The sequence below is a fragment of the Bos grunniens genome, chromosome 13 (genome assembly GCF_055505025.1).
Source record: "Bos grunniens cultivar Pamir isolate PY7600 chromosome 13, Bosgru_T2T1.0, whole genome shotgun sequence".
Lineage (NCBI taxonomy): Eukaryota > Metazoa > Chordata > Mammalia > Artiodactyla > Bovidae > Bos > Bos grunniens.
This window is the reverse complement of record NC_141177.1, coordinates 18,904,837-19,013,296: the sequence shown is the minus strand read 5'-3', so window position 1 is coordinate 19,013,296 and position 108,460 is coordinate 18,904,837. Positions and strand designations below refer to the sequence as shown.

Genomic DNA, 108,460 nt, shown 5'->3' with positions numbered 1-108,460 from the left:
CCGGAAAAATTCTGTTCAGATGGCTGTTTCCAACAAGCTTAACTCCGAGAAAGCTCTTGACCTGGTGGGGCCAGACCCTAACTCTAACCCTAACCCTCCTCAGGGGCTGGATATTAAATGATTATGGGCTTCTCTGGTGGCTCAGTGAATAAGAATCTGCCTGCCCATGCAGGGGACATGGGTTTGATCCCTGGTCCGGAAGATTCCACATGCCATGGAGCAACTAAGCCTGTGAGCCATTAACTACTGAGCCTGTGCTCTAGAGCCCGCAAGCAGTAACTACCGAGCCTGTGGGTTGCACCTACTGAAGCCCGTGTGCTTAGAGCCATTGCTCCACAGCAGGAGCACAATGAGAAGCTGGAGCACCGCAATTAGAGTAGCCCCTGCTCGCCGCAACTAGAGAAGGCCCATGCAAAGCAACGAAGACCCAGCACAGCCAAAACTAAATAAAATTGAAAATTTTTTAATCGTTATGAGAAAGTTGTTTGAGAGGCTCAGGGCACATGTTGCATGGTTCGGAGGCAAACAGGTCTGGAGGCAAGTTTCTGTTTTCTGCCACCATCAAGGACCGAAGTCCCAGAGCCCTCAGAGCAGGGTGAGAGGCCTTGTGCTGGAGAAAAGGAGTCAGCAGATGGCAGCTCACTGGGGAGGCAGGTCGGGCAGGAGTGGTCGCAGCAGTGCACAGTGCCAGCCCGAGGCACCACCTTTCTGTGGAGGGACAAGGTCCAGTGAGGATGGCCAGGACAGCAGGAGACTCAGGCCGTGTCTCATGACCCTGTTTAGTGCTGGCTGCACTTGCTTCAACTGGTCTGTGGTCATGCCCAGACCAGACAGAGGTTCCTCTGTGTCCATAGGACACAGGTTTGATCCTTAGTTGCAGGACTAAGATCCCGTGTGCCATGCTGTGCAGCCAAAAAAATAAAAGGAGGCCCTCCCCTGGAGGTGGGAGGCTGAGTGATGGGTGGGGGGTGAGTAAGCAGAGCCAGACCGTGGGAAGGTAATAAGCTGTAGGGGTAGCCAGGGTGGCAGGGCCTTCATTAGGGCCTTATCTCTGTTAGATCTGTTGAGGGGGGAGCAGGGGCCTTATCTGGGTCAGAGAAGCACTATTGGGAGGGGAGCAGGCATGTTTCGGTGGTGTTGAGTTTCTGTGGTTTATCCCTTGGTGGTGTACATATCGACCTGATGATACATATTTTTGGCTCTTTTTAAAAATCATTTTTAATTAATATAAAGTTTACCATCTTAAATGTTTTTTTAAATTTATTTTTAAAATTTATTTGACTGCACTGGGGTCTTAGTTGTGGCATGTGGGATCTAGTTCCCTGACCAGGGATCAAACCCAGGGCCTCTGCATTGGGAGCTGGAGTCTTAGCCACTGAACTCCCAGAGAAAGTCCCTCATCTAACTATTTTTAAGTATGTAGTTCAGTGGTTCACCCACACAGGTATGCAACTATCACCACCATCCATTGCCAGAACTTTTTCCATCTTCCACAACTGAAATTCTGTCCCTATAAAAGGCTTAGTACCTTCCTCTCTCTCTCCCAGCCCCTGATAGCCATCACTCTACTTTCTTTTTTTCTTGTTTTTAATTTTTTAGGCTGCACCAGATCTTAGTTGTGGCATGTGGGATCTAGTTCCCTGACCAGGGATCGAACCCAGGCCCCGTGTATTGGGAATACAGCATCTTAGCCACTGGACCAGCAGGGAAGTTCCCCTACCACTCTACTTTCTAACTCTATGAATTTGACTACTCTAGGTATCTCATGCGGAGAAGGCAATGGCACCCCACTCCAGTACTCTTGCCTGGAAACTCCCATGGACGGAGGAGCCTGGTGGGCTGCTGTCTATGGGGTCGCACAGAGTCGGACACGACTGAGTGATTTCACTTTCACTTTTCACTTTCATGCATTGGAGAAGGAAATGGCAACTCACTCCAGTGTTCTTGCCTGGAGAATCCCAGGGACAGGGGAGCCTTGGTGGGCTGCCTTCTATGGGGTCACACAGAGTCGGACACGACTGAAGTGACTTAGCAGCAGCAGCAGGTATCTCATGTAAGTGGAATCATACAGTCTTCGTCTTTTTATGACTGGCATATTTCACCTAGCATGATATCCTCAAAGTTCACTAATGTTCGACCATGTGTGACAGAACTTCCTTCTTTTTAAAGGCCGAATAATATTCCACTGCGTATACATACCATATTGTTTATCCACTTACCCACTGATAGACACTTGAATTGTTTCTGCCTTTTGGCTACTGTGAATAATGCTGCTTGAACATGGGTGTAAAAATTTGGCTCTATATTTTTATATATATATTTCCCTCCATGCCCACATTTGTATTAGATTCCACTTCTGTAAGTAAAAAAACCACCGAATATTGGCAATTTCACATTTCATATGGCTCAACATATACAAACATGCCTCAGAGATATTATGAGTTCGGACCATTTATTACAGACCACTGTAATACAGGAAATATCTCAATAAAGTGAATCACACAAATTTTTTGGCTTCCCAGTTCATACAGAAGTTATGTTCATACTACATTGTAGTCTATTGTGTGCAATAGCAGTATGTCTAAAAAAATACATATCTTAATTTTAAAATACTTTATTGCTGGGACTTCCCTGGGGGCCCAGTGGTTAAGACTCAGGGATCCCACTGCAGGGGGTGAAGTTTCCATCCCTGGGTGGGGAACTAAGGTCCCACTTGCTGCATGACAGGGACAAAAAAAAAAGTTTTAAAATATACTTTATTGCCAAAAAATGCTAACCATCATCTGAGAACTCAGGGTTGCCACAAAGATTCAGTTGGTAAAAAATGCAATATCTGCAAAGCACAATACAGCGAAGTGCAATAAAGTGAGGTGTGCCTGTACACTGTACCTACACACAGCTGTACCTGTGCATGCCATCTATCTGTGATGCTTGTGCATCTGCTTGGCTGCCTTAGCTGCACATCAGTGTGTTTACCTACATGCACATCTGTGTGTGCTCTCGTGTGTGTGTGTGTGGGTGCACATCTGCGTGTATGAGCATCTGGCAGTGGGGGTGCTCTTTGACCCTAACATTAGACCATGGGCCTAAGTGTCTGCAAAGGGAACTCAGCTGAGAAGGGCCAGGATAGGAAGACTGAGCTGAAAAGGGCTCCAAGGGATCCCTGATACTCTGATAATATTGGATTGGCCAAAATGTTCATTTGGATTTTTCCATTACATCTTATGGAAAACCCCTAATGAACTTATTGGCCAAGCCATAAAAGCATGTAAATCAAACCAGATTCCCCAGGGCTGCAGAACCACTCACCCTCTCGAGTGGGTAAAGGGCAGTGGGAGGGTAGACAGGTAGATCCTAGCCTTGGGGCTGAGCCTGGGGTGGGGACCCAGGGTGATGAGAGCCATGTGGATAGCTAAGCCCAGACCTGGCCACAGTGTGTCGGGAACAGGCTCCTTAATAACTATTATTAAGAGGAAGAAGAAGATCTTCCTGTCCAGGAGGTGTGTCAGGCGTCTGCCTGGCATCATTCTACCATCCTGGGGGCTATTTAGCCTTGTCTGTTCTCTCTTACAAGCTGAGTGGTGCCTGGGCAGGTGAATGTCCTGTTTGGGTGGTGGGAGCAGAGGCTGGGCTGCAGCCCTCCAGTTGCAAACAGCTCTGATGCCAACATGGCCACACACCTTTACTGGGGCACCTCTGGGTCAGAGAGGACAAGATTCCTGGAAGGAGCAGCCAGGGCTGGGAGGGGAGCCAGAGTATGCCCAAATCTCTCTTTTTTAAAAAAAATAATTAATTAGGCTGTGTTGGGTCTTAGTTGTATCATGTGGACTCTGTTGCAGCACAGAGGCTTCTCTAGTCGCAGCACGCGGAGTCTCTAGTTGAGGTGCGTGGACTCAGTAGTTGCAGGGCGAGGCCTTAGTTGCTCTATGGCATTTGGGATCTTAGTTTCCCCACCAGGGATCAAACCCATGTTCCCTGTATTGGAAGGCAGATTCTTTACTACTGGACCACCAGGTAAGTCCCCCAAATCTCTTGAATCAAGGCAAAGCTAAGAGCTAGACACAGGGACGAGTTGTGAAGATTCCCAGACTGGCTTGTGCTGGGAATTAGATGGGAAAGATTTCAAGATGTGTGGAGTGGTGGGCTGAGCATGCCAGGCTGGAGGACTAGAGGGGCAGGGACAGGCTTGTTGAAGGAACTGGGTGCAGTGGTGGGGGGATGGGGGGAAGAGTGGCCCAAAGCACCAGAGTCCCAGCAACAAGCCAGATGCTGTGGTTTAGCTGCTCTGGGGCACCACGAAGGTCTCCGGAGGCCACACTGGCTCTGGCACTTAATGGGTGAGATGAGCACTGAGTCACGGAGGCTTGATCTGTAGGATGGGGCCAACACCGTCTCCTTCACCAGGTTGTCGAGAGGAATAAGTGGACTCCCTGTGTCAGGGGCCTGACTGGGAGGAGGATGAGGAGCTCGGGACATGCTGGTTTAGAGTCTTTGCAGCCATGAAGGGACAGAGGCTCTGGGAAGGCCTGACAACAAACAAATCAACATCAGAGGAGCTCCTCCTGGTGAGCCTCTCCAGACCAAAGGCCAGTCCTGATGGTGAATGTGACCCTGGGCCGTGTCAGTGGAGTGTGGTTCTGAGATTTGGCCTGATCCCAGCTCACAGGAGGCAAGGTCCTCTCTCCACTCTGCATACGCACATGCATGCCAGGCAAGCGCCATCACAAGGAATAAGGATTCTGGTATTCTGTTTTGGAAAGGTGGTTGTGTCTGGGTCTAGACTGTGGATGCTGTGATGATGGGGTCTCAGCCTTTCCCCCACATCTTTCCCTCCACCCCCTCTACCCATCCATCCACGTATTCCATCCCAGTCCCCATTCATGTTTCCTTCAGGAAATGTTTCCCACTGCCCTCTCCTGGAGGCGAAGTGTGAGAGGACCACTCCTGAATCCTCGCCGGCTCCACCCTCCACAGAGAAGGGGAATGATTTGTCCACGTGGTGGCTGAGGGACGGAGCTGGGCTCAGATATTTCTGGGTTTCTCTGTCTCTCTCTCTCGGTTCCACAAAAGTAGCATATTCTCTACTGATCTACATGGTAAAATTCCAGAGGAGGTTCTGTCCCCACAAGGGAGAGAGGTCTACTCTCTTTGGGGGGCGTGGGCAGGGGTGTGCATGTTTAAGTTTGGGGAAGATATTAGAAAGTTCATTTGGCCAGAGAGCAAAAGCTATGTTCTCCAATCAGCTTTATCAGAAGTACCGGTAGGGGTCTCCCTGGCGGCTCAGTGGTAAAGAATACACCTGCCAATGCAGGAGACACAGATTCGATCCCTGATGGAGGAAGATCCCACATGTCACAGAGGAACTAAGCCCATGCGCCACAACTATTGAGCCTGTGCTCTGTAGCCCGTGCTCTGCAACGAGAAGCCACCGCAAGGAGAAGCCCACACACCTCAACGAAGAGTAGCCCCCACTCGCCGCAACTAGAGAAAAGCCTGTGTAGCAACGAAGACCCAGCACAGCCAAAAATAAATAAATATAAAAAAGGAACTGGTAAAGACACCATTTTGTCTTTGAATGAAAGACAAATCATTCTCCTTCTCTGCGGAGGGTGGAGCCGGGGAGGATTCCGCAGTGGTTCTCTCACACTTCGCCTCCAGGAGAGGGGAGTTGGGAATTCTCTCCCTTGAAGGAAACATGAATGAGGACAGGTGGGATGGGGTATGTGGACAGATAGGTAGAGGGGGTGGAGGAAAGGATGGGGGGAAAGGCTGAGACCCCATCATCACAGCATCCACAGTCTAGACCCAGACACAACCACCTTTCCAAAACAGAATGCCTCCAAATAAGAGACACCTCCACCTCTTATTTCTCAAAAAAGAAATATTATCTATTGATCTCTTAAGTCTTCAACTGTTTTTTTTTTTTTTGCCAAACCCCACATCTTGTGGGATCTTAGTTCTTAGATCAGAGATTGAAAGCAGAGAGTCCTAACCACTGGACGGCCAGGGGTTCCCTGCCACCTTGCCCCAACATCATTGGCCCAGCCACCCCTTCCTCCCCAGCCCAGCCCATCCCCTCACCCTCTGCCCATCCAGTCTACCCAACATGTATTTAATGCCTACTTTAGGCCAGCACTGTGGTCCCAAAGATGAGTAAGGCATGGTCTGTGCCCTGAAGGAACTCAGTTTGGCAAGGAAGGCAGACTCATAGGTAATTATAAGCCACAGAGTAAGCCGAGGTATGAACCCATTGCTTGGGGTTTATAGCTCATGAGCCACTCTGGAAACTGAGACAAACCACGTCCTATCCTCCATCCCCAATTAGAGTACAGCCCTGTGGCTGGTTCTTTCTCAGATGGTGACTGGGAAGTGGAGGAGCTGTTTCTGGCTGCAGGATGAGAGAAAAAGAGGGAGGAAGCAAGCCCACACAGGTTGGGGTTCTGGTTCTTGACTGTGAAACCCTGAGTGAGCCTCTCCAGGCCCCAGCCTCCCATCTATAGAGCAAGAGGAGGCTGGGCTGGAGGTCTCCAAATCCCTTCTAGTGCTCACATTGTGTTCTATCACTTTTTGACATTACAGGTCAGCGCTAGAAGATTCTCTTCCTGGAAATTCCCCAGCCAGGATCTCTTTTCTCCCCTCAATAGAGGTACAGAGGCCCTTGACCTGGGCAGGCTCTGAGCTTGGGCTTAGCAGCATGGCTCAAGGGAAGTCCCTTGGAAGCCACAGAAAACCTGTGAGGGGTGGTTAACACCCAGGTGGGGTGAGGGAGTAGACTAGGGCTCATTTCACACACTAGCAAGGTAATGCTCAAAAATCCTTCAAACTAGGCTTCAATAGTACATGAACCGAGAACTTCCAGATGTACAAGCTGGATTTAGAAGAGGCAGAGGAATCAAATTGTCGACCTCCATTTGATCACAGAAAAAGCCAGGGGGTTAAAAAAGTATCTACATCTACTTCTGCTTCATTGACTACTCTAAAGCCTTTGACTGTGTGGATCACAACTGTGGAAAATTCTTAAAGAGATGGGAATACCAGACCACCTTACCTGCCTCCTGAGAAACCTGTATTCAGGAGAAGAAGCAACAGTTAGAACCAGACATGGAACCACTGACTGGTTCAAAATTGGGAAAGGAGTTATGTCCAGGCTGTACATTGTCACCCTGCTTATGTAACTTCTATGCAGAGTACATCATGCGAAATGCCAGGCTGGATGTCTCACAAGCGGGAAACAAGACTGCCTGAAGAAGCATCAACAGCCTCAGATATGTAGATGATACCACTCAAATGGCAGAAAGTAAAGAGGAACTAAAGAGCCTCTTGGTGAAGGTAAAAGAGAACAGTGAAAAAGCTAGCTTAAAACTCAACATTCAAAAAACGAAGATCATGGCATCCAGATCATGGCAAAGAGATGGGGGAAAGTGGAATCAGTGACAGATTTTATTTCCTTGGGCTCCAAAATCACCGTGGATGGTGACTGCAGCCATGAAATTACAAGTGGGCAAGGCACGGTGGGATGCAGTGGGAGAAGGCTGAAGCAGGCGGAACCAGAGCAGCGAGCAGAGGGCTGCTCCCAAGGGAAGAGCTCAAACACTTTGGGACTGTCCACAGACCTGCCTGCTCCCCTCCCTTCCCCACCCCAGCCCCAAGGGCTGATCAACTCTAAGTTCCCTGGGCATCAGGAGCTCCTTTCCCTCTTGGCCCTCAACACAGACATCACTTGCCCCCCATGCATCTTCCAATCTCTGGTCTCAGGAAAGGGCTCCCTCCTCCTCTCCAAAGCCAGGCCCTTATTCTCAAGATCAGGCTTCCACTTTCAGGGGGATCTAACAATAATTCCTCACACTTGTGAGAAGTTTCCTACCCTACTCATTGCTTCACACTTAATAGGGCTCCTCCCCAGCCCCACGCACATCTTCAGTCCTTTCTTGTCCTGAAAACACCTGCTCTCCTAACTCCTACCCGATTTCCCTCCATTTCTTCTCATCAAGAGCACCACCCAAGATTTCACAACTGTTGCCATAACCTGCTCCCAGAAGTCTTGACCCTGAAACAGTATAAAGCACTTAAGCTTCACCCACTTACTCCCAGCCCCTAGGCTCTGCAACCTGCTGCATTAAGAGGCTCCTCCTTAGGGAAGCTGCCCGCTCCCAATCCCCCCAACTCCCCCCCACCAGCCCCACTTCAGGCTTCACCTGCCACGCTGATTCCTGCTCTTCTTACCACAGCCCCCACCCCACCCGCATCACTGTGAATGCTTTCTCCCCCACCCACCCCAGGCCCTGGTCTACCTTCATCTCATTCCTGGGAACACATCCAATTTCATAATTTCAAGTGTCCCAAAGTCCTTGGCCCTGAGGCCTTAACCACCCCCACCCTGAGATCCAAGCCTGCCCTATGCCCTCGCCCTCCTGTGGCATCTTCCACAGCCCAACTCCCCTGCTAACATTCGCACCAAAGCAGCGGGGTGGGGCTCGGAAGACACAGAGGCTGTGAGCTTCACTCTGTGATTTCTCCTCAGTAGACCTCCCTGGCCTGTCTCATAGGATAATGTAATTAGCACTTGAAAAAAACAAACCCACGACAAAGAGGATTCTTCAAGTTCCCCTCTTCTGCCAGACATCTCCCCGCTCCCAGGAAAGCTCTGGACGGCTCCTCTTCAGGCTCCAGTTCAGTCAGGCATGAAGTCCTGACGATTTTATTCTGTGCACCTTTGGAGTTTGAACTCCTTTAAATTTCTACCATTCCCCCAGGCCCTCAAGCCAAGATGGCCGGAATCCTTGCTGACTATGTCCATGCACCCTGCACACGGCTGTGCATCCTCACTCCCACCAGGTCACAGTCCAGACGCAGTTACCAGGCTTTGATTCGTGGACTCACCTGGATCTCTGCAACCTTTTCTTCCCTTAACCACCAACTCAGTTGGCCCACTCAGTCTGAAAGTTTCCAGCCCTATGCCACAGATGCTCGCTTCCTGTTTTCCTTTCCACCTACCTAAACCTTGCCCATCCTTTACATCCCAACTCCCTTCAAGGCTTTTCTGACTCTGGAGCCTGAACCCTGTACTGACTTTCCCCGTTAATACGCCCACAGTAACCCAAGAAGCTGGAATACCACTCTAGGTTTCCTTTCGCTTTTCAGCGGAGCACAACTGGCCTTCCCCATGCCATGTTCCTTTTCTAGAACTCAAAGCATTGCACTTGAGCGTCAGACCGCCTGAGTCCACATGCAGGATGAATTCGGACCTCTCCAAGCTGCAGTCCTCCTCAGCAGTTCAGACGAGCTTATAGGTAATACTTACCTCACAGAATTGTCAGAGGATCAAATGAGATACTAAGTGAAAATACCAAGCAGCGTCTGGCACAGAACAGAAACACGAAAAATACTGGCTGAAGGGTGGGCTGGGCTTTAATCATAGTTTGATGTAAGAAAGCAATACTTGCAATGTTTAAATTTTTAGGCAATACTGAAAGCTTAGGGGAACTATTTGCTACACTGTTCAGGGTTTCTCATTTAAAAACCCTACACTGTTCTCTGAGATTAAGGAAAACATTTGTTTTTTCTGATTAATAAGCGTAATTCCTTTTATGTGACAGTGGGAACTATACAATCTTCGGCCGGCCTCACTTCTGCTGTTGGCTTCTAGGGAGCCCAGAGCAAGGTTTGTTTCTTTTTAAATTATTTTTGGTTGTGCTTGGTCTTCACTGCTGCACGCAGACTTCCCCTGGTTGCATGACTTGGGTTGCTCATTGTTGGCGGTACCCAGACTTCTCACTGAGGTGGCTCCTCTTATCGCAGAACACGGACTCTAGAACACAGGCTCAGTAGTTGTGACACACAGGCTTAAGTTGCCCACCGCATGTGGGAACTTCACAGATCAGGGATCGAACCCGTGTCTCCTGCATTGGCAGGCGGATTCTTAACCACTGGACAACCAGGAAGTTCCAGAGGAAGGTTTTATCCTCAATTGCAGGTTTCCTCACTGACCTGCGGGAGGCAGTGTTGGGTGGGAAGAGAGCGAGAGCCCCGGGGCTGAAGATGAGGGCTGGGTAGCCTTCCAGGCCTCTCTGAGCCATAGTCCCCTCTCTTGCGTAAACAGGAGAAAGACCAGGAAGAGGAGAATACCTATTTAACAGGACTGCTTGAGACAACTGATAGACTGCCCCAAAAGTCATGTGTTAACATGATTTTTTTCCCCTCCCAATACTTGTATCTTATCTTTTAAACTTTGTTTTGCAGTTTTTACACCTGTTATCTCTTAATCTGCTGTTATCTTTTCTGGAAGTATGCAAAAGTGTTAAGTCACTCAGTCGTGTCTGACTCTTTATGACCCTATAGACTGTAGTCCGCCAGGCTCTTCTGTCCATGGAATTCTCCAAGCAAGAATACTGGAATTGGTTGCCATTCCCTTCCTCAAGGAATCTTCCCAACCCAGGTCTGGAAGTATACAGAATACAAATAAAAGAAAAAATTATTCCTAGAGAGCAATATCCCTGATGGCAAGAAACCACATCTCTCACTTGTTCTGTATAACAATCTGCAATAGAAAAGCATTTAGCTATAGAAAGAATGTTTGGCTTTCATTCTTATTTGAAGGCAAAGGGAGGCACTTCATACTGAACTGTTAAAATAAGCTGAACTGTAATACAGACTGAGAACAGTCCAGAAAGGGGCTCCTGTTTGGTGATTTAGTCATTGATTCCTTCTTTCATTTATCAAATATCACCCTGATGCCTACTAAGGTCCGGGCATGCTGCTGGATGCTGGAGAAACAAAGAGGACTGATCCAAACACCAGCGCCCACTCTCAAGGGGCTCACAGTGCAGGGTGGAGGGTGGGTATGTAAAAAAATAGTTCCACTGGAGGATACTGCCTGGGGTGGACAGGAGAGGTGGCATGGGGATATGTGGATTTCTATAGACAGAAGAGGGGAGAGGATTCCAGGCAGAGAAAACATACAGGGTTGCCCCAAGTGGTTCAGTTTGCTCAGAGAAGAAATGGGCTGCTGCTGCTGCTAAGTCACTTCAGTCGTGTCCAACTCTGTGCAACCCCATAGACAGCAGCCCACCAGGCTCCCCCGTCCCTGGGATTCTCCAGGCAAGAACACTGGAGTGGGTTGCCATTTCCTTCTCCAAAGGATGAAAGTGAAAAGTGAAAGTGAAGTTGCTCAGTCGTGTCCGACTCTTAGCAACCCCATGGACTGCAGCCCACCAGGCTCTTCCATCCATGGGGTTTTCCAGGCTAGAGTACTGGAGTGGGGTGAAATGGGCTAGAGACTCACAAAAATAAGAAGAGCCTGGCAGCCTCCAAGATGCCCATGGCCAGGAAGCGAGGGCTTTGGAAACATCACAGACGTGACAGATCGACATGGCTTTTTGAAACATGGCTCTGAATTACAAGTTGCAGTGTTTAATGATTACTCATCTTGTGGATACAGGACTTGGCCCTGCAGGTGGAGACCATCTGCTGCTGGAGGCATTCACAGAGGGCCCGTATGGACACAGGCCAACAGGGATGTTGAGAAAGGGAGTCCAGTTGTGGACCAGGGCTGAACTAAATGACCACTAATGTTCCTTCCAAATCAGAGATTCCATGATTCTAAAGCAAGCCCGGTAGCTGAACCGGGGCTGTGGGCTGGGCTCTGTGGTTAGGGAGCTGCCCTGGGCAGCAAATGGGTTAAGGCTCAAATAACTTTTATATATAAATTAATGTGTAGAGTTGGGAGCCAAAATCTGTTCCATTAATTTTTCCATCCATTCCAGGAGCAGTTAGGTACACACAGTAAAGTTTATTTTGGTGCATGGTATACTTCACTCCATTAAAAATAAATTAATCAGCAAATTCCTGCCTGGCTCGGCTCTGGTTTATGTAAATAGTGCCCAGCTGTAATGAGTTACAAGGTGTTATTATCTCACACACACAGAGGAGGCTTCACTCTGGAGCTCCGTGTGCAACAAAAGCATCTTAAATAAACTCAGAGAAGGCCGTTTGATTTGTAATGTTTTCACAGAAGTGGGATATACCTCATCCATATAGAGTTTCTTTATATGACTCATTTTATAGCAAGTTAAATGAAGGAAGTTTGATGGGGGTGGGGGGAGGGAGGGACAATATGGTTCTCCACCCCCTTCTTCAATTTAAAGAAAATCCCCCCAAAGATGACCCACACTCAGGGGGAGGAGACTAGTCCTCAGGGGCTCAGACCACGAGGGCTCTGCAGCACGTGCTCCGGAAGCTAGGAAGCGGGTGGTAGGCTGAGCACGGAGCGGGGTACTGGGGTGGTGCGATGAAGCCAGGAAGCATTCTCTTCCCCCCAGTATCTCATGTAAGGGGAGCCAAGGGAGGAAAGACAGCATGACTCTACCCCAGTCCAGTGGGGGCGTTGTGTGACAAAGGGAACTGTCTTGAGGCCTCAGGATGTGACAAGCCCCCTGGCCAGACAGGCCTCCTGGGTCCCCGAGGACGGGGTCAGCAGGAAAGAACAGTGACATTTCTGTGAACTGGAGACAGAAGCAGCGGCAGAGACCCCACCCCACCCGAACTTCCCTTGCTCCTGTCTCTGAGCTGGCACTGCTTCTCAACTCATGGCCTCCGCCACCTCAGGTGTGTTTCTAAAAAACCTGGGAATAAAGAAGAACCATGGCAGAGAGACGTCTCTGGGTCTTTTAATGGCCAACTCAAGCCCACGGCTCAAAGCTGGAGGACAGCGTGTGGTTACCCAGCCTGATTCAGCAGCATTACTCACTGCTTCTAGGCCACGGTGGGTCCTTGGGGGGAGGCAGCTGTCCCCTATCGAACCTACCCCCTTTCCCTTCTGTGGTCAATTACACGGTTTCTGGAGGGCACTTGGGGAGCGTGTGCAGGGAGCTCCTGCTCAGGGCTTCTCTTGAGGGAGAGGACACCTTAGAAGGGCTAAGGGTTCTCTCAGCACTGTACCCCACCCTATCAGACTCCTGGGCGTACTAAGAGGAAAATCAACACAAATGGGGCCAGGTATTTGACAGATGCTGTTCAAAGGTCAGTTCAGGCCACTTCCTGCAGGATCCTGAGCCAAACAGGCACCTCTCTTCTGGCAGTTCCTCAAAGCTAGCTGGCCAGCTGTTCGGAGGGACCAGCCCATCAAAGACCCTCGTCGTTATAAGTTGGGGAATGAGGCTTCAGGATGCTCTGAGGATTCTTCTCCACTAGAGGGCGCCAGCTCACCTCCCCTGTCAGAAGCAGATCCTCACCATTCATGGAGTCCAGGTACTGTATCTGCAACCAGACGAGAAAGTCACAAGAGCAGGACAGACATGAGGTGGCGCGTGAGGTGGTGGAAGGAACGAGCCTCCCAAAGGAGAGGACAGGGTTGGGGCAGGAGGGGCTTCTGACTATCCCAGCTCCCGAGCCCAGGGATCGGGGGAGGTCTCTGATTGCCCAGATTATTTCATTTAAGGGGGTTTGAGGAAACAAGTCCTTAAGGAAGCTTTCTCAGGCCTTAGGGAATTCCCCGCTGTACTTCTGAATGGACACATGTCTGACACACAAGCACTGACTTTCTGAACTGCAAGGACTTTCCATGGAGTGTGTGCTGGGGGAGACATGTCCTTGGTGTGTTTGTGTATGTGTCTGTTAATTTCTCTTGTCTGAGAAAGGGGCCCATAAATAGTGATGTGTGTGTGTGTGTGTCTGTTAATTTAAGTTCCCTTGTCTGAGAAAGGGACACATAAATAGTGATGTGTACCCCACAGGTCTTAGTAAGCACACCGCTAGTTTGTTCTTTAGTTGCTAAGTTGTGTCCAACTCTTTCGTGACCCCATGGACTGCAGCCCACCAGGTTCCTCTGTCCATAGGATTTCCCAGGCAAGAATACTAGAGTGGGTTGCCATTTCTTCCTCCACAGGATCTTCTCGACCCAGGGATTGAACCCACATCTCCTGCATTGGCAGGCAGATTCTTTACCACTGAGCCACCAGGGAAGTCAGTAACTGCTAGTTACTGGAACTTAAAAGGATGCTTCTACTCTCCTCGAGTAGGCTCTCACCGCAGGGTTAGTGGGCGCCAGCTTCACCCCTCTAGGATGGCTCAGGGGGGGTTATCCCCCTGAACAATGTGGAGATGGGACACTGACAGAGAACATGTACAGCTGCAGGGAGGGGTGGTCGGGCAGTTGGCAAGAGGCAGGGGCTCTAACGAGTGGCCAGGCCTTGGGTGATAGAGGCCTCCTCTGGAAGGATTCCCAAGCTCCTCCTAGTAAGGAGAAGAGAAATGCTTTACAGGAGACAGGCAAACTCCAGGGCAAGGGCTGGATCAGGGCAGGAGTCAGCACTGGATTCAAAAGATGAGGTTCCACTGTGGAGGTGAGAAGGCAACTGGGGGGCAAGGAGAGGTGGCAGGAGTCAGGAACCTCACCTTTGCCTCAGATCCAACTCCCTATCCCAAGAGACCCTCCACTCCTGCTGCTTCGTTTTTAGCCTTCGGCCCCTCGTGCTCACCCTGTCATATATACCTCACGCCTGGATCTCCAATCTCCAGATCTGCTCTGCTGTCTTCCAGGGCAGAGATCAACCGACACTGTTATCTTCCCTAAAACCCACTCTTCTTTTCAATTACTCCATTCTGTCCTTAATGCCACCACTTTGCCCATCTCCTGGGTAGAAACTCTCAATTTAATCTCTGATTGCGTCTCGGGTGATCTACCAGACCAACTGGCATCACGGCCAGGACCAGCCTCCTGGTCTTCCCTGATTCACTCGCTCAGACTTAGTCCCTCCTTTCTTCAGCCTTTCACAGCACTCTGTTCCTGCCTGCATACATCACAGACTGACTTATTCCAGGGGAGCCTTGTGCCTGACTGGCTTGTCAAATCATGAGCTGGATCCTTGAGGGCAGGACTGGGTCTTAGTAATTTCTGCGCTCTCAACAGAGTGGCTGGCACAATAGGTGCTCAAAAGCTTTGCTGACAGAACTGGGTCCCCACCAAAGCTCACTGCTTGCCCAAGAGTTCCTTCACTGCTTTCCTACTGCCTGCCTCTCATCCGGGCACCAGGGGACTTCTTACGGGGGCACTGGTGTGGCAGTCCCTTCCTTCAGGGCCCTCAGAGAGGTCCCAGCTGTGCCCTTGCTGTGGCCCCTGGCACAAGCCCACCGCAGCCAATGGAAAAGTTGGGCTGGTCTCTCAGAAAACATAGCATTTGCTTTGCCAATTGCTGCTCCTGTCTGAGGGCGGGTCCAGTCAACAGTGTGAGCCTCAGAGTTCTCTGTGGGTGGGGTCCTCTGGCCACACTGCCTTCTTCCCGGCTCTGGCAGATCTGAAGAACGGTCAAACAGAAGTCCTGGCTTCTGGGGTTCTCTACCCTCTGGGTCTGAAGAGCCCTAGTATGTAGTTTTTCCAGTAATCACCCAGCTGACCCTGTCTTCTCCTCGGAGCCAGAGCCTGGCCTTCCCTTTCCTGGCTGTTGGAGGCTTGAAGGCCATGGACACAGGTGAATAAGGGAATGACTGTGAGGTGAGGCCCCTTCAGGTCCAGGAGCCAGGCCTACAAAGCAAAGGTGTGACTCATGGGACAGGCTGAGCTGATGAGCTGTCTGGAGCAGCTGAGCCTCTAGTGGCCGTATGAATCACTCAGCTGTGCAGCCTGACTCACTGGACGACCCTGGAAAAGCCTACATGTGCCTCTTGCCTGCCACTCAGCTCCCTCGTCCCTAACATATGGATTTCTCATCAATACAGAATTAGGGGGGCAGAGAGAACAGGAGTGAATTCTCCCTGGGCTCAAGGAAAACTGTGTAGTTAAGCAGTCCTCACTCGAGAGCTCTCTCTTAGAAGCTTTGAGAGCCCTGGGCAAGCCAGAGGAGTGAGGGATGAAGCGGGGGGACCCTGCTTGACGACAGGTAGCAGCACCCAGTGGGGAAAGGATCATGGGATGCTGCCTGGAGCCCAATCCTGCTAGAAGCCAGGGGTTCAAAGTGGGTACACAGGGGAGCTGCTCTGCACCCCGTGCTGTGGCCTTACAAGTGGACTGTGTGCGCCCAGGATCCAGCATAGCACTGGCACACGGCAGACAGCCGAGTGTGCAGTGAATCAACAACTGCAGGTTTATGAAAGCAGCAGGCCACTCTGCCCTTGTTCTTCTGTTCCTACTCCCCGCCCCCTGACCTAGCTCATGACTGGATCCAAAGAAGGGGCTCTTTTTTTTCTGGGGAGGGGGTCAGTGAAGTAGAAAAGGAGAGCTTTATTGCTTTGCCAGGCAAAGAGAGACACATCGGGCTTCTGCCTCGAAAACCTCTGTGTCTCCCAGAAGGTGCTCTTTGTCTATGCCCGCTGCTGACGTGATTTGGTTAGAACTCCCTCACACTGGAGTCTGGGAACTCAGCCTCTCATGACCCTCTGAACTCCAGCAGCCACAGACCTCAGGAAGGGCCCTGGAGGGGAGGGGAGGGGCTGCTCACCTGTTTCCTCACATACTCTACCAACAATTCAAGTTGTCGAGGGTCTTCGCATTTCTGGTTGAAGAAGGTTCTCCAGAGGGCGGCCGCCAGCCCACGGTCATCTGAAAGGATCCCCTGGAACACACAGCACAACTGGTCTTTTGGGGCGAACGGCAGAGCCAGGAGACAGAAGCTGGGGATATCGTGAAGACGCGGGCAACCCTAGGATCAGCTCAGAGGACGTGACACAGAAACAGGGCAAGTGCGTGGCAGAGCTGGGAGGGGTCTGAGAGGGCATGTGGCCTGCCCCCTTCATTCAATAGAGGAGGAAAGTGGGACCCAGAGGAGCCAAGCGGCTGGATAAAAAGGTGGAAGCAGAGATGTGGTCATGTCTGATGGGCCCTCCTGGCCACAGCTGCCTACAGCATCGCCAGGCCCAGCCAACACCCGAGAGGAGAGATGGGAGCAGCAGTAGTTCTGGTGCCGTCCACAAGGAATGGGGTCAGCATATTGTGAGTGTATACTTTCTCTTAAGAACAGAGTGTTACGTGTTTTGCTCTCCTGGTCCAAGGACACACATCTGCACAGCAACTAGGTCTTTGGGGATGGGAGCCTGGCACCTTGGCCTCACTGTCACCCAGCTCTGGGGTGGCCTGGCCTCCTCCAAAGCAGAGGAACAGGCTGTCTGGCAGGACTGCCATGGGCCACAGGGGAGTGCTCAGAACCTGTGTGTGCCTACCATCGGCTGTCCTGGCACAGCAGAAAGCACACTGTTGGGAAGCCCAAATATCACAGAGGCCTGCATCATGGACTAGGGCCATGTTCTAGCTTAGAGCTCTGAGGAAGGAGAGGGGAGGGTCCTGCTTCCTGGGCAAGGGTGACTGAGGGACAGGCCCTGAGAAGCTGTTCTGTCCAGGTGCTAAGGCAGCATGTGGAACCAGAGGAAGTGCTGACTGGGCCTTGGAAGTCAGCTAGAAGGCCAGATCATGTCCTGGCCCTGTCAGTTCCCAGCTCAGAGATGGTGGGCAATTTACTAAACCCAAGTCTCAACTTTCCCATCTGTTAAATAGAGACTAAAATTGCTGCCCTACTTATAGCATCTTTGAATTATAAGACAGAACATAAAGGCATTTTGTGAAGTGTGATATGAAGATTAGGCTTTGACATGGAGCTGTGAACAGAACTGAAACAACAGTGGGATCTGGGGACTGGACTGCCTGAATTCAAATGGCAGCTCCGTCACTCGGCAGCTGTGTGTCCTTTGGAAAGCCACTAGCCCTTCCTGAGCCCTGGTTTCTCATAACCTGAATGAGCCAAGTAACACCTGTGCCACAGAGTTGTGAGAATTAAGAGACAATGGTCATGGAAGGCTCTGTAAGCGGTAAGGACACTACACAAAGGGCCAGGATCACGTATTCGAGGTCCTGCTGTGGTCAGGCCCCCGGGGCACTGTGGTGCCTGAGGTTTGGCTTTAGGGCTGGGGCCAGGAAGGGCTGGGGCCAGTAGCGGGTACGGGCAGTTTGAAGGAAAAACTGTTCACCTGTCTCAAATGCCCCCTTGCTAAACACCCCCCACAATTCCACAGCTTAAGAGACTGTCCTGGCACAATGGCTGAGTCGGGAAAACCAGCTTCTTCCGGCATATGGGGGACAGGAGCCAAGAACAAGCTCGGGCACATCACCGTTCTCCAAGCTATTTGCTAACACAACAGCCTGCCTGTGTCTGAAGTGCCCTGGGCACATGCCGGAGTGCTGCTGGCAGCAACTCATATGTGCTACATGAGAGGGAACAGGAGTGGGAGCGAGTATTATGAGGACTTAGAAAACGAGCCCAGAGCACAGGACAGCAAAAGCCCCGGGAGCCAGGGCCTGCCACAGACAGGCAGCCTCGGCGATGGGTGAGATGGCTGGGAAGGGGCAAATCTATAATCAACTACGAGGAACAGGATGATTCAGACTCAGGTTAACAATGATAGCAATGTGACTGGTTCAGACTGTCAAGAGCTTCTTGCCACACCTGGCTCTGATGACCAGGTGGAAACTGTATGCCGGGAAGAAATTGTTACCCTGGCTGGGAAGATAAGTGCGCTCAGAGGTTCTCGAGCGAAAGTGGTTAATGTGAGGTCACGGGATGGTGCTGACCAGCTCGAGTCAGGATGTGGTGGCTGGCACAGAGCAGGAGCACAATACAAGAGGCTGAATAGATCAGTGAGCCCCACTTCAGCCCTCTTCCCACCACAATGCTAGTAAGCTGAAGACAAATGGGAGACTGGTCTGAGGGAGGAAGCAGGAAAAAAATGGGTGCCTAGAAGGCAAAAATTAGTTTGCCTAACAGTTTTTCCACAGTCTACTAGAATAGTGACTTGTTTTCCCTCACGACACAAAAAAAGCATCCTTCGAGAAACTGAGATGCCTAGGTCTAGAGGAACTGAGAGGAAGCCAACGAACTCTGGCCCTGGAGGACCCTGGAAGTAGACTGTGGCCCAGGGGAGGAGCGGAGAATAGGAGAATAGTATTTACTATTTACTGGGCACAGAGTTTCCATTTGGGAAGATAAGAGAAAATCCTGGAGATGGCTAGTGGTCATGGCTGCTCAAACGTGAATATACTCAATGCCACTAAAATGTACACTTTAAAATGGTAAATTTTATGTTATGTAAATTTTGCAATAAAAAATGAGACAGATCTAAATGTCATTAGGTAGGACATCCAAGATATACTGCTCAGTTAAAAAAAAGCAAGTTACAGAATGGTGAGCGTAGTATAACTTTCATTTGCATAAAGAAAACAAATCCATAGGTGCTTGTGTATGTACAGGTAACATCTGTAAGGACACCCAATAAACTCTTAACAAGGTTTTCCTCTGGGACAGGGAGCTGGGCAGGCGAGAAAAGGGGCCTTCTATTTTCTATTTCAACCATTTAGGCAGAGTTTCATGAATTTTTAAATGAGTGCGTACTGCTTTTATAACTGAAGCCCCCAAAAGCGTGTGACTTGTCTGGCAGACCATGCTGCTGATGTGGGCATGCCTTCCTCTCTCTGGAGCATCTGGGGCTGAGATATTGACCGACCTGCCTGTGTCCCTCCATCCAGCACCCCACAGGCACTCAATAAACGCCAGCTAGTTGAATGATCTGGCCATACTACGTAGTGCGTGCTTTCTCAAGTACCAGGCAAACTGCTGGGCGCACTCATTCTGGTTGCTGAGTCAATGAAGGTGAGGAAATAGTAAAATACTAAGTAAAACAGTAAAATAATGGCAGGCAGTGACGACGGCCCCTGAAGCTTCTTTCAGAAGTTCTCATCGACAGCCTTTGTTGGGGGAGGTCACTGTTCTGTCCAAGGCTTGGTAAACCATCTTACCTCATCATATCCTAAGATTGCGGCATAGAAGTTATTTGTCATAAGCATCATGTTCTTCTTCAGGATATAGGGATTAACCTACAGAAACAAAATGGCAAAAACAAAAGTATAAAAGAAAGGAAAAAAACCATAAAGTATGATTTTTGGCTCCTGACTGACACGGACAGCAGAACCAAGAAAGAAGGCCCTGACAGGTCAAACTCCCACCCCATCCTCCTATTTCTCTGCTCTGTCAGGATTCTCCCCAATTTGACAACTTCTTTTAGACTTTGGTCCCGAATTATACAAAGCAGTACTCAGTTTTATGAACTAAGCCCCAACTACATGTCAGGCTCTGTGCTGGATCCTATGAACACAAAGAAAAAGAAACGGCTTCTTGACTGGAGAAGCACATTGTCTAGTAAAAACAGACCTGTATTAATTTAAAAAAAAAAAAAAAAAAACCACACTGCAACATGTTACCTCCAATTCTAATCCCAAAGTGGGGAGCAATAAGTAAACTTTAGTACAAATGGTCTCTGCTTGGGGCGGGGGTGGTGGTGCTGCCGGGAAGTTCTCTAAGGAGGCGATGTTTAACTGGACCTCAGAGGAAGAGTAGTCTGACGAGAGAGCTGGGGGTAGGAAAGAGGACATTCGAGACACAGGGAATAAGCTGTACAAGGTGCAGGGGCAGGAAAGAAAATGAGGGAGGACGAAAGGGCAGGAACAGAAAGGAGTCTGATGCAGCAAAAGCACAAACAAAGTGGCCAGAGGTGGGAAGAGGAGGAAGAGAGGCCGGGCTGTGAGTGAGATGCTGAGGAGAAAGGCGAGCCCCTGAGGCTGTGAAGAGGAGGGGAGAACAGGATGGGCTGAACTAGTGAGACTGTTCATGTGAACGGACTGTTCCAGAAACGCAATGTCAGTGAGACTGTGGAGCCTCAGGTAGAACTCCTCTCAGGAACAGCCAGGTGAGCCTGAGGAACCCAGAGTGCAGTTCACGAAACCTCTTAAACAGGATAAAACTTTGACTCTGGGAATCTGACCTCCAGGAATATGCTTAGGGAAAGGGGTCCATGTTTCATTCCTCTCTGGCATCCCAGCAGAAAACTTGGTGTCAAACGTAATACATAGAAAGGGCTCGTTGACTATTTAAATGGACAAGTTTCAGAAACAACCCTGTCATGTGGAATTTTATATGGAGAATAAGGTTTGTGCTTAACAACTGTGACCGTTGCCCACCATCATCTTCTCCATTTACTGAGCACCTGTTATGGGCCATGTGCTTTACGGACACCATCTCTTCTGCCACTGGAGCTCAGAGAGGTAGATGTGCTATCATCATGCCTTTATAGACACAGAAAACTGAGACTCAGATAGGTGAGGTGACGTGCTCTAGATCCCACAGCAAAGTAGTGATGAAGTATCCAGGTCAGTCTGAATCCCAAGTCCATGTGCCTGACATTCCACCAGGTTCCTGCCTCCGGGAAGATGATTTTATTTTGGGTCATAAATCAAATACTGAATGATTTCATCCTGTGGTTTATCACTAGTCTCTGAAGAAGGGCAGAAAGGAGTACTGAAAGGATCTGGAGTTAGTCAGAAAACCTGGGTTCAAGTCATAATTCTGCTGTATACCTAGGATGCGATCTTGGGCAAGTCAAGCAACCTATCTATGTCCTTGTCTTTGAAATGCCCTACACAGAGGACTGGTTTGTAGAGCAAATGAACTAGCATGTACTTCATTCATCTGTTCACTCATTCATTTATTCCACGATGTATGCTGAAAGCCTTGGTAAGCTGCAAAGTGCTCTGCAAATGCAAGGAATTATGAGTAATTCCTTCTGGTTTGTTTATATAAAACTAAAACCAGCTCCAATACTTTATAGTCATGGACAGTTTTCAAAAAGAGAGAGAGAGAATTGTGAGACTCAAGACTGGAAAATGTGAGACTGGACGCAGCCAGTGGTGCAACCCATGACCTTTCCCACCCCACCTTCACCCAGGCCAAAACAGCCGTCCGTCTTTTGTGTTCCCAGAGCTCTCTGTCCACACTTCTCCTGGAGACACACCTGTCCCCTAGGGCACCAACCTGTCCCACTAGTTTTCGAGCAGCCCAAAGGCCATGAGGAACTCCGTCTGATGAATCTCAACACCCCCGACACCTAGGCTAGTGCCTGGCCAGAGCAGGGTTTAGGGCTGGCATGCTGAGGACTAAATCCTCACAAGGCCTGAGTGCCACACAGAGTGTGTTCTATCCAGTCACATCCTTCTGTCTGCTTCCCTTTATTGCTCCTGAGTACCTTCCGTGTTTCAGAGATTTCAGAACTGCTGAACTTCTTACTGTGCCATCTTCCACTATGGGCTAAGGTAGAATCAAGAAACAGGCCAGAGCTTGAGTTACTTCCTTCTGCAAGGAGATGGTGGGACTACAATCCATCCTCCTGCTGAGGGGCTCCTCTCCCTCCTCCCGTATGAGTCATTCTAACTGTGCAAGAACCAGAGTGGGACACCCCTGAGGGTCCAGTGGTTAAGACTTTGCCTTCCAATGCAGGGGGTGCAGGTTTGATCCCTGGTTAGGGAGCTAAGATCCCACAAGCCTCGCAGCCAGAAACCAAAACATAAAACAGAAGCCAATGTTGTAACAAAGTAAATAAAGACTTTAAAAATGGTCCACATCAAAAAAAATCTTAAAAAAAAAAAGAATCAGGGCCACAAGGGATGATGTCAGAGATGTCGAGCACAAAGGCAGCAAATGTCCGAGGTAAACATTCACTGACCTGCTCAGCAGAGCTGGCTTGTGTGCTACATCAAACCAGTCAGCTTTAGAGCTGGAAGGGCCCTCAGACGTCACCTTGCTCATCCCTTTGAGGAAATGGTGAACTGAGACCCCAAAGGGGAAGGGACGCCGCCCCCCAAGTACCACATCAACTTAGTCTCAGAGCCAAGATTAGAACTAACTTCACCATGTGCAAGGCATTTCCAGAGATCACCAACACATTAACATGCAAATTTCAATTCCTGCTTTCCAATAAGGCTCATTTACATACAGCATCCTTTCTCCTCTTGGGATGCACCTGAGTTCTGGCCCACTATTGCCCAGAAGGAATGGAGAGGAGCAGTCCAATTCCTTATAAGCAAGGATCCTCTACCTCCTGGTTCTCTAACTCTGGTGACCTATAAGCTGCCTTTCCCCTCACCTCCAGCTGAGAGGTGGCAAGCTGCCATAGCTAGGAATGGTTTTTAGATCTCATCACTGAAGCAGGATTAGATCATGAAAGGGGCCCTTCCTGGAAGAGGGTGGAAGCTCCATCAACGCAGACACATGATCTGCAGGCAACAGGTGAGGGTAAGTGACAGCAGCTTCCTGAACTACTGGACTCGCCCTTCAGGGCCCTTCTAACCAGCCTAGCAGCCCAAGGGGGCTGGGTATTCCCTCTGGTGAATCTCTGCTGAGGCTTCCCAGGTGGCTCGGCAGTGATGACTCCGCCTGCCAACGCAGATGTGGGTTCAATCCCTGGGTCGGGAAGATTCCCTGGAGAAGGCAATAGCAACCCACTCCAGTATTCTTGCCTGGAGAATTCCATGGAGAGAGGAGCCTGGCGGGCTACAGTCCATGGGGTCACAGAGAGTCAGACCTGACTGAGCAACTGAGCACAGACAACACACAGGACCTCTGCTGGGATCTTATTCCCTCACTTAAGCTTTTGTCTGCTGGTGTGCAGGTCCTCACTGCCAGATAATTCCATATGGAGCACCCTGCCCATGAATACATAGACAAATCAGATGAGAAACTCTCCCCAGCTAATGCTGGGTTGTTCTCTTATTAAACGCTTCTCCTTTCCATAATGCTTTGCTTTTTTATAAAAACCCATACATATAGCACCACCACAAGGAAAAGGTTCCTTTTATATCAGTTACTCATATTTTCCCATTTATTTAAGCTATTAAAATTCATGCAGATATTTTATAAGCCATCAGGATTTGGTGACTGCTATTACTGAATGTTTAATAATAAACGAAACAGAAGAAATCAGAGGGTTAAATGATGACTGCAATTCCTGTAATGACTTAATTAAATTTTTATTGAGTACATAAACTATGATGTCACTTCTAGCCAACCATGGGTCTGCTTTCCTAGCATGTCACAGGGTGGGAGCACTCGATAGGAGGCTAGGCTAAATGAGCAGCAAGTCTCAGCTGAAATGGGGAGGGGAGCGAGGCTCATGTAACACACTCAATAAATTATCCGTTCATTTTTAAACAAAGTCCATGAGTTATAATATATTTGCCGTGCACTTTTTATGACATAATAAAAACGTTACCTTAAGGATTACTTAACACATACTACAAATGTTACAGCAGAGGCAGGCACAAGGGGCAAAGAAAACAAACACGCGCGGGCCAGGGACGGGCTGGAGTCTGCGTCCCGGGGGGCAGCACAGTGCATTAAAAAGGCAGTGCAAAAATGGTGGGGGGCGCGGGGGACAGGAGTTCAGGGCTACTAATCAGCAGATTAATGAATGAGACAACCAACAGGGAGCACAAGTAGAGCAATAATGAATCTTGCAAGGCACATGCTTAATTAATGTAGTATTCTCAAGGAGGAATATTTGCTTTAAAGAGATGCCAGTTCGTCTGAGGCCAGTTTGCTGCCCTCTTTCCCCTTTTCCCTGTCGCTACTCTTAAAGACATTTATGTGGCTCCTTAACGGAGGAACTGATGATGGAGGGGCTGATGGAAGATCAAGCTGAAACTCTTCCGTGAGCTCTGTAAGGTTCCTAGTGTTCCTAGTTCTTGGTCGTCTTTCCTGCCTCACCTCCTCCCGTCTCCCTACTTCTATCTCACCCTCTGTCAGAGTAAACAATGTGCAATTTCCACAAACATGTCATGTTCTCTCCTGGGTCTCAAGCATACTGCTGCCAGGAATCCTCCTTTCTTTATCCACAGGGATGCTAAGTCCTTCTTATCCTCTAAGACTTAGCTTACAAATGATGTCTTCTAAAAAGCCTCCTCTCTCCCCAGTCTACAGGTGCCACAAAAGTGTCTCAGAAACAGTCCCCATAATTCACTATTTACCACGTGCCAAGAACCACGCTAAGAGCTTCATACACATAAGCTCACTAAATCTTTCCCAGTGACTGAGATAGGTGCTATTAACTATCCCCACTTTAGAGAAGAGGAAACTGTTATCTGGGAAGGTTAAGGTTATACAGCTAGGAAATAGTGGGTCAGGATTAGAATACAGGGCAGTTCGACTTCGATGCTTACCTATGCTGGAACAAACACCATAAACAATGTGGCTGCCCTTCCATGTGGCCTGCGTCTCAGGTTATCAGTGGAGGCAGGGCTAAAAGCTCCTACGTGTGGGCGTTGTGTGTGTGCTCAGTCACTTGGTTGTGTCTGACTCTGCAACCCCATGGAGTGTAGCCTGCTGGGCTCCTCTTGTCCACTGAATTTTTCAACCAAAATACTGGAGCAGGTTTGCCATTTTAAATCCTCTTCCAGAGGATCTTCTTGCCCCAGGGATAAATCCCATGTCTCGTGTCTCCTGCACTATCAAGCAAGTTCTTTACCACCAGTGCCGCTATAGTTGTGGGTAAAAACAACTCAGATATTCCCAATTACAAAGGTAGCTAGGAGTGGGCTACCAGATGGGTGATCAGTGGCCAATTACTAATATTAAAACATCAGACGTCTCCAGTAAAAGCTAAGCCCCATTCCTGGGTAAACTGGGGACAAAGGTATAATTATGGTGCAGGAGAAGAGAATGAAAGAAAGTCAGCAAGGGCAACACAAGAACTGATGAGCGTGAAGGTAATAATAAACGTTAAGGCTACTGAGGCAAAGCTGCTAACAGGAGCAGGCTAATAAGAATTTATTAGAATGAAAGAATGATAAAGGGTGCCTAGAACTGCTGACTGAAGCATAAGTATCAAATTCAATGTAAGGCTATAATGCAGCACAAAAGATAGCGAGTCAAGTCTCAGTTGTCTTTCTAGGGATTAGTAATGACAACACCAACACTGCAATGTCAACACCACAGGCTATAGTTATTTCGTGGCAACAGGCTAATGTGCACTGAACATCAGCCAGTGTAATGTTAGAAATGAGTTCACTGTGCAGTATTATGAGAAATACACAGCAACAGTGAAAACAGAAGGGCACATGGAGAGACCAAATACACGTGTGCATGTAACTCACTTGCATTATAAATGAAAGGTCTACCGAAGATCTTTTAGCAATGATCACAAAACCCAACAAATACAACTCTGTGTGTTGTGTGTGCATTCAGTAGGTCCAGGGAAAACTGTGTTAAGACCAAGAAGAAAAGGAAAAATCATAAAAGATGGACATTTTCTTTTCCTTTTTTTTAAAGAAAATGTGAACATTTGAGTATAACATGTGCCAGTTGTGATGAAAAACCAACTTAAACATGGCATGAGATAATCCTTACATCTCATCTTAATAAATAATTTCAAACGTTTAATGCACAAAGAGAAGCTTGCTACACTGAAATGCCTTTAAAAATATTTTTCCTTATTATTTATTTGTATGTTTTGAAAGTCCCAGTTTTACTGCTTGGGATCTGAATACTCAAGATCTGTATAGCTTGATAATGTTCTAAAAAACAAAGCTGTGAATTTCTCAATATGAAATTCTGAATGGTTACAAAGTACAGGAGCCTTTTCCTCAGGCTTGGAAAACAGCAAAGCAAGAGATGGCTGTCTGTGGAAGTTAGTCATTTACTCTCTTGACAAGGCATTCAAACACATCCGCAAGCCCGTAATCACCCTGAAAAGAAGCTGATGGGGTACAGTAAGGTCCTGGGAAGATCAAACTATCACGCCAAGTTAATTTTCTTCCATGTCAAGACATACAAGGTGAGAGGGAGATAGCCATAATCTCTAATTTCTGAAGTTTCTGAACACATCTCATGCATATTGATAGCGGTATCAACACCGGCTTCAAAGAGTGGCTCTTTTAACAACAGCACTGATAGCACGACATCCTAAAGGAAACAATTCGGGGGCGGGGTGGGCCCTCTCTGTACTGCTCATAATTATGATAGTGGAGGCAGCAATGATGAACATACATCACATTCGATTTGACAATGTTTCCATGTGTATGATCTTATTTGCGCCTCACAACCATAATAACCTTGCCCTCCAAGATCTCATAGACTGATTGTTATCCTGAATCTATAAACAAGGAAACAGAAGCTCAAAGATGTTAAGTAACTTGCCCCAAAGTCACACCCTGCTTTTGTGTTAGCAGTCAGGGCTGGAACTTTTATCTCAGACAGCTGGTACCTAAATCTAGCGTCTTCTCTCCAGTTATCACACCTTTCTGTATCTGATGAGTCATATCGGAAATGGAGAATCACATAAGCAAAAAGCTCCAACTGCTAATTTCAGTACTTTGGAAAACAAAAGTAAAATGGAAATGACTGAAGTGTTGAAAAATCATCTTAGAAACAAGACGAGACTCAACAAGGTCAAATGCACAGTAGCACATCTAGGACAAAATAACAGGATGAAGGAGGGTCTGACTATGGAGTCATAATTAAGACCCAGAGCAAATTCCTGATCATGAACTGAGAAGTGTGATAGGGATAATCATAACTGAATATATCAAAAGAAATGCAGTCTGCAAAGCTCCGAAAGTTTTCCTTCCTCTATTATTGTAATAGTCAAGTCTTTTGTTTTAGCTACAGTACTTAAGAATAAACATGAGGAAACCAGATAAATTTCAGTGAAGAATGTCAGATAGGAATGATCACACTGCGTTGGCACCGGTCACAAGGCAGGACAGTCGATTCTATGGCCAACAGAAATACTCAAGAGGCTATTCCGCAGGTTGGCCTCATGGCTTATATCATCAGCCTCAATGGATCAGCGGATCCTGGAAGTATCTGATACTACCTGAATGGACATCACTCATTCTTTCTGTATCCCTTCCCTGGGGCCTTCCTACTCCTCTCCCACTCCATGAGCTAGTAGGCCACTGATCCCAGAACTTTGTTTCCTCATCACAGACAGAGACGGGCCCAGAATCTAAGCTAATCTAATCAGACTGTTGTTTCTGTCTAGAAACATCCAAAGATAAAAAGACAGCTAAAGCTGGATCATCCCAAAGAGGATACTAACTCCCTATTGCTAACACTAGGATCCCTGACTCCCTTGTATCTTTCCTACCTGAGGCCGGTCCTTAAACTGTCCTTTCCATCCTATGAGCCTTAGTTAGCCCCCAGTAATCCCTTGCTTGTTTAAATTAGCTGTGGTCTCTGTTGCGTGCTCATTCATCAACTCAATGAAACCTCTCCATAATAATACCATTAGCTAACATTTGCTGAATGCTTGCCATGTGCCAGCAACTGTATTAAAAACTTTGTATGCGTTATTTCTTTAATCTTCACAATAATCCTAAAAAGGGGGTGTTACTGTCCCCACTTTATAGAAAAAAATTACTGTTTTCTGTTAATATTTTTATCAGGAAGACTTACTGTATTATTTTAATAATCTGTTTACAAGTTGTCCCCCCACCCATTCATTGCCTTAGACTGCAAACTCCCTGAGGGCAAAGATGGCCACACTGCTCAGCACATGTCTCTAAAATGAATCAGTATAGTACTTCCTGTCATGATTACCTCTTATATTATTGATGCCCAGGCACTTTACCAATCTTAAGATGATTTCCTGAGTACGAAGATTTGGGAAGGCGTTGAACAACTCTGATACATGCTGCTGCTGCTTTCGTGGTTTTCAAACACAATTCTACTCTAGCTTGAGGACGTCCAACTCCTGTTCTTTCAGTCTGTTTTCACATCACCTCTGAAACGCCATACCTCTCTCAAAGCAATCTCTTCCACTGAAACAAGTTTCAAGACCACTTTTAGTTCTATTAGTACCATCTGCTTGAATCAAAATGCATACACAAACAGTTTGAAGTAAAAAGGAGTTTGTGATTGAAATTCAGAGAAAGAATTTTGTGGTTACCAGGGTAAGAAAACATCAAGTGGGCGACTGAAGTTTTTCCTTCTCATGCTAACAAGATAATAGCTGATTAACTCTGTGATGTGAACAGATTAAACATTAACAGGCCTTTGATCCCTACCTGCTCTATCACAAGTGCTATAGAAGAGTAATTCGGAAACTTTCGAAGAAGTGCTTTTCTGCTTATATTTCCAAATTGAAGAAAGGACTTATGCTCTGCAAACAAGTGCTAACGCATTGGTTTTCTGTCATTAAATACAAGATTTGGAAAGTGAAAACTGTTTAATTTTTCAGTGGTCACTGATGGCCAATAAGCAAGTTAAAACCAGTTATCAAGACAATTATCTAAAGCATAAACAAAGGATAATTCCATTTACACCTACTAGGATGGCTATAATTTTTTAAAAAGAAAAACAACAAGCATTGATGAGGATGCAGGAAAATTTGAACTTTCATGCATTACTGGTGGGAATGTAAAATGGTACAGGTGTTATGCAAAATAGTTTGGTGATTTCTCAAAAGGTTAAACATAGAACTACCCTATGACTCAGTAATTCCACTCCTCACTATATATCCAAAAGAACTAAGACTTGAGACTGCAACAGATATTTGTATACCAATGTTCGTATCAACATTATTTACACTAGCTACACTATTTACATTATTTACAACAGATGCAAACAAAGTGTTTATCAACAGATGAATGGATAGACAAAAAGGGTATATACCTACAATGGAATATTACTCAGACATAAAAAGGAATAAAATTTTGATACACGCTATAATATGGATGAATCTTGTTTTTTTCTTTTTAATTTCTTTATTTTAGTTGGAGGCTAATTACTTTATAATTTTGTAGTGGTTTCTGCCATACAGTGATATGAATCAGCCATGGGTTTACATGTGTTCCCCATCCTGAACCCCCCTCTCACCTCCCTCCCAATCCCATCCCTCTGTGTAATCCCAGTGTACCAGCCCTGAGCACCCTGTCTCAGGCATCAAACCTGGACTGGAGATCTGTTTCATATATGATAATATACATGTTTAAATGCTTTTCTCTCAGATCATCCCACCCTCGCCTTCTCCCACAGAGTCTAAAAGACTGTTCTATACATCTGTGTCTCTTTTGCTGTCTTGCATATAGGGTTATCGTTACCATCTTTCTAAATTTCATACATATGTGTTAGTATACTGTATTGGTGTTTTTCTGTCTGGCTTACTTCACTCTATATAATAGGCTCCAGTTTCAATGGACGAACCTTGAAAACATCATGCCTAGTGAAATAAATCAGACACAGAAGGACAAATAATGTATCATTCCCCCATAGGAGGTACCCAAGACAGGGAAATTCATAGAGACAGAAAGTAGAAGAGGTTACCACAACCTGGGCAGAGTGGAAATGGGGGACTTACTTAATGGGCATGGAGTTTTTACTAGGAATGATGAAGAAATTTGGGGGCTAGATAGACAGTGGTGATGGTTACCCAACATTGTGACTGTATTTAATGCCAATAAATTGTATACCTATGAGTGGTTAAAATGACCACAATAAAAGATAACTCCAAGTGGTTCTTCCCACACAAGTATTTCAATCTGTGACTTAACCATGTATATGTATTCATTAAAACCTCTCATGGTATTTCTTGATTCTGAGCTGTAGTGTCATGAAGCAATTTATATTCCTTGCTAGACCATAAGCTGTCTGAATGCAGAATTCTTCATCACCTTCAACATGTTTGATAAGTATATACTGAGTGCCTATCATATTTTAGGCATGCTGGGTGTATAAGATGAAACCAGGTAAAACCCAGTACCTGTCCTCAAGAAATCTGTAATCTTATGTGACAACAAATGACTGGAACAGCATACCGTAGGTTAAAAATGGCAATGGTGAGTCTGGGGACTCAAAGACTTCAGAGATGAAATAATATTTATTACACTGGGTATTAAAGCATGAAGAGGGATCTGTACTTTTCAGACCAAAAGAATAGCATGTGTAAAGTCACAGAGAGCTGAACAACTACAGCATCCTCAGAGGAAAATCTATAACAAAGAGCTCATGATGGGAAGAAGAAGGCAGAGCTGGAAAGGCAGTTTATGTCTGACTGCAGATGGCCCTGAATGCCACATGAAGAAAAGACAAAGAAGAGTTCTAAGCACAGGGAAGCTGCATGGAGAGATCTGTTGTTATTGTTGTTTTATTGAAGTATAGTTGATTTACAAAGCTGTGTTAGTTTCAGGTGTACAGCAAAGTGACTCGTACATATATAAATATGGATAATTATATTTAATTCTTTTTCTGATTCTTTTTCCATTTTACGTTATTACAAGATATTGAATATAGTTCCCTGTGCTATTGGATAGATTGGGGTTTCCTTGTTCTTTTTGTGTTTTTAATTAATTTGTTTTTATTTTTGGCTGCACTTCGTCTTTGTTGTGCATGGGCTTTCTCTAGCTGCAGGGAGTGGCGGCTACTCTTCATTGCGGTGCACGGGCTTCTCCTTGCAGTTGCTTCACTTGTGGCGGAGCATGGGCTCTAGGTGGTCAGGCTTCAGTAGTTGCAGCTTGGGGGCTCAGTACTTGTGGCACACAAGGCATGTGACATCTTCCTGCACCAGGGATCGAAACAGTGTCCCCTGCGCCTGGCAGGCAGATTCTTAACCACTGGACCACCAGGGAAGCCCCTGCATAGATTTGTTTTTGAGAAGTAACCTGGCAAGTACAAACCATATACCTGGGGAAGGGTTGGAGGCAGGAATACCAGGAGGCTGCTGCACTGGCTCAGGTGAAAGTTGGTAAGAAACTGAATTAATGTAAGTGACAAAAGGAATAAAGAGGAAAAAGTCCAGCAAGATCAACAGGATTTGATTATCAAGTGAATGTGGAGCAGAAGGTGAGACTTGCACAGAATCAGACCTCACTGAGTGCCAGCTGAGAAAAAGAATGCAACTGTTACATGCAATCCTCGGCTGCTGACTTGCTGACCCTGGCGGCACTAAGCACAGACAACCAGTCTTGCAGGGTTTTAGCAGTCACGGTGCCCTCAACGTCTCTTATGTTGGGGTAATGGAAAATCTTACTTGGACAAGATGTAATACGAGCAAGATGTGTATTTAGCTTGAGCCTGCAGGCGTCTCCAACGGAGCAGCAGTATAGCACACCAGGGCCGAGGAGCCCGGGTCCCTTTCTCTCACTAATCTGTTCACTATGGGTCAGTGATTGTCATTCTTCTGGGTTCTCTGCATTCTACCTGAAACCATGAGATCTGATTTGAGTCAGCAAGAAGATATGGACACATGGGGTTTCCAGAGACACTTGCAGGCTCCCAATTGCCCCTTGGACCTCATGACTGCCATCTGTAAGTGCAGAAAAGCTGCAGGCACAACTTAGCTTTTTTAATGTTCTTCTATTAAATTTAGGCAGACTGGGGACAGTGGAAAACCAGAGGATGCTTGTTCCCCCCATCAATGCTGGCCATCTCAAGTGCATAGACATACAAGCCAAACAGCTGAAGATGGATACTTAAAAAGTTCAAGAGCTCTTTGCTAACAGAGCCTGGGCACTCTTCACTTGCCCTGGGTGCTGAGGATCTAAACAAATAGAGGACCTAAAGGCAACACTGGGCTCACAGGCCCCAGCCAGAGTCTGTTCCCACTCAGCGACTCCAAGACAGACATCATGTTACCTGGACCACAATGGTTTTTCAGAAGATCCAAAATCTAGTCCCTTCCTGATATTGAGATTCCTATCCCTTTTATCAGTCATGAATTCTCCTTCTATGCAGGAATGGGGAACGAAAGAGACAGGCAACCCTAATTAACTGAATCATACATGTTAACTGGTGACCCAAGCAGGGCAGAGGAAGTCAGACCAAAGTCCACAGTCCCAAACAGAAAAGTGGACATTTCCATTGTTCTGTTTGGATCACAGAATGCTTATCTGTCACTGTTTTTTCCTTACTGCTTACTGTTCAGCACCATACAACTTCCAAAATACTGACTCTGTGGTAATCTGAGAAAGAAGTTGTTCCCTGTTGTAGAGATGAGGAAACAAAGGCTCAGAGAGGTCAGATGACTTGCCTAATTATCGCTCAGCTCATAAACGCTCAAGATGTTCACAGAAACAAGGTGTTCTGACTCCTAGTCCAACATTTTTTTAAGGCTCAAAACAGATGTGCTGTTCAGCTGGTAGCTTATAGAACCTTGACTCCCTGGTGGCTCAGATGGTAAAGTGTCTGTCTACAATGCAGGAGACCCAGGTTCAATCCCTGGGTTGGGAAAATCCCCTGGAGAAGGAAATGGCAATCCACTCCAGGACTATCGCCTGGAAAATCCCATGGACAGAGGAGCCTGGTAGGCTACAGTCCATGGGGTCGCAAAGAGTCAGACATGACTGAGCGAATAATTTCATTAATTTCAGGAGTATCCTGGGAATGGCTGAGCCTGGATTCTGAGGAGGAGTGATATGATTAATCATGCTCAAGTAATGAGGGATCCATGGGTGAGGCAAAGAATGACGTCCAAATACCCCCTGACAATGGAAGGACACTTAGCCTTATAAGCTCTGCAACCCCATCTCTTAAGGTAATTCTTTTTCCCTTTTCCCATACAACATTCTTAAAAGGATAGGCATTTTATAAAAGAAAAACAAATGCTGGAATGCTATTATCTGTTTAAGAGATGCTCTCTCTCTAGTATTCAAGCCCCACTCAAACCTAAGAAATGCTCTGAAGTCTAAGTAAATTCTGGGCCCAAAAGCTCCATTTCCCTCCTTGTGACTCAGAAAGACAGATCTCTGAGTCTCTGTTTTTCCATTCAAACTATGCAAAATTGCCTTTTTTCTTTTTAGATTATTGCATGAGAAAAAAAAATGCTTAACAGTTAAGTAATAAAGTTTATAGCATCAAACACCTATCTCAGTCCCAGGCACTGTTCAGAAAGTCTCCTGTGTGGTGACTCGTTCACCCTCCACACTGCTGGAAGGTGAGGCAGGTAACACAGCTACTCCTATTCTACAGAGAGAAAATGGAGGCACATAGATTAAGACCGTGCCCAGGGACACATAGCAGGCAGGACCTGAGCCCAAGCGCTCTCCAAGTCTATGGCACTGCCTTGGACAGGAGGTGACAAGCCCGAACCACTCCGCCATGAGCCCAGGGCCTGACAGGCTCCGTCCTTCCCTTCGGCACTGGGGGCTGCCTAGCTTCCTGCACCATCCTGTCAGCACGCTCAACCCTGCCCTGGGCCAGCTTCTCTAGGTAAAGTCTGTGGCAAAAACAGAACATAAAGCAACAAAAACCAGGTGAACTCTATCTTACTTGTTTATCTATTGAGTTTGGGAATTAACCTATGAAAGATTCAACTTCATTTCTCTTCTTGGCAGAGACTAGATTGTAAACCCTGTAAGATCATTTCTCTATAATATACTCTCTACCAACAGCATTTAGAGATTAGCATGTGGTTAAAGACCAAATAAATGAATGAGTGGATAAATACTACGTGAAAACAATCCTTAACAGAGCCATACAAATTAATAATGTTGCTGGACCTCAAGGAAAAAAAAATTCAACAATACCTTCATCATTCAATAAATGTATATTTGTGCTAACCATGTACCCAAGCACTGTTCTAGGAGCTGAGGTGACAGCAATAAATAAGACACGATTTCTGAACTCCTGGAGCTGACATTCTAGGAAGGGAGGAGGGCTCACAATAAGCACAACAAAACACACAGGATGCTAGATAGTAATTTAGTGCTATTACTCCAATCCTGTCATTCAAGATCCCTAAGATGAGAAGTGCCTGTGTGTGGTGTACAGATATGGGGATGGGCTGGGAGCCTGCTGTTGCTAACAGCTGGCCAGCAGTGATGTGAAGAACTACTCAAGGACAGAACCAGGGATGTTTGATGGAAACTCCACTGTAAGTTCCTGGAAAATAAGGCCATGTGGTCCCAACACAGAGTAGGCACTGAGAGAACACCTGATGGTGCAGGGGATCTGGGCACTGTAGGAAGGGAGATTGGGAAGCCCCAGGCCTCCATGTGTATCACTCTGCTCTGCAACCCTGCCAGATGAGAAGGGGTCAGGGGAGTAGCTGAGGAAAATGTATCAAGAAAATGTGATTCAGAATATACTTTACCTAGCACAGATATCTCAATACACTTGTTAGTTTTTAAAAGGATTATCTTTACTTCAGTCTTTTCTTCCCCTTGAAGCCCCTTACCATGCAACAAAATTACTTGTTAAATTAAATCAAATCAAGAAGCATTTCCTGTATACTTATAATGTGCCATGCTCTGCACTGCCCACTAAGGAGGTTACTCAAGGATGCCCATGATCCTAGTACTTAAAAAATTTATAGGGCTTCCCAGGTGGTCCAGTGGTTAAGAATCCGTCTGCCAATGCAGGGGACATGTGTCTTCCCTGGTCCAGGAAGATCCCACATGCCCTGGAGCAATTAAGCCCATGGGTCACAATTACTGGAGCCCTACAAAGCCTAGAAACCATGCTCTACAATGAGAGAAGCCACAGCAATGAGAGCCCACACAACAATGAAGACCCAGTGCAGCCAAAAACAAATAAATAAGTAAACTTAAAAAAGGAAAAGGAATTTATAGTCACACTGGTAGAATAAGACACAAATGTAAATCTGGATGAATTAGGAAAGAGTCAGGCGAAGACAGGAAGAGACTGGAAGAAAAGTGGGGCAGGCAGGAAAGAGAAAAATGATGGTGAATCACAAGGGGCCTGAAGACAGGTTGAGGGGTGCAGTGCACATCTAGCAGGCCCTGCGGGGCCACTGGGTGTTGCTGTGTGATGGGTATTTGGCGTAAGTAGCGTTTAGGAAGATGAACTAGGCTGTTAATTGATTTGCAGGATGGATCTGAGGTGAAGAGAGTCGAGAGGCGGGGAACCAGTGAAGCTGCTGACAGTGAATTTAGGTGAGTGTAAGGCAACTGAAGTCTGGCTAGTGGTTGTTTTTAAGAAGCACTCCTTGTAGTTCTTCCTGCCCCTTTGAGCAGATGTCACGGTTGTAACACATATTGCGAACATTCAAAATCAGCTCAATAGATTGCAATCGACATGGAGAAAGTTATTATGGAGAAAGAAGTCCCTGAATGAGTTAGGAAGACTTGGGTAAGTTCATTCACTCATCCACTAACATCTGATAAAGGCCTATTACGTGCGAGGCACTGCCCTGCACATAGGAACACTGACCTTAAAAGAATAACCAATGAGGTCTGTAAGATAGGAAGACAAAAATGGAGGGAGTATATGGTAGTTCTAGGGATGGTAAAGGTAGCAGGATTATGGCAAAGGTGACAGGATGATGTAATGAAAAGAGCAACCGAGGGAATCAGCAGTGAGTTTTAATCTCTGCCCTGCTACTAATATGTGACACTGAACAAGCCATTTTCCTGGCCAGGACTAAGTATCCTCAATTTGAAAAGGCTGAATTGGGATTATCCCTGTGGTTGACAAGCATCTAGGAGATTGCCAGTCACTGAACCTGCACAAAATATAATCAGTGACTGCTTTGCAAATGTGATCAGCTAGCGCTAGTCCTGATTGGGGCTTCCTACCCCCAGCTAGAGCAGCCTGGACTTCCTTTACACAGTTCCTGGAGCAGGGTGGGGCGGGGGGTCATTGCCAAGTGGGATTCTTCTGACATCCACACTTACCCACTGCTTCAGACCAGACAACTCTAGCATGTCTGAAGCCCACATTTGTTCTCAAACCACTCTGGTCTCTCATGAGCCTTTGAGTTGAGGCTATTAAGAACAGGGCCAGTTCTTCCAGGGTTACAGGGCAAGAGAGGCTTAGCAAACACACAGGAGTTGTAGCAAACTACCATTCATTCTTGTAAATTCTCCCCTGGGTTGAAAAATTCTTATCTCACAGATTTTTCTTCCCCCAAGCTGGAAAGATCTTTAGAAATGAATTGGTCCAGGGACTCTTGCTGATGGTTCAGTGGCTAATAAGACTCTACACTCCCAATGCAATGGGCCCAGGTTCGATCCTTGGTTAGGGAACTAGATCCCACACACGACAACTAAGCTTTCACATGCCATAACCAATATCCTGCATGTCGCAACTAAGACCTGGTGCAGCCAAACAAGTAAATAAAATAAGTACTAAAGACAAAAGAAAAGAAATATCCTGGTCCAAGTTCTGCATCTGCTAACTAATGGTAGAACCAAGTTTAGTTCCCTGCTCTTCTAGCTCCAAGACTAGTGAATGGTTTTTCCCCTCTCCCATCCCGTTTCCTCTAGAGAGAGGATCCTCTCTGCTAGGCAACTCAGCTGGGGACCTAAAGTAGAGCAGATGATAAACATCTTCTGTCTTTGAAAGAAAAGAGGTACAGCCATAAACAAATGTGCTCACAATCCCCAAAAAAACAGAGTTCATGTGAAAACTGAAGAATTTTAGCAAAAGGGCACAGGAGGCAAAGGAATGGGAGTGGGGGAGACACTTAGAATACCACTGAGCTCTTAATGGGAATGGTCTCCTACTTGCCCTGTAACCAGGTACAAACCACAAGCCCGCTGATTCTTAACCCCAGAGGCTGAACTACCCCAGGCCCAGAAAAAGGGCAACACACACAGTTTACACCTTTTATTATTCTGATAGAAATTTCTCCCCTGGGAGCAGAAAGGGGTCAAAAGTCCAAAACCAAAATTATATATAAGTTACAGCAAAAAAGCATTACAGCAGACAGTTATTATTATTATTTTTAAAAAGCCTCAGTGAACAGAGCAGAATAGGAGGTGTTAGAAAACTCACTCCAAGTAATTTATTCGCTGGGAACCACAAAGGGCTTTCCCAAGAACAGCAAAAACACCATTAATTTCCCCACTACCTTCCTTTCAAAGGACTCCAAACACTTCACACATATCGCTTTAAATTGTCCTCAAAGGCTCCAAAATAAGGGGTTACTATTTCCCCAGGTTCAAATGGAGAAACTAAAACAATCATGCCGGCCCTGTCTGTTCAAGACATCCTAATAGATTCAGCTAGCAGTGACTGAGTGTCTGCTATGCCCGTGACCCAAGCCAGGCAAACATGTGATACAAAGACAAAAGATACGATCTCTATCCTCCAGCAATCAGAACCCAGTGGGGCGTGACAGGTATGTACACAAATCCTCATGAAATAAGGCAGCCCATGCCAGGTGCTGTAGAAAAGGTCCCAACACAGTGCCTTTATCCTATCAAGTGATTAAAATATGCCAAGTACTGTGCTAAGTCTTTACCAGATCATACTGTTTAAATCACACACTGTGTGGTGAACAGAGAAAGAAATGCAAGGTAAAGAGACTTTCTCAGGGTCTCAAGGCCACACTACGGTTGAGCAGGAATTAGCACCCAGGTCTGTCTGGCTCCAAAGCCCATGTGATGGGAGGTAACTGCTTGGGAAAATGGTTTCTGGACAGTTAAGCACAAAGTGCCCATACCTTACAGGGGGAGAGCAGGACACAGGGGCCCTCACGAGGCTGTTAGGAAAAGACCTGTTTCCTCTGCCCGAAATTGCATGTGCACGTACTCCTCTGGATTCTCCATCATAGGCACTGCTCTTGTGGGTCAAGAAGCCAAAGGCAGTGTTTTCCAAAAGGGAAAAGAGCTCACTGAACCAAGGACTGCAAGGTCCTGAGCACTTCGTCTTCTGTTGGTGGGCACTGAAAGCTGATCTGGGCTAGAGGGTGTGGGATCCCTGGCTGGCTGTGACAGAAAGTCTACAGCCTGTGGGAGCAGGGCGTGGTGGTTGTGGTACCCATGCCAGCGGAGCATCCTTTACTCGGAGCTGCAGTGGAACTCCTGGAGAAGGAGCCCCCTGCTGGAGGTCCCTGGAGAAGGGCCTGGCCTGGAGACAGCTCGGCAGAGCTCACCTGGTGGGGGTAACCTCTGCCTCTTCTGCCAAGGCTCCAATGTGGAGGCCAAGGAACAAGGTGTCAGATTTCAAGGAAGAAAAGCTTAGGGACAGCAGGCTACTGTCCCCAGCCCAGACAGGTTACAAAGAGCATCACCAGCCCTGGGGAGCCCCTGGGTCTCAGCAAGGGCCAGGCTAATATATAGCTCTATTTTAAGCCCCCGGGACACAAAGCAGATGGGGGAAGAAGAAGGTCCTCCAAACTCTGGGAGCAAAGTTGGACCTGGACCTCAGGAAGCCCAGTCACCAGCCTAGCAGTCTTCCCATCTCATGTGGGATCCTTCTGCAGTTATTTTCAAATCTTAATTTCAACCTAACAAGACAACAACAACAACAAAAATCCTTTGATCGATAACAGTAAAAGAAAAGAGTTAAGTAACAAAGTGTGTGTGAGAGAAAGGGGATAATGAACAATTATATCAAAATATCCAAATAAGGGAAGTGCTATACTTTCTGGCAGCCACGGCAACAGGAAAGCGGGATTGTTACACCCTTCTCATTGTTAAATAAAGGGAGGCACAGAAGTTCATCAGGGCAGAGAAAGTTCTTAATTGTCAATGCAGAGAGGCTCATATATACACAAGTGAATGTGTATCTGCACACACACACGTATGCAGATTACACCATTTCTCTTTCCAACAGGAACGGGGCAAACGGCTCTCCAGAGTCCAGCTGCCGCTCTGACGCCACACCACCACTGCATGCAATGAAGCACTTCAACAGTTAAAACATTTTTGTGCCAATATTTTAAGAGTGCAGAAGGTTCCAAATTACATGTAAAATAAACAATGCCAGACTGTGAAAACTCTTGGCTGCAACGTTCTCTGATGTTAACAAGAGTTTCTTTATTACTGTAACCTTTCAGAAGTGAATAAAAATTATTTCTCTGCCCTAGTTTTGCCCTCCAGTAAAAAGGAAGAGAACAGTGACCATGGAAAGAGCTGTACAATGACCTCTCCTGAAGGCTAGGAGGCTGGGAAGGGGGCAGCTTAAAACACAAAGCCTTCCATATATATGTTTCTAGTCAAAGGTGAGAAATTTAGTTTGTGCTATGCTGATCATATTGTAAAATTTTATGCTCCTAACATTTTTATGTAGCTAAAACCCTTAGGGGGATGAAAGGGCATTTTCAAGAGCAAACTAAGCTGGTATGATGGAGAAAACCCAAATCTTGATCAAAGTTCCTTACCCACTCAGTGAATCTCCTGACTCAGAAATTGAGTCTGAAGTGCTCTTAGAAAAAAGGGAAGAAGACCTATAGGTGGTCAGGACTTAGACAAAATATGTTCTTCTGCAGGCCACTGAGTTGGTGGGTCTATGGATACTGGACACACAGAAGGATCTCAAAACGGAGCTAGTCTAAACAGTCTGTTTTCACCACTTCAGGAAAAGAAGGAAAAAAGCCATCTAACAAAGGCAAACACGCTCTTGTCCTCTCACACCACTCTACCTTTACCTGTACCATTGCTCTAACCAAAATGTTCTTGTCTAGCAAACACTCATCCGAAAAAATACAATGCAAATGTCATCTACCCAGACTTTTCTACTCTGGGCAGAGCAATTTTAAAATATCATCATCTCTTAACATTGTAATCACCTGTTTATATGTTGGTCTTCTCCAACTAGACTGGGGATTCAGGGACAATATCTTTGTCATCTTTCTATCTCCAGTGCCTAGCATAGTACCTGGAAGCTAGCAGACCACAATAAAATGGATGGATGGATGGGTAAAACTTTGTTTGTGTCTGGGAACAGAAATCAGACAGAGAATGATGAACTGCTAAAAAAACAGAACATAAGCTCTGGGATTTAACACAAGGCTAGCTTTTCAGACTTTCACAGAGTTGCAAATGTTAAGTCTGGAAGAGAATTTAGAAATCATCTAGCCCTCCTCCCCAGAGAGGTGAGGTGATCTGACGTACTCAAGCTCACCCACAGAATAGCCGGGCAGGCCAGAACTCCTTCTATTATACCACACCATCCTTTCTCTTTACTGTCAAAAACTGTAGGTATAAATATTTATTTGGCAATTAGATCAGAAATATGATTAAGATTACAGGTTATGAGAATATTACTTCATTATGAACAAATGAACAATGTCACTCTAGGAACTCAAATAACTTGATATGAAATACAATACCTGAGTTGCTCAAAAAGCTAAACATAGCATACCGTATGACCCAGCAATTCCACTCTTAGGTATATACCCAAGTGAACTGAAAACATATGTTCAGTTACATGAATGTTCACAGCAGCATTATTCAAATAAGCCAAAAGTGGCAACAGCCCAAATGCCAATCCACTGATGAATGGATAATAAAATGTGGTATATCCATACAACAGATTATCCATAAAAATTAATGAACTACTGAAACATGCTGCAACATGGATGAACCATTGAAACATTATGCTAAGTAAAAGACACTAGACACAAAAGACCACATATTATATGATTCCATTTATATGGAATGCCTAGAATAGGTCAGTCCATAGAGACAGAAAGCAGTGGTTGCCAAGGGCTGAGAAAAAGGAGAGTAACTGCTAACAGGCACAGGGTTTCTTTTTGAAGTGATGAAAATATCCTGGAATTAGACACTGGTGATGGTTGCATAACATTGTGAATTTACTAAAAAACACATTCAAAATGGTGAATTTTATGATATATGAATTATTATTATATCTCCATTTTTTTAAATGTGTGTGTGGGGGGGGCGGTGGGAATACAAGCTCTGCCCTCTAGTAATTTAACTGAAGGAGTCAGGGCCAGAGCTGCTTAAGGATGCAGAGGTTCAGAGTTATGTGACAAGTAATATTACGCAAGTTTGGGGAAGAAGGAAACATTAAAAAAAATCTAAAGCTAATGCTAGAACCATAGTTTTTAGCAGTGACCTTTTCAGAAAGTACAGAGTAAAGATTAAGAGCATGGGCTCTAGAGTCTGGCAGGCTTGGGTTCCAGTCTAGGCTCTTATATTTACTGTGTAAGTCTGGTTAAGTTACCTAACCAGTAGGCTGAATACTGGTCTCCTAAAAGATAGCTACATCCTAATTCCTAGAACCTGTGAATGTTACCTTATATGGCAAAAAAGGACTTGGCAGCTGTGATTAGATTAAGGGTCTTCAGATGGGAAGATCAGTCTGGATTATCCAGGTGGGCCTAATTGCAATCACATGCATCTTTATGAGAGGAAGAGGGTAATTAAACCCAGACAGAAGAGAAGAATGCAACACGACCACAGAGGCAGAGATCAGAGTGAAGTGGCCACAAGCCAAGGAGTGCCAGCAGTTACCAAAAAGCTGAAAGGGGCAAAGAACAGATTGAGCACAGCCTACTGAATATGATTTCTAGCTTCCAGACCTATGAGAGAACAAAGCTCTACTGTTTTAAGCCACCAATCTGTGGTAAGTTCTTACAGCAGCTATAGGGAACTAATATATTAATGCTAACTTCTCTGATCCTTAGTTTCTTCATCTGTAAAATGAGGATAGGATCTCATAGCTAAGACTGTTGTAAACATAAATTGAAATGGTGCTTAAAAAATGCACAGCCAAGAGAAAGTGCTCAGTAAACATTAGCTGTTACTATTGGGGAACTCTTTCTGCATTAGCTGAAACTCTCCCCTTTCACACGTCACTAGTCCATGCCCAGATCCTGCTCTTCTTCACAGGGAGAGGAGTAAGAGCTGGCCGTCAGGAGCCCTGAGTTCTGTTCTTCAGCTGGTTTCCAACTCAAGCTTACTCAGCTCTCCTAGAGCCAGCTTCTCCACCACTTAAATGACAGGATCAGACTTGAGCAGTAGCCCTCAGACTGACGGGTATGTTAGAATATTGATTGCTTAGAGATTCACACACTTAGAGAACGAACTTATGGTTGCCTTGCGGGGGGGTGGGGTAAGGGGGAAGAAGGATGGAGGAAAGGGATTAGGGAGTTTGGGATGGACATGTACACACTGCTACATTTAAAATGGATAACCAACAAGATCCTACTGTATAGCACAGGGAACTCTGCTCAATGTTATGTGGCAGCCTGGAGGGGAGTTTAGAGGAGAACGGATACATGTATATGTATGGTCGAGTCCCTTCGCCGTTCACCCCAAACTATCACAACATTGTTATCCACTATACCCCAATATAAAATTAAAAGTTTAAAATACAGATTGCTGGGCCCTGCCTCCAGAGTATCTCGCTCAGCAGATCCAGAGTGGAGCCCTAAACATGCATTTATAACAAGTTCCTAAGTGGTGCTGAGGCTGCTGGTTTGGAGGCCACTTTGAGAATCCTGGATTAGATTACTTCAAGGTTCTTTTCCAGTTTTAACAGTCTAAGATTCCCCAGGAATGTCCCATAGATGTACTACTCCAGTAATAAACATAGCTGTATCAGGCTGAAATAGCCCTTAGACTTAAGTTCTTTTCCTAAACAGACAGTGGGGGATGGGAGAGTATGAGGTTATATGGTCAAGACTACTTTTAACTTTCAAACGAAGCAGAATGAAAAATCTTAAGCGATGGTGGGAACAGGAAGAGGCTGTCCCCTGATCCAACATGCTGGCCCCATTTTAATTTATCTTAATCCCACCTTTCTGCCTTTGCACCAGACCCCTCCCCCTCATGCCCTCCTCTAGAAACACATCTAGGTGTCTCCTGAATTCATTTATTGGCTCTGCCGTGCACAGTATAATACTGCCTTTGTTAGTCTCCCAGCCCAGCCTTTCCAAGCACGGTGTTCCTCTAGTCTTTAAAAAAAAAAGAAATAACCAAGGAGTCTCTGAAAAATAATTGTAAAATCAACTAAGGCAAATTCAGACGATGTGGAGACATTCAGGCTCTAAAGGCTGGAAAAAGAAACATTCAGAACATTGTTCGCATTCTCATCTTTTTTCCCCTCCCTTAATCTCTATCAGTCCTGTGGAGTAGGAAACCTCTGCCGTATTGGATTAGAAATTCTGAATACAGGGGCCTCAGGCGTGGGACTGCACTGGAGAAACAGAACACTTCTAGATCCAAGGAAAGCTGTCCTCTGGGTCTTTAGAAGTCTCCGGTGCAAAGACAGGGGGGAAGGACCCTCCCATGAAGTTGACTTCCCCCTCCCCCGACCCCCCAAGAGGTGTCATCGTACAGTAAGGCAGACCCTGGACGGGAATCAGCATACCCTAGTTTTGATCCTCATGTTGCTGTCGGCTAGCTGCGTCACCTTGGGCAAATCAATGAACTCTGAAACTTCATTTCCTCACCATGGAAGTGAGAGGGTGGGAACAAATCTATAGTCCTTAACCTGATATGAGCATCAGAAATCTCCTGGGGAAGTTTTCCAAAATACCCACACCTGAACACCTTCAGACCAAGAGAATCTCTGAGGCTCCAAGTCTCATGTTCTAAGGTTCATCTATCCTACAAAGTAGATTAAAAGTATAAATGATGAGAGAGCCAGAGAATCCATGAGGCTGGGCAGAGAGTTAAACATGAACCTTTTTGGTGGGGGGGGCGGGTGGAGGATGGGTCAGAGAAACCGAATCCAGGTACAATAAGCGATCTTTAAGTCAGTATTTGGGAGATAGTAGTGGCCAGGGATTAATAACAGAAGCAAGCTCATACACCCAACAAGCATCTGAAGGGTAACTACGTTAGGCACTCTGTGTTAGGCACTAGGGATCCTGGGATCCTCATTCCATATAATGGGTATGACCTACACAAACCCATAATTATAGTATAGCAATGATAAGCCCTATTTCAGAAGTTTGTGCAAAGTGCTGGAGGAATACAGACAAGGGAGTGGCAAGTATACTAGTATTACTGGGGGTTGCTGGGAAAAGCTTCTTGGAAGAGGTACTATCCAGCTGTGTCTTAGAGTGCCATGAGCAGAAGAGACAGGGTTACGACCATTTCAGATAGAGGGAAGTGTGTGAATGAAGGCATAAAAGAACACAGAACATTATAGCACCAGTTAAACTGCAGCATGAGTGGAATGTGTGTTTCAGTGTGTTTGTGCACATGCTCAATCATGACCATTTGCATGTAGGAGAAGTTTGTTGGGAATTAAACTAGAAAGGTGGGCTAGAGACAGAATGTGAAGGCCCCTCCCCCGATTTTTCACTTCAGAAAGCTTCAAACTTATTTTTTTTAAAGGTGTAGAGTAATATATGAGAGTTGGACTGTGAAGAATGCTGAGCGCTGAAGAACTGATGTTTTTGAACTGTGGTGCTGGAGAAGACTCTTGAGAGTCCCTTGGACTGCAAGGAGATCCAACCAGTCCATCCTAAAGGAGATCAGTCCTGGGTGTTCATTGGAGGGACTGATGCTGCAGCTGAAACTCCAATACTTTGGCCACCTCATGTAAAGAGTTGACTCACTGGAAAAGACCCTGATGCTGGGAGGGATTGGGGGCAGGAGGAAAAGGGGACGACAGAGGATGAGATGGCTGGATGGCATCACCGACTCGATGGATGTGAGTTTGAGTAAACTCCAGGAGGTGGTGATGGACAGGGAGGCGGGGTGTGCTGCGATTCATGGGGTCGCAAAAAGTCGGACACAACTGAGCGACTGAACTGAATACATCAAAAACTTGCATGAACTTTAGATTCACAGTTTTTAGTATTCTGTGACATTTGTTTGACCTTTATCCATACACACATACCCTTTCTTCTTTTGCTAAATCATTTGCAGATATCAAAACATTTCACCTCTAAATACTTCAGCAGGTATCTTCTAAGAACAAGAACATCCTCCAATATAACTACAAAGGGTTCTATATGTCACTGCTAAGAAGTTTGAATTTTGTCCCTCAGAGATTTCTAGACAGAGGAGGGATATGATCAGATGTGGGATTTAGAAACATCTCTGGCAGCTTAAATGACAGCAGGGTTCATGAGAGGAGGAAAGTCCAGAACTATTAATAGATAGGAGGCCATGCCCATTAAAGAAGAGATGATGAGGACTGACATGAAGCAATAGAACAGAAGAGAGGATAAAATCCAGAGGTATTTGGGGTGGAAAAGTAACAAGACAACTGAATTCAGAGGATGAGGCAGGAGTTGAGGACAACTCTAAGAATTCTAGCTTGGGGGACTGGATTGGTGGTGATGACATCAGAAGTAAGACAAACACAAGAACAGGCAGACTGCCAGGTTCCTCTCCATGGAATTCTCCAGGCCAGAATACTGGAGTGGGTAGCCATTCCCTTCTCCAGGGGATCTTCCTGACCCAGGAATCCAACCAGGGATTCCTGCATTGCAGGTGGATTCTTTACCAGCCGAGCTACCAGGGAAACCCAACTAACACACAGCATTAGCAACCCCTAAAAGAGAGGTATGGAAAATGGCTTTAGCTGTGCCTGAGAAACATGGCTCTAAGCAGTTTTAGAACTATGGTACAAAAGACACTGGAGGCAAAAAAAAAAAAAAAATGATGGGTTGGAGAGGTAAATAGTTCTGAAATGATAAGCTGAGTTGGGAGTACTTAGCATGAGGAGTACTTAAGAAGGTATTAGGGAAAGGCAGGACTCTGTCAGTGCACCGAGTTAGCCAGGGCTTTGAAAAATGGAATTTTCAAATGGAAAAATTCAAATTCAAAAAATTCAAAATTCAAATGGAATTTTCAAAAATGGTCACTTTTCTTCTACAGAAATTTCAGGAGGTAAACTGAAGATAAAAGGGTAGGTATCAAATTCACTGACTCATTTAGTCAAGAAACACTTACTGAATGCCTACTAAAGACAAAGCTCCATTGAGGCACTGTAGAAATACAAAGACAAACAAGTAGGAATTAGACCTCAGGAAACTCACCATTTATAATTTCAAATACAGAAAGGTTTATAACTTCTTTCAAGGACCCTCCCTGAAGTGGAGTGAACCCAGTATGTCACTCAGAAGGTCAGATGCCTGAGCCATTAGACAAGCATCCTGGGTGTAAACACCCAGGCATCCCATCAGTTAGAAAACTACCTAAACGGATGTCCCTGGTGGTCCAGCGGCTAAGACTCTGCACTCCCAATACAGGGGTCTCAGTTTCAACCCCTGGTCAGGGAACTAGATCCCACGTGTTGCAACCAAGACCCAGTGAGGCCAAATAAATGTTAAAAAACACACCTAGAAAGAGGAGAGTAAAAAGGTTGGCTTAAAGCTCAACATTCAGAAAACTAAGATCATGGCATCTGGTCCCATCACTTCATGGGAAATAGATGGGGAAACAGTGTCAGATTTTATTTTTGGGGGCTCCAAAATCACTGGAGATGGTGATTGCAGCCATAAAATTAAAAGACGCTTACTCCTTGGAAGGTAAGTTATGACCAACCTAGATAGCATATTGAAAAGCAGAGATATTACTTTGCCAACAAAGGTCCATCTAGTCAGGGCTATGGTTTTTCCAGTGGTCATGTATGGATGTGAGAGTTGGACTGTGAAGAAAGTTGAGCACCAAAGAATTGATGCTTCTGAACTGTGGTGTTGGAGAAGACTCTTGAGAGTCCCTTGGACTGCAAGGAGATCCAACCAGTCCATTCTAAAGGAGATCAGCCCTGGATGTTCTTTGGAAGGAATGATGCTAAAGCTGAAACTCCAGTACTTTGGCCACCTTGTGCGAAGAGTTGACTCATTGGAAAAGACTCTGATGCTGGGAGGGATTGGGGGCAGGAGGAAAAGGGGACGACAGAAGATGAGATGGCTGGCTGGCATCACCGACTTGATGGATGTGAGTTTGAGTGAACTCCAGGAGTTGGTGATGGACAGGGAGGCCCGGCGTGCTGCAATTCATGGGGTCGCAAAGAGTCGGACACGACTGAGCGACTGAACTAAACTGAACTGAACTGAAGGTACTCTATGCACTCTTGATACCTATTAAGGCCTAAGGATAAGAAACCTGTGTTGAGAAAGGAACTTATCCACTAGAGGTACATCTTCAGTTGGTCCCTGCTTAAACTCATGAGCCAATTCCAAAATAGAATTGCTCTGCCTTCTAAGAATTTAGCCTTCCCTCCCCTAATAACTAAGTATCCATTCCAACTGCTCAGGACATTTACAAAACATTCAAAAGAACGATTGATACTGGAAAACAAACATGTATTCTTATTTTAAAGGCTTTGAGCCCAGGGGACTGCTCTGTATTTACACTCAACCATTCATATTATTGGCCACAAAAAACTATATCTTTAAAGTGGTCCTTGCCTTTTAAACAATACCTTTGGCAGTGAGCTTTAACTCTGACCTAGAGATATAGCAAACTTTTTTACCTCGTGGTAAAACAGAGGAGTTTGAATGAAGATTTTTGTGGGGGGAGGGAGGACATGGCAATGGAAATATAGAAGCCTGGAAGGAAATTTCCAGAAAAACTAAAGTATAAATAATTCTACTACCTTTTATAGACTCAAAACCTTTGCTGGTTTAGAGACATAAAGTACTTTGTGTATAAATTGTTTGTTTTTTTTTTTTCCAATCAAATAATTCCACTAGAAGATTGAGAAAGCATAAACAAAGAAAAAGGAAAACTGAGAATGGAGATAATTTCTCATTTCTTTCTCTTCCCACATTTAAGACTAATGAGTAAATAAATATTCTCAGAATAAAAAGGATACTTCCCCACTCCACTTTTTCCAAAATTTATAATGGGCTTTCAGAACTGTCTTCTTTCATCAGAAGAAGGCATACATTCAGCCAAGGAGCAATGACTAGCACTTTGGAGAGTACAAAGAAGGATAAGTGTGATCCCACCCCCCAGGAATTCACCCAGAAGGTGGTCACGAATGACAGTGATGCAAAACAGAAGCAGTTAAGAGCCAGAAGAAGGGTATGTTGTTGTTCAAGGTATGTTGTTGTTCAGTCGTGTCCGACTCTTTGCAACGCCATGGGCTGCAGCACTCCAAGCTTCCCTATCCTTCACCATCTCCCGGAGTCTGCTCAAACCCATGTCCATTGAGTCGGTGATGCCATCCAACCATCTCGTCCTCAGTCGCTCCCTTCTCTTCCTGCCCTCAACCTTTCCCAGCATCAGGGTCTTTTCCAATGAAGGGTATAGGTAAATCAAAAAGGTACTTACAGCTAGGGGAAACCATGATTGGCTTCCAATTTGAAGTAAGGGGGAGGGATGTGGAGGAATTGAGGCTGGCATGTTAGGGCAATCTAGTATACTCATACGGCGTGAACAAAGACAAAACACAGGAAGGGCAAGACATTCAGCTTGGCTGCAGTGAAAAGGATGTGCGGCAACGACGGAATGCGATGTTCACTGCGTGCTTACTGTGTGCCCGGCACACGTGCTAGAGGTTTCTCATATTTAAGGCTCAAGAAGAGCTAGGGGAAATGAGTTTGGAAAGGTAGTCTGGAGTATGATCACAGAGGACCTTGCAAAGCAAAATGCTGGTTCTGAAAAGCAAAGTAGAATTTTACAAAGGAGTCCAGTTCAGCCCACAGCTCCTCTACCTCCTTCTAGGCCCTCTACACCATCCCCCATCAAGCAGCTCTGCTAGAGCGAGGAGCAGGAGAGTGTGGTCACAGGAGGTTCATCCTGATCCCAGAAGGCTGCTAGCAAGAAATCACCTGAGGCAACTGTCCTCAGCAAGTTTTCTTGTCCTCAGCAAGAAATGTTGCTGAGGCAACTGTCATGCCAGGGACCACTGATAGAGATAAATGTGCAACTAGTTAACTAAAGCCCATCCCCACCCCCTCCACCTTGTCTCCACAGTTTGGAAAGCTTAAACCTGCTCATTGTAAGCCACAAGGTGGAGATGTCTGGCAGGGCAGAACTGAGAGGAAGTCATTTAGCCAGCCTAAGGTTACCATTAACACTTTGAGCCACTGCCTTGAGCTAATTTTTATGTTTGTTTTTTAAGTTTGGTTGAAATGTCACAAATGGAAAAATTAAGTAAAGCGCCCCTGGTTAGCCACAAGACTGGACACACCTGGCTGCAAACCCAGCAAAAGAAACTTACTTCATTAGTAGGAGAGGCAGAAAGTGAAATTTACATCTGAAATCTGCCTGCACCAGGAGAAAGCGCTGAGGCCAAAGGCGCTGTCTGTTTTTACAGCTGTGTCAAGTCTTAGCTCTCTACTCTTACCAACACTCAGGAGTGAGGCAAGGGCCCAAGGAAAAATGGTCTCCAACCTCTTCAGCTGCAACTCAGCTCACAAAGGTTTTTAAGAACCAGTTAATGAAATAAAACAAGACCAGATGAGGTGATATAATGAACTTTATTTCCACAGCTAATTTATATGTTTAAATCCCAAATAATGTTTTTTTAAAAGTGAGACCTCTCTACATTATTGATGTGATTTTTGTAACCTCAAATTTAACACTTGCTTTTTATATACCAGCTTCACTGATGATATATGAGGCTGCCTTATTTTTCACAATAGTTGGGCTCCTGAACAGCTGGTAAAAAGCAAATTTTTGGAAAGTGAAAATTTTCCCACCAAATGAGACTGGAACTCTAATTCAAAGGATTTCTTGACCCAGATTTCTAATGTGTCATTAATTCACATTCTCAATCTTCCTTACACCAGTCCACTCAAGCAATGTAATGGCTCTAAGAATTCTTTGGCAGAAGAAAAATCACCACTACATTGATCAGTCTTATAAATTTTACTTTTTAGATGAGTTTTCTTAAAGATGCCAAATAACACAGAAGTAGATTTGCAAATTACCACCTTCACATCATAGACTTTCAAAGCTTGGAAAAGAAACTCGGAAATCATGCAACCACCCGCCCCCCCAAGTGTTTTTTGTTTTTTTTTTTTTAAACCAAGAAACTGAAGTAAGGGAGGAGAAAAGATTTGCCAGCCAGGGTCAGAACCAGGCCAGACTGGCTGCTTCTGCCTACTACTTTTCTCCAGCCACATGCCATTCTTGTCCAGCCTAATCTTCCCATTTCTTTAGGCTGTACACATACCAAAGACTGAGGTCCCCTCTACACACACACACAATCACACTCACAACTCAGAATTGGCTAACATATAATTGTCTTGCCTGTATAAAGGGTGTCTATTTATAGCATGACATTGGAAAGGGAGGAGCGAATCAGTTATAATGGAAATATAAGAATAGTAATTCCCCAACTCTTTCAAGTCTCCATTATTTTTAAATCATCGTCTTTTATACTCTTTGTAAGTAAACCGGAGCTTGGCATTTCTCTCATGAAGACATATTTAACAGTCTACACTTGGGGAGCATTATGGATCATCTAAATCCCTGCTATTCAAAGTGTGCTTGCTCCTTCCCCATCCTGCCCTACCAGTGCTACTGCCATCACCTTGAAGAGTTTAGAAATGCAGAGAGACTCTCTGGCCTCACCCCCAACCTACTGAATCAGAATCTGTATTTTAACAGGATCCCCAGGTGAACTGCAGGTACACTAAAGTTTGAGAAATGCTGATCTAACACACTTCTCTCTAAGACAGCATAATATCTAGAACAATTCAGACAGAAAAATGGTTGGATAAAATGGGGTGGGGGGGAAGGAAAGGCTAATTCCTGCAGGACTGCATTGATAGACAACTGAATCAGAGACTAACGAACCAAGTATGATCTATCTGACAAATAAGTTGGCTTTAAAACAATTTCAGAATAAATTTCAATTTATTCATTTATTCAACAAGCATTTATTCAACCACTTTTCACTGTGTGAACAAAAAACTGTGGATAAGATAGGTTTCCTGCCTTTATAAAGCATACAGTCAAGTAGAAGGGATATATAAAGTAACATGGGAGAAGGTTCAAAGTGCTGAAAACTGCGATGAAGATAAATATATGTGTGTGTGCATGCATGCTTAGTTGTTCAGTCAGGCCTGACTCTTGTGACTCCTCTGTCCATGGGACTTTTCAGGCATTGCAGGTGGATTCTTAGCCCGCTAAGCCATCAGGGAAGCCCCATTTATATGCAGATCCAAAAAGAAATTCACTTGGGGGTGGAAGTGGGGTACAGTAAAAGGTTCCTGTGGTCTAGCAATCAGCAACCTACGGTTCATAAGGCTATTCAAGCCGGGGACAGCTATGGCCCACATGGTTCCAGTGGTTCAACTCCCAGAAGAGTTTAGACAACAGTGATAGGAAAACAGACTAACAGAACCACCGTGTAACTGCATGGCAGTCAGCACAGACTTTGGCTGGCCAGGGGGTATCACTGGTCATCATTAAAAGGGATGATTTGAGACCACCAGCACTACGGTATATCCACTGCGTACTGCCACAGAGTTGGCTGGTAAGTACCTGAAAGAATGTGGAACACTCAGCAGGATGAATAGCTTAAAGGCTGTTGATCCCACTCTGGGCAGCAGTAAGGCACGACAGGGAGAAACATGAAGCAAAGAGTACATTACAAAGACAGGGGAATACTGACTCCACTGGATGGATCATGATGACGATGATGACAGCAGCTGAAACACTGAAAGAGACTATCATCTTTTTAGAATGACTGGAAATGCTGATGGTCTGTTTTCCCAGAGAAAGGCATATAAGTGTCAATGAAGCTATCTAAAGGTGAACCCATGTCTCCTGTGCTTTCTGTATACCTGGTTCCTTCAAAGACAAGAGAATCTGAAAATACCCTCAATCCAAATTCTCCAAAGGAAACCATCATTTCCACCATTTAGTTTCAAAGACTACAATTTTACACATAGGGTAAGCACATGGTACCGTTAGACAATAACATAGGAAGTGTGTGAAAATAATTACAGTAGATAAAAGTGAAAAAAGGGAGATCTCCCATTTAAATCCCATGCAGCACGCAAAGACCTCCAAGACACATTTAAAAAAAAAGAAAGTTGCAATTAAGTGCACAGAGAATGATACCATATATAATAAAATACATACACACAAAACCACAGAACTCTCCTCTGTAATGAAAGAAATCAGGTCACCCCATCGCATGACCCTGTCTAATGGTTTGGCTTTAGATGCTCCCAAGCTGTGAGGCAATGATACGGGAAAAACCAAAGAATTACAATCTATTAAAACATGGTATAGATACACAAAATATACAATATACACAAAGGAAGAGATTGGTACTTATATAATCTATTGTATTCTAATGTTTTGGTTCTGGCTTTCTATTGTCATCATATTCTATGTTATACATACACGATAGGTTCTCCTTTCTCAGGTTATTAAAGATACTAATGGACCTTTTCAGTATACACCTTGCCAAAGTATTATAGGTTGTCAGCAATCAAGGAGCTTGTTTTTAAGTTCCTGAGGACACTGCAGGCCCCCAGTCAGGATCTTTCTATTCAAACTAATTGCGAACTGAACAATGAACTGGTATCAGGTACAGTATCCTAAAACTGGATTATTATTTGATTTTATCTATTCACGAAATCCATCCCTCCTATCACCATGATTTACTTTTTAATAATGCCATCTCTGAACACAGGATGTCCTCACACTGACAAACCATGATAATGTGTGCAAACACAGAAAGTATCCAGAGCTTGTCAAAATCCACGGAGGCAAAAGTGAGTTGAGTTCAATTACCACTTGACATCAGAACTTCAACTCAAATTCTAGAACTTCAACTCAAGTCAGGCAATCGCTCAATGGAGTTTTCCAAGACCAGAATCTGACAGCAGTCACTTACCCCCATGATTCTGCCACGCTGCTCAACATCCTCCCACATAAAATGAACTATGATACGACACATGTATTTCCCACTCCGGCCTTCCTGCTTCATTCGGACTAGACACATCCTGGGTGGGAAGAAGACATAAAGAGTCACTGGCTGTTGGCATTTTTCATGTCACATGTTTCCACTGAAGGTCAGTTCATCTGAGAAATTTTATCGAAGGGCACAGAATCAAAATAATCAGAAGTGATTTTATAAGAAACCTTTTACTGAGTGATAACATGGATACTGAAAAGTACATGTATCTTAAGTATACAGCTTGATGAGTCTTTACATATATACCCATATAAGTACCACTCATGAAGACACAGATTATTACAGCACCTTGCATGACTCCCTCATACATGAAAAGGACCACTTTTAGCTGTTTAAAGGTAAGTCTTAATCCTTCATTTTACTGATGAAAACAGGAGTTCTAAATAAGGAAAGTGATTTTCCCAATACCATAGAGCAGTCTATAAAGGTGGGGATAGTATTTTGCTGGCCAGTATGAAGGCCACTAGCCACACATGGCTATTGAGCACTTTAAATAGGCTAGTTCAAACTGAGATATGGTATAAGTTTAAGATCTCAATGATTTAGTTCAAGAATATAAATATCTCAAAATTTTTTATATTGTTTACATGTTGAAATATTATCAGGTATACTGAGTTAAAGAAAACCCATTATTAAAAGTAGTTTCATTTTTTTCTTTTCACTTTTCAAAATGGAGCTACTAGAAACTTTTAAATTGAGTGTGTGACCTGTATTTTATTTCTGTTGGACAGTACCTGTCTAGAAGATAGATCACAGAAAGTATTATGATTTCATCTGTATAATTATCAAATTGTTTCCCCATTTGAATGTACGTTCCATTGATGGCAAACACAAAGTCTTGGTTGGTTTTTTTTTAAAATCACTGTATATCTAAGGCTTAAGTACAGTATGCACACAATATATATTTGCTGAATAAATAAATGAATAAAACATCTCAGGGCCAAGTTTAGGGCTCTTTCCCCTATACCATATTGCCTCTAATCAGTCCAGAATGTTCTCTGCTTAATACCTTACATAAGAATAGAAGAAAGAAAGCGTCAGTCGTTCAGTCATGGCCAACTCTTTCTGACCCCATGGACTGTGGCCCACCAGGCTCCTCTGCCCATGGGATTCTCCAGGCAAGAATACTACAGTGGGTTGCTATGCCCCTCTCCAATGGAACTTCCTGACCCAGGGATCGAACCTGGGTCTCCCACATTGCAGGCAGATTCTTTACTGTTTGAGATGCCAGGGAAGCCCCAAGAATGTAAGAATTATGTTTTATTAATTAATAAATGTAATACTATATTTATCATATATAAGAATATAAGCAGGGTCACTAATTTTCTAAGCTAGTTCCTAATCTCACTCTTATGACCATACATAGTTCTATTATCTCTTGTTAAACAGTTACTAAGCAGCTACAATAAGACTACTCACCTAAAAGACAATTTCTATTACAATTATGGAGTATTTGATCTAAACTGACAATCCTATCTCCATACACAATTAATGCCCATTTAAACCTACTAGCAATAGTATGGTCCAATGGAATGATTCCATCCTGGCCTGCCTCAACATCTCCATGAATGACTAAGATGGAGAAGAGAAAACAAACTTACCAAATCTGTAGACTGCAAGAAGTGGGGCAGGAAGACAAATATGTCAGATGACCTAACCATGAACTAAAAATACTTCATAGACTCTTTCAATGGGTTGACTCTAATAGGGACACATCTAAGACCCTGCACTTGGGCCTAAAAGAACAGCTGTAGGGTACAGGATAGGTGTGCCACTCCTGTCTGGGTGTGAGAAAGCCTCACAGGCTTATGATGACAGTATACATTCAAGGGAAGTCAAGAGGATAAGGCTGCCCGCCGCAATTAATGTGATTTTTAGATACAGTAATGCAAATATAATATCTTCATGTACAAAGTGAGATTTTTGTTCTGTTCAGCAGAGGTCAGACTCCACTTTTAGAATATGTCTACAGTTCTGAACATTATATTTTAAGAGACAAAAGGAAGCAAAGAAAGATCAGAAGATATTTCACCTGGAGAAAAACAGGACAGTTGCCTTAAATATTACAGAAAAGTGATTAGACTGTCCAAAAGGTAGAATCAGAACCCATGGGTGGGTCACAGAGGGAGAAAGAATTACTCAACATTGAATGCTGGAAGTAAAAACTTTCTGACAGGAGAGTTTCTGAAGATTCAAATAACAGAATGGATGACCTCAAAAAGCAGAGAATTCACAACTTGGCTATCTATCTGACAGAAGGCTGACTACATGATCTTTAAAGTCCCTTGTGACCTTGGGATTTGCTGATGCTGTGATTCTAAATTTATAACCTCAGAACTCTGTTAAGTGCCTAAAAAATAACATTTTGTGACAATAGAAACAGGTCATGGAAAAAGATGTGGCCACTTTATATGATATAGAGTATATTCCAAGGCAGAAACAAACCAGGGAAAGTTCAACAGTCCTTTTTTCATAAGATTTTTCTTAAAGTTAACCAAATCTCTCATGTCAGCCTCTCCACCTGAAAAGACACTGTGCGTTTTGATGCTTAAGTGTTGTCAGAGGCCAATTCATCAACAGCAATAGTGAGGTAATGGAATTCGTTTATATGAAAATTCTGTAGTTTTGTTAATACACCTGCCCTCTGAGGTTTAAAAGGCACAGATTTTCTCAGATCATAAACTTACTAACTATATCAACACGGAGTGAAGCGTTTTTTGTTCCAGAGCAGTTTGTTCTATAGCCTTTACAGATAACAAGTCAAATGGTTATCTGGGTTGAAAAAGTAAAGCAAATTAAAGACACTTTCAAGATGCTGGCTGACATTTAATTCACTCAGTGAACATATGAGTTTCTACTCATTTAGTTTAGAAACTCATTTAGAAACTGAGTTTCTACTATGTGGAGATTAAAGTGATGGTTAACAAGAGCCCAGCTTCCAAGGACCAAGAGCTCTAAGAGAGAACTTAGTAAGTGTCCCAAAAGGAACACAAAGTGTCATGGGCTGTGAGAGGATTACTTTTGGCTGAGTGGGGTCAGAGAAAACTTCATGGAAAATGAAACACTGCATATTCATTGCAGCACTGTTTACAATCACCAAGACATGGAAGCAACCTAAATGTCCATTGACAAAGGAATGGTTAAAGAAGATGTGGTATATATATATATAATGGAAGATTACTCAATCATTAAAAAGAGTGAAATAATGCCATTTGCAGCAACATGGATGGACCTAGAGACTGTCTTACCAACTGAAGTCAGTCAGACAGAGGAAGAGAAACATTGTATGGCATTCCTTACATGTGGAATCTAAAAAAATGATACAAATGAGCTTACAAAACAGAGACTCACAGACTTAGAGAAGGAACTTATGGTTGCTGGGGGGAGAGATGCAGAGAAGGCATAGTTAGGGAGTATGGGATGGACATGTACACACTGCTATATTTAAAATGGATAACCAACAAGGACCTACAGTATAGTACATGGAACTCTGCTCAATGTTATGTGGCAGCCTGAATGGGAGGGGAGGCTGGGGGAGAATGGATACATGTATGGATACATGAACGGATATACATATGGCTGAGTCCCTTTGCTGTTCACCTGAAACTATCACAACACAGTTAATCAGCTATATCCCAATACAAAATAAAAAGTTAAAAAAAAGAAAGAAAATGAAACCGCACCTGGGGCTTGGAAAGGTGAGCTGAAGTTGGACAGGTAAAAGATTAATAAGATCATTTCCAGCAGGCGGAACATTATGAGCAAAAACAGGGCCATGGAATGCTCAGCACTTGTAAGGAAACAATACCTAAATTTTGTGGAAAGACAAGTATAGGAAACAGAAAAATATGCCAGAAAGGTCATGAAGGGCTTTGAAATGTCAGGCTAAACAGTCTGGGCTTTACCAAGTAGACAAAGGAGAGCCACTGAATGTTTTTCAGGAAGAAGGGGCATAGTTAAGATTAGCACCTTGGCTTTAAGAACAGATGAGTCTCTCAGAAGTTAACCCTTTCTTTCTTCCCAGTTGGAAACCCTTCCTTTCCAAGCCTGGAAAATGACAAGAATGTTTTCTTCAGGAGAACTATGGTATTCACAACAGCCTGATGTAGAAATTTCAGCCAAGTGTATATACCTGCCTTTTGAGAGAAATGGAACAGCAAAGTTTGCTGCAACCTCCACCTAATTTTGCTGATAACTAAGAGTTTCAAAAAATATAGATTCAAGCATGGTAAATGGAAGAAGGGCAAATTCTAATTACTCCTAAAACACTGAACCTAATTAGTTCAGTAGACAATTGATGACAATTTGAAAACACTATCAAATATAAAGTTCTACAGTAAATTTCAGCACACATAGTTACAAAAATAAAACAAGCAGTCTTCTCATCAACAGGAAGTGTGCTGAAGATAACCACGAGTTCTACTGGGAAAAGAAGATGCTAATCCACAGGGCTGTCCATTCATCCACCATCACCAAATTCAGCTAACTAAAGGTTCAACTTATTTTTGCCCTGAATTTGTGAATCAAATTCTCTAGATAGTTAAAGACAGAAAAGTTGTCTTGTTATGAAGAACTTTTGCGTTTGTCTCTTTAAGGAAAAAGCACAGTTGAAGGCTGGGGCCCACAACTTAGACAAGTCAGCTGCCTGGAATGTCCAGACCAAGATGAAGGTCAATTCTTAGGACACTTAACCTTGAAGCTTACACATTCAATCTACTCCTTTCTTTGTTTAGTAACTGTTTTGAATAGATAATACATGCACATGTTAAAAACAAACAAACATAAGTTCTGTCCCAACCTACATCTCCTAACTACCAAGTTCCTTCTTATGAAACCTTCCAGCTGTAATCTATACACACACAAGCTTATGTGTATATGTACTCTTTTTACATAAATAGTAGCTTCCCCCTTTTCTCTCCATTTTCCATAGTGATAGCATTCTCTACAAACTTTTCTTATACTGAAAAAACAATCTGTTACAGAAGGATAGAGGTGAAGATATCTCAACTCCATGTTTCATCCACAGACACTACAGTTATCCCAATGAAACTCATTAGGATAATAGTACTGTGGTCATTTACTCAGCAATTGTCAGGCTAACATCTGATCTAGGCTGAATTCAGTTTATCTGGCAACTTTTTCCTATTCTAATATGACTAAGAAATAGGAAGAAAGCAAAAAAAAAAAAAAAAAATCCTTTAACGGCAAAAATGGACAAATGCTATATAATTAACAGCTAACACAAGCATATGCCACACACTGTGCGAAGTGATTCAGATACATTATTTCATTTAATCCTTGTAACAACTGTAATAAGAGACTGGTATTCTTCTGTCCCCACTTAATAGCTGAGGAAACTGAGTCTTAGAGAAAAGTAACTTGCCCAGAGTTACAAAACTAATTAAGTGTCAAAACTAAGATCTGAACCCTGATTATCTAATCCCAGAGTTACACTGTTTTTCTGCCTCTTTAATGATTACAACAAACCTTCCAGAATCCATTTCCTCTGTTTTTCATTTAATCCTCACAAGGGCAATAATTTAAGTTTCAAAACTAGCATCATATTAGAAATAAAACACCAGAAGGGGAAAGACTGGCTAATCCGAGGCAAACATACCTACAACAGCAAACAGGAACTCCTGGCAGCCTAAAAGAACCTAAAAATGTATTTAGAACAAACACAACAGCAGTTCAACAAGGAAGGTATAGCTACCCAGTGCAAGTTAAAAGAGAGCCTAGCAAAATACAGTTACAGAACCTCCTGAATGATTAAAGAGGTTAAAGTATGTTGGAAGGTAAGAAGAAAATAAGTAAAATAAGTTCAAAATGGTAAACAAGAACAAAAAGAGATGTGATGGTCACGGTACCCACTACCAAGCAAAGCCAACACATGTCATAGGCTCCGTCTGTACAACAGTAATGTTCGAGTCATTAAGTCAACTATTCCACAATTGAGAACAGTAGGTTTAAATAAAAGATAAGGACAGCTTTACTTCAATTTATATCATGGATGCATTTCTCATAATAAAGCTTAAATGTTGAGAGGTCAAATTACATTTTGCTTCTGATTAAACATCATAATTTCAGAGCCGTTCTGGAGGAGGAGGGGGAGGGGAGACTTCAATGCTAAAACATAGTAAAAATTGCCTTTAGAATGCAATAGACACTTTAAAAAGTGACAGTATTCTGTTCAAACCTAAAACTGCCCTAAAAAATAGCCTTTTAAAAAAATTCTTTTAAAAAAAATTCTTTTTAAAAAGAAACAATCTCGTAATCTTTATATTCCTGTGTTAAATAACTTAACCATTCATTCAACAAGTATTTACAAAGTACCTAACTCTGAGTAAAGACTTAATCTATGCATAAACTACTCTCTGTTTAGAAGCAATTCCAGTTGCCCCTCCCAAGTTTGATGATGTTCTTAAACCCACAATTTATTATTGAGGTTTTAAGCTTCACAGTACTATCCTTGTCTCTCAGTGATTCCAGTGCCTCATAAATAATACTGATCTCTTTTACATATAAGGAAAGCAAATAACCCAGCTAACAAAGTAAAGGAAAAAAAAGAGTGTTCAAGCCCTAGTCTGATGGTTCTCTAGTATCTCTAAAAGATGGGTTGTTGTTGTTTGTTCACTAAGTCAAAAAGACGGGGTGGTGGGGTGGACCTCACTCACTAGTGAGTCTCAAAATATAAAGAGCTAAGACGTAAATTTTGCCTTATGGCAAATAGTAATGATGATTATTACCATTTATTAAGTCCTCTGAGACTTGTCACTGTAAGATACCTTTGCATTCACTGTCTTACAATGTACCTAGTATAACTGGCCATCTACCTAGTATAACTGTCCCCATCTCACAGGAAAGAAAACTGACACTCTGAGGAGGTGAAACTTAAGGGTGCTCAGTGGAGGAGAGGGGAGCTGGAGTGAGGCCTGAGCTCTCTGTCACTCCCTCCAGCCACAGTGCCTCCCAGGGCAGCGTCAGGGCTGACTGCTCCCCTAGCCTGTGACAGCACAGCTCCAAGGGCCCCTTCCTGCTAGATCAGACCCAGAGGAAGACAACAGCACTGCCTGGAGAGTTCAAAGGAAGGAGGGTTTCCTCGCCACACTTTCCTCCTCTCTGCCTAATCTGGGAGGGAAGAATTCTTGTTATTTCTGACGCTGACCTCCTGCCATGTCCTGGCGGCTCCGGCATCCTGTCTTGCTTGCTCTCTTTGGGCCTCCTGACAATGCCAGTTGTGTTTTGGCCTTGTTTCTCCCTCATGGTAGTTTATAAGCTGCTCAAAGAGGATCTGATTTTGAATTCAATGAAGATTACTGGGCACTTGGGCGGGTTTGTCACTCTGGCTGCTAGGAAGGAATCCCAAAGGGACTTTCATGTAGCCTGTCTCCCCGACTCCACCATCATTCGAGGCCAAGAAAACAGGGCTTACATGGCCACACTCAAGCCTCCGCAGCGTGCTAATGAATGAGTTTATTTATTAGTGAGCTGGCACACTGACCCCTTCCTGGGGCTGTATGCATGGCTATCTCCACCTGGTTTCCTAAACTCCCTCCCCACCAAGCCTATCCTTTATGTGGGGAGCATGGGGGCCAGACGACAGTCTGTGGGCAGACAGACAAGTGGGGCGAGGCATTTCCTGAAGCCATCTCACCTGACAGAGAACCTCCTCCAAGAGCTACACCTGGCCTGCGGCCTGCCTGTCAGATCCACTGTAAAGAACAAGCTCCTGGGTAGCAGGTACCAATGTGCGGAGGTTATGCAATGTTGGTAAAATGATGCTGCCTAGGCCTTTCCTTTGGGCAAAAAGCTACATGTGTGGGTGTTTGAACAGAGCGACTCTGGCTGGGGGAGACAGAGAGAGGATGTGCACATGGCCAGGGCTCACCATATATAGCAGGTCTGGAGCTGCTGGAATCCAGCATGAGCTCGAAAGCCCTACAGCTACATCAAAACTGCTGTGGTGGTTTTAAAGAGCCCTCTTGCAAAGGCCGGGAGTGCCTGCCAGGGCAGTTCTCTGGCTGGACTGAGACGAACTAGTCTGTTTTCCAACCCGTTCCACCTCCACACTTTACTTCTTTCTCTTCTTTCCCAGAGGCTTCTTCCCTTAGGCTTATAAAAATTTTCCAGTATTCCCCCATCTTAAAATAAAAAACAAATAACAAAATGCTTCCCCTCTTCATCCTGCTTTCTCCCTCTAGTGACCATCCTCATTTCTTTCTCACTCGGAACATCTTACAATTAATTTTTCCTCTCCTAATAATTTCTCAAGACTCCATATCCTTCAGGTCTAGACCCCAGAAGGCTCCTTGACTATTCCAAGCTGCCCCATGGCCCCAAGCTCCCATAAGATCGGTGTGTCTATCAACAAACAGATCCTATCAAACACAGCACCTGGCACCCTATACAATTCCCAGGTTTACTTGTTGCCACTCCCAGGACACAGAGAGTGAGTGCTAAGAAACACAGTTTCAGAGAGTTGGTGGTCAGTGATGTGCAGCTCAAATTCAGGACAAGAGACTCCCATCCCATGACTACCAAAAGGGGACACGCAGACAGGAAGCATAGTGTTGCACAAAGAGCAATTCACACAGTCAGTTTTGGATTTGAGTCTCAAATCTTCCAATACTGATAAAGAAGCCTGTGACAAATCCTTTAAAATGGCCAGAATCATCTCCCCATTTGTAAAAAGAGGAAGCTGGAGTGCTCTGAGTTTCTATGGAACTACATAAGAGTCCCCTACCACTGGGCATGTGGCGAACACCTGAAGTGAGCAGACCGGTCCTTTTATCTATTCACACACTGTGGATGAGCATAAAACCTCATCTGTGAAAAGGGCTCTCCTGGTAAGATGACTGAAAACAATGAGGCCCTTCTGCCTGCAATGGCTTTTCATTCACTCTTTGACTTGCTAACTTCCACTCCTCATTCAGGTGTCAGTTTAAATGCCATCTCTTCAACAAAGCCCTCCCTGAGTGACCCACCCACCTCCAACTAAATTCTGGACCCCGCTTCTTCCACAGAGCCCTGTCGCTGACTCCCACAGCATCCCTCCCAGTTCTATTTTATTAATGATTTGTTTAACGTGTCTCTCCCGCACCCTTAGCCCCATGAGGGCAGGGAACAAATCTGCTGCATATAGTAGGTTCAATCAGAAAATAAATGCTGTAATTTTACAGATTTATGTTTAAGAACAAGCAGGTATTGGGACTTCCCTGGTGGTCCAGTGGTTAAGACTCTGCGCTTCCAATGCAGGGAGTATAATAGGTACAAGCCTTGGCTAAGGAACTATCGCACATGTCATGTAGTCAAAAAAATAAATAAAATTAAAATAAATAATAAAAGAATAGTTTTAAAAAACTTATTTGATATAAGCAAATACTTATATCAGTTATTAATAGTATTAGTCAAGTCACTCAGTCATGTCCAACTCTGGGACCCTAGAATTCTCTAGGCCAGAATACTGGAGTGGGTAGCCTTTCCCTTCTCCAGGGGATCTTCCCAACCCAGGGATCAAACCCAGGTTTCCTGCACTGCAGGCAGATTCTTTACCCACTGAGCCACAAAGGAAGCCAAAGAATACTGGAGTGGGTAGCCTATCCCTTCTCCAGCGCATTTTCCGAACCCAGGAATTGAACCCAGGTCTCTCCTGCACTGAAGGTGGATTCTTTACCAACTGAGCTATTGGGGAAACCCCTATAAATAATATTAATTAATATTAAATATTACTAGTACTAATTAGTAATAATTATTTAATTAGCTACTTTGATAGTTTCAGTTACCACTGAGGAAAGGAACTTAACACTCCGAGTTAGTCAGATCCATATTTGAATTTCCTCTCTACCATGTACTAATTAGTTCTATGGGTAAGCTCTCTGACTTTTCTGTCTCTGAGCCCTCATATGTAATAGGAATAAAGTAGTTATAAAAATTTGTGAGATAATATATGTAAATAAATTTTAAAATAATACTGTAAAGGACCTAATAGTTACTGTATCTATGATATACCTGACTTTGATAATTTTAAAAAATACAATCTGTATTTTCCTCTCCACCCCACCTCCATCCTAGGCATATTCTAATTTTATTTGTTTCACTTCTTTTTTTGTTTTGGCTTGCAGGATCTTAGTTCCCTGACCAGGGATTGAACTGGGGCCCCCTGCAGTGGAAGGTTGGAGTCCTAACCATTGAACCATCAGAGAATTCCCCATTTCCTTTTCTAAAAGAAACTTCTGTATCTATGGAGTACTAGTACTCCATAGTACTAGTACTATGTACTAGTACTAGTACTAGTAGTACATGACAAATGTTAAAATCAGGGTCTCTACAAATCTATTAATACTTTGAACACTAAGATGAATTCCATCTATATACATCTCACCACCCAGGGAAACTTATGGAGGAGCAGAGCTTTGTCTCTCTCATATGACCAACAGGCAGTGGCCAGGACCCTTCCAATTGCCATAGGAGCCAAGAGAGATTTCGGGCCATAGATTATTTAATCAACATTTATCAATGTGAACTCAAGTAAGATATGGGACTGAGGGAAAAAAGTATCTCATTTTTCCAAAAGAATAATAAAAATAATTATTGCTCTCAATAAATTCACCATCCACGAAGAAGATAGATAATATATGATAAAATTAAAAAATGTCATGTGCTAAGTGCTATAATAGAGGTGTCCAAAAGACTAAGGGAACTCAGAAGAGGAACTAACTCTGCCTTTGAAGGGAAGGGAAGGCTTCAAAGAAGAGATGATATCTGAGTTGGCTATTGAATGAAAAACAGGAGTTTGTCAGGTGGAGAGGAAGGAGAAGGGCTTTCTAGGCAGAGGTTTGTGCAGAAGACTTGATATTTCTATCATACATAAACATTTCTATTTATTTTTTCTTGCAGGGGAGGGAGTGTGGTGGTAGTGGTACCTAGAATGGCACCAGGTTGAGTGTGGTAAAGGTAGCATATTTGGTGGAATATGAATGCCATGCTAGGAAACACACTGTATCCTGAGAACAACAGAAAATACTAAGGAGGGTGTGTGTGTGTGTGTGTGTGTGTGTGTGTGTGTGTGTGTGAATTCAATCTGTGTTGAGAAGATCTATGGCACAGGAAGAGGGAAGCTGAAGTCCAAATACCTGTTGCTTGTAATTCAGTGAAATCAATTAGTGGATGATATCTTACATTTCTGTTTTAAATGAATTCAAATGAAATAGAAAATATCAGAGATTATTTCATACTGTAAGGATAAGTTCTATAAAATTTTTGCATCATATATCTGCTTGTTCTGGACGACAAGGTAAAATACATTTGTTACTATGGGTCATGGTCAAAAGAGGTTGAGATGAGTGACTGGTGCCTGACCAGATAAAGGGAATGAGGGAAAAGCTGGCCTTCCAGGTTTCTGGTGTGGGTACCTGAATGGATCTCAACACCACTGCCCCAGACAGGGAACAGAGGAGGAATCCTGTTTTCATCAGGTCCATGTGGAGATGCTAGAAAGCCCCCACAGCAACCTCTATCAGCATTTTTTCAGCAGCTGTAGTGAATACTAACCTTGTTCAGCAAAGACAAAGGACACATAGCCACCACAGCTGCACGTTCACAAGAAAACACAACTGATAAGGGCCGTCTGGGAACTGAAGGGTTCCCAGCCCTAATCCCAATACACACAAAAATTGGGGACCTAGAGAAAGCAGCGGAGAAGGCGATGGCACCCCACTCCAGTACTCTTGCCTGGCAAATCCCACGGACAGAGGAGCCTGGTAGGCTGCAGTCCATGGGGCTGCTAGGAGTTGGACACAACTGAGCGACTTCACTTTCACTTTTCCCTTTCATGCATTGGAGAAGGAAATGGCAACCCACTCCAGTATTCTTGCCTGGAGGATCCCAGAGAAGGCGGAGCCTGGTGGGCTGCCGTCTATGGGGTTGCACAGTCGGACACGACTAAAGCGACTTAGCATAGCATAGCATAGCACAGAGAAAGCAGAATGGATAAGGGGGACATCAACACCTCCTCTGGGGAACTAACAGGCTATGAGAAATCCTGTCCCTATTCTGAGATCCAACAGGGCATCATCACCCTGGGGAACTTAAGCGAGAGTATTCTTGTGTTTGGGGGGGCTTTTTCGGAAGTGGGGAATTCTTTCTGTTTTTATGACTGCTTTCTAAGCCTCCCCACTTCTTTCTCCCTCATAGTACCACTCACAGGAGGCATTTGAACCCCACCCACTCGCGGCAAGTCCACTGAGCCTGGTAACGTTGGACTTGGTGAGCCCTTAGTTAACCTCCTAGAGTTTCAAGCTAGGAGAACAGGACTAGAAGAACACAGCTTTCCCCCAGTCCTGGGGTGAATCCCTTACTTCCTCTAAGAACCCTAACCCCTAGAAGAGAGTTTCCCTAACTCTTCTTGGAGGATCATGGCACACTGGATCCTAAACTACTCTTCTGCTGACCCTTTTCCACTACGTTCCTAGATGCTACAGACAACGTGGCTGCCCTCAAATACTCCACGTTCTTGTACATGTTCTATGTCTTGCCCCTAATACTCCCGCAACTTCGAGTGCCTTCCTTTCTATGACAGAAATGCTACTCACCCTTCATGGTACATCTCATATGTCACCTCTACCACACAGCAACTCTTTATCCAATACCCTCCCCATCCACTAAAGTTGGACTCAGTCACACCTTCGTGTCCTTTCGCAGTACCTGTGTGTGCCTTGGGCACAGCACTTCTTTCACTGTCATCCATTACAGGCAATTGTACTGGGTCTGCTTTCCACTCAACTAAGTTTCTTGAAGGTACACACCATGTCACATCCTTCTCTCCAGTGCCTGCCAGTCCTTAACACAGAGTCTGCTGATTCAAACTGAAAAGCTACTGATTCATCTCACCAACGCTGCAGACCATGAGAACCAAGGACGAAGGATGGAAGAGAGGCCAAGTGTAGACAAGCCTCCCTCCCTCTACTTACCTGGCGATGGTACTCCCCACGCCTCTGAGAAATTAAGCCAATCTCAGCAAGGGGGACTCAGCAGGCACATTTGGAAATCATGGCCAACTTGAAAGAACTACAAGTAGTTTACAAGGTTGCCCCAGCTGCTATTAGTCAGGTACTGACCTTGGGATGTGGTCACAAGGATTATATTTTTTATTCTGCCATCCACTCCCTCTAACATGCTGATACCTCTGGCTATTGGGCAAGAAAGAGTCTTTCATACTGGCTTTGAATATTATCTTTGAGCTCCTCTGGGAACAGCCTAGCCTCCTCTCAACCCTTCCACCTTTGCAGTGGGTAATTCCCCAGGGCCACCTCTGCAGTGCCCTCCTCTTGAAAAAGTAGTTTTCCTCTCAGTACATCTAGCTTCCCCGCCGAACTTCTCCTAACCTTCACCACTCAGACCGAAGGTAGTTTGCCTTTGCAGCTACCTGACTAAGACACAGCACATTTCAAAAGCCAGGTAAGGGTTTTGAGAGTTGCTGCCTCCTCTGTGATCCCACAGGCACTACTTACTCAGATTTATTATAGAACTTGGCCATTCCGATTTATAACCAACTATTACGCATGTCTTATCTCCCTCACTAGACTGGGAGCTTCCTGACATAGCTTATTGACTGCCCAGGACACAGTGTACACTCAATAAACTACCAGTTTAGGAAAAAACAACATAAACTGCCACCTTAGACCCCTGAGCCAATCTCACTGACTATGCGAGTTCAGAAGAAATATTTCAGAGGTGATCAAAACCAAAAAGTCTTTATATAGCAGTCAGTCCTGTGATGCAAAGCTCAGCCTCAAACAAGGGTCCTTTTGACAAGGCAACCATTCCCCACGTTCCTCAGATGCTCACTATGGTCAAAGTAGTAAACTTAGTTCTCCAGAATTTACTTTCCCAAGATCTGGCAGTTCAATAAATACATTCCCCAGCCCCCACTTCCAACGCCTCTCCTATATCCTTCTGACCTTTAATACTGTGTAACATTAGATGAAAAATTGATTTTTTTTGGCTACGTAATTTGCAGCTGAAGAAAAAATATACTGTTTAAGGTGTTAAATATTTTTACATGCAACAAACCTGGCATGAATCTAACCTGTATGCACATTTTAGAGGTACAGGCGTAAATGTCAGTGCTATAATTTGTTATAGGTTTCTGATGACCAGCAATGAAAATGACCACGGATGCTCACAATTCAAACCACTTTTACGTAAATGTGAACTTTCCTAAAACAGCCAAGGGAAAGAACTTTCCACCCAAGCCCATAGGGTCTCTTAGAGATACTGATAGCATTGTTCACTGGATTAGGTGTTCTTTGAGAAACTCCTACAAATATTAGTTTCTTTCTGGGACTATGCTTTGACCTTTAATAAAAAATGTGCCATAAGACACCAGTTTTTAAAATGAAAGGAACAGTTTTTAATGCCTGAACAACTGCCATTTCATATAATCAGCTCTACTGAAGGCTATACCTTAACAAGTCAGCAGTGTTAAAAATATATATATAGTGACTTCACTTAAATTTCTCACTTACCAGACATGAAGCAGAGTTATAAGAAACCATGAATTGAATGTATCAGGCATCTGACACCCTAGAAAATAATAATGAAGTATAAATATGTGAGGGTTTAGAAGGGGAATATGGATTCTATTTGAAATATTGGTAGGGATTTGTTCAATCAAAATATACGGCAGTCACAGCGCTCTCTGAGAGAAGGCCAATGGAACCACAAGGCAAGCCTACGGGTTAAAAGAACATTGAATGCAGTCAGACAACTAGGCCTCCAGTTCCAGCCCCATCACCACCCTGCTGTGTGGCCTTTGGAAAATCACTTCTCTGGGCCTCAGTTTTCTCACTTTGTGTCGTGTGGCCTGGACAATCTGTAATTCCTTCTAACTTCCACATGAGTCAATGTTATTTTCCCTTCCTGGTCTCCAATTCTTTTGGAAAGCTAGGCAGACAACACTTGCTACCCCCACTTAAGTATAGGCTTTTTTTTTTTAACGTATTTTTTTAAAAAACGTGTTAATTTATTTGGCTTCCTTGCATCATAGGTGCAGCACATGGGATCTCCCTTCCATCATTCAGTATCTTTCATTGTGGCACGCAGATTCTCTAGCTGTGTGAGGGCTCAATAGTTGCAGTACGTGGGCTTAGTTAAGCACCTCAGCATGTGGGATCTTCATTCCCCAACCAGGGTTCAAACCCACATCCCCTGCACTGCAAGGTGGATTCTTAACCACTGGACCACTAGGGAAGTCCTACGTATAAGGTTTTTTTTTTACTTGAGCTCTGCCAAGAAATTAAGTTCTTCTTGTATCCTTTTCCTGTTTTATTTCTTTAAGGTAACCTAATGTGCTACAAACATGAGTATGCTAAATGATGCAACCAAAATAAATGACTGGGAGAAAGAGGGACAGCTCTAGGGAACTGCAGTTGAATAGAAAGCAGATGATATCTAACAAAATACTGTCACCACCCCCAAGAATGATAACCCAGCCAGGACTTCTCCTTGGTTTAAGATACCAAAAATCAGGTCAGTGCTTAGATATCCAAGCCTCTCAATTCTCGGATCCTTAAGAAATGCCTCTGGCTTGGTGAAGGGTCCCCCACTGAATATGCCCTCCTTATTACATGACGGGGAGAAATGGTGGAGCAAGAAAACAAAAAGAGAATCAGTGGGAATCTGATTCTGTCCCTTGGATTAATGACTCAAGAAAGAAATTAGTATCTTCTGCTCTTCAGCAAACAATGAAGTATACTATGAACTAAATGATTACAAACAGGGGCCACTAAGATAGAAAACACAGAGCAGGACCCTTGCTCTGTTAGTGAGGCACACTAACAACATCAAGAATAATAAAGAGCTATAATTCATTTTGGGCTTACTATGTATGTGCCAGACTCAATGAAAGGTACATGCATTAGCTCAATGAACCCTTCCAACATTCCTATGAGGTAGGTATTGATATTATCCCCATTTGACAGGTGAGAAAACTGACAGAGAGATCATGACAACTGCCCAAGGTCACACAGCTGTGAAATCAGACATCTGGGATCAAATTTAGATCTGCTTAATTCTGTATACTATGGCCTAATCACTAACGGCCTAATATTAGGATCAGAAACTAACATTCACTAAAGGTTCAAACTTCCTGCCAAGTCCACTGTTAGTCATGTCAGTATATTATCTCACTTAATCCTCACTTTAACCCTGAAGGAAGGCATTAGAAGCCTCATTCTCGAGATGAGGAAACGGGCTCCAAAGAGCTAAGGAACTTGTGGGCAGCCACAATATTAACAAGCTAGTGGCTAGGATAGCGTTTAAGTCCAGGTCTGTCACAAACTGACACCAAAATACTCTGGTGAGCTTACTGGGAGGTGCCCAGGAGCTGTCAAGTGGACTTCCTCTTGGAGCCCGGCAGGAGGGAGGTGAAGGCTGGCCTGGCTAGTCATTCAGCTATTAAGACACATGCCATCTGAGAGTGGGCCAACCATCCTCCACCTAGAACAAGAATAGCCATGAGAAACTCTCGAGCCCGGATCTGAAGTTGGGTCTTTTTTGGATGCTAGAACAAAACATTAAAAAGAAAAGTTTTCTTGGAAGTCTGTCTTTCAATCTGGAAAATGAAATTTGGCTGCTTCTAAAGGACAATCTGTTCAATTGCTACCTCTACATCAAAGCTTCTCAGCAGCCACCAGGAGCCTTTCCAATTTTCTCAAAGAGGGAATCAGTTCTTGAGCTGGAAAGCGCAGACAGACAGACAGGCCAGCAACTGGACCTGGGTCACAATTTTCCCTCTGGGGGACAGCTCAGAGCTGAGGATGGGAAAAGAGCTGGCATATGACTGACTCCCTCTACCCACTGGGGTCAGAACAGAAAAGCACGGGCTAAAGCCCTGAAAAACAAGACCACTGAAAGTTTGTGAACAACTCAACAAACAGCAGATTCTTTAGCTTTATGAAATGTCTTTAAACACTTCAAAGTTAAAACCTGCTATAGGTCCTCCCATGATCACAAGGTATTCCCATAATCACATTTAGCTCCAGTACACATTCAGTGCACTATTATGTGAAGCTAGATACTTTCTTCCTCAACATCAGTTGAGTAAAATTAAATTAATTCATTACTGCTATGAGGCAGCAGTGCTAACATAGTTGCATGTTTTATGAAGACACTGGGGTCAGACATCCTGATTCAAAACCTTAACTCCACTTCTTTCTTGCTATGTGACTCTGGGCAAAGTTACCTGTCAGTATCTGTTTTCTTCTCTATAAAAATGGGAGAATAAGAGAATTTACCTTAAGAGGGTTTTTGTGAGGAATAAATGAGATAAGGCCTATAGAACATTTAACAAAGTGGTTAATGTTTAATAGGTACTCAATAAACACTCACTTTTGTGAACGTTTTTTGAATTTTGTGAATTCACCAGAGTTCCCTGGTGGCTCAGTTGGTAAGGAATCCACCTGCACTGAGGGAAACCTAGTTTCAATCCCTGGGGAGGGAAGATCACCGGAGGAGGGCATGGCAACCCACTCTAGTATTCTTGCCTGAAGAATCCCCATGGACAGAGGAGCCTGATGGGCTACATCCATGGGGTCGCAAAGAGCCAGACACAACTGAGCAACTAAGCACAGCACACAAACATTCACTATTGTTTTTTAGTGAATTGTTTAAACAGTAGTGTTTAAACTATCTTTGAAAAAACTCATTCAGATTTCATCTATTGATGATGAACCTCAATCTTTTTTTCTTCAAGTGTTAAAAAAATACATCATAAACTTATACAAACTTGATATATTTGATAGCTGAGTATTAGTAGCAGAAAGAGATGAAGGCAGAACCTCAATTTTATTAACTCAAAATTGACTCATTAAGTCTCCTCTCCAAGGTATGAGGGCTCTTAGGGCTAAAAACAAAGCAGTTTGCAGACAACAGTGTGGTTTTAGGCACAAGCTTTACTGACTGGCTGACCACCTCTGCCCCAAAAGAGCTCTTTATAATGGAACTGATCTCCAAAACACCAGTTAGCAAACACTGCGTGCTCACAGAGGGTACACTCGTTTATGCCACAGTGACATCCTCAGAACATCTTGGAAACAACAGTGGACTATTAAGGTATCTCCCCCGTCAGAATCCTCAGCATCTAGGTCTCTAGATCAAGACCTCTGAACACTTTGGCTCTGACATGACAGAGTATTTGTAGCTTTGGCATTTTATGAGGACTTGTCCCAGAGGCTGACAGGCATACGTTTACTAAGTAAAGAACTCAACCTTCATGACATACAACTGGCCTCACTTTTGTTGGAAGAGTGAGAATGACACCTACCACTACCTAAGGCTCTCTATCCTTTTAAAAAGCTACTGAATTCACAGGACTCTAAAAGTAAAGCCCTAAAATACCAAAAATCCAAGGCAGCAATAGCCACTTTACAGATGTAATCTTGGGAAGCAATACACACACACACACACACAAACACACACACACTCTCTTCTTTTACCCCAAACTTGTCTGGCCTACTCTTTAGAATCCAAAATGCAAGAAAGTCAGTCTCATTACTTTATAGATACTCTTTGTCTGCCTCTAAGTGGTACTTTTCAGATTTTTTCCCTTTGTATTCACTGGCCACAATTTGGAACCACTTTGGTTTGATTCTGAAATTTAATCTAACCGCAAATGACAAAGAAGGACCACAATGGGGCATAATACAAATGAACGTAAGTCTGAAAGGTAATTCTCAAAGTGAGTCTCAGAAAACCTGAAATAACAGTGCTATCACTGAAAAATGTACTGCCTCCCCAGGTAACTACTTCAAAGGGTAAGGTTAGAACAAAGCTCACTGAGGTGTACACATTTTAATAATATATAAACAGCAGTTCCCCAAATTAATAGAACACATCATAGAGGTAGTTCTCAATTAAAAATTATAAAATACAAAGAATTATAAAACACAAAATGTTAAAATGGACTATAATTCTATCTTGCAATTGTATTCATTCACAGGCAATAGGTTATAGCAGAAAAATTCCTGGATTTTAAGCCAGATGACATAGGATCAAGGCTTGAGTAGTAAGCAACTTTGGGTAAATCACTTAGCCTCTTTAAGTTTCAATTGTTTCTGAAAATAAAACAAAAATTAAAATAAGAATATAAGCCCTCCAGTCTTCCAAGGTTTTATAACTCCAAAAGGAAACAAATGTAAAAGCATGTAAGTGTGAATTATTAAAATGTAATGGATACTCATTTTAATTAACTTTTATTTTTATAAGTAGTCTACAACAGATTATAAATTGAAACATGATACATTAAGTATGTAATAATAGTCTCATTACTTAATATTATATTAACTCAAGAATATTTAATAAGGATTAGCTAAACAAAGACAGCTAGTAAACATCCTTTCAAAATAATTTTAAGTTTATGAGATATTTAATATTAAATAGATGTCTAGGAGGAAGTTTTAAAAAGATCTAAAGAAAAATACTTTAGCACACAGACCTAAACTACTTAAGAAAAATCCAGCTTCTAAAATTAATAGTTTCTTCATCATGCAGAGAAAGAATATTTTATTTCAGACTAATTTCTCCTAAAATAAAAAATTGCTAGAGGTGAAAAAGCAGCAGGAAGGTTTTCTTTCTTCACTATGAGTAAATAGGAAATGGAAGGCAGATACTAAATTAGGATTACAACTCAGCATAGTATTTTAAGTTTCTAATACAATATCAATCTGCTGAAAGTAAATCAACAAAACAACTTGCACCTAATTTTAAAAAATAGTAAATAAAGCTGCATCTCTTTCTTCATTGTTGTTAACATAATTAAATATTAATTATTTGCTGTCCATAAAAAATATGAAGAACATATAGTTAAGTGTTTGTTGCTTTGAGGATAATGGCTATTACCACAAGAGGTTCACAGCACACATTTCCTTCCAAAATCTGTAGAACTGGAAACAGCTGAAACTTTCCCAATGACTTTATAAGTATCTGCTTTAAATGACTTGTTTATAACAACAACAGTTTACAGCATCAAAATGATTTTTGTATTGATACAATCAACTGCTAGTGATGATCATCTAAACCAGAAAAACTTACAGAAAGTAATTTATCAATGGGATAAAAATCATAAAATTATACGTAACTTTTGACCCAACAGTCCTTTTACAGAAAGAAGAAAAATCATGACGCATATTCCAGGATTAACTAAAACAATTATAAACTAGAAATAAAAGAGGAATCACTGGCTAAAAGTTCATGTCAAAATTGCTACGTAAAACATTCAGAATGTAAAACGGTATATTTACTCTGAATACTCTTATGTAAAACATGCATATGTGGACAAAGGGGATGATAATGTTGAAGTACTGGACAAATTTTTACTTTTTTTTTCCCCAAATGCTTTATTTTTCCCAAATAAAACATCTTATTTATAAGGTTCTTTTGGCCTCTGTTTATTTGATTAGGAGAAAAATAGGAAGCTTTTATTATATATCCTGTGCAAGAAAAACTGTTTCACTAGTACCTTAAAAAAGAGCACTATCTGACCAAGACACAAACACAAAAATGAACAGTAGATTCATTTTCCTTTTCAGAACTTTCAAAAACAGTAACTTACTTAGAAAGAATTCCTCGAAGTCAGTTTTCTCCACACAGCTGGTATACATGCGCAGGGCTGCAATCTTAATTTTCTAGACAAAGAGAATAAAACAAACTCAAGACATGACCAAGTGAATGCTCTGGTACCATCAGATGTGGGTCACAGAATTTTATACATTTTCAACTAGAAGGATGGGTCCAAACCTGTCTCTAGGCAAATTTAATCGCTAAACAATACAGGTAGCTTTATTTTATTAAATCAAGACATTCAGACTTCAAAAAATCCTAGATTTTATGATTTTAGCATCAAAATGTCAAAAAGCTTTTTCTAATATTTAGAGGAAATATATCCTTTAATTCAAACCCATTTTACCACATTTGAGCCTCTAAACCATAGTTCAGAACCATCCATATTAACTCTTTATAATCTGAAACCCTTTATATTAAAAAGAAAATTACCCATTCTCTTGACCAAAATCAAGCAAAACCCTCAATCATTTGATCATCCCTCAGAAGCACTATTATCTATTCCATAAGTCTTTTTTTTCCCCTGAAGAGAGGGGGTCATTTTTTCCTGTATTTTCCCTAGTTTTATAGTTTGCTGATCCTAACAGAATACTATGTTTATAAATTTGTTGGATCATGGAGAAAGCAAGGGAATTCCAGAAAAACATTTACTCCTGCTTCATTGACTGCACTAAAGCCTCTGACTGTGTGGATCACACAAATTGTGAGAAATTCTTAAAGAGATGGGAGTACCAGACTATCTTACCTGTCTCCTGAGAAATCTGTATGCAGGTCAAGAAGCAATAGTTATAACCAGACATGGAACAAGAGTGGGAAAGGAGTACATCAAGGCTGTATACTGTCACCCTGCTTATTTAACTTCTATGCTGGGCTGGATGAATCACCAGCTGGAATTAAGATTAAGATATCAACAACCTCATATATGCAGATGATACCACCGTAATGGTAGAAAGTGAAGAGGAACTAAACAGCCTCTTGATGAGGGTGAAAGAGGAGAGTGAAAAAGCCGGCTTGAAACTCAACTTTCAAAAAACTAAGATCATGGCATCTGGTTCCATCACTTCATGACAAATAGAAGGGGAAAAAGTGGAAGCAGTGACAGATTTTATTTTCTTGGGCTCCAAAAGCACTGTGGATGGTGACTGCAGTCGCGAAATTAAAAGACACTTGCTCCCTGGAAGGAAAGTTATGACAAACCTAGACAGCATATTAAAAAGCAGAGACATCACTTTGCCGACAAAGGTCCATAGAGTCAAAGATATGGGGAGCAGTCAAGTATGGGTGTGAGAGTTGAACCATAAAGAAGGCTGAGTGCTGAAGAACTGTGGTGCTAGAGAAGACTCTTTAGAGTCCCTTGGACAGCAAGAAGATCAAACCAGTCAACCCTAAAGAAAATCAACACTGAATATTCATTGGAAGGACTGTTACTGAAGCTAAAGCTGAAGCTCCAATACCCTTGCCACGTGATGCAAACAGCTGACTCATTGGAAAACACCCTGATACTGGGAAAGACTGAAGGCAAAAGGAGAAGGGGGCGACAGAGAATGAGACAGTTAGATAGTATTACTGACTCAACGGACATGAATTTGAGCAAACTCCAGGAGATAGTGGAGGACAGAGGAGTCTTATGTGCTACAGTCCATGGGGTCACAAAGAGTTGGACAAAACTTAGCAACTGAACAACAACAATAACCACAGCAACTCTTTTTAAATGAGTTTCTAATGAATATAAAATATAGTAAAAGGATCAACTGTTTACTATTCCCCAAAACACTAAGAATTCTCATAGAATCTTAATCTGAGTGATTTTAATTTATTCATGAGCTGTATACTGAAGATTTGTATATTTTACTGTATGTACATTATATTTTCAAAAAAATAAATCTAAAAATGAAAAGTAAATTTTTATGAACTGTAGGTCTGAAGACCAACTCAGCGCTAAAGGAACAAGAATTTCTAAGGACTTTCAAAATATTTCCTTAAGGATACAATTAGTGTATCAACAAAAGACTTGTAGAAGCTTATTTTTCTTTAAAATGACAGAGAAAATTACTCAAATATGCACAGACTAAATATATATATATATGCAAATGATGTAGCAACTGAGGAAAAACCAACCTAGAATTTTAGCAGAGCAGTTTTGTTATTAAGGTTCAACGTCACCAAGGATATACTATATCCACTACTACATAATATTCATATCTCAGTTTCTCATGGGCAGAAATACCTGTTATAAAATAAAGTATTATGTCTTTGATTGCAATTAAGATTTGTTATTTGCTAATTTGAAATGTTATATTTTCAATGTTTTTTAGCCTAAAGTTCATATGGGGGAAAACAAAACAACATATAACCAATGGAAATTAGGTACATTTTTATGGGCAATAAATCAGTGTTAGAAGCCCACATTTAAACAAAACTCCAAGGGAAGAGCAATTTAAACTTAAAAGCAAGCAGAATGATACATAAAGATAAGAGCAGAAATTAATGAAACTGAAAACAAAAATAATACAGAAAATCACAGGCCAAAGCTGATTCTTTGAAAACATCAATAAAATTGACAAGGAATAAAAAGAAAAAACAGGGACTTCCCTGATGGTCTAGTAGTTAAGACTCTGAGCTCCCAATGCAGGGGACCTGGGTTCAATCCCTAACAGGGCACTAGATCCCACATCCGCAACTAAGAGTTTGCCTGCTGCGACTAGAAGATCTTGCATGCTGCAGCTAAGATCAGAGATCCCTTGTGCTGCAACTAAGACCCAATAAATAGATAAATACATATTTTTCTAAAAATAAAAGAAAGAAAAAACAGAGAAGACATGAGTTACCAGTATCGGAAATCAGAGAATAGAGGGAACATCACTATATATCCTAAAGATGGTAATAGGATAATATTATGAACAACTTTAAGTAAATAAACGTCATTATTTTAGATGAAGTGGACAAACTCACTGAAAGATACAAGCTACCAAAGCTCACAAGAATAAATAAATAACATGAATAGTCGTATCTCTGTTTTTTGGCCACTACATGTAGCATGCGAGATCTTATTTCCCCAACAGGGAACCCCGAGCTCCTTGCAGTGGAAGCATGGAGTCTTAACCACTGGACCACCAGGGAAGTCTTCCTACCTCTATTTTAAAAACTGGATTTGTTGTTAAAAATCTTCCCAGAAAGCTCCAGGCTTGAGGGCATCACTAGAGAATTCTATCAAATATCTAAAGAAATGATGTCAAATCTACATAAACTCTTGCAGGAAAAAAGCAAGGAATACATCCCAGCTCATTCTATGATCCAACATTACCCTGGTATCAAAACCAAAGACATCAAAAAACAAACAAACAAACAAAAAACCCTAAGATATCAGAAGAAAACAAAACAGTAAAACCATAGTCTTCATGAACACAGATCCAAAACTCCTTAACAAAATACTAACAAATCAAATCCATCAGTATTTTTAAAGGAGAACATATGATCAACTGGAATTTATCCCAGGAATTTCAAGTTAATTCGACATTCACAAATCAGTGTAATTCACCATATCAGCAACCTAAAAAAGCAGCATGTTTCACTTTTTAACACCTACAGGTTAGGGGAGTATTTTATATAGAAGCACTGGTCTGTACCATTGCCAAACTAATGATATCCTAATGATACCATTATCCAAATGACTTGGCCTTGACAGGCCTATTATTATCCTTGAAACAGAGTGTTTAGGACATCTGTAGGCTCTTCATTTCAGTCAACAAATAATTTATTGAGCGCCTAATTCAGTGCCTAACACTAATTTGGACACTAGGAAATACAGCAATAAACAAAGCAGTTAAAAACTCCTTTCATGGAACTTAAGGCCTAGTTTAACTATCATGACACTTTTAAAATTTTTCTTTTTTATTTTAGGCCTCACCTTGTGGCATACGACCCCTGCATTGGGAGCAAAGACTCTTAACCAGTGGATGGGTGCCCAGGGAAGTCCCAACACAGTTATAATTTCAAGTAAAATTCCTAATGGCCTATGTCAAAATTTTTTTTAAATCTGCAGTTTCCTTTCAATTCTTATATACAGTCTTCTGGTTCATAATTAATGACTTTGCCTAAGGAAAGGCACACTTGCCTGCAAGGCCCCACATCATTCCTTGAGAAAGAGGTTTTTCCCCACCACACGTTCATGAAGCAAGCATTCATTACAAATAATGAAGACCTCACCAGATTGGCCAGTGTATTTATACAGTGCTCATACTGTGGCAATGAGGAGCATTTTATAGTTCCTCACTTTTCCTGCAGCAAAGCCAAGCCTTTATACTTGGGTGAGCCATTTTCCTGGACAAATCTCTAAAGCAAGTCCCTTAAGACCATCACACAGGGACTGGAAATAACAACTCGGGGAAAGAACCTCTTCAAGACTCATGTGTTAATATAAGTTAAGGAAGTAGGTGGACTAAATTTCCATCCAGTCAATACAAATTGTTCTGGTCCTCGGATGACTTCATGTTTATTTCATTCTAACTTTGGAAGACTCCATCAGTCTAATTGACTAAAACACAAGCACCTAAGACAGTTTTGGGAAATGAAAATCAGCTTTCCCAATAACTGATGCCGTTTGTACCATCCTACAAGATGAAAAACGAATCTAGTAAAAGGCTTGCACTCACAGCTATGTGAGTTGGAAGGGGCTTTGAAGTCATTTGAACTTTCTCTTCTGTACTGGAATTCCTTCTCCAGCATTCTTGATTCATGGTCAACTATCTGGGCCCCTGTTCAAACAAGCCCAATGACCTTGTGAGGCTACCTAGTCCACTGGAGGACAATTCTTGTTAGATTTTTGTTATACTGAACATAAATCTGCTTCATGTAACATTCATTAAACATGATCTGCACACTGGAACACCTCAGAGTAAGTCTCTCCTTTTTTTTTTAGTATATTTATTTATGTATTTAGGAGAAGGCAATGGCAACCCACAGCAGTACTCTTGGAAAATCCCATGGACAGAGGAGCCTGGTAGGCTGCAGTCCATGGGGTCGCAAAGAGTCAGACACGACTGAGCAACTTCACTTTCACTTTTCACTTTCTTGCACTGGAGAAGGAAATGGAAACCCACTCCAGTGTTCTTGCCTAGAGAATCCCAGGGACGGGGGAGCCTGGTGGGCTGCCGTCTATGGGGTCGCACAGAGTCGGACACGACTGAAGTGAGTTAGCAGCAGCAGCATTTATGTATCTGGCTGCACCGGATCCTAGCTATGGCAAACGGGATCTTCAGTTGTGACACTTGAATTCCTAGTCATGCCATGTGGGATCCAGTTCCCTGACCAGGGACTGAACCCAGGCGCCCTGCACTGGGAGCAGAGAGTCCCAACCACTGGACCACAAGGGAAGTCCCTCTCCTTTTTTTTTTTTACATTTCTTCCTCAAATATCTGAGAAGAACCATTAGTCTCCTCTTTCCAGGGAAAGCATCCCTATTTCCTTCAACCACTCTTCATTCAAGTTTCTGAAGGCTTCACAAGGCTCACTGCCCATTTCTGAATGCATTCCAGTTTGTCAGTGTCCTTCAGAACAGGAATAACTTTTGGCTTAATGCTAATCTGGAAACTGCCTATTCAATGACATGTGGCTAAATCTGTTAAATGTTATCCTTATCTTAACCTGATACTGTTCCATAAAGATAATGAAAAAAAATGGTTATTTCGCGATAGTCAAATAGGTAAGGAAAAGCCACATTTAAATTCCTGAATACGCATCTAGAAAAAAAATGGAACCACACTCGAAAACATTACATAAAAAGATGGAGGAAAGATGGCTGACAATGCTGATGTGGAGAGACAAGCAGACATTTTATTCCCTAATGAAAGACATGTGAAAAGACAAAATTCAAAGATTCTTGCCAGTGCAACCCCAATACAAGAGTCTGCCACAGACTTCTGAGTCAACATTTGCTGAAAAAGGCTCTTTCAAAATGGAAAGCTGTACCTACATTTTCCCACCCAAATTATACTAGAATGTCATACTTTGATGTTTTGATGTCACAAAAATGAAGGTTATATGGCAACAGATGCTGCCACATCACAAAAGATTTTTTAAATGCAATTAGAGACTTAGTTGAGGTCACAAGGGAACCAAGAAAAATTAGAGACTAACTTAAACTAAAACAGTGAAGAAATTTTCCTGATGATTTAGTAATCCTCCAAATGGTAGCCAACTTTCCCTCTGGAATCATAAAAATACAGACGAGACAAAGCATATGGAAGCAACCAAGTGGAACTCAACCATCAAGAAATTAATAAAACAGTCAATTTTTTTCTCTTCTCTTTTTTTCTTTCTGCTCTTATTTCCCTTTTAATTTCTTACTTTCAAACAAAACACTTAAGCTTTTAAATCCAAATGCTAGGATTGCAAATCTTTTTTTTAATAGAAGAAAAGATCCTGCTTAATATTACCAAATATACCAATGACTATCATTTGTCAAGGAATTATGATGTAAAAAGAGATAACTTTAAAGAGCATAAATAGTATTTCATTAATGATTAAGAAGGCACTTCATAACCTTAGGGTCTCAAGAACATTATTATAACCGAGTATATGTGTCTTATCTTCTATACTTTTCAAAGCCCGTTATAGACAAAATGCTGGTAGAATCACTGTTTAATTTATGTAAAAGGGAGGGTATAGAAAAAAGCCTGTATGTGTTGCAGTTAGAACTGTTAGGAAGACAGCCAGATGTTTTAAGAGAAAACTAAAAGTAGAGTCCACAATAAAATTGAAGTTCTGTAATAATTTGACTACAACTTGTTAAAATGGTGTAAGTGAAATAATTTAGTCATTCTGAGGAAAGCTATGGTGTTTTCTAGAAAAGTCTTCTCTACTGCTTTGTATTGGTTTGCTTTGATTATGACTTATGACTATAACTTATGACTGATCAGGCTCATCCAACATTCTAGCAACCTTGAAAAGTATTAAAAGGTACTTTTGCCATAACTGTAGAAAGAAATGGAGAAGGCAATGGCACCCCACTCCAGCACTTTTGCCTGGAAAATCCCATGGACAGAGAAGCCTGGTAGGCTGCAGTCCATGGGGTCGCTAGAGTCAGACACGACTGAGCGACTTCACTTTCTTTCACTTTCCACTTTCATGCATTGGAGAAGGAAATGGCAGCCCACTCCAGTGTTCTTGCCTGGAGAATCCCAGGGACGGGGAGCCTTGCTGGGCTGCCATCTATGGGGTTGCACAGAGTCAGACACAACTGAAGCGACTTAGCAGCAGCAGCAGTAGAAAGAAAGAGTAGTACTAGAAGATAACTGGGCTGAGAAAAATCCAGTGACTTGTATTTTATTACTTTAATTGGTTAGAGGCTTTTCTATAAAAGTTCAGAGGCAGTAGCACCTGATGCAAAGAGGACATTCACTCATTTATAGCAAGTACTATATAACAGATACTGTGCGAGGCCAAGATCTCATGAGGAATGACACAGCAGACAGCCCTCCATAATATGAATTATAATAAATCACAGAATTTTAAAAATGCTCATTAACAAAATTTTAAAGAAAATCACTACCATGACATACAGAAAATCACTATGAATCATAGAAAGTAATGTTTCCTTAAGAACACTGCCCATCAGAACATTTGGCCCATCTAACTTCTTAGAACTTATCTATATGGCATTCACGTGGCAAAGATCTGGAAAGACCAGTCTTATTCGATTGCCTGCTACTGAGATACTTCTAAGGAATCAAGTTAAGGGAGTAGAGGCAGTCTTTCAGCCCTACATGCTGTATAGACCTGACTTAGAATGGGAGACAAGGGGATACAACATGTTTTAAAGCTCTCAAAATAATACATGCATTTCACAAAAAGCAAAGCAGAAGCTTTAAAAAAAAAAAATCTTCTGTAAGGAGAAGAAAGCATAAAGCTCAAAAAGAAAAATGAGAAAAACTTAGACTTTACCCATTTACTGTATTTCAGAGGTCCTGTGAATCCCATGGCTTCTATTATCTTTGTGAAAGCACCAACCTTCTCCTCAACAGGCTGTGGTGAATCCTTGGTAGAAGAAAGCTATTTAATAAAAAAGAAGGAATCAAAAATCAGTTGCAAAAAAAATTTCTTAAAAGAATGCTTTATTTCTCGTTAGGTCTAAGGGGAATTTTTATTGGTTAGCTTTTTTTCACCCCGAATTTTTAATTCTCATTTTTCTGGGTACTTCTTCACTCAGTACAAACATATCTGGAATCCTAATCGATGTCCTCCAAATTCCAAAGCAAACATACCCACCCCATTTAAGTTCTATAGAAAAGAGTATTTTAAAAAAGAAATCTTGGCCGCCCCCCCAACTCCCAAAGAACAATTCTGAGAAGAGGAATGTTCTATGTTTATTGACATTATAGGAAAAGGAAAGAAAAATATTATCTGAAAGCAGACAAAATCATAGACATAATCAACCAAAGCAAGCACTGAAAACATGTTTTTAAATTCCTGTATTTTTAGTATAACAAATTTTATTAAAGACTATAGATACATTTGTCTAGTCAAGGCTATGGTTTTTCCTGTGGTCATGTATGGATGTGAGAGTTGGACTGTGAAGAAGGCTGAGCAGCGAAGAATTGATGTTTTTGAACTGTGGTGTTGGAGAAGACTCTTGAGAGTCCCTTGGACTGCAAGGAGATCCAACCAATCCATTCTGAAGGAGATCAGCCCTGGGATTTCTTTGGAAGGAATGATGCTAAAGCTGAAACTCCAGTACTTTGGCCACCTCGTGCGAAGAGTTGACTCATTGGAAAAGACTCTGATGCTGGGAGGGATTGGGGGCAGGAGGAGAAGGCTGGATGGCATCACTGACTCGATGGACGTGAGTTTGAGTGAACTCCAGGAGTTGGTGATGGACAGGGAGGCCTGGTGTGCTGTGATTCATGGGGTCGCAAAGAGTCGGACACAACTGAGTGACTGATCTCATCTGATAGATACATTTTGTAGTTGACAGAAAAACTCCATGGAAACCTTTCTAATGCTAAGCCTCTCTAAATGAAGCCAGGCTATCTAATAAGAAATTGTCCAGAAGTTAAATATTACTTTATTTAAAAAAAAAAAACAACAACAACAACCTATGACTTTTCCTCTAAAGTGCTTTTTAAGCTAGAGAGTATAATGGAAGAAATACAAGACATGGGATTAGAAGCCTTAGGTTCCAATATTCAGTTGGTCTGTCTCCTCCCATCCTTGTGACCCTAGGCAAGTTACTTTACTTCCCTAAACTTCATCGTCTGCATTCAATAAAATTTCTTGCCTCATCCAGGTAACAATTTTGCTGAATTTCAAATAAGAATACTTGTGTGAAAGCATGCTACAGACATAGAAAGAACTCATTAAGTCTCACCTTACTTGTGGTATGATACTTCCTCCTCAGCTCAATGTCTACTCCAGGAATTTGTACTGATCCACCACATGCTAGGGCCTGGCTCATCTGGAGTCCCAGGAGATATAAGGGGAAAAAAAAAAACAGATGTAAGCAACACTGAGCACACATTTAGAAGGTTATTGTGAGCAGAGATACTTCAAAGTAAAAAATATAGAATCTTTCCAACCTTCCTTAACCCAGTTCCTAATGGTTATCTGGTACATACTCAACAAACATCTGGTGAATACCTGAATAAATTAAAGAATATAAAATACCTTTCCCAAAATGCTATGCTATGCTACGCTAAGTCACTTAAGTCGTGTCCGACTCTGTGCGACCCCATAGACGGCGGCCCACCAGGCTCCCCCGTCCCTGGGATTCTCCAGGAAAGAACACTGGAGTGGGTTGCCATTTCCTTCTCCAATGCATGAAAGGGAAAAGTGAAAGCGAAGTCGCTCAGTTGTGTCCGACTCTTAGCAACCCCATGGACTGCAGGCTACCAGGCTCCTCCGTCCATGGGATTTTCCAGGCAAGAGTACTGGAGTGGGGTGCCATTGCCTTCTCCTTCACAAAATATGTACACAATAAGTAGTAGAAGTTTTCATCATCATTGTCAACATCACTGTTGTGCAGATCAGAATTGTCTTCCTTCTACATTTGCACTGCATTTGAAAGCACTCTGGCAATATAACAGCCACTGAAAGTGAAAGTCGCTCAGTCCTGTCTGACTCTTGGTGACCCCACAGCCTATACAGGCCATGGAATTTTCCAGGCCAGAATACTCGAGAGGCCTTTCCCTTCTCCAGGGGATCTTCCCAAACCCAGGGATTGAACCCAGGTCTCCTGCATTGGAGGTGGATTCTTTACCAGCTGAGCCAGAAGGGAAGCCCAAGAATACACGAGCGGGTAGCCTATCCCTTCTCCAGCAGGAATTCCCAACCCAGGAATCGAACCAGGGTCTCCTGCATTGCAGGCGGATCCTTTACCAACTGAGCTATCAGGGAAGCCATTATCTACAACTATTATGTGCCAGGCACTATGTAAGTGCCTTACAATGAATGTGCCTTGTTTATAAGTGCCTTATGGAATCCTCACCATAATCCTACCAATATTGGTAATGTTATAATCAAGACCAATAAATATAATTTTGAAAATAAATTCCTATGGAAAAAATAATATGCAAGCAATCCTCCTTCTACCATTATTCACAAGAGTGAAAACTGGGGAATAAGTCCAATGAGAAATGAGGTGGTTAACTAAATTAAGGTTCAGTCACTCAATGGAAAATCAAATTAACAGATTTTTACTAGGCTTTATTTCTAAAGGCAGTTTTAGGCTCCCACCAGACAGCTCCCACATACCCCTTCCCACACATTTACAATATCTGCCACTATCAACATCCCTCAATATTGTGGTACATTTGTTACAATGGATGAACCTACACTGATACAACATTATCACCTAAAATCCACAGTTTACAAGAGATTATTATTTAGCAACATGAAAACACATTTATGCATAAAATTATAGGTAGACACACAAATGCATATGTGCAAGTCTAAAATGGAATACACAGAAATGAATTATTTCACTATGCTGGTAGAATATGCAAGAGTTTAGGAACCTAGTTTCCAAACTCTCAGTACTATTATATTTTCTTTACAATATAAAGTGGTGGGGAAGGAGTAGCAGGAGGATTCCTTTCTGTTTTATTCCAAGAGAAGGGACACACTGAAATGAAAATGATTTTTCCTTTAATACTAATGAAGGAAAAAATGGAATTTCTAAATGTGGAGAGTTACTATTTACTTTTCTTTCCAAACAAGAATATTAAAAGATTAGTCAGGATTCTTCTGGTCAGTGCCAAGGACTTACACTTAAATTCATAGGTATCAAGAAGGCTGTGTAACACTAAACACAGAACAACGCCTATTGTATCTCATATATCAATGTAATGGCCCACTGGAACATGAAACACTTAAACAGGTTCAAGGAACACAACCAACAGTCTCAACAAGCTGTGCTTTGGGGCATGTTATATTAAATGACATGATCTTTTTCTTCCCCAGAAAACATCTAGTTTCCCCACACCTAAACATACCTATAAACACATACATTTACTTTTTTGTACTACCCATTCTTGCCCTTGCCCCCTAAAAAAGATTCCCTTGACCTTTAAAAACATTAATTTTTCCTCTGTTTAAACCAAAAAGATATCAAATAACTTTTTGTAAAGAAAAAAAAGAGAGAGAAAATACCCCAAAATACTCACTGTCACTTTTTCAAAGAGGCCTTCTCTGACTGTTATATCTAAAACAGTTTTTTTGTCATCCCATGATTCTCTATCAGAGCAGTAGCCAGTTCATTTCATTCACAGCACTCATTACAATGTACAAGTATATTTTTATTACACACATATTTATTTTCTATCACCACCACCAAAAACATCCATGAGGGTAGGAACTAGCTGTATTACCAGAATCAAGTACAGTGCATTATACACAGCAAACACTTAAATATTTGTTGAATGAACAAATCTAGCCACTTGTAAGGTTACTTCTTATTATATGCTTCTTCATAAATGTATTTATTTTATGTTTTAGCTACACTGGGTCTTCCTTGCTGCACAGGGTCTACTCTTTGTTGCAGTACACAGGCTTCTCATAGCTGTGGCTTCTCTTGTTGCGAAGCACAGGCTCCAAGCCTGTGGGTTCAGCAGGTGGGGTACATGAGCGTAGCTGCCCCTCGGCATTGTGGGATCTTCCCCGACCTAGGATGAAAGGGATTGAACCTGCATCCTCTGCATTGGCAGGCAGATTTTTATCCACTGAACCACCAGGGAAGCCCTTATTACATATCCTTCTTCTTCTTATCTACACACATATCATGCACACATGTTTCCTCCAACTTTTATTAAATACCCATAATATGCCAGCCTTTGTACCAGGTTTTAGGATAAAACAATCCTTATGGAGCTCATAACCTTGTGGAGAAGAGAAAGAAAATTCACTTTACTTTCGTATTTTAAAATGTTTAAAGACCACCCACCAAACACACACACATACACACACAAAGCATCAGAAAGGATATAGAGCAACTAGAACTCTCATACTCTGCTGATGGGAGTATAAAATGATACAATCACTTTGAAAAATTATTTAGCAGTATCTATGAAGCTGATGGAGAAGGCAATGGCACCCCACTCCAGCACTCTTGCCTGGAAAATCCCACGGATGGAGGAGCCTGGTAGGCTGCAGACCATGGGGTCTCGAAGAGTCGGACATGACTGAGTGACTTCACTTTCGTTTTTCCCTTTCATGCATTGGAGAAGGAAATGGCAACCCACTCCAGTGTTCTTTCCTGGAGAATCCCAGGGACGTGGGAGCCTGGTGGGCCGCCGTCTATGGGGTCGCACAGAGTTGGACACGACTGAAGTGACTTAGCAGTAGCAGCATGAAGCTGAATGTATACACATTCTGTAAGATTCAACAATTCCATTTCTAAGTATATACCCCAATAGAAATGGGTATATATGCTCACAAAAACGTACACAAGAATGCTCAAAAGAGCCCTATTTATAAAAGCCCAACTAGAAACAATCTAAATATCCATCAATACATAAGTGGAAAAATTAATTGTGGTACAGTCAGACAACAAAATACTATACAACAATGAGAATGAATACACTACTACGACACAGAGTGACATAGATGAATTTCTAAAACAAAGTTGAATGAAAGCAGACAAACAAAAGAGAGTACATACCGTATGTTTGAAAGGCAAAACTACTCTGGTGTTCAAAGAGAAGATTGCTTAACTTTGGTTAGGGATAGAGACTAGAAGGGGATCAAGGAACTTCTGGGGTTCTATTTCTTGATGTGGGAGCTGGTTACGTTCACTTAGGGATAATTCATTGAGTCACATACTTATGACTTATGCCTTTTTGTATTTTTATTATACTTCAATAAAAAATAGAAATTTAGAGATCAAAAAGATCTGCAGTCATCAGAAAAGAGATCATGGATAAGCCTTAAGATGACAGCAGCATAGAGAAGGTGAGTGAAAAAACAAAGGTGAGAAGCATGGGGTAGTGGAAGATAAAAAAACAGGGTTAGAAGCTCCAGCTCTGCCTATCTCATATGTTTGTTTTAGAACCAAATAAAATAATCTATGTAAAAGAGATGGGTAAACTTCGATGCATAAAACAAATATGAAAACCTGTTCCAGACAAATCCAATGGCAAACTCTTATGCAAGCAGCCCCTCATTAAGTGAAATGCTAAAATTTCACTCTTCTTTTTTGCTTCCAAAAAGGTTCTAAAAATGAAAAGACCTTCCTGATCTGAAAGAAATAGAGAAAGAGAGGAGGGAAAGAAGGAAGGAATGAATGGAGGGAAGGAGGGAAAAAGGGAAAAGGAGAGAAAGACTCAGCAATTCTTGAATATCTGGTCCTTTTAGCAAAACTATAAGCTCCACCAGGGCACAGTATATCTTATACTTATTTTATTTTCTGTCCCACTGCTCAACACCATTCCGGGCATGGAGTCAGCACTCAATAAAAACTAGGTGGGATTTTTTTTTTTTTCTAAATAGAAGGACAATCTGGAGAAGGTCCAGAAAAGAACCACAGGAATGATCAAAGAGATGAATAAAAGGTCCTAGTGGAAAGGTTAAAACGAATTGAGGCTGTTTAGCTTGGAGAAAAAGCAATTAAAGAACTAAGGAGTAACTTAGAATAACAACACTTGAGCTGGAAGGAATCTCAGAGATCTTCTAAGTCCAACCTTTTCCTTTCACAGATGAGGAAACTAAGACCCAGGGAGAGGCTGCAACTTAAGGTAGTTTTAGGACAAAAAAATTTTTTTTAAAGTTTCCATTTACAAGATGAGGAGAAAATTTACCCAAGGAGCATGAACATAAATAGCAACAAAAACCATAGTTACAATTTACTAAAGATCTCCCATATGCCCAGCATCTGTATGCTTGCTGTTTTACTTTTGTTATCTCACAGCAATCTTGCAAAGTTGATACTATTTTTTCCCCATTTTAGAAATAAGGACTCTAAGGCTCAAAGAAGTAAAGTTCATTAAGGGGTAAAACATATATTCAGAATTCTCTTCTTTCCCCTAGCTGATTTCAAAAACCTAAGTAGAGTTCAACATTGGCTAATGTACACTTAGCACCCAGATCTTAATTTCTAAATATTCCTAATATTCTTCTCCAATAAAAGGAACCAGTGCTCCCCAGGGAAACTGTTGACTCTAGAACTAGAGCAAATTAAATACAGCATGAACCTGAAACATTTGTGGTGCCCAAGAAATACAGAAGTGTTCAAAAACTGAAGGAATGTAGAAAAGAACTTGAAGAAGCTCTCAACGGCCAAACATGGGACAATTTGATCGACAAAATAAATAATGAGAATAGATTTTAACTCACAGAATAAATATCCATTAGCTCATACTGATACAAACAAAATAATTGAATAAACAAATAAGTGGAGAGGAAGTGACAGCTCATCATTACAGGAGAATTCCAGTCAACAAATGGAGTAGGTATTGATGGAATTAGAAAATGACCATCAAGCAAACACCACAGTAATGACTACTGCAGTCAAGAACCATAAATAGAATTATCACATGATACAGCAATACCACTTCTAGCTAAATATAAAAAAAAAAAAATTAAAAGCAGGAGCTGGAAAAGATATTTGCACACTTATCTTCACTGAAGCATTTTTCACAATAGCCAAGATGTGGAAGTAATCCAAATGCCCACTGACAGAACAATGGATAAAGAAACTGTAATATATAAATACAATGGAATATTATACAGCTTTAAAAAAAATCTTATCACACGCTATAACACAAATGAACTTTGAAGACATAATGCCAAGCAAAATAAGTAACAAAAAGACAAATACTGTATGATTCCACTCATACGTAGCATTGTACTCAGTGTCTGACTCTTTTGTGACCCCCTGGACTGTAGCCTGCCAGGCTCTTCCGTCCATGGAATTTTCCAGGCAAGAATACTGGAGTGGGTTGCCATTTCCTACTCCAGGGCCAACCCAGGGATCAAACCCACATCTCTTGTGTCTCTTGTATTGGCAGGCAGGTTCTTTAGCACTAGCGACACCTGGGAAGCCCCACAGGTAGCATTAAAGCAGTCAAAATCATAGAAACAGAAAACTGGAAAGGTGGTTGCCAATGGCAGGCAGGGGTATACACTTTCAGTTTTAGAAGATGAAAAATCTCTAGATATATACTGTTTAACAATGTGACTATATTTTACACTACTGAATTGCATACTTAAAAATGGTGGTAACTTTGTTATGTGTATTTTATCATAATTTTTAAAGTAATTATTACATACCATTAAAAAAAAGAACCATCAATGGACGCTAAAAGTAATGAGCAAAAAAGTATAAGAAATATGTACCATCTTAAAGTATCTTCTCACAAGACACTAATTACAAAGGGGAAAACAGTGACTTTAATTAATAACCAAGTGACCAAGGTTAACATCACCAGTAATAAGACATATTGGCATCATGTATCCCCTGATATGGCACACTGAGAAGGAAACAATGTCACTTTTTCCAAAAATGCATAGGCTTAATCTAATTTTAAGAAAATATTAGACAAACCCAAACCAAGAACCAAAAAAGGAATTAATGGGGGGAAAAGACTGGAATAGGTATACAGATTATTTAATAGCATTACATCAATGTTGACTTCCTGGTTTCAATAACTGCACTATGGTCACATAAGATGTTAACATTAAAGGAAGCTAGATGAAGGATATATGGGAACACTACTCTTTTTATCACTTTTTTATAAGTTTATTTCAAAATTTAAAAAAAATTTTTAAGTAGACTCATCAAAGTATGATAGAACTTCAAGAGGTTATTTAGAAAAGATAGTTGAGAATCCAACATCCCTAGCCTTTTGAAAACAATAACAGGATTATAGCAATGGACATTACCTTAGAGATCTTCTGATACTACCATTCACCCAATGAAAGATACTTTTATGTCATGCCCCTAACACAGTCTTCCAATCATTGCTTGAATATTTCCAGTAAGAGTAAATTCACTTTGCCAAATATAGCCAACACATTCCATTACACCACAATTTTAGTTAACACAAGGTTCTTCCTCATTCTGAGCCAAATCTGCCTCCCTCTCGGACATGCGCCTGAGGATGTCATTCTGAGGCAGAGTTTTCCAACCAGAATTCAAAACTGGGAAGATGTACCAGCAAGGTACGGTCAACATGACAAAATGTCCAGTTTATTTACAATGGCTGAAATTACATTTTGTCAGTATGAGATAAACAACTACAAGTTATTTACATGGATGCCTTGCTATAATGCTGTCCGAGAACCTAGTACAGTACCTGGTATGTATTAGGTACCCAAGAAATGTTTATTGATTCAAAGAATGAGGCCCAAGTCAGAGACTGATAGAATGAGCTCCCCCTTCCACCTTCTATGCACACATTATTTACAAACGACTTAAAGCTACAGGACAAATTCTATTAAAATTTTCTAGGACTTCCCTCGTGGTCCAGTGGTTAAAAATCTCCCTGCCAACGCAGGGAACACAGGTTCAGTCCCTGGTCTAGGAAGATTCCACTTGCCTCAGGGCAACTAAGCCCATCGCCACAACTACTGAGCCCCAGTGCCGTAGCTAATGAAGCTGCCTGCTCTAGAACCTGCACTCTGCAACTAAGAGAAGCCCAGGCGCCCCAACTAGAGAGTAGCCCCTGGTCTCTGCAACTAGATAAAAGCCCAGGCAGCAATGAAGACCCGGCCCAGCCAAAAATAAATAATTTTTCAATGCATACAAAGACAAAAGCAGAACACAGCCCAAAAACTTCTGAAAAGAAACAGCTACCTGACTATCTAAAACAGACCCCTCTTCTGCACAAATATATTCTTCATTCATTCATTTATTGCCTCTTCTGTGCCAGACTCAGTGAGAAGCCCAGGAAATACAGGGACAAACAAGACATTCTCAGAAGGGCAAGACTTATATACTAATTGAAGGGAATTACTCTGCATTTTAAATATTTTAACATATTAATATAAATTGCATAGTATATAATTTATACATCAAAAATAAATTTTCATTGCATTCAATATGAAGAAGATCAATGGCTACAAAAGGAATTTACGTAAGTTGGTAATAAAAATAAATTCCCAGTAGATAAATGAAGAAATGATAAATGCATACAGTTTTTACAAACCAGAATACAACTGATAAACACAGAAAAATGTTTAACCCTGATAAAGAAATGCTAAGCAAAACAAAGTAATATTTTCTACCCAATTAGTTTAAATTTTTAAAAAACATCCAATGTAGGGACTTCCCTGGTGGTCCAGTGGTTCTGCCTTTCAACGCAGGGGACGTGGGTTCGAACCCTGGTCAGGAAACTAAGACCCCACATGCCTCAGGGCAACTAAGCCCACAAGCCACAACCGGAGGGTCTATGCACAGCAACAAAGATCCCGCATGATGCAACTAAGACCCGAGACAGAAGATAAATAAATTAAAAAAAAAAAGAAAACAATTTAGGGGAAGTAATGATGAAAAACTAGTTATATAAACATTGCTGGTGGCAGTATAAATTAAAACTTTTTGGAAAGGAAAATTCCTCACACCCTTTGACCTAGGGTGTACTCTGCTAGTTTATCCTTAATAAATAATTTAAAATAAGAAAAACTATACAGCAAGAAAATGGTAACCACATTAAAGTCTACTATGGCAAAAAAATTAGAAATAATTTTAACATAAATAAAGGCTAAATAAATAGAATAACATGTAGTCATTTCGAAAATTAATTATGGAATATGTCTAAAACATGAATAATGTCTGCTCTAATATGTGAAAAAGCACCAGAACATAAAATTCTGTAGATATTTGTTCAGGTACCTAAGGAAAAAATTAGCGTACACACACATACTCAAAGACTGGAAAAGGACCAGCAGATGTTTTCAGGTTTGAAGTCATGGGTGATTTTTATTACCTTTATTATTGAATTATTTGTATACTTAGCAAAAATCAGGAAAAGGAATCCTCAATGAGGGTCCAAAGTAGACTACATTTTAATGGATCAGGTGATCAGTGGTAAACTAAGGCCTCAAATAATTGTTCCTCTAATTTCATGTTCATAAAAAGGAAAAAAAGAAACATTTTCTTACTCCAGGTAAAAGTGGCTACAAGAAGAAAACTGAAGAAAGGTTAACTCTCAGATGAATACCTGGAAACACTCCCAACAGTAAAAATCATCAGACTGTACCATGGTATCCTAGGCTAAGTTCCACCACTGGGGTATTTAGAAGCCACGCCCTAGACACCATACAGTAAGGATCAGTCCTGAGCTGGCACCACAGAGGCCCAGAAGTGGTCTCATGAGGTTTTTCCATCACACAATTTGGTTGGTCAATCTATAAATACATGACATTTGCACATTCACACTAAGGTTTTTTCATAGCAAGCAAAGGAACAACAAATCTTACCTGGAAAGTACCAGACAGAGTCCTGCCCTGCTGTCCCTGTGTACGAGATGCAAGTAGCAATCGGCTGCATCCTGGAACCCACTGGGAGATACTAATCTGGTTCCTCTAGAGAAAGAAAAACATAGTCAGGAATCTGTATCAGACTCCATGTGTAGAAGGCAAAGAGTGTATCTAAGTCTAGAAATCCTTCTAGAACAGGGCAAATGAAAGGAGAACTTTCAAAACAGGACCAGGACCAAGGCTGCCCATGCTCATCTCTCCAAAAATGCACCCCTGCCTACCACAAACTAAAAGGATTCTGATAAGAGCTGACTCAAACTGTAGGACATGAGCTTCCTCTTAGAACAGTAACAAAATAAACCTACTTCAGGCATTTTACAGTTAGCTTATCATTTAGTTTGTGATTCCTTTCCATAAATACTGATTTATCTGCTCTTCATAAAATCCCTTTACATGAAACAGTGCTGGCATTACCATTATCCCCAAAAGGATGAAGAAACTAGGGCTTAAATTTTTAGGGTGGGAAAATATACTTGGGCAACTTGACTTCCAAGACAAAGGGATACTAAATGGCTGTTAGAGCTATGAGTGAGGTCCAATTTTCCCCTCTGGCATTAACTGACCTCAAAAAGGTCTCTGGACTAAAGTGAAAGGTTCGACTGGAGAAAGGAGGAGCTCTATCTTGCTCAATGAGAAGAATGCTTTATTTTATGAATCTGAAATGCAATCCACTGTATAAATGGCATCCCTGTACACAGCACTGGAAATCTCTATTCTAGGAACCAACTCCGGGGAATCCAAGGGTTTCTCTCACATGACCTGTAGACCTGACAGGGCCATAATGAAGAGTGGATACACAAACTGAAAACACTTTGCCAAGCATCAATTACAATGTGTGTGCCTGTGTGTGTGAGCTCAGTTGTTCAGTCATTCAGCTCTCTGCGATCCCATGGGACTGTAGCCAGCCAGGCTCCTCTGTCTATGGAATTTTCCAGGCAAGAAAACTGGAATGAGTTACCATTTCCTACTCCAGGGGATCTTCTCGACCCAGGGATCAAACCCACGTCCCCTGCATTGGCAGGCAGATTCTTTACCTCTGTGCCACCTGTGAAGCCCCATCAACTACAATACTAGGAGTCAAAGAACCAGATTCTAGTTTAAACTCAGCTACTTTAATGTAATCTTTAGAAGTAGCAGGTCAGGAAGCAACAGTTAGAACTGGACATGGAACAACAGACTGGTTCCAAATAGGAAAAAGAATACGTCAAGGCTGTATATTGTCACCCTGCTTATTTAACTTCTATGCAGAGTACATCATGAGAAACACTGGGCTGGAAGAAGCACAAGCTGAAATCAAGATTACCAGGAGAAATATCAATAACCTCAGATATGCAGATGACACCACCCTTATGGCAGAAAGTTAAGAGGAACTAAAAAGCCTCTCGATAAAAGTGAAAGAGGAGAGTGAAAAAGTTGGCTTAAAGCTCAACATTCAGAAAACTAAGATCATGGCATCTGGTCCCATCACTTTATGGCAAATAGATGGGGAAACAGTGGAAACAGTGTCAGACTTTATTTTTTGGGGCTCCAACATCACTGCAGATGGTGACTGCAGCCATGAAATTAAAAGACACTTACTCCTTGGAAGGAAAGTTATGACCAACCTAGATAGCATATTCAAAAGCAGAGACATTACTTTGCCAACAAAGGTCTGTCTAGTCAAGGCTATGGTTTTTCCAGTGGTCATGCATGGATGTGAGAGTTGGACTGTGAAAAAAGCTGAGCGCCGAAGAATTGATGCTTCTGAACTGTGGTGTTGGAGAAGACTCTTGGAAGTCCCTTGGACTGCAAGGAGATCCAACCAGTCCATTCTAAAGGAGATCAGTCCTAGGTGTTCATTGGAAGGACTGATGCTGAAGCTGAAACTCCAATACTTTCGCCGCCTCATGTGAAGAGTTAACTCATTGGAAAAGACCCTGATGCTGGGAGGGATTGGGGGCAGGAGGAGAAGGGGACGACAGAGGATGAGATGGCTGAATGGCATCATTGGCTCAATGGACATGAGTTTGGGTAAGCTCTGGGAGTTGGTGATGGACAGGGTGGCCTGGCGTGCTGCAATTCATGGGGTCGCAAAGAGTCGGACACAACTGAGCAACTGAACTGAACTGACTGAAACCTCTATGATGCTCATTTTCCTCTTAACAATCATTAGTAATATTTATTGTTGCTGTTTAGTCTCTGAGTTGTATCTGACTCTTTTGCAACCCCATGAATTGTAGCCTGTCAGGCTCATCTGACCATGGGATTTTCCAGGCAAGAATATTGGAGTGGGTTGCCATTTCCTTCTCCAGGGATCTTCCTGGACTAGGGATCAAATCCATGTTACTACTGTTACTATCCCACGTATATGGATAAAGAAATGGAAGTAAGGATAGAATAAGTAACTTCCCAAGATCATATGGTTAATAAATGATGGGATTAAGCTTTGAATCCAAGCAGCCCAATTCCTGGATTCAAGCTCATTTATGGAATGAAAAGGTAAAGGAAATATCTCCAAAGTCCTAGCTCTAACACTCTGTGACCTAGTCTTGAACCAATTAAAATACAGCATAATACTATGGGAAGAGTCCTATACTTAGAAAGCACTGATTTGACCCACAGCTCCACTGTCAGTGAACTATGAGTCTTCACTGCCTCTTCTATAAAATAAATGAAAATCCCTACCTTTCAGGATTTTAAGGGGAAAAATATACTTTGCAATATGTCCAACTCAATAAAATATTACCTTGAAGCTGAATCTCCATTTCCTCATGAGTAGGCAGGAAGGGCCAGGGGTAACAGGGAAAAAGGTGTTAAGAATTTTAAACCTAGAGATGCTTTCCAAAGTATCTCATTTCTAAAACTGTGTAACTGTTTCTAACAGGCTACTCACAGCAACTTATGTTTCAAATGAAAATTAAAGCTTAAAAACAGAATTTTATTTCAGCAGAGGTTTCACCTGCTGGAATCGTTTTCAAATGAGATACAATTATTGGCTTCTTGTTTTCTAATAGCTGACACATTTACCAGATCATTCAGTGTCAGACAGTTCCTTTCCTAAAAATGTAAATATGTGGTAAGATGAAACTTCAGCAGATTCAGGCCCAAACACAGGGGGCGGAAAGGGTAAGAGGAAATTACAAGTAGGAACAATGCAAATTTTCAGTTTCTGAAGAATTTCATCATATGTTTTCCAACATCAACAAAATTTTCTCTAATATTTGATTCCATTTGGTCTCATGCCAATACTACTTATTAGAAGAAAAGAGCAATCAGCTCTGTCCTTTCCTTCTCTAATCCTATAACAGTAGTTATTTGTCCAAATCCTATTGAAACTGAGGTGTCTGAATTGCAAGCCTACCATTAAATAGCTATGTGACCATGAACCTGTTACTTAACACTCTGGACCTCCGTTTCCCCTATGTAAAAGTGAAAATAGGGACTTCCCTGGTGGTCCAGTGGTTAAAAATCTGCCTTGCAATGCAGGGGACTTGGGTTCGATCCCTGGTCGGGGAACTAAGAATCCAAATACCATGGGGCAAATAAGCCCATGCGCCACAAATACTGAGACCATGCAAGCCTGCAAGCTGCAACTAGAGAGAAGCCTGCCTACATGCAGAATGAAAGATCCCGCCTGCCACAACTAAGATCCGACACAGCCAAATAAATAATTTTTCTTTTAAAGTGGCAATAATAAAAGCTACCTCACAGGAGTATCCCAAGGACCACTTGTAAAAGCACTTAAGTAACACTAAAACACACACACAAACGCTTCGTTACTGCTATTAATAACTGTTACTGGATTGTGTAAGAAAATCCTCTTTCCCCAGCAAATTATCACAGCAGCAAGAAGCATTTTCTTAAAATACTGTTTTGAACCTGGAATTCCCTTTCTCAGAAGCCTGCAGTGCCTCCAAGTACCTCTGTAGTCAAACACCTGATCTTTACCAACTGGACTCTTCTAGACCCATCAATATATTTACATATCCTGCCCTGCATTCTCCACTCAGCAGTTCCAAAACCTGACTCATATTCCCTGCTTTGAGAATTACTGCTCCTCTCCACACAAGCTAATCCCTGTGTAGTCAATTCCTCTGAGACTCTCTTCTTCACTTCTACCCAAACCATGAGCTCATTTGCTTCAACCTAGATGCCAAATTCTGGTTCTACTGGGAAAAGGACTCTACTAAGTCCTTTTCCCTTTCCATCTCTCCCAACACTTCATTTATAAACATATAAATCTGTGGAGTACCGATCATCCTCTTATAGGTACTAATAGACCAGGTCTACAACAATTAGCAAACTTCAATTCTCCTAAGTTCAGAAAAAAGTTCCAGTGGTTTAAAATTATTATTTTAACTTAGGATAGTATAAATACCATTATAAGTGGGAACTGGTTTTATCATCCTTTTGTGTCATCAACATTTCAAAACCAAAATTTTGAAGATAGGTTTTATGTTTGCATTTCTTGTATATTTGCAATTTGCAGGTGACTTTACATTGTATTTCAAAATATTCTGACACATTAGCTCTTTTTCTGACTACACTTTAATCAACCCACAAACTGTTTCTTCATGTGGTTTTAAAGACACACAGTATTTTACTTTGCTCACTCATGAGCTGTGACAAGACTTTACAGATAGTCGATTCTCCTACTCCCCATAGTTACGTTTTACAAAGTGAACACAGAGTTAGCAAACACTGAAACACTGCTCCCAGGAGAAATAGAGAATTAGGTTCCTCCAAGCCTCTGGTCACAACGTTTTCATCAGCCAATCAATATTTGATCTTGTTTTATGTGTTTCTGTTTAAAGACACCTTATTTAATACATGTTAATTCATTATGTCAAATACGTTGGTTCACTAACATTGAACTCACGGCGAACAGAAGTATAACTCACTCCTGAATAAAACTTCTCTAACATAGGAATCTTCTCCATAAGAAACATCACAGCCTTCTTGCACTTAGCAATACTAGACAGCACTTTAGCACTACATGTGGGATGTATTTTACACAGGCAAATCAGGAACAAAAGCACAAAAATGCAAAAAAAAAAAAAAAGTCACTAAATAGACTATGAGAAGGATATCTGTTTACGGTATAAGAGCTGAAACAGAAAGTCAAAGTATCACTTCAGCTAGTAATACGAAAGTTACAGTCAAATTTTTCACCCCTCTGCACATATCCACAAATAACTGAAAAAGCACAAGTATTGATTTGGGTTACAAATAAATTTTACCAAGTATGTAAATTCACAAATGCAGGATTTGAGCAAATCAGTAAATATGTTAAGGATGAGGGGTCGGGTTTCTATCGGAGAAAGGAGTTAACCTATGAAAAGGCAAAAGGACAGAATAAACCCTGTGCTCCTGGGCTGGATTTAGAGTAACTGCTATGAGTTTTTAATATAGAGAGATAAATAAAGAAATCAATATATATGTGTATTTATGTATATGTATATTGTTGTTGTTTAGCTGCTAAGCCAAGTCTGACTCTTTTGTGATCCCATGGACCACATCCCACCAGGCTGCTCTGTCCATGGGATTTCCTGGGCAAGAATACTGGAGTGGGTTGCCATTTGCTTCTCCAAGGGATCTTTCCCAACCCAGGGATCACAGCCGTGTCTCCTGCATTGGTCAGCGGGTTCTTTACCACTGAGCCTCCAGGGAAGCACATGTATATGTACACACATACATGTATTTCCTACCCCTGTACTGATAAAGCCTGGAAGCAATGAAACCCCAGTTGCAATGACTACATATAGCATCCAAACTTGGCTTCCAAACAGCAATATTTATTAAAAGGAGCCAGTCTTCTCTGGAGAAAAGTTGAATCCTGAATGGGCTTGAAGCTCCTCAAACCTTATTCACAAATGTCTGGAATTATTTGATCTGTCTAGCAGTTCCTTGGAAGATTCCATCTGTCTAAGAGGAACTCTCCCAGTATGAAAACCATTTTCCCCAGGAGCTCCCCAGGAGCTATTTGTTTGTTGTTGTTGTGCAGTCACTCAGTCATGTCCAACTCTGCGACCTCATGAACTGCAGCATGCCAGGCTTTCCTGTCCTTCACTATCTCCTGGAGTTTGCACAAACTCTTGTTCGTTGAGTCGATGATGCCATCCAACCATCAAAACAGAGGCAACTGTTTAACTTTGTGACTGCCTGAGGCAGTAGATAATACTTGGGAAAATAATAGGCTAACCAAAAGTTTAAAGGAGAATCAAGGGAATGAGATATTCATAGGGGTCTTGAAAAGCTCTGACACATTCCTGGGAATCTGAAGGCCATGTGGATGCTCAGGTCTGTGTACACACCCAGAAAAGGAAAGACCTGAGACTGCCCTAAAGCTCTCATCTCCGGTTGACCCTGAGGTACCGCACAAGCAGGAAGTGAGGGTTAAGGCAGAACAGTCAAATGACCGGCAGAATACTGAAAGCATGCTCCAAAATGCACACAGAGCCCCTCAACAAATACTGAGAGACTTACTGGTTCCACATTTAAGGAAATCTCCATCCAATCATTACTTGAGCACTAAGCTAAATGAGCAGAGAGCACACAACAAAGAATACAGACTTGACAGAATTATCCAGAGAAGTCCCTAAACAGAAAAGTAACAGCAAACTCTGGGGAAAGTCCTAATCTCCAGAGCTGCCGCATAATATTATTTAAAATGTTCAGTTTTCAACAAAAAGTTATGAAATACAATAAAACAAAAAGTATGATTCATACAAGGGGAAAAAAAAAATCAACAGAAACTGCCCCTGAAGAACCCTAGACATTAGACAAACTAAACAAAGACTTTGAATCAGCTATTTAAGAAATTTAACATCTAAAGGAAATCATGTCTAAAGAACTAAAATGAAGTATGAGAACAGTATCTCACCAAATAAAGAATATCAATAAAGAGAAATTTTTATAAAAAGCCAAATAAAAATTCCTGAGTTGAAAAAAAGAATAAAGAAAATCAATGTGTCACTAGAGAAGTTTAACAGCAGACTGGAGCAAAAGAAAGAATCAGTGACCTTAAAAATACATTGAGATTATCCACCCAAGAAACAGAAAAAAAAAATTAAGAAAATTTAACAGCACCTCAGAGAGCTACCATCAAATGTACCTATAACATCAAACATATCAAATTAAGTATAATGGTAGTGTCAGCTGGAGAGGAGAGAAATTTAAAGAACAACAACAAAAAAAAGTGAATACTGGCAAAAAATATGCAAAATTTGATGGAAAACAATCTATAAATTCAAGAAGCTCAACTAACTCCAAATAGGACAAATGCAGAGAGATTCACAAATCAAAATATCACAATCAAGTTGTGGAAAGCTATAAATCTTGGAAGCAGTAAGAGAAGGCACTCATTGTGTATGAGATCCTCAATAATATTAATAGCTGTATTTCTCAAAAAACATGGGGGCCAAAACGCAGTGGGATGAAATACTCAAAATGTTGGAAGTAGAAGAGGGGAGAATGTCAAACAAGAATTCTATACCCAATAAAACTATCATTCAAATGTGAAGGGAAAATTAAGAATTTCTATATAAACAAAAACTGAGAGAATCTGTCAACAACAGACCTGGCCTACAACAAATACTAAAGAGAGAACTTCAGGCTGAAATGATACCTTTGACAGTATAGAAACTCAAACCCACATGAAGAAATAAATTGCACTAATAAAGGTAAATATTTGGATAAATTTAAAAATAGTATAAATATTTTGCCCATAATTTTCTTACTTTCATTTTTAATTCAAAAGACACTGCATAAAACAATAATCATAAATCTGTACTGAAGCACACACAATATATAAAGATGTAATTTGAACGACAATACTGGCACAAAGGCAGAGGGAAGTAATGAAGCAATATCGAATTGTAATTTTTATATATTATTGAAATCACACTGGTATTTAATTTAAATTATTAGAAACTAAGATATTAATTGTAATTCCCAGAGCAAACACTAAGAAAATAACAAAAAAAATAGTAAAACCTTACATCCTATATAAAAATTAACTTAAAATGGATCTAAGACCTAAACATAAGGTCTAAAACTATGAAACTCTTACAGTAAAACATAAGGGAAACATTTCATGACCTTAGATTGGGCAATGATTTCATAGATATATTACCAAAAGCAGAGGCAATAAAAAATAGTTAAGTTGGACTTCATTAAAATTAAAAGCTTCTGTGCATCAAAGAATACTACCAGTAAACTGAAAAGGCAACCCATGGACTGGGAGAAAATATTTGCAAATCATATACCTGATAATGGACTGACTAAAAACATACAGAATTCAGACAATTCAAAATCAAAAAAATAACCTGATTTAAAAAAACAGACACAGGGCTCTCCTAGTGGCTCAGTGGTAAAGAATCCACCTTCCAATGCAGGAGACACAGGTTTGATCCCTAATCTGGGAAGATACCACATGCCAAGGAGTAACTAAGCCCATGAGCCACAACCACTGAGCCTGTGCTCTGCTGCTGCTGCCGCTAAGTCACTTCAGTCATGTCCGACTCTGTGCAACCCCATAGACAGCAGCCCACCAGGCTCCTCCGCCCATGAGATTTTCCAGGCAAGAGTACTGGAGTGGGTTGCCACTGCCTTCTCCGCAGAGCCTGTGCTCTAGACCCTGGCAACTACCGAAGCCCCTGCACCCTAGAGCCCATACTCAGCAACAAGAAGCCTCCACAATGAGAAGCCCAAGCACTGCAACTAGAGTAGTCTCCGCTTGCCACAACTAGAGAAAGACCGTGCAAAGCAGTGAAGACCCAGCCAAAAATAAATAAAATTTTAAAACATTAAGAAAAAAAAGAATCCGCCAGCCAATGCAGGAACACAGGTTTGATCTCTGATACAGAAGACCCCACATGCCTTGGAGCAACTAAGTCCACGCGCCACAAATATTAAGCCTGTGCTCTAGAACCTGGGAACCACAACTACTGAGCCCATGTGCCGCAACTACTGAAGCCTGTGCACCTAGAGCCCACGCTCCACAAGAGAAACCACTGCAATAAGCAGCCCATGCTCTGCAACAGAGTAGGCCCCCCAGCCACAGCTAGACAAAGTCCACGTGCAGCAATGAAGACCCTGAACAGCCAAAAATAACTAATTATTTTTTTAAATGGGCACAGAACTTGAATAGACGTTTCTCCAACGATATACATAAAGGCCAATAAGCATAAAAGAAATATGCTTAACAGCAGTAATCACTAGAGAAATACAAATCAAAACTGTAAGGAAGTATCATCTCATACCCACTATGATGGCCACTAGGATTTAAAAAAAAAAAAAAAGGAGAGTGAAAAAGCTGGCTTAAAACTCAACGTTCAAAAACTAAAATCATGACATCCAGTCCCATCACTCCATGGCAATAGATGGAGAAACAATGGAAACAGTGACTTTATTTTCTCAGGCTCCAAAATCACGGCAGATGGTGACTGCAGCCATGAAATTAAAAGACACTTGCTTCTTGGAAGAAAAACTATGACAAACCTAGACAGCATATTAAAAAGCAGAGACATTACATTGCCAACAAAGGTCCATATAGTCAAAGTTACAGTTTTTCCAATAGTCATGTATGGATGTGAGAGTTGGACCATAAAGAAGGCTGAGCGTCAAAGAATTGATGCTTTTGAACTGTAGTGTTGAAGACTCTTGAGAGTCCCTTGGACTGCAAGGAGATCAAACCAGTCAATCCTAAAGCAATCAATCCTGAATATTCATTGTAAGGACTGATGCTGAAGCTCCAATACTTTAGCCACCTGATTCAAAGAACTGACTCATTGGAAAAGACCCTGATGCTGGGAAAGATTGAAGGCAGAAGGAGAAGGGGATGACAGAGGATAAGATGATTGGATGGCATCACCGACTTGATGGACATGAGTCTGAGCAAGCTCAGGGAGTAGATGATGGACAGGGAAGCCTGGCATGCCACAGTCCATGGGGTTGCAAAGAGTTGGACATGACTGAGCGACTGAACTGAAATTTAAAAAAAAAGAAAATAACAATGTCAGCAAAGATGTGGAGAAATTTAAACCCTTGTGCTTTGCCAATATAAAATAGTGTAGTTTCAGCAATTTCTACTATTGTCAAAGAAAACTAAAAATTATTACCAATGTCCAGAACAGCTCATAAAACCGTAAGAAAGTCCCAGTGCACTATTTAAATGTTCAGTTCCTCTGCTAGAGCTACTCAGCAATAGTAGTGTTTCAGTTTACTCCTCCTTCCCAAAGCCACTGGTGAAGAAGGGTAAAAACTGGTCAAAAAGACAGAAAGAGGAAAAAGTAAGGTGAGACTAATGAGAACGTTCCAGGAAAACTACCTTTCAGTGGTTCGATTTTTTTAATCTGCAAAATGAGATAATAGTGCCTACCTTTTCAAAGGGCTGTCATACGGATTTAGTTAAGTTCACATATGTAAAGTATTTAAGAGTAATTACTGCATAGCAAACACCCTATAAATATTAGCTATCAATATTATTGCTCGAGAAATCACAACTTCTTGTTTCAACTACAACCTATATTTCAGTTGAGAATAAGGTCTATGTTTTCAATTTTTGGCCCACTGGAGAGTTCCCAGGATGTAGTTAACACTCAAAATAGTTGCTGAATAAAAGGGAAGAAAAGCATTTAAAATATCACTTGTATCAACTGATTTTCTGATCAACCCTATCAAATTTACCCTTCAGAAAACCTGATGCTCAGAGAAATTAGTTGACTTGCTCAGGGCCATACCCATAGTTGGTAATGGGGCCAACCTTTCAAACAAGGCCCTTCCAACTCCTGCTGCTGCTATGTCACTTCAGTCGTGTCCAACTCTGTGTGACCCCATAGACGGCAGCCCACCAGGCTCCCCCGTCCCTGGGATTCTCCAGGCAAGAACACTGGAGTGGGTTGCCATTTCCTTCTCCAATGCATGAAAGTGAAAAGTGAAAGTGAAGTCACTCAGTCGTATCTGACTCTTTGCGACCCCATGGACCGCAGCCTACCAGGCTCCTCTGTCCATGGGATTTTCCAGGCAAGAGTACTGGAGCGGGGGTGCCATCGCCTTCTCCGTTCCGACTCCTAGACAGGTGCATTTTCCTTTTATTTGTGAATTTCTCACCACGCCTAACCCAAATGCCTCTTCAGCATAAGGGATCAATAAATATCTGCTTCCTTCATGTTTCCTGTTACTCTCTAGTCCCAAGTTGCTTTGTCACATACTGCACTTTAACACATGATAAGACTTCAAAGAATTACAGTATACAGTATAAAGTGAGAGAGACATTCCTTATCCAGTCTTGGTTTTTTACTTAAAAAGACGACTAGAAAGAGATAAATGGGGCGAGGGGAGATTCAACTAATAGAAGCAGTTAGAGAGGCGGTTTCCATGGATGCTACCAACTAAGAAGGAATGAACCTGCAACTGTGCACAAGCTCAGCAGCAGGCTCAGCTGGGGCAGCCACCAACTTCCAAGAGGAGTCAAGGTATTCATTTCACATCTACAGCCCAACAAAATTCTCATCTTCCCCGCCCCCGGCCCCAAATATCCATCTTAAAAACACTTCTGACATCCTAGTTGCCATTTCTTCAGCAGTCCTCAGATCCAAATCAATTTCTGCCCTGGCATCAACAATTACTTCAGTGAGTGACTTTCTGTTTGAAGGAGCTACTCTTCAAACAAACATTTACTACAGAACAACAGGGGACACTGTACTTTGCAAGGCTGACAAGAAACAAAAGTAAAATGTGGTCCATACAAGCCACATACAAAAAGATTAGAAACAAGTGTCCCTAATATCATAACTCAAGGGAAAGCCAGAGACAGGAATGCAAAAAAATAGAGGAAAACAACAGAATGGGAAAGACTAGAGATCTGCTACAAAAAAAATGCCCTTGACCCAGTTTTTTAAAGACTTGCTGACAGTATAAACTCTCCCATCCTTCCATAACTAGGAACCAAGCTCTGTATCCTCCTAATTTTTGTTCTATTTAATTCCTAGAAGTAAGAATCCACTAGAAAGACAGGACTGAACCACAAGAGGTGCATGCAGCAGCTTCCCATATGGCTGTTATTTAGTCAAGCGTATAATAGTTCTTCCTAACTTATTTCATTCCTTCCTTCAACATCCTACTCTTTGCGACTCCGATAGCCCACCGTGCTCCTCTGTCCATGGGATTTTCCAGGCAAGAGTACTGGAGTGGGTTGCCATTTCCTTCTCCAGAGGATCTTCCTGACCCAGGGATCGAACCCAGGCCTCCAGCATTGTAAGCAAGACGCTTTACCGTCTGAGCCACCAGGGAAGTCCTGCGCCTAGGGACTCTGAAGCCCTAAAGTGACTTGCCCAAGGTCACCCTGTGCATTAGTGACAGAACAGGAATTAGAACGCGGATCTCTCTCTCCCTGAAGGGAAGGAGTTACAGGTGGTGACCGAGGAAAAGCAAGTTTCGTCAAATTTAGGTCTGAAGTCACTCTCCTCCCTTCTCCAAAGATGAGGAAGACACGGGAAAATCGAGGGTCGGGGGAGTGGGAAGCTGCCTCAGTTTCCCCGCAGAAAGGCGGCCGAGTAGCCCCGCTACCGCACACACTCCGCTCCTGCACTTCCGTCCAGTTGTTCCCGTCCCGCCCTCTCCAACTCCAACCCGGGAGTCCGGCGGGCGACCGCACATAATTACTCCTTCACTCACAAGGACTCGCACCAGCAACGCCATGTTTCTCGACAACCATTTCCGGGTGAAGGATGGGCTTCCGGAATCTCCGCTACCGCCACCCCTCCGCTAGGTTGTCTTTTCGCCTGTTGGTGCCCGGCAACCGCAGCGCAGGCGCACAGAGGCCTCTGGGCGCACGAGCGCGCGCTTTCCCCGCTGTGCACGAGAAGGTAGGGCCCGGGCGCGCGGCTGGACAGTCGGAACGCGAACGCGCGCCTCCCATTCTGTCTGGTCTCGGTCAGGAGCGTCACAGAGGCCCGAGTCGTCTCCGCAACACCAGTCCTCTGTGACATCTGCCTCGGGCTTTTCGTAGCTTTCTCCTTAACCCGCCTGACTCCTCAGAACTTCTTGTCGGAGTTCCTCTTTCCCAGACTCTGTCCCCACTAGGATTACCACCTTTTCACCAGCGGTTGAAAATTACAGGATCTTTGGGGAAATCCTAACACTAAGACTCCCTGAAACGAGCCGGAGGAGAAGGAGGGACATAGGACACGGCTGAGTACTGAAATTCAGGGGAAGAGGGTGATCACATGCTGACTTGAAACCTGAGAAAGGAACGTTAGGAGTTTCTGGTTGGTTGGTTGCAATTGGGAGCATCTTTGAGTATTGATAGGAAATTATTATAAAGTTGAAGAAGATATAGAAGATGCAAGGATGCAAGACGTTTCCTCCGGAGGTGAGAGAGAATGGCTTTAGCCAGAAGACCTCTTACGTTCATTGTACTCCAGGAACATTAGAGGAGAAAAGGTGTGGGTGTTCTTAGGGTTATGGGGGGCAGAGGGGCAGAATGTTACTTTTCATTCAGTCAACATACAGACCCATTGACTGTAGGCGTATGACCAGTTCATTGTGTGCTGGACCTAAGACAGGTGTGGATACTGGCTTCCTGGAACTCATAGATGTGGTGGGAGGGCTGGGCACACAAAAGTAAGCCAATGAGAAAAATAAAATAGTTTAAAATTGCGTTAAGTGCTATGAAGGAAACAACAAGGAGCTTAACTAGAGAATAACATGGGAAACTACCCTTGATATGCTTTCTCCACTCAAGTGAGTGGTTTATGTGTTCGGAATTGAAAACAGTGGTATAGTGCTCCTACGGGCTTCCCTGGTGGCTCAGTGGTAAAGAATCCACCTGCCAGTGCGGGAGCCTCCAGTTCAATCCCTGGGTCAGAAACATTCCCTAGAAAAGGAAATTACAGCCCACTCCAGTATTCTTGCTTGGGAAATGCCATGGACAGAGAAGCCTGGCAGGCTGCAGTCCATGGGATCGCAGAGTCGGACAGGACTTGGTGACTAAACAACAACAAAGTGCTCCTACAGGGAAGTTAGGCAAGTGGCACTGCATATTATAAAGGATAACAGCGATATTCTTGTTAATCAGTTTAAAGATCTAAGTGTGATACAAAAACTATACAGGTTTGAAAAGTGAAAGTGTTAGTCACTCAGCTGTGTCCGACTCTTTGTAACCACACAGACTGTAGCTCACCAGGCTCCTTTGACTATGGAATTCTCCAGGCAAGAATACTGGAGTGGGTAGTCGTTCCTTCTCCAAGGGATCTTCGACACCCAGGGATCAAACCCAGATCTCCAACATAGCAGGCAGATTCTTTACTGTCTGAGCCACCAGGTTTAAGATCAAGTAAATAATTCACATAAGAGTTAATGGACTAAGATGTAGAAGACAAGAGAAAAGGCTGATATTTAATTTCCTTTCTTAAGGCTTCTATTTTCTCTTGGCAGAATTTTCTACTCAAAGGATGGAAGATGGTATGAGATTGTAGTTCAGAAGAAGAAAAGTTTAACAGAGACTGAAAGAAAAAGGGGCCACTGAAATATGGAGGATCTAGTTGAAGTTTTGGCACCCCACTCCAGTACTTTTGCCTAGAAAATCCCATGGATGGAGGAGCCTGGTAGGCTGCAGTCCATGGGGTCTCGAAGAGTCAGACATGACTGAGCAACTTCACTTTCACTTTTCACTTTCATGCATTGGAGAAGGAAATGGCAACGCACTCCAGTGTTCTTCCCTGGAGAATCCCAGGGACAGGGGGAGCCTGGTGGGCTGCCGTCTATGGGGTCGCACAGAGTCGGACATGACTGAAGCGACTTAGCAGTAGCAGCAGTTGAAGTTTGTAACTCTGCTTTATAAATTTTAATTTATTAATTTTAAATTAAAAGTCAGATTTATACTTATACTCTCTTTTCTTAAAATTAGCATGTTACAGATAAAGCTACAGTCCCTTTTTACCACCACCTTGAATCCCAACTTTCCACCTTCTCTAAAATTGAATTCCCTTCCAGATTTTTTTTAATGCTTGTTTTCACGTACTTATACATGTTTCCTTAGAAAATATTAGGTTGGGGCAAACGTAATTGCGGTTTCTGACCGTGATTTTTAAATCATTATAACTAGACTCAAACACAGCTTTATTAATCAAAGTGGGAACCATTACAATCAATACATTTTTGCCAACAAGAAATAAGTTTATTTATTCCTGTAGAGTAAAAATCTGTGCCTTGGGATTCAATGAACTCTTAAAAAGCATTTTCTGCCTCCTGCTGGTTATGGAAGCATTTTCCCTGCAAAAAGTTGTTAAGATAGTTGAAAAAGTGGTAGTCAGTTGGTGAGAGGTCAGGTGAATACGGTGAATGAGGCAAAACTTCGTAGCACAATTGGTTCAACTTTTGAAGTGTTGGTTGTATGACGTGCAGTTGATGTTGTCATGGAAAAGAACTGGGCCCATTCTGTTGACCAATGCTGGCTGCAGGCACTGCAGTTTTTGGTACATCACATCGATTTGCTGAGCATGCTTCTCAAATGTAATGGTTTCGCTGGGATTCAGCAAGGTGTAGTGAATCAAACTAGGAGCAGACCACCAAACAGTGACCGTGACTTT

At 42.5% G+C, this 108,460-nt stretch overlaps 1 protein-coding gene and 3 long non-coding RNA genes across 9 annotated transcripts; 3 read left to right on the top strand and 1 right to left on the bottom strand.

Moving 5' to 3' along the window:
• Positions 1-9,152: 9,152 nt before the first annotated feature.
• LOC147360335 (uncharacterized) lies at positions 9,153-10,367 on the top strand. 2 transcript variants are annotated; one of them, XR_015139106.1, is made up of 3 exons: positions 9,153-9,290; positions 9,597-9,661; positions 10,240-10,367. It is a non-coding gene; the product is annotated as an uncharacterized LOC147360335 (long non-coding RNA). The 2 variants fall into 2 exon arrangements; XR_015139105.1 differs by lacking the exon at positions 10,240-10,367 and adding an exon at positions 10,100-10,227.
• Positions 9,391-105,859, bottom strand: UQCC1 (ubiquinol-cytochrome c reductase complex assembly factor 1). Of its 4 annotated transcripts, XM_086332196.1 has the most exons (11): positions 105,546-105,579; positions 92,829-92,933; positions 83,287-83,373; positions 81,864-81,971; positions 73,915-73,987; positions 67,832-67,889; positions 53,226-53,334; positions 19,772-19,849; positions 16,431-16,544; positions 13,204-13,254; positions 9,391-10,437 (listed from the first exon to the last, which is right to left on the bottom strand). In XM_086332196.1, exons 1-11 carry the CDS (start codon positions 105,567-105,569, stop codon positions 10,414-10,416), a joined length of 831 nt encoding a protein of 276 aa, XP_086188322.1. In that variant the 5' UTR covers positions 105,570-105,579; the 3' UTR covers positions 9,391-10,413. The 4 variants fall into 4 exon arrangements, with proteins under 4 accessions (XP_086188322.1, XP_086188321.1, XP_086188323.1 ...); XM_086332195.1 differs by lacking the exon at positions 9,391-10,437 and having other exon boundaries at positions 11,769-13,254; XM_086332197.1 differs by lacking the exons at positions 9,391-10,437; positions 13,204-13,254; positions 16,431-16,544; positions 19,772-19,849 and adding an exon at positions 51,211-52,556.
• On the top strand, positions 41,871-45,244 carry LOC147360334 (uncharacterized). The gene is made up of 2 exons (XR_015139104.1): positions 41,871-42,071; positions 44,795-45,244. It is a non-coding gene; the product is annotated as an uncharacterized LOC147360334 (long non-coding RNA).
• On the top strand, positions 105,695-107,756 carry LOC147360332 (uncharacterized). 2 transcript variants are annotated; one of them, XR_015139107.1, is made up of 2 exons: positions 105,695-106,242; positions 107,307-107,756. It is a non-coding gene; the product is annotated as an uncharacterized LOC147360332 (long non-coding RNA). The 2 variants fall into 2 exon arrangements; XR_015139108.1 differs by having other exon boundaries at positions 105,746-106,313.
• Positions 107,757-108,460: the final 704 nt, after the last annotated feature.

Excerpts from the sequence above, each read along its gene's own strand:
- UQCC1 (XM_086332195.1), bottom strand. The coding sequence starts at position 105,569 with ATGGCGTTGCTGGTGCGAGTCCTT. Across the intron at positions 83,374-92,828 it reads CTCTGTCTGGTACTTTCCAG|ATGAGCCAGGCCCTAGCATG; the intron begins GTAAGATTTGTT and ends CTGGGACTCCAG. Across the intron at positions 67,890-73,914 it reads CTTCGAGGAATTCTTTCTAA|GGTGTCAGATGCCTGATACA; the intron begins GTAAGTTACTGT and ends ATTATTTTCTAG.